This window comes from Onychostruthus taczanowskii, unplaced genomic scaffold (genome assembly GCF_017590055.1).
Source record: "Onychostruthus taczanowskii isolate IOZ18803 unplaced genomic scaffold, ASM1759005v1 scaffold64, whole genome shotgun sequence".
Lineage (NCBI taxonomy): Eukaryota > Metazoa > Chordata > Aves > Passeriformes > Passeridae > Onychostruthus > Onychostruthus taczanowskii.
The window spans coordinates 7,352-151,530 of NW_024504122.1; the positions used below are offsets into that span (position 1 = coordinate 7,352).

The 144,179-nt window shown below is 43.1% G+C and overlaps 1 protein-coding gene across 1 annotated transcript; it reads left to right on the forward strand.

Moving 5' to 3' along the window:
- Positions 1 to 16,517: 16,517 nt before the first annotated feature.
- MED13L (mediator complex subunit 13L) lies at positions 16,518 to 110,678 on the forward strand. Its single transcript, XM_041420490.1, has 31 exons — positions 16,518 to 16,680; positions 17,112 to 17,135; positions 23,728 to 23,812; positions 28,134 to 28,217; positions 64,481 to 64,626; positions 65,733 to 65,927; positions 66,318 to 66,509; positions 70,107 to 70,269; positions 71,089 to 71,193; positions 73,429 to 74,157; positions 74,830 to 75,052; positions 75,489 to 75,594; positions 76,229 to 76,353; positions 77,486 to 77,585; positions 80,958 to 81,178; positions 84,239 to 84,444; positions 86,705 to 87,651; positions 88,309 to 88,488; positions 90,094 to 90,317; positions 90,907 to 91,099; positions 92,671 to 93,118; positions 94,404 to 94,623; positions 96,950 to 97,138; positions 98,549 to 98,772; positions 99,219 to 99,361; positions 100,535 to 100,693; positions 101,897 to 102,073; positions 104,189 to 104,343; positions 106,231 to 106,392; positions 106,696 to 106,808; positions 107,825 to 110,678. Exons 1-31 carry the CDS (start codon positions 16,518 to 16,520, stop codon positions 107,955 to 107,957), a joined length of 6,534 nt encoding a protein of 2,177 aa, XP_041276424.1. The 3' UTR covers positions 107,958 to 110,678.
- Positions 110,679 to 144,179: the final 33,501 nt, after the last annotated feature.

The window sequence follows — 144,179 nt, forward strand, 5'->3', positions numbered from 1 at the left end:
TGTTTTTTTAGCATGTTATCTGCTTCCTCTTTCAGGAAAATATTTCCTCTGAACTATCATCATGTAAAGGTCCTTCATGGGATTTTCTACTCTGAAAGAGCTCCTGCTCATGGGGAAGTTGCTAATTAGGCAGAAATGGGATTTTAACCTGCCTTATCTTTAAAGGCCAATTCATCCTGTCAAGTCTACGTTCAGTTGTGAGAGCACAACCATAAATCTTTTTAATGCGCAGCCAAGTCCTGGCTTTTCTTGTGTTGGATATTTTCACCAATTTCTGTGGGGCAGAACTGGTTGTTCCTTGCTTGCAGACAGATCGTTGAGTGTCCAAAGACAAGTGGTTTGGTAGCTCCAGTGGGATTGCTTGGCACACATCTGTGGGAGAAAAAATTACTGAAATTAAGGAGCAATTAATTTTTCCTTAAAGAGAAATTAAGGTAAGGAGTGGGGCTGGGTTTATGTAGTGCAGTCCCCAAGTTTAAGGGAGGTCAGGGTTAAATAGAATGATATTTATGTGTAGATCCCAGTTCTGTCAGCACATAAGGATTTTGGAAAGGCTGAGCAAGAGATGCACCAGGCAAGGTGAAAGAAGGTTTTCCTGGAGGTAACACAGCAGGAATGCCCCTGGTGGTTTTAGGGAGGCAGAGAAAGTATCAGAGGGCCAGGCAAGCGGGAGCCATGATCCCAATTACCTTTGGAATGGAGACGTAAGAAAACCTCAGAACCCGTTAGGATCATTTGTTGAGTGGAAGGAAACTTGGAGCTGTGACCTGAAGTGCTGTTTGATTTCAGCTCAGGATCCAGTCGTGGTCTCCTGCTCTGGGAGTAAAACCATCTGCAGGTGGTGCCAGCGCTGATTCCGAGGGGCAGAACATCCCCAGCCAGCCAGACTCAGGTCTGGATCCCTCTTGCTATGATCAATAGATAAAACAGCTTAGGAGAGCTTTTGTTAAATCCTTTGTTACTTGGATATCCCTCTGTGCCTTCAGGGAAGCTGGAATGGTTTGTGGGGTAAAGCATGAGATTTATAACTAGAAATGTTGGATTTGGTTGTTATTCAGCTCCTGTGGGAACTCCCATGGAGGGAGGGCTGTGTTTCCAATGTTTTGTGTTATCCTAAAGCTGTTGGAGGGACTGTGTGTTTGAAAATATTATTATTATTGATAACATGTATATAAATTATTAAAAGAAAGGTTAGAAACTCCTTGTACTTTATACAGGCACAGTGCATTGGACTTCAAATTGCTATAGAATGAGGTACGGGTAAGAAATTCACTTTGGAGTGACCCACAGAGCAGGTCCAAACAGTTCTGAAACCTGCAGAATTATTAGATGCTAATTTAAAAAAAAAAAAGGTCCCTTTTCTTAATGCATGGATTGTCTTCCCAGAACAGTCTCACTGTGAGCAGTGTCTGCAGTGCAGTTCCCATTCCAGAAGCAGAGAACTCAGGGAGCGCCTGCAGTATTTACATTTACACCAGGGCTCAGACCACTCCTCCCTTCCCTCTGCTTCAGTTTTCTGTTCCAGCTTTGTCTCCTGGGCTCAGATTTTCATTGTAGCTCTGATGTCACATTGTGAAACTCCATTGGAATAAAGTGTGCCTGGTTTTTGGAACCTCAGGGCAGCCAATAACTTAAATTTGGGCAATGATGCCTTAGACTTACAGGAATACCAGATGTGCTGGCACAAGATAGTGATGATTTCCTGTTTGTTGATTTATCTCTTTTCCATAGGTAAGCTTCAGATGAGATCCACAGGGAATATTTCTCTTATTGCTCCAGACACTTGTTGCACTGATTAATGGCTGTAAAGAATTTAATGAGTTGAGATAGAGGAGAAAGCACAAAGTAAATATGATCTCAAACCCTCAAATTAACACACAGATAATCTATGTATTTTAACTAATTTCAATAGCATGTGCCTTTATAAAAGATAGGCTGGAGTTGTGGCCCCAGGGAAAGGGTAAGGATATAAAACTTGAGCCATTGTTTTCTTGCTGTGATTTAACACCACCTGGGAGTGGTTTGACTCTGCTCGTTGGGTGCACAGCTGGATGTAAGAGGACAGCAGATTTTGGTGTCATTGCAGATGAAATTGCTGCCTGACAACCACCCAAATCAGTGTAATACTCGAAAACAATTGAATAATTAAATTTATTGTGCGTAGGTGGAAGGATAAGACACATCTAAGTCATTATGGAGTTCAAGAGTTATCTGGAAGTCCTGATTTGCTTCTGAGCTGATAAGGATTCCAGTGCTTTAGTGGTGCAGTGTGGATTACAACTTCAGATCTTACTAATAATGCAATTTTCCTGTTGCAAGCTGCAAGGAAGCCACAATTAAATAAAAACATCTAGTTTTGCTCTCCAGGAAAGAGAACATACCCCAGCTAATGGTGTCAGCTCCTCCAAGCCTTTGAGTGTGGGCAGTGCTGCTGAATGATCTCTCTTACCAAAACCAGGTTGGCTCTTGGGATGGAAGAGTGGTACAGAAGGAGAATGAATAATTAGAAGTTAGGTTTTGTTTTTCAGCAAATGAGACATTCATAAGTAACCAGACAAACACTAACCTAATAAAACATTTAAGATCTTTTTTCTCATTACATGAAGAAAATGTGAACCGCTACAAAAACTAAGCAGCATCTATTGAGTGCAGGTAAAAAATTAAAACCAGAAATGTGCAGTTTTCTTAAATGGTTGTGTTTGCCTGCACAGAGGGGAGGTTCAGTGTTCTCCTTCCTTTTGATCTGTTCTCTTAAGGTTCAGAAAGCAAAAAGCCTCTGAGGGAGGTGAGACCCAGGTGTGGGAAGGACTTGCCTTGGTGAAACGTCCTTGCCAGTGCCTGGAATGCTGACAGTCCTCAGGTGCAATGATAACACATAGAGTTTAGTTTTTGTAAATTTACTTTTGACTAGCACACTGCTGAATTGCTGGCTGTCTTCTATGTATTTTTCTCCATATTTTTAATAGAGGGAGAAACATTATTTTATCAGTGTCTTTCTTTAAACTCCAAATTAGTGTAAATTAATCACAGTTAGTGGCTGCTGCTGCAGGAAGCACTGGCAGGATGGATGGCTTTTGTGTGTGTTTAATATGTTGATACTTCTTGTCAAATAGACTTTCTCCTACTGAGTGTGTTCTGAGTAATGGAAGATGAGAGGGGAAGGGAATTAAATCCCATTTATTCAGCAGTTTATTGTTTCTCTCTCTCATCCCTGAAACCCTCCGAAAGATTAATTAATGGATGACAAACATCTCAGCTTCAGCTATCCAGCTGAAATACATGATGGATCTTGGAGCTCATCATCAATTTATTATTAGCTTAGCTGTAACATGATAGGAAATAGTGCAAAATGGACAGAAACCCCCAAATCCTTACCCTAATCCTGATAAAATGACAAAGAATTGCTCCTAAATTCCTGTAGCAGTTGAGATCTTTCAGCTCTCCAGAAGTTCTGGCCACATTCCCAGGAGGAAGCGGAGCAAACAGGCAAGGGGTGAGGGGAATGTGGCTCCTGACTTTTGTCCTTGTTGTAACAGCAGAAATCCAAAGTTTGTTCTTACAAAGCACTAAAAATGACATAACATAGAATGTCCTTTTTAGGCCTGTCTGGATGCTCTGCAGAGCAGTTATTTATGCATTGCAGCTTTTTGCCACTGAAGCAGAATTGCAATATTTTAGATATTCCAGAAGCTGGTTTTAAGCCCTTTAGGCACCACAGAAACACAACATTTATTTGTAATTGCTGTGTGTGTTCTGTGTCCAGCTTGTTTCAATGTTCTGGACAGGGACGTGTTGCTTACAGCATGTGAGCCTTGAAGAACACTCATGTATACAGCAGAAATTCTGATTAAACACCAACTGATCAGGCAATTTATTATCTATTTCTAGATTATTTTCCCCTCAGCTCACATTCTGAGTGCTTTTGGAAGGCTTGGGTGCTTTTGCCTCTAGGAGAAGATGCTTCCAGCTGTGTTTGCAGGATCATCTGAATTTCAATCCGATCAGCTTCCAAAAAAAGGGGCAAATTCCTCCCAGCTGGGCTTTTCTGCCCCAGTCTTTGTCACTGCTTGTGGCTGCACCTCTCCAGAGGTCCCCGCTTGAGGGAAAAGTGGGGATGCAAGAATGGGAGAGAAATAGGGGAGAGAAAGGTGATACTGAGAGGGGTCAGGCTGTGAGAGCTGGGGAGCGAATATCACCCTGTGAGGGAACCACGTCCATCCTGAGCCCTGGCATGGATGGCACCCTGGGAAATTGCAGACCTTGGAATACCCTGAAGGCCTCAGTGCAGCAGCATTAAACTCAGAGTGAGGCTCAAGTGCATTAAACTTAGAGTGGAGGCTCAAGTGCTTCCCCAAAGTTCGGACAGAACTTCACTCTGCATCCCTGAATGCTGTGCCCAAATGTGCCTCAGCAACTCCCCTGTGCCCTGCCAGGCCAGGCTGCCCCACGAGGATCTCTGGCATAAACAGATTAAAAAAACATTAGAAAGGGAAAAAGACCTAAATCTTCTAATTTTCCTTTTCAAAGTTTACTTTAATCTTCATTGCATGCAAAGGTTGAAACAATTGCTGGTGTTTTGTCCTTCCTGCAGGTCCCTATAACTGCTGCACCCCTGGCACGTGTTTCAGCCAGATCTCAGTCTGGGTTTGACACCAAAATCCCTGTAGTTCCTAATTTTTTGAATGATGCCAATCACATTTTGAGTGTCTGCAGTCTCTTACATGTGCGTGTTAGTCATGGATGGGAAAGGATGAAGTTCTTTTGTGTCTTTTTAAGATGAATGAACTCACTCTGTTTGGTCTTTATGGATGGTGATGCCAAAGCACAAATATTGAGTTACTCAGCTGAAGTCATCACTTTGGGAAGAAGAGAAGGAATAGAACACAGGCTTTTTCATTTTTATTTATTTTTAGAGCCTTACCCATTGTTTCCTGTATTTTTTTTTCTAATCTTTTAAGGTAGTAAGTCTTGTACAAAAAGCTTTTTTCCCCCTGCATTTTGATGATTTCCTTCAACAAATACTCTAAGTCATAAATATTCCATTGCTTTATTAAAAAAACCAAACCCCACCCAAAGGAAAAAACCCAAACCCACACAAAACCCTCCCACAAATGCAAGGCAAACCCTAGCAAATCTGTTTTTATTTGAAGGATTAGTTTCTGTTTCCCTGTGGCTGTAGCCCAAAGACATAGATCAGGACAGACAATGTGGTTTTGTGGGGAACAGAAAGAATAAAATTTCCTGGTATTTTCTTTGAAACCATATTTTCTGTTTATAAATGTTATAACATTTAAAATATTTTTATTTGATTTCCTCTCCCTCTTTTCAGATGGGGATATTTTCCTGCATAGTAAATTCAGCTATGTGTAGAAAAACCCTGGGTTTGAATTCTTGCAAGTTAAAAAGGTCTTGTTTTTCAGAAATCAACCCATTCCAGATTGGTTTTAACCTAGATATTTCAAACGTGATTTGGGTTGAGAGAAACAGTTCTGTGAGTGCTCCCAGCAAATATCTCATCCCTCTGGGCAGATGCCATTAAATAAACATGTGTTCACTACTACATAAGAACATTATTTTTCTAATGTGGCATATGCATGACAAGCACAGAAGGCTCAACTGTCAAACTTGGAAAAATATCTGTATAGCTAATTCTGGGCTTGCTCTGCAACCAGCTTTTGCATATGCTGCAAGTGTTGTTTTTCTGCATAAAATGCTTTACTTTTGCTTTTCAGTATCCAGTATAATCCTGGGAGTAGAATAAGCCATGAAGTAACAGAATGTCACTGCAGGCTTGTGAGGACCTGGTGTGAAGTAGAGTATGTGCTGGTAGAAGTTAGATGGTATTGAACCACTGGCCATGTCAATGTATTCATTATTAATTCAATGTTATTGGGTAATTTTGGAGGGAAGAGTCTTTTCCCACTATCTAACCTAAGCCTCCCTGAGAGAGCTCTCCTCGAAGAGGGAAGATGAGTGCTTTCACTGTATCCTGAGAATTGATCAGGATTCATTTATGGAATTAGCCAGCCCTCAGACAGATCAGCCCACCCTCCTTCTGCTGACAGGTGCCCCTAAATGTGCCCTTTACTCTGGCCAAGGTGGGTGTGAGCAGCATGGAAGCCTCTCCTTTGGAAACTTTCCCTGGAAAGCTTTTCCAAGCCCGCAGGGGATGAGCACCATGGAATGATTGCCTTTACAGGACCATGGAAACTGAAATAGAATTGTCAACTGGAGTTGCATTATTAACAGCATCTCCCTTTCCTGGATGCTGCACAACCATGATGTAATTAATTAAATATATCTGGACAGTGGGAATAAAGGATCTGGCAGAGGGGCATGTCTGGAGAGCAGGAGCAGATGCTGCTGTGTCTGGGGCCTGCAGAGTCATGGGGGTGGCACTGGGATGGAGTCACTGGGCAGCTCTTTGTACGGGTCCAGGTGAAATTGTTTTAGCCACAAATTCATCCATGGTTTTAACATTGGCCGTGTTACAGACCCAAAAGTGATTCAGTGAAACTGAGCTGTCTGGAAGTTTTAGGCAGCACAGACAACAAAATAATGTGTGTCACCTGCCAGCCATGTGTGTTGGCTATAAAAGATCACTCATTTCTGACTTTGAAGTCATACATTTCCCCAAACTTACCCAAAATGATGGGCAAAAATAAATACAGCCCACTGCATCTCTGCTCAGTTACTTGTGTGATGTATTTATATAATCAGTTGCATCTTTTAATAAATTTTCAAAAATTTGGGCTCACTTATATTCCAGACATGGTCGATTACTTTTTTAGGTTTAGAAAAATGGAAGTTAAATAATCACAATGCTGAGAATTGTCTGAGAATGATTGTTGTAGATTTTTCCAAGTAGTAATCACAGGCCCTGCTTAACCAGCTCCATATGGCCCAAGGCATGTAGGCAGCTCTAAGTGGGACAAAGAGTGTTGGAGTGGTAATGAAATATGCAGTAATCATCAGGGCTGTGTGAGCTCTTTACATTATTTCACACTGCTGCTTTGAAACAAAGAACAGGATGTGGCACATTTAATGCTTTCCCCTTGAGAATCTGTTGGAGTAAAGTTCAATTTTTAATTCAAAAGGCAAGGGAAGCTGCTACAGAATTAAAGATGTGGATGCTGCCCAGATGAGCTATAAATAACTTATCCATGAACAGCAAACCCTCTCGAACAGTCATGAGGAGATAAATGTGCCCCTCCAAGTGCACTCACCCTGAGCCCTTCCTCTCATATTTGGGTTGGGCTTTTTCTGCTGAGTAATTTCACTGTAAAAATGGCCCCCCGTTAAACTGGGTTAAACTGGGAGATGCTGACGAGAGCTGTACCTTGCAGATAGAATCACAAGTGCCTTTTGTTTTGCTGTTCCATGAATCTTTTTTGTTTGTTTTGCTGTTCCCACTTTGTGCTGATGCCTAGTGCAATGTCCCCAGCCTGTGTTGCCTCAGGAGCAGAGGGACACCAGCCTTGGTTCCCTTGCCTTCCAGCATTATTTTTCCCATTTGACCATCCCTGTCCAATTCCCTGTTTGGCTCCTGCTGCCCAGTTGCTGTATCCCGTGGGTTTGGTAGATTTTAAGGCATGTCCAAGTGTGGAGATTTCAGTAGTTGTTCACCAGCAGGATCATGGAAGATAGCTCTTGGATACAAACACCACACCAAAGAGCAACAGTTACTGCAGGGAGCTCCCAAAATGAAAATGTTGTTGTATTGAGATAATATTTCAATTTTCGTAGATCTGAAATTGCTTCTGAGCTTCCTCCCTCCCATTCTCTTGCTTGGATTCAGATGTATCCTGGTATCTGCTGGGGAGCCAGCCAGGAATAAACAAACATCTTCCAGTGACAGGGTTCTGGTGTGCACTGGTTTGATGTGAATATCTGAGTTTGGATCATTCCTTGGGATCAGGAGTACTTAATACATTAAGTACTTTCTTAAAAATTGTGTTTAAAAGCATCTGTGGTGCTGTCCATAATGTTTTCTTGAATAATGAATTTATTTAATGTTTTTAAAGGATGGTGTAGAGTATAAGACTCTTCAGTATATACATGTGTGAGTGTACATATATATTTGTGTATGTATATATGTGTATATATACATATATATATATATACACACACACAAGAATCTTATCTTCCTTTGATACACCAAAATAAGAGCTTATTAAACAGCAGTGGGATGAAGCCAGTTACTTCCACTTCTTTCTTAATTTGGAGTTTGAAAATGAGCCAAACGAGAAGTTAATTTGTTTTTTCCTCTTAGCTAATCTTGTGTGTATTTGATTGCGTAACTTTCACCAAAATTAGCTTATTTACAAATAGGCATGGGGCTGGGATGCTGCAGGAGGGAGTCCCTGGCACCTGGGCTGCTCAGCTCTTGGAAATGAGCACCTCCAGGGTTTGGGGTGGGGGGACAAGGAGAAGATGCCTGGTACTGTCGGAATCTGAGCACGGGAAACAATGCAGGAACTTTGAAGTCTTCTGGACTAATTTATGCCTGATGTCACGTGAAAATGCATTTAAAATATAGAGAGACCAAAAGGAAGTTGAGTAGGGTGTATTTTATTTTAGCTGCAGAATAAGTGCAGCATTCCAATGGTGATGTCTTGGCAAGGAAAAGACATTCTGACCACTTCTGTGAAATGCAAAAGTGACAGCAGTGAGAACAGGGATCTATTGCCTTACAGATCTGCTGACAATTCGTGGGGAAATTGTTGGGAATGAGGAGAATTTTAGGTGTAAAACACTGCTCATCAAGCATGTTTTCCCACTGCAGTAGAATCTCTTGCCAAAACATACCCCAGTAGAAGTGAAGGACTGGTTAAATAATTTGTCTGTCTCTTACTGGTCTGTCTTGGAAAAGATTCTCATGCATGGTGAAATTATTTCTCTTCCCTGAACATGGGAACTTTAGGCATTTTTCACTAAGGCTCTTGTAGGTTTTCATAACCTGATTTTATTTTGCATAAATTAAAAATATCAATGATTTTTCAGAATTACCCCCACTGATCTGACTTTTATTTCTTTCTTACAGCCCAGGTGAAACTCACCACTGTTGTTGCTGAAAGTTAAGTTTTGGAGATAAAGGTTAAATACCAGCAGTAGAGACCTTTATTTTTGCATTTTTAACTAAAACAGAGGTGGTGCAGTTACTTTAGACATTAAATCCTCTCTAGCAATTTTAGTAGAAAGAAGCTCCATGTTGATAATTTCAGTGTGCTAATGCTGCAATTAAATAAAAAGAAAGCACCACAGAACATAGGTATTAAATGTGAAATCAAGATTTATTTTGTTTCTCATGTGATACTTTCTATAAAATCCTGAGAATTGATTTAGGGGGAGCCCATTTCTACCATGATTATGTGGAAAGCTCAGGGAGGTGCAGGACACCGGTGGTGGGGATGGGGCACAGCTGGGCTGGGAGGTGCAGCCAGACACAAACTGTGCTCCCAAGGTAAGGGGCACAAGGAGTGACCCAGGGCATGCGTTTTATGTAAGACAGCTTAAGATGGTAGCTCAGAGCAATTACATGCAGAGTTATTAAACTGGGATTATCTCCCTGTTGCTACCCTCTTTAAACAACCCAGACATGGTTTGTGGAAATTTAAATGCATTGTAGCTGGGGGTTTATGCCAGCGAAATAACGTCTGGAGTTATTGTGATGCTTTGTGCTTGAAGGCAAAGGCCTCTTACAGGCCATGGGGGTATCACATCAACAAGAAGGAAAGCATAAAAGAACATAAATTGTCAGTAGCATCAGTCATTGATCTGTTGGTTGTATTTGATAACTATTATCAGGATGAAGAATATGTAATGGAGTACATTTCCAAGAGGGTATCTTTCCAGCTGTTTTATATTCTGCTTGAGGGGGGACAAGTAAGCAAACACAGCGTTTTATTAATCTTCAACTGAAGCTTCATTTGCTGTTGGGTTATGTGTAAATGTTACAAGTGAGTGCAATTCTTTGGCCCAGAGAGATGGAGCTGGGTGGAGCTGTCAGGGTGCTGGGAGATTTCACAGGGAGACCTTTCCCTGTTAATTTGCAGTGAAACTTAAGTGCTGTGATTTGTATTTAGCCATGGTTTGCAGTAATTTGGAGTTGTTTTTTACATCCCTAGCGTGACAAAGTCAATTAAGTCTGGCTTTGCTGCTTCTGAGGTAAGTAGGTGAGAATTTGGGTTTGACTGTAGGTGTTCTGAAGTGCAAGATGTATCAGTGATGGAAAATCAGCTTATTTTTGTTCCACAAGAGACAACAGTGGTAATTGCAGGCACTCTGTGGGGATGGAGCCATGTGTGTGCTTGGTTTTTGACGCTAAAATTGTGGACAGAAAGGCAAAATGCCAATGTCCATTGCAGGCTCCAAATGGCAGGTTGCACAGCCTGGCAGCAGATCCCTCCCTCCTTGTCCCACCAGGAATGGTCCTGTGGACTCTCTGTCACACTGGCTCAGGGTCCTGCAAGTGCTTGGTCCTTGCTAGGGTGTCCAAGGGCTGTGCCAATGTTCTGGGCAGGCTGTGTCCAGTGGATGCTGTGCCCAGGGCAGGCTGTGCCCAGGGCAGGCTGTACCCAGTGGAAGCTGTACCCATGGCAGGCTGTGTCCAGTGGAGGCTGTGTCCAGTGGAGGCTGTGCCCAGGACAGGCTGTACCCAGGGCAGGCTGTGTCCAGTGGAGGCTGTAGCCAGGGCAGCACAGCAGGCTGGGCCCTGGTGGAGTTGGTGTGAGGCTGATGTGCAGTGATGGTGCTGCCAGGCTGTGCTGTGGCCCAGGGCACACCGAGAGCCCTGTGGGGCTCACAGATCACCCCACAGTCCAGCTCAGTCTCTGGAGAGTTCTCTGGGTGCCTCCTTCTGCATGACAGCCAAGGGCTTTCGTGGAGATGCAGAAATGGATGGTTGTTATTTGCTGAAATATTAGGGGAAATTAAGTAGGCTGAGCTGTAATCTTCTCATAGCTGCGTTTTTAAACAGGAGTAGGTTTTTAAATAAAAGCTCAATTTATAATTATTTTTATTTTAGAAGTAGCATTTTGTGTTCTCCTGTGCATTGAACCCCTGGGCTACATGCACAGAACCCGCTTCAGGGAGAAGCTGCAGAGTGCTGTTCTTGGGTGGCTTTGCCTGGATAGCTGTGGGATGCTGCTCAGGAGTGTGCTCTGGGTGAGGAATTTGATGAAAGCCCTTCATGTTGCATGCCAGAGGCGTTCTTCCAACACCTGTGCTGCTCCTGCTCCTGTCTGATGGCACTGTCTGTTGTTCCAGCGTGGTGCTATGGTGTGTTCAGGCTGCCCTGTAGGGCTCGTTGACCTTCTCTTGCCCTTTGACCCTGGACGTTCAGTCTGTAGGACTGCAGGAGGCAAATCCTTCAAGGGTAATAAATTCTCAGTATTACTGCTCACAGCTATTGCTCAACTGTTCAGAGCAGGGGGCCATGGCAGATTTTCTGTGTTGGGTGGCTCCCCCAGAATAGGGACCCACTGGGTCTGGGAATTGAATTAAATGGCTCCAATCAAGAAGTATTTCAGAAGTCAGCAATTAATGGGGATCTGCAGACTTGGTTTCTCTGAAAACCTTGTAACAGCCTTCCAGGGCCTAAAGGGGTTCCAGGAGAGCTGGAGGGGTCCTTAGGACAAGGGGTGGAGGGAGAGGCTTCCCACTGCCAGAGGGCAGGGATAGATGGGTGACTGGGGGATGTCATTTGAAGGCTGTTTTGCCCTTTAAGCTCCTGAATTAAAAATAGGGTTTGAAACTCAGAGTACAGGTGACCCCTGTGTTGCTTGAGTTGTTCAGATTGTCCCAAAATACCTGATGCACCAGTGCAGCTGCCATGGAGTCAGCGGGAGTGGTGCCATCACCAAGAAATGCAGCTGGTGAGAGGGACGGAGCTAACTGGGAGGGGGTCTATTCACTGGGTTTTACTGGCATCAGGAGCTCTCATAAGCAAGTGAATTAAATATGTTAAGAAAGTTGGACATCTCCCAAACTAGTAAAGCTGCAGTTACAGAACACCTTTTTAAAAAAGATGTCAAGAAACTTATTTTTGTTTTCTATTTGTTCAGCTATTCAGTAGCCTTTTAAGTCTTGGAGATATTGGAATGGTGAGCATGTCTTTTGATGAGTATTCCTCCTCCCCTAAATGGGTGGGGTCACATGAACAAAAGGTATTTAATGAATTATGATGGAGAGTTAAAGGTGAGAGACTTGGAGGAACAGGATAAGACTCCCGATTAGATGGAATGTGGAAGTGGAAGCCACAGACAGGACAAGGGAAGATACTCTTGGGTTGTTGAAGATGAGATCTGTTCTGTTGTCTGAACTGTGGGAGTGTGGGATGTTCTATTGCAATGGAAGGATGGTGTGCATCTATCCCATTCCATATGCAATTCGAGGGAGTTTGGAAATGGGAGGAACACCTCACCACTGTAAGTGGATAATTTCCTCACCTTTGAATGAGTAGACAAGACTCCAGAAATGAAGGCCAGGTGTGAGACTTTTTTCTCCTGTTGAAGCTGCCAAAGGAAATGCTCAGGAGCTGAGGAGTGCCTGGGTTTCCTGGCACTCCAGCCTGGAGAGGGTCAGACAGCACCAGGATTCTTCTTTGCCAGGTGCTGCTCTGCCTCTGGGTGCCCGTTTGTGACAGTGGAAGGGAGTGGGATGTGTTTATCCCTGTTCCCAGGCAGTTATTCCTTGGCAGGTCAGCAGAGGTGCCCATTCATTCCCCACTTGCTGTGTGTCTTTCAACTTAGTTAAATCCACTCTCAGCAAAGCTAAACTGTTTGGGAAAAAGATTAAACCAGACAGTTTGACTAATTGAAAATGAGGAAAATCCTCTGTGACTGTGAACACTGGGTGTGCTTTGTACTGTATTCTGCTTTTCTCTAAGCTAAATCATTCTTTTCTCTGTGTGTATATCTACAGATAAAGTAGATTAACTTGTTGTAATCTTAGCTACTGTTTTAATAAGGCAAAGGAACATTTTGTTACTGTTGATTCCTGGAGTCCTTGGAGAGGAAAAACTTCAGGAATACTTGTCAGTAATATTTTCTAAGGGCAACCCATAATCCTGATTTTTCAAAAATTAAGTACTGGCTATGGTCTATATGCCATGAATGGAATTGGTCAGTCAAAAACTATCTGGAATAAAAGCCAAAGCTGGGGCAAGGTGTATTGGCATTGCTGGGATGGTTGGCCACTGCCTGATAATTTAAAGTAGAGTTGAGAAACTCATGTTTCCAACAGAAAAATATATTTCCGACCGTGGTGAAAAGCTGAATTTCAGAAGTGCTGTTCCATCTGTTGCTGAGGAGGTCCCACTGTGCAGGTAACAGTCCAGTAAAAAATTCAGTAGGGAATTTGGAATCTTATAGGAAGCACTTACATAGAGAAACACTCAACAGCACTAAATTAAAAAACACATTTATGTGCCTCTTTTTTCTTTGTGATTTGTACAACAGTTGCTTATTCTTAAATATGCTTGGTTAGATGAGTTCTTATTCTTCTCCTGCTTCCAAGCCCTTTCATTTTGTTTCTGCAATGAAGATGTAACAATTTATGACATCACATTAATATCCATGGCAACAGCCTGTAAAGTGAACAACATATTGCATTTGCATTGCAGAACCAGCAGTGAGGGAGACGGCTCCTGCTGAAATATGGATATGGGAAAGAACTCCAGCAGTGAGCACAGGGGATGCCTGGGAAGGGGAATTCTTTTGTAGTGGTCAAACGTGGTCAGTTGGCTCAAATTTTATAAAAGTGATCTTTGGAAGGATTCCCAAGTGCAGAGGAGTCAGAAGTAGCAGTGCTTTTTTTGATTGAATAGACAGTTAAATCACAACTTTCTATTCCTGGGTGTTCCTCTGGGAGCTTGCTCATCCCCAAGGGAATCCTGCTCAATTGGGTTCGTGTTTGCAGCAATTCTCACAGGAGAGATCTTACAGAGCAGGTCTGGCTTTAAATTAATAATTGCTGTATATATGTTCAGCCTTAAAGATCATGAGAAAAGCTGAGTACTTGGTAGTCTCAGTCTGTAAAATCTTGTAGTTTAATTTATTACTGCGTGGATTCCAAGGACTCCTGTATTTTAGAACAGCATTCCAGGCCTCAGTAATTTGTTTCTTCCATTCCCCATGCCATGTTGTGTCTACCTCATTATTTTTCTCCTGTAATACCTTTTGTTTATAAACAGGAGTAAATAAACATGTTATTATAAATAAGAATGTGCTGCTGAAGAAATTGTTTTTCTGTCCCCATCTGAAAGAGCATCTGCAGTAGTCCCTGCTGAGAAAGGCAGGGATGGGGAGGCAGAGGGGTTGTTTTCCTACACTGAGCTTTTGGTACCTGTTTGGGGCAAGTATCTGTTCAGCCAGCACAAATAATGGACATCAGGATTTTCAGGGATCTTCCAGAGCATTTCCCAAGGGATCACACATTTGATCAGATTATTTTTCAAGGAAGTTTCTCTGCTTTCAAAGCAGTTTCATATGGAAGGTTTTGTTTTAAAAGGAGCTCTTTCACTGTCCCCACTCCACACCGGCTCTCTCCTAATATGTTTATTATTGCATGTGGTCAATTTTTTTCCCCTGAAGTTTTATTTTTAGCCTGTAGGATCTTGGATCCTTTTCTTAATTGAAAAAGCAGCCTCTGGGTGAAGAGCCCAGACCAGGTCCCAGCCAGCTCCCTCTGCTGGCTTCCTCAAAGGACAAAAATAGATTTAAAAACCTGCTTTAAAACCTGCTTGACATTCTGCTGCTTCCAGTTCAGGCCCTTCACTGGCGGAGCTCAACACAAAACTGTTATTTCGCTTTTGCTTCCGTTCAAGTAGCAGCAAACTCCAGTAAACATTTGCTTAAAGAAGAGCACAAAGTATTTTGGCATGTTTTATGGGGAGTAAAGAACAAACAAATGACAAAAATATGCTTGTTTTGTCTTTGAAGTCTGCTCTGCGTTTTTATTCTGTGCCTGTGGTTTTGGAAGGCTCCTGGCCTCTCCAAAAAGACGAGAATATGAGGGAAAAGGTTCTCACTGGCACATTTATAAAAAGATATTTCATTTACACTGTTCTTCATCCCTCAACTAAAGATGCATTTGCATTTTCTTTTTTTTTTTTTTTTAATTTCCAAAAATGGTTGCAAAACTGAGAGTATTTTCTTTTGAAAATATGTTTTCCAAGTATTTTATTTACAAGCATTAGGTTGACCATAACCGTTTTTGTGCTGATGTTGGCTATTGCTCAAGCCCTACCCTCTGTTTCTGAAGAATATAAACCTTGTAAGCTAAAATTTATTTTCTAATTGATAAAAATCACAAGCTGAAAGTCATGTTTGGAAAGACCTTTAATTGGATCATGCTATGGTTTGGATTGGAAGGGAACTTTGCTTAACTTTGCTACTCAAGCAACCTGCCAGGAATATTAAATTTGGGGTTGCCTGCTGCTAACTCTTACTTTTGTATTTTTGGGGATTGTTGGTTGGGGTTTGGTTTTTTTTGCGTCCTTCAGCTTTTGCTGCTGCAAGGTTTTAAGTACACAAATTGAAAAGTCAATTTTGTTGTTTATTCCTGTGTAAAATATAATGAATTCCAGCAGGGAGGTAGGAAAAGAAGTAGTAAAATAAGCTTTAAAACATTAGTTTGAAAGTATGTACAACCTAGAAAAATATATATTTATTCACATATTTTCCTATTTTCAAACAGTAACATGAAGGAGAACTTATCTGTTATGTTCCATGTATAGTGGAATTAGTGTTGTAGCTCACACATACAACCTTTGGCTATTTTGTGTGGGGAACATGATGTGTATTTAACACCGGAAACTGCTCTAAAAATACTTCCTGTATTCCTTTCTTAAATCCAGATCTTGTTTTCTCACAACATAGTATTACAAGTAAGTTAAGGAAAATCAGATTTTCTAATGAAAGTTGTTATTTCTATAACATTAGGTTGGTTCCCCCCCCCAATATTAGGTTGGGGGGGGGAAAAAAGGGAAGAAAATAGGAGCCTGGGGGCTGCAAATAGTGATACAGGACCAAAACCAAATGTGAGCTGAGGAAAAATAAGCACAACTCTGAATTTTTATGCAGAAGGGTAAACTTAAATTTGAACTGATGGAAACCCAAATGTTGACTTGGTTAAGTCAGCGTACAGCTGAGGTGGAAATACCAGCAGTTCTTGTTGCGCAAAGCAGAGCCCAGCTGGGTGGAAGCGGAGCTCCGGGGCCTGGGGAGACTGGGCACGTTATACCCGGGATTTCTCCATAAATGTCTCCTTGGATGTGTTGGAGATCTCGTCTTTCCTCCAGCTGTCATCCTGACATATCGATTAAAGGCTGTGGCACGCAGCAGTCGTGAAGCAGCGAGGAACGCTGCCCGGGCTGCCTTGCTGCGGGATGGGGACGGAGACTCATGCCGGGCCCGGCCGTGCCCCTCGGGCCGGGGCCGCGCTGCCCCCGGACGGCGGCGGGAAGCGGCCCCATGGCGGGCGCTGCGGGCACCGCCATGTCCCCTCGCCCCGGCATGCCGCCTGAGCTCCCTGGGGATGTGGGGGTGGATCACCGGGAGGCACGGCCGGAGGGCGGGGTGGGATTGGGAACGGCACGGGATTGCAGAGTCTGGGCGGAATGGCCGGTCCGGAGCCGGGCGGGCGTTTCTGAGGCAAAGCCGTGCCGGCAGAGCTCAGGCCGGTGCCGCGCTCCGGCCTGAGCTGTGCTCCAGCACTGACGTCCTGCATTCTTGGGGAGTGAGGGAAGACTCCGGGTTCCTTTCGCTTTCCAAGTAGGGATTAATAGGGACGGCATTTTTCCTCAGAACAAGCTCTGTGTTACTCGGGGATGGCTGAACTCGCTCTGATTTCTCCGGAGGGAGACTCGCTGCCCTGGTACATTCCGTTACCTCCAGCAGAGCTCTGGGAACAGGGAATGCAGTCAGTGTCCCATCAGCGCTAGTAAACACCAGTTGTGTTTAGAGAGGAAAAATACAAGTCCTCCTCATCGCATTGATGTGCTGAGGAAGATCTTCCTGCTGCACAGGCACTGCAGGAATTCCATATTCTTTGAACCTGGGGAGATCAAAAGGCAGAAGTGGGGGTTGCAGCTGATGTGTGGAATTGAGGGTCACACTGGCGGCAAGGCCCAGGTGGGCACTGGAAATAGAAATGAAGAAAACGGGAGAATTGGAGGGGAAAGAAGAGGTTTGGAGAGTACAGGTTCTTTCTGGGATTAGGAAAGCATAATATACTTTTGAAAATTGTATTTTCCTTCAAAGTTTTTTGGGTTGCTTTTATGTTGCTTTCTGACAAAATACCTTTAGTGTCTTTATTCTAAAGAGCTGATGATGTAATAGAAAATGAAAAGTTCAGAAATGTGAGAGGAAATTCTAGAAACTCCAAGGAGTAAAGTTAAAAAAATACTTGTTTTCTATTGGTATCCTTAGCCTGGTACATTTTAGGAAAAGATGGTGAAAATCTCCCCAAACCTTTAGTGCCTTTTCACTATGGTCAGGTTGTGCTTTTCATTTATAGGAAATACCTCTGCAAAGAAATATAAAGTGCCTTGGAAATAAGCCTGCTTAGCACAAACACATGGTGGGACAAATGAGGCAGCGTAAATCAGGGATTGGAGGGATTTTCTGGCATGCGAGAGCAGGTTTCCCATTGCATACAACTTCCTGCTTTGCTTTGGGAAACTGTGTAAACACACAAAATTGTGTCTTATTTCTGTTCCTTTTGCTCTTTCTGGTGATTGTAGAAAGCATTCAAAACAAAAACCACACGGCAAATCCATGGTTTGATTGGGAATCTGTCCTGTCTCGGGAGCGAGCAGCTCAGCTCTCTGTACAGCTCATCTGCATTCCTACAGAGAGAGCAGACTCGAGCTGTAATTGCACAGAAATGCTCGTTCTGATTTCATAGATAATAATTTTGGTTAACCAAGCTGCTGAGAAACCTTCCCTGTGAAGATCTGGCTGTGGTGTGCTCCGGTGAGAGGCAGGAGAGGCTGTGCGGGAGCTCAGGAATGTGAGTGTGTGGGCCAGGGAGAGGATGTAACATTTAATGTGTATTTTATAAAAAACAACTCTGTACCTACTGGGATTGAGGAAGCGATAAAAGTATTACTTCAAGTAGTGCTAACACAATCTAAGTGCAGATAGTTACCTACCATCTGTTTTTCAATAAATAGCTATTATGCTAATTTCTGTTTCAATGCGCAACAATTAAAGCCTCGGAGTATTCCTGTGATATTCAACAGCTGTTGCCTTTGAAGGTTTTATTTATCCTTCTGAAGTGCAACAATTTTAGTTTCATAGTCAACTCTGCTTGCAAGTGTTGGTTTTTATATCGAAAATTGCGGTGCATTGAGATGCAAACTTGGGCCGTGCCTGAGCAGCAATCTCCAGCCATGGTCTCCATTAATATTCTGATTTTCCTGGAAGCTCTTAAGAATACCTTGGGAGGATATGGATTGGAAATGCTTCTGTGCGTGTCCAGTAAATATTCCCTGTGTTTGGAAATGGGAGAACACAAATGAATCATTCTGGGGAGCATTTGCACTGTTTTGGTTCATTTTGTGATGAGCTGACTTGGGGAAGGGAGCCAAGATGGATTCTCAGGCCTGTACAAGTGAGCAGCACAATTTCCCTACGATCATAACCAGCACAAGGAAATTAGATCTCTAAGTGGGTTGAATCTGATTTAGTAATAAGTCAATTTAATCACTAATGACTTCAAACGCAGATTTTACAAGGTGATCAATGGCAGTATAGCAATGATCGATCAATGGCGTTGTCTTTAATTGGATTTTTATGGGTATAATGTAGTTTTTCAGAATTAATGTACCACTGCATTGTGTTGTTACTCTCTTAACTCAATTTTTTAGGAGAAATGATGCTTCAAAATGCTCGTTGGTTTTTGAAATATTGTTTTAAGAGTACGCTAATAAAAATACAGATGAAAAATTAAATGCTTGCTTTTAGTAATTTTATGTCTGATTGTGTTGGAGTTGTTTAGTCATGTGTTTTTAAAACATTGAAAAATCCTCACATCCTTCATACTTCATGGCAACGAGGAGGCAAAATATCAAAGGCTAGGACAGAGCATGTGCTGCTCTGAATGTGAATCTTGAGGAGCTGAGTAAGTCCCTGTCCTCAGCAGTTTGACATAGTAATCTTCCCTGGAAGTAATCTCCTTGTCCCGTGTGTCCTGCTTTAATCTATCAGTATTTCTGCAGTGTGCAGCAAGAAATTGATTTTCAGTAATTTTAATGGCTGAATAACTGGTGCTGTCCCAGAGTGTTTTTTCATATTTGCAGTGGCCAATGTGGTAACTGAGGGCAGTGTTCTGGATAATGGGTTTCATTAGCTCTGATGCCTGAGGTAAAAAAGCAGTAGGTGGGAATAAAGCCTTGTTTTTGATGTCTAGACGTTCATTTCAGCTGTTGCTGCAATATGATACATTAAAAGGAAATATGTAACATAGCTCTGAGGAAATATGTATTCTTTGAAACTAATTCTGCTTTTAAACTGCACACGGCAGTGTGACCTGAATTATTAAAATGTGGGTGGCTGGATTTCTTAAAGGTATAACTGTCTCTGCAGCGCCGACACAGCCTTGACTTGCCTCCTCTCCTTCCTTCCTATATTTCTTTTAAGTAAAATATGTCAGTTTGGCCACTGAAGCAGAACAGAGATCTTATTATCTTTACAGTATCTCTGCTGGGAGACCTAAAATTATTGAAGTATTTGCTTTGATATTTTGCTGTGACTTCTCTCCTTGAAATTTTTATAATGGATCTTTTTTTTTGAGAACATGGCTGGCTTCATAAAAATCGTTGGACACTTTGAAGACCTTAATATCTCTGACTTGAAAATAAAAAACATCCCAAGCCAACTAATCTGCTCATTAATGTGTGTTTAAATTATAAATTTCCCGTGTAAGTCTAAATTGTTGTAGTTGCCTTTCATTCTTATACCATCGGATCTGCAAGAACAAACATAAAAATCAGCACAAACATTTTATTCATTTTTTGAACCTATGAAAACAAAATCATAACAAATGCATAAAAACTTTATATATGAAGGCTGTTGATTAATTCCCATTCTGTTTGAACACCAGCAGTGAGATTAACACTTCCACTGTAATCCATTATAAGTGTCAGATACACATTTTTCTTGTTTTGGATTTTCTGCTATTCTTGATAGTTTTTTTCCTGAGAATCCAGATTTTTAGAGACAGAATATTAATAAACTTGGTGGTTTATTTTGGGAGATGATTTCATTAAAAAAAAAAAAAAAAAACAAAACAAAACAAAAAAATAATAAAAACCCCAAAACATAACTACAGGAAAGCAGTTGCTTCTTTTGGTGAGAAATGACGTGGTGAAGTTGTCCCTCTGTTGCAGGGCAGTGAGAAGAGGATGAGCTGTCTGTCTCCCTATGGCCCAAGCAGTGACCCACAGTTTGTCCCCTCTGCTTTGCTGCCTCTCCAAACTCTTGTCCTCTGCTCTGACTTAAGGGAGGAAAATGTAGTTTGTGCTCTGTTGGGCTTTGTCTCACTAAAACATTCCATCTGTCCTCGATTGTTCCCCTAGAAGTTCTCTGTTCTGGAAGGTGCCTTTCACACCTGTTGTTCAGTGTTGCATTTGTTGGGTCTAAAGAGAAATGCCTCCAGGACAGGCCAGAGGTGTTCCCAAGTTTTGGAACCCGCACAGCACCTGTGTTCTGCTGGCTGTGCCTGGAAATGCTATCAGGAGTATGGGAAAGCTGAGGGGGGCTGGAGCTGAACATTTGAGTGCTAAAAGCATTAGAAATCATCATGTAGAGAGAGACTATTTCCTAGGCTTCAATTTGCGATAAGGAATTTAAAATATTCTTCAAAATCGAAAATCTAGTTAAATTATAACTGTCAGGAACTTTGGAATTTATAGGGATAGTTTAACTTCTAGTGTTTAGCCAAGCTTTTTTATTGGTCACCATACGCATCCTGAAGTTGTAACTTGCTCCAGTCATTTCAACACGTTTCTTGTGGAGTCTGGATCAGGGAGCCAAAGAGCTGAGAGGAAGTGAAATGCTGCACTTCTAATTTTTTCTCCTCATTTTTATGGCATCAGACATATGTACATGCTCTTAATTGTAAGATGTACTTTTTTAGTAGGATAAAAAACCATTAAAGATAATTACAGTAAGTATAGTGCTTTAATATATATGGGAATTAAAGGCATTATTTATTATAGGAAAATGGTTATGGCAATGTCTTATGATAGAGTTAAATTTAATAGGGAAGTAATTTTATTTGCTTTTCATATATAATTTATGTGAATTCTGTGTGCTAAGAAAGGCAGTTTGGAAAATTGCAATATTGAGGGTTGATATCACTCCAGATTTTCCCCTTTTCCCTGTCCCACTCCACTGCTGCTCCTCAGCCAGTCTAACCACATGGCACACTTGACCCTCGGGACTTGGCTGCAAGGTTCACATTGCTTTTCCTAGGATTTTGGACACCCTCCTCCCAACCATTTCCTCTGCTGAGTGCAGGACAGCCATGGATGCAGGTGTGGTGGTGGGTAGGGAGGGGGTGTGCTGCCAGTTTCCATTCCCTCATCCAATCCCTCCTGCTGGGATGTGTAGTGCTTTCATGTCTGGGATTGTGGAGGAATAACAGGCTGGGGTAGCCCAGGGAAACTGAGCAGGGAAAAAGAATACAGGTGATGTCCAGACACAAAAGAATTCTGGATTAAAATTATCCCAACTCTACACAATATTACATTCAGTGTAGCAGTGAAGCAGAATGATCTGATCTGAATTCTTCTGAAATGGCAAAATTGTACTTGCAGAAAATAGTTCTGAGAGATTATGTAAACTGTGACAGGGTCCTGTTAGTCTGCTGTGTATACCTGGGAGTAGGTAGGGAGTTAGGATTGAGAACTTCAGAACTGGTGGTGGGAACTTTCCTGTAAAATCAGACTTGATTCTTGTCTCTCCTATTTTGAATGAAGTTCCTAAAGCAGGGGCAATACCGGCAGTACAGCCTAGGACAGGGTGAAACTGCACAAGAGCTCACTGCTGTGTAAGAGTGAATTTATTTTGACTTTTACAGGTTCTGTCAACTTCATTATGTTGCCCAAAAAATTGATTTTTTAAATTTAAATACTGAATTTTCATGCAGGTGTGATCTCTCATAGTGTAACTAATCTCTAGATTTTCACATATTTGAGGATTATGAAATTTTAAAGTGCAGGACTCAACCTGCCTTGCAGCTTCTGGGGCTCCAGTAGCTCTGAGCTGTTGAGAATTTACACATCAATAGTTCTGGCCATGCACGGGGGTTTTGAGTCCCTCAAGCACAGTGTTTTACCCATGAAAGCCGAGTTCTGTGCAGTAAATAGCCGTGGCCCATTACATCCTCGAGTCAGGGAGGGCTTGCAAGCACTACAGGGCCTGCAGTGGCTTCTGAGGAAAAGCTCCTTGGCCGCTGCTTGTGCCCAGGGGCACAGGTCTGTGTCTCCATTCTCCCGGCAAGTCCTGTGCTGTCCGATAAGGTGATTTTAGGTACCAACACCCGGCTTTTCCATTCTGCACAGAGAGGGGGGCTCTGTTACCGACATTAACATATCACAACATTGCACATGCAAAAAATACGCCTTTTATTGTCTGAGTGTGTGAATTACAGCTCCTGGAGAAGCAGCCGAACAGTGGCTCGAGGCTTTGAAGGCTGCTGACAATATTAGTATTTTCCATGGAGCACTAACTCCTTAGAAGCTTGCCTTTAAACGTGGTTGTAAACTATGCTGAGATAATCATCTCTGTGCGACAGACGCGCTGCTGGGAGGTCTCGTCCTGCAAATTGGCCAGGGAGGGGTGTGAAGTATTCAGCGCTAAGGTGCAGTAGAATTTTATGTTTGCACTTTTAAAGATCTGCCGACTACTCCTGTGAAATTGAAATGACAGAACTCAGACAATTAGCGAATTCTTACTCCTTGAAAAAGTTGTTTTATCATCTGTTTTCACTCTGCGTCTTCTGGCTGAGTAAGATTTAGAATCGGGCATACCAGAAATAGTGCTACTCCTGGTAGTTTTAGCACCCAAAAGCCATGAGTAAGGACAGCAGATATTTCTGAGGGTTGTCTGTCCTTCAGGTGACTAATTCAGGCTGCACTCTACTCTGAGAGATAATTAGACTTACTGTTTTAAACTGTGAAATCTCTGCAGTTCAGTACTGAGTGTACAGTTTTTATTTTGGTATAAAATCTGCTGTGTATTGCTTAAAACTGCAATAGTTGAAGTCAGTACAATGGAGGAATTGCACTTGAGTGCGACAGCGAGAGGTTCAGGGGAGTTGTTTCATGTTGTTTCAATATGTAAATTGATTTTACACCTTTAATGATTCACTTTGTTTCTTGATTGTCGGCATCTGTGGTTAAGTTTTAAAGGATCTCTCAGCAGTGGTGGCAAAGAATGATCGTGCATTCCTCACCCCTGTACTTGAATACGGAATGTTACAAACAAATGGGTTTGCTTTTATGCTTTTGTGTTTGCCTTTTTTTTTTTTTTTTTCTTTAATTCAAAGGCTGCGTCTTCGGCAAGTAAAGATTAAAGCTGCTTGGGTGATATGGGTAATAGTTGAAATAGTTTAATGAAACATGCTACTTTGAAAATTAAAGCTATTGAAGATATGTTTTAGATAAATGTTTGTGTATCCCTATTCTGAGCATATTGACATTTTGTGTTTTTGTAGTGGTGGAAGAAGGATTCTGGGAGAATGGACTTTCCTATGAGTGTAGGACCCTGCTCTTCAAAGCAATTCATAATCTTCTGGAAAGGTAAGAAAAGCTCTAGTGCTCTCAATTAGTTCATTTTAATACTTAAAATCATACAGAATACCTACAGAGCAATTATATTATTATGGATCTTGAACTACATTTTTTAGAGTTAGACCTTGAGTCCAAGAGAACAGAATAGAGATGGATCTCTTAAGTCATTGACTCTGGTCATTCATCATAAAATGCTGTGCAAACGAATTAAACTCATACAAACAATAATGTTGATATGTATTTCTGCTCGGATTTTTGCTAAGGAGTTGTTTTAAAAGCAAAGAAGGGAGAGTTTTCACCTTCTTAAAGTGCTTAGTGAGTGTAATTGTATCTGACCTTCAGTGCCTTGATGAGGTTAAATTATACATATCTTAAAAGCTCTTAACTCTCTTCTCTCAATTATCCTGGTTGTGTGAATGTTAAAATTTGACTACATTTGTGCACAATATTTAGGGTGAAGTTTAACAGTTCCTTGCTCTGATGAGCCATATATATTTTTAATATATATATATATTACTTGACTGCAGTTATTCTGTGATTAGTTAATACACTTATGCCCTTTTTTTTTCTTAATCCAGCTATCACTTTTTAAGATTACTGAAGATTATCTTGTTCTCTAGGCCCATTGAGTGGGACATGGTATCTTGTGCTATACAATTTTATTCTGTTTCTACAGTTCTTCAGGTCATCATTACCCTCCTGTATTACATTCTAGTTCTTACAAATTTGGATATCTTCTTACAATTAAACGTTATTAGACTATTCCCACTTTCTCTGAGGTTATAATAATAATAACAATAATAATAATAACAACAACAACAAATTAGAGTGCACCTTTGTGTTGCAGTAATTTTGTAGAATACAGCCTTGGATATTTTTTCTTACAGAAAATAAGCAAATGGAGAACACTTTCATCTTGTCTCATTTAGTGTCCTGTTTGCTTTGATGTAGATTTACTGGTAATGAGGTTTGCATTATGTTCCTGAGGCTGTATTTCCATGGGGTGACCGAGTTACCTGTGTGCATATCCGTGGGGACAAGGATTAGTTGTTGTATTCCCTGTTTTCTATCCTATCAGTCTCTTCAGGGGATTTTTATAAAAGTTGTGGGCTACTTAGAATGAACGAAAGCATAAAAATTAAATTCCAAGTCTAGGATGTTCATTAGTTCTTTTGCAGCTTTATAATATAAAATGGAAAATTAATTTGATAGGTGTTTATTAATCTGTGGTACCCAGCCAGTTGACTTTTAAGTGTAAAGTGGCTAATTTTATTCTTTGGACCCCTTTAAACTTGTGAAATAAATTTAATTTTCTTAATATATAATTTAATTGAAATTATTTGGCAGAGTCAGAAGAACTGTTCTATCCAGCTGTGACTGGAAAGTCTTTTTCTTCCAGCAGTAGTTGGTGAACACACCTCAGGTCACGTCCTGAGAAACTGAGACAATTCATGTTACGATAAGCTCATATGATTCATGTTGTGATAATATGATACTGTTAATGTTGTGATAAGATGATATATGTTGCGATAAGATGATGTGATTAATGTCATGATAAACTGATATGATTCATACAATGATAAGCTGATACAACTCCTGCTGCAGTCCCAGCCTTGGACATGAGCATCTTCTTGCTCCTCTGCTGACTACAATTTTTACATTTTCATAGTTGAATTTAATTCAAGTTATTCACTTTTTATGTCTTTTTTTTTAATTGGTGTGCTGTACCAAATCTGAACTTAACATAATTATTACTTCATTTAAAGTAATAGCAACATGTGTGCAGGCTTTATTAAATAGCACTTCAAACTTTAAAGCCCTATTTTACCCGGTGTTTAGGAAAAGCCCCATTAATACAGCAGAAGGCTCGAATCCGTTTCTGGCCCATCCGTGCCGGGTGGTGCCGGCGGTTGCGGTTTTGCAGGGTTTGGGGTTTATTTCGTGGTTTTTTTTTTGCTGGAGGCTGAGGGGGATCGGCCGTGGCGGGAAGGAAATGGCGGGAGGAGGAGCCGTGAGGGGGGAGCGGCCCCTCATGGAGGAGCCCGAGGGACCTGTGGGGACAACTTTTACCTGACCCTGGCAAAGGCAGGAAAAAGGGCCTTTACACAACTGATGGTGGGGTTTAATAATTTTTTTTCCTTCTAACCCCCCCCCCCCCCCCCCCCCATACCCATGCTAATGCTCAGTTTATGTTAATTGGCAGTATAGAAAACTTTACAAGATTTGAGGGATGAGTACTCAAAATATTACAGTGTTGTTTCGTAACGATTGGTGTGCCCTTGACAGGTCATTTTTTCATGGAAAAACCAGAAATATAGGAGGTCAGGTGCCAGTGAAGTGCTGGAACAGCTGCACTGCTGAGGGAGGGATCACCCAGCCCTGAGGAGAGAGAGAAGCCAGGACCTGCAGAGTGTTTCGTGTCCTTATATCATGAACTAACTGCTTTTTATGACCGTATATTAGGGGGTATTTTTATCGCAAGTCCATTGTTACAGCTCACTGTGAAAGACTAGTTACCTTTAGTGCTTGTACAGCAAAAATAACCATACTGTTGTTAACTGCCCACCCGGCCGCATCTGAGATTGTGCTGCTGCAGGCATGGCTCTGATTTTATATGGGATTATTCCTTAAATAACCCGTGATTTAGTTTAGCATGGAGGGTTGACTGATTTTTAAGGACAAATCTTCCCATGAAGACTTTTTTTCTAGGAAAGCAGCATTAGCTTGAGGCAGTTAAACCTGCTGTGGTGAGACACAGCGGTGTGGCATTGGAGTGTGTGTGATGGGAAGAGTTTATTACATTTTTTTGCTACTACAGATTATTTTCTTTAGGGATCTGATGTAAACTTCACAGACTTTCCTTTGTTTGTATAAAACATGCTGGCACTGACAGACTCTCTGATAGCAAGTATTTCCTAGGGAAATAGTTGCTGAAGCTTTTTTTTCCCCACTTCTACTAATGTCTTTAGATCTCTGCTGCCTTAGCTTTCATATTCAGTTTAAGACATTGGTTATTCAACTGAAATTGATTATTTTTGCTTTAATTGAGAAAGTGCTGGTAGAATTTTCTTCAGCTTTAACTTTAGAAATTCCTGCCAAGTTTATAGAGAAAAATTAGGAGCATATTAGTATTTACATTGTCAGTTGTCCATTTCCTGTGTCTTCTAGGTATGCTTTTGAAGTGTAGATCACACAGCTTTTTTGAACCTTGCAGAATGTACTTGCCCAGAAAGTTTCATGTGATTTTTAGATTTTTTTTTCCCTTTGTTTTGGCTAATCTCTAGCAGCTGCTCTAGAAATAAACTATTGGAAAACTTAGAAGAGAGGAAAAATCCAGTTTTTTCATCTAAATAAAAAATACTGAATAGATGTGAAATGTATGGGCAAGGCTTGCATATTACTTATAATGATATATAAACCACTAGCAACAAATAACCAGTTTTACAGAATTTTGGAAGCATATTGTTTACCTTACTGAAAAATATGCCTTAATTATGAATTTCTGTGTGTGGTCCCTTGGGCAGCGAGTACATGTTTAATGTATGAGGCATACTCAGGGTTGGCAAATTGCTCCTGTGATTCATCTGCACAGGTGGACCTAGAAAGGCACCAGGCACTCCCGAACTTGTCCATTTAAATTGGGTATTGATCACTTTGAGTCCTCACTGTTGGGTTTTTTTTTTTAAGAGGAATATGCAGTTTCTAAAAAGAAACTGGACTTTCAAAGGGACCACAGAAAATGGAACTTATTGCTCTAATTTTGGTGATGTGGGAGTATATTTGATAAAGTGAGGTTTCTGACAGAGGAAGCAGTAATTGTGGGAGTTTCAGCACCTGAAATCATGCTGGGGATCGTGTGAAGGGAAAATGGAATCCTTGTTAATATTTCCTTAGTGCAATTTTCTGTCATTCCTATACTGTGCCATTATGTGTCAAAAACAAGGCAATGCATGTTCTTTATTGTCTGAGATCTGAAAGACTTCGTAGAAAAGAATCAGTACTAATGAATGGCCTTTGTTCAAGAAGAGGAGTGTGAAAAGTAGAATAAGGGATCAGTCAGCAAAAAGAGTAGCACAGAGTGGAAAGATTGTGGCAAAGGTGAGGGGAAAATGCTTGTGTGAAGTTCAGCAACAGTGACAACATCATGACATGGGGCAGGGATTTTCTGTGACTGATGTGGGAAAACAAAAAGTGGAACACAAGACCTACAAACTTATTTCAGTCTGATTGAAATTCAGCTGCCTAATCCCTCAGAGTCACTGTCTTCAAAGACTCCCTTTAATTACGCTGTAAGTTGTAACTAGTAATTGTTGCTGTAATTGTTTTCTAGATGCCTGATGGATAAAAACTTCGTAAGAATTGGGAAATGGTTCATACGGCCCTATGACAAGGATGAGAAGCCAGTTAATAAAAGGTAAGGAGATCTCCACATCAAGTCCTGCTCCTGTCAGTGTTGTGGATTGTGGGATGGTAATTGGATGCTGAATTTTGGTGGTAGTTTTCCCGCTTCTTTTGCCATGTAACAAGTAAAAACACAGACAGCGTGTTCACATCAGTAATACATAGAAAGTAATTAAGTAAGTTTTCAGGCCTTGTTATGATAATTTAAGATAAGATTAGGCGAGGTTGGTATTTATCCATTAGCTCCACAGAAATGTCACATTTACTAATATCTTTTGAGCAGCATCTGCCTTTTTCTCTCATTATACAACAGCATTGCAGACAGTGACAACGAATTATTTTAATTTCTGGACACTAAACCTCAGCCTGACATTTTAAGCAGTAAAATAAGTCGTCTATGATTTTCCTGATTTATTTTCCTTAAAGATGCCACCCTCGGTACACGGCTTTCCCTGCTCAGGCAGGCTGACAGATCAGACCTATAGGAGTGATTAATGTGCTTCTCCCACAGCAACACAGCTATGGAACAGGGGTAGCTGGCTCCGCTGCTCGCTATTTCCTCTCGAGCTCTAAAGGTTACAATGTTCTCAGATCTTCTGGTACTTGCATTTATAGTCATCCGCTAAACAAGTTCTGTCAAAAATAATCTGAGTTAAGCTGAAACACAGATTTTCTAACGGGAATCATTTTGACAGAACTGGGTTAGGAAGTGACTAAACATGCAGTTATGCTGGGAGATTTGAAGGTAATGAGCAGTGGAGATGAAGTGGGGTGGCAACTTCTTCATCCATCCAGCACAGCTGCAGTCACACAGCGTCTGATGGCAGGGTGGGGACAGGTGGAAATCATCCTGCACATCAGACCTGTCTTTTCCCTCTCATCGTGATCTCACTGCAAGGTTTAGCTGCAGAAATGTGACAGTGCAATGCTGCAAATCATTGGCTTCCTTCAGTAGTAAACTTGGTGCAAAGCAGCTGCTTACAAACCGCATTTGGTATTGAGAGAATGCAGGAATTAACCATGGATTTGTCTGCTTTCTAAAACCCGAAAGTGTTAATGTAGCCTGGAGTTACCTGTTTTGTTACTGTTTACTTTGTGGCTGACGCTGTGCGTGTGTAACCTTTGATTTCACATTGATCTAATGGCAAAGAGCCATGGAAAGGTCCAGGTTTTTCCTACCTTCCCCTGTTCTGGCTGTGCATAGCCACCTTTCTCCCTTGTGTTTTCCCTGCTGCTTTTCTGGTCATACCAACATCAGCTTAATTTTCTGCAAGATTAATTCCCTTAAGTGACGTAAGTAGGGGTCAATTCCAGTTTCTGGAAAAGAGAGGTAGCTCCTTTCAGCAAAAGCTGTTTGTTTTATCCACATCATTGCAGCCTGAGTGCTCAGATTAAATGTGCTTGTGAGTCTCGTGCCTGTTCCTGGTGTGTATCAATTTAATAAATTAAGCATCTGATACAGTAGATGATGTCTGTCAAAAACAGCAGCAGCACTGGCGTGGGAGGTAATATCACCTTAGAATCCTGACAGATTAGTAAGTCCTGTGTCTGATTTACATGTGTGTAACACAGATCAACCTGCATAGTGAGACTTCTGTAAGGGATAATTGTGTTTGTAAACAGAAGTGCAGTCTGCACATAAAGAAAGCTGGCCTGGAAGATGTCACAAAACCTGAGTTCATGTTAAACTGAGTTTGTGTTTAAAGTATTCCATATATAAATCTGACACTGAGGATTTAGGGTTGGAGGGTGCACTCCTGCTTTGGAGAAGATAATGTTTGTTGTTGGTTGGGGTGGGTGTTGGTTTCTCTGTTTATTTTTATGAAGTTCTTGTCACTATAGATCCTTTGGATATGCACCATTTCAGAAGTGTTTATTTAGCAATAATAACTATGCCTAATGTGAAATAGGTTTTCTGTTGTTTCAGGTTAAATTTTTTTTTTTTTGCTATAAATATGACATTAAATTAACTAATCTTCCTGAAAGATTGCAGTAAAGACTGCAAAAATGGACAGTAAAGTCAATTGTGGACAGTAGCAACAAGTAGAAGGAGGCTTTGGGGACTAATCTGTCCAGACACCTTTTATTTAATCTTTTAAGCTTTCTCAGCATAGCACAAAAAGCTATCTTCACAAATTGATTCATGTTAATTCCAGATAAATTCTTTGTGAAGCTCTTGGTCTAAGCAGCAGCTTGTTCTAGATAAAGCAATAAGGAATACTTGCAGGAAAAAGAGGCCAACTGAGGATGTTTAGGTATTTTAACATAAAAGCTTAATAGCCAAAAAAAGGCATTTTATAAAATATTACTTAAAGCCATGTTATTATATAAAGTAATAGAAATAAGTTGCATGCGTGTACAGTGATCAGATTGGAGTCTGGGAACTGGCAGTCCCTGTTGAAAACACCTGCTCTGTTCTCCTTGAGTGTGGGAAGAGATCTGTATGGATATGTGCCCCCCTTGAAGGTGGAAACCAGCAGGTGTCTTTCTGCTAAAGAAATAGAACCATCTCTAAAGTCTGCTTTTCTCCTTTTTTGCTTGTGGCAGAGTTGCTCATCTCAAGTTTCCGATATCCAGAGTTACTGATGCCATTTCAGGAATACACTGAGAAGTCCTGGGCTGGGTGTAAATGAACAGGGAAGGAGTTAAAAGTCACGGGCTTTCAAGGAGTAAAGTCCTTCAGGGCCTGTGGTTTTTGTGAATGGCATTAAAGGAGAAGGATGGGAGGGCTGTGATTTCAGAATGAAGTGGAGCATGGCAGTGACCGTGACCTACTTATGCTGAGATGTGAGAGGGGGGCCTAAGAACAACAGAGGGCCTGGCCTGCCTTCCCAGGCAGTGCTGGGAGCTGAGTGCAGGACGAGCTTTCCTGCTCTTCCCGGAGGACTGAAGGAACAGCAGAGGGAGTTCAAGACAGATCCCTGTGTGCTTGTGTTTTGCTTTGCTTTCAGTGCAGACCAGATGCTTTTGACAGGAAATTTAGTGCAGAACTTCTGGGTTTCCTTTCCCAAGTATCTTCAGTATTATGTGTCGCTTCCTAAATAATTCTACACGTTTTATTGTCATCCTACAGCAGTGTCTAAAATAGGTTTCACGCTACTGATGGGAAATGGCAAACTTGATTATTTTTTCACAGAGCTTTCTAAAGGAGATCTGTATGTTTGAAGTTCACAGAACTTGTCTGATCTGAGGCATTGGTAGTGCCTTTCACTGTATGATGAAAATTCATTCTCACAGTCTATATGTTTTGGTTATTTTTTGTTTTGGAAAGCACCACAATGAAGTGTTAAACAACTTACTGAAAGAAAAAATGATGACCATCTTATGTAAGAATCTTTTCTGATTGTTTTAGAGATTGTTTTCTTAGTGTGTAGGAAATTCAGGGGGGAAATCAATTTGTTTTGAACTGTATGAGCAGCTTTAGTTGCTAAGCTGTTTTTAATTAAATTCAATGTAAAGAGTACATGAAAAAATAATTGTTGCTTTTTGTAGCTTAAATAATTTATGGGTCATCCTCTCTTCCAAAAGCATGCTGGGTATTTTTAGCCTTAAGAAGAAAAACTACTCCATTAGTAGAATATTTAGAATTAGAGCTTGTTCCTCTCCTTGTTACTTGGTGAGAAGGCTGTCAGGTAGGAACGGGGTTTAGGCAGCCCCTGTGCCCTCTATGAGCCACCATGGTTGGGGCAGTGGCATTGGAGTCAGGCTGCAGGGACATGCAGCTCTTGGAATGCCATTCCCAAACAGGTTTCTAGCTGCCACTGTCCCATATTTGACAACCTCATGTGATGTGCTGGAACACAGACATCTCTTGAGTTCTGAGTGCATGGGCACCTTAATAAATATCCAGAGCATTCCATGTCAGCTCTCCTCCTGTCGACCTAATCCAGGAACTTTTCCCTCTGTAACAGCTCAGCCAATGCATCCACAGCCAGTTTTGGTCAGTAGCTGTGTTCACTTCTGTGTGAGCATGAAAACTGGGCATTAATCAGTGCCATCAAAATCTGAAGATTGCATACGCTTAAAGCACTGCTGCCTCTCTCAGATCCTTGAAATCATCATTGCCTTCAATTTCCTGGGAGTAGCCATAGGACTCACTCAAGGAATACCTAAATCAGTGATACCAGAGTTGACACTGAGCATTGCTGCAAGCTGCATTTGCTTTGTGCCATGCCAGGAACTCCTGCCAGTCAGGTCAGTGTCTTCACGTGGAAACATCAGGGCTGGGGAGCCCTGGAGAGGAGCTGCTGTGCCAGGAGCAGTGGAAGCACCAGAGCACCTTGGCAGAATCCTACACAGAGCTTTGCTCCTGGCACAGATAATGTTTTCTGGCAGATGGCACTCAGGTGTTTCATTACGTGGTGACATCGTGCAGTAAAAAGCACCGTAAAATAAGCTGAAGTGCTCTATTTAAATTTTTATGAAGATTTGAATTCCTCAGCAGAGAAAAAGTAAGTGACTGTGCATGTGCAGTTTGCTGTGGTGTAGCGAGGAGGGTTTTATTTCCTTGACTCAGAGAAAAAGAAGTCTTATAAGTTATTTTAATTCTGCACATTCTTGTGTACTGGTATTTTACTCATCTTAAAAAATTCAGTAATGTGATCATATATATGCCTTGAAAATGGTGTCTAGTGATGCTATAGTAATATATATGCACAGTATTGCCAACATCATTATAAATGAGGAAAGACTAGGCAGCAAAATAATAAAAATCAATCTGACAATTTTAAATAATGTGTTCTTATTTCTGACTTGTCAAAATAAATGTGATAGAATTATGGAGTAATAAGAAATACTGTGTATTTTCCAATAATTCTTCATACCTCTGTAAAAATAAGCTTTTCTATTTCAGTTTAAGAGGCTTAGTTCCCAGAGAATATTTTCATATTTTCAAGGTTTAAGTTCTGGAATGTTGTGTTCATCTTTGCTGAGTTTCTCTGAGGATTACTTATGGTTTCAGTAAAACCGTACACCAGGTTGGTGTGTTATATCTGTGGCTGGTGTTATTTTAATTGGTAATCTTGTGTGTGCTAAAGCTGAATTAACTCTTACTTACTCTGAAAAATTGTGTAGTGTATCCAGTGTGATACAGTCTGCATTTGTATTTTAGCAGAAGGAGTAGTTCTAAAATAGAGATTTTAAAATAATTGTTTCTATATGCATTTTTCAGGTAAAAGCTGCAAAAATATCAAGGTGATATCCAAGGTGTTCTTGATATCAACATGTTTATGTTTATAGACTTTTCCAAACAATTTAATATCATTTTATTCAAGTGTATTAATCTAATACCACTAATAAATATAACATATTTTTATGTTTTATTGGCAAAACAGCAAAATATTATTAGCAGCTTAGGGTTACTTAAGGATACTATTAAGATGTTTTGGGAAAAGGCTATTCAAACATTACTATTTTAATCACTATTATCTATTCTTCTATATGCTGTGGTAGTCTTGGATTATTTTGTGTGTTTGTATTTCTGGAAACTTGTTTGTAAAATTCTTGATTGAAAATGTTAGCACACTGTGCAGGGAAAAAGCATTTTGGACTGAACATCTCAATGTTCATCTGCTTTATCACCAAAGTAACCTTCCAGATAAGCTATAAATTAAGGAGTATTTGGTATTCAGTTGTCTTTTAATTGGTTTTTTTATTTAATAATGAAAATAATAAACCAGTATTTTCTAAAAGCTGGTAAGAACCTTGCTGGAGCGTCTGTACAATTTCCACTGGCCGTTTGAAATGTGTGACCCAGTTTGCAGGGGCTGTGCCCAGCTGTGCATCGGGCCGTGGGGCCGGGCTTTGTGCCGTGTCCTTCAGGGGTGGAACCGAGCAGCTGGAGCCCAGCCTCGGGGCCCGGCCTTTTCATCTCCTTTCCTGCCTAAAACCATTAAAAACGCGGTAGCAAAGCAACCCCAGGCACCGATTCTTCAGATTCCTTGCCCCTTGCCAATCAGGATAACGTCCTGGGAACAATGGAAGGGCTCCCGCTTGGGGTCATTGGTGAGATGTCACTGGAGCTTCCAGTTTGCTTCATGTCCCTGCTTCAGCCCATTCAGGTGATGCTGTGCCGTGTCTTACCCTGCTGTTTGCTGAGATAAAGCAGCAGGGATATTGGTAGGTGTCCTGGGGCTGTCAGTCATGTCATGGCTTGTATTTTGGTGATAGAAGTGAGGTACAGAAATTGTTTATTCACCAGTGCCACCCTTGTCTTGGTAAGAGAGGTTCTGTGACTGGAGTGACCTCCTTGTCGGGATGATGTCAGTGCTGCTGCTGCAGCTGATGGGGCACTTGCCCGGTGTGTCTGCAGTGCCTGTGTGTGTCTGGCAGGCAGCAGGCAGACCGGGGTCCCTCCCTCCACGCTGCAATTCCCAGCGGGAGGCAGCGCTGAATAATCTGGTGTGGCAGAGTCTTGCAAAAGGATCTGTGCAAACTGCAGGTGTTTGGCTCCTCATGAGCTTCCAGCACAGGAGACAGATACTCCTGACCAACATGCCCCAGTCTGAAATGAATTGGTAGCAGAGTTCTCATCCCTTTCTGTCCTGAGAAAGAAGAATTCCATCGTGCCTGCTGTTTTCAAAGGCACCCTCATTCCTGGGCTGTGTTTGAGCCAGGACAGACAGGGTGCTGTCACAGTGTCACAGTCTGATCTTTGTGAGGTACCCGAGACTTTGGATTGCCTTTTCCCCTCTGAAATACTCGGAATCTGTCTACTTTGTGTGTGTTTGTAATTACCACCTCCTTGTAGGATTTTGAGGAAGCACATACCCAGGATATGTGTGTTAGGGTATGTTTCCATGTGTTTCCTCTTTTACCATCTCGGGGGGATGTGCTGGCACAGACTTTTGTGGATTCCAGTTTATAAGGCAGAAGAGTTGTCTCTGCAGTTTTGAAGTGAAGGATCTTCTTTACTGATTTAATTAATGTAAATGAACAAATATATGAAGTGGATCCAGTAATCTTTAACTTCTGGATGCTGTAAAACCTTTTCTTGTAGTTATTTTTTCTGGGCAATGTTATTTATGTATATAAGGTTACTGGAATGCCTGTGTATATTCTAAATATTTGCATTATTTAATGCAATTGATTATCTTCACACTTTCATAATTTAAAAATATATAGTTATTTAAATTATTGAAATATTTTGTACAAGGAGTGTACAAAATGCAGGTAGTTCAAGTAAATAAGTTGCCTGTTTCTCTGTTTCTTTCCTTTTTCATGCCTTGTTTTTATTTGTATAGTTTAGAAATGACTATCTTCATTAAATGTTTTTGGATGCATTTGTGTCAAATACTTGAACTTCAGTAATTATATATGAAGCCTGGCTTAATCAGGACTTGGTGACCAATTAGTGCAGTCCTACTAAAGTTTAAGCTCCTTTTCTCATTATATACTCAGTACTGGCACTGTGTGTAAAGGATAATCTAAGTGCCCCTGATGTGCTGTTAATGAGATTTGTCAGGGCTCCCAGTTGCACTGTCTGCCAAACACAAGTGTTGTCACTTACTGTATCAGTAATGAATTGACTTAAGGGCTTCTGTAGATATTTAGAGGCCTTAGTTTGGAATATTTAAATCTGTTGCAACTCTAATTGTAGGTGCAGTGCAGTTCTGCTCCCTGTGCTGCAGGAATCTCCAGGAACAGGAGAGAATGGCTTGCCTGGGTGTCTGAAAATTAAGCTGTATTCGGAGCTAGACTGATTGAAAATCCTTATATATAGTCTTGTGAGTTCTGCAAAAATAGTACCACTATGGGGTTTGTTTTCAGTCCAATTCAGTAAGTACACTTTCTCATATTCACAAACAAAATTGGTGTCCAAAGCCAAAAACAAAACAAAACAAAAACAACAACAACAAAAAAAAAAAACAACCCAAAAACAAACCCCACAAAACAAAAACCCACAAAAAAACCCCCTTCAATCTCTCTCCAAAAAAGGAAAGAAAACTCCAATTGAAAGCAATTCCATTGAATTATTTCTGTCATCAATAACACCTTTTTCATGTATTTTTCTCACACTTTTATATCACTTTTAAATAACTTAATCTTGAAGTAAAGCTTTGTTTTATAACAGTTATGTAGGTTCTTTATTCTCAAAGTATGTTTTCTGAGACTTATGTTCCCTTAAAAATTTTTTGCAAACCCTTGTTTTCTGAAGACTCAGACTAAAATGGTGGTGACAGGGGAATGGTTTTAAGCTGAAAGAGAGTAGGTTTAAATTAAATGTTAGGAAGAAGTTCTCCCCTGTGAGAGTGGGGAGGCGCTGGCAGAGGTTCCCAGAGAAGCTGTGGCTGCCCCTGGACCCCTGGCAGTGTCCAAGGCCAGGCTGGATGGGGCTGGGAGCAACCTGGGATAGTGGAAGGTGTCTCTGCCCATGGCAGGGGGTGGAACAATCCTTTAAATACTGCAAAATAATGTCATTTTTGTGCAATACCACGTGATCCATTAGGTGTTGTGCAACCAGGTCCCTTGTTTAAGAAATCCTCATAGGACAGGAATATAAATTGACTATTTTGGGACTGCTGTGAAGCAAAAAAGTTATGGAAATGCTTATTTTTAACGACTAATTGTCTGGAACCATTTATAAACTTGAGCAAAAACTCTATTAGTCTTCTGAATGCCTGTACTGTTGTAACTTACTAAATGGTCAGATTGAATATAATGGCACAGCTTTAAAGTAGCTTTGGTAGAAATTTACTGCTGGTTTTGAAGACAGCAATCTTGAATGAACTCTTGGTATATCCTGTATAATCTAAATAAGGCTGTATAAACCAGTTTCTCTGGGTGGGCCTCTAGCACAAACAAACCCATATCTGAGCAAGGCTGAAATGAACATTGCAGAGGACCAATCTGCTGATACAAACAATTACTCAGCAGATTCATCTTGAAATGCATCACCATTTGTGAACTCTGTTGGCAGCTAAGAAAGCAAAATTCTGAATTTTGGCTGCAGTATGTTGGGGAGAGGACAGAGGTAATGCTCACTGCTTCTCCCTTCTGTTTGCTTCCAATGGCTTGTTCTCTTCTCCTGCACAATCACTCTAACAAAACTCTGTCCTGAGCTCAGCAATATTTATTTTTAAACTTGTCTAGAATGGGAGGAGCTGCAGTTGGAGCAGTGATGTTTGGTGGGACAAACTGGGTAGAGTTGGATTAGTAAAGTGCATTAAGAAGCCACTGGTCATTATTCTTGGATGCTCTCCCTGAGTTGTAGCAAGAAGTACAGACTGGTGACAGGGCTTTTACTTCTCCTCTTTGAGAACTCTCATATGGTTAAAAAGAGCTTTTTCATTGAAAAGAGTGGGGCAGGAGGGGGAGGCAGGGAGAGGTTCTGACCATGGATGGGTGATCCATTGCTGCTATACCTCCCACAAACTGGGATTTTGGGGTGAATTGTTGAAGAATTTTGCCCTTTGAAGGGCAAATCCTCAGGAAAAAGCCTCTTCTCCTCCTGCTTGGGATTGCAGGGCAGACCTTGTTCCTTCAGTTTGAAGTCTGCACAATTTGCATGTGGCCTGAGCCAGAGGCAGGGTGAGGAGCACGTGTGAGCAGCTCCTTTCTCAATCCCAAATGCTGGGCAGCTCTCAAGTGCTCTCACTTGGGCAGAGAAGTGACTTTTTATGTTCTGAGTGTCTGTACTTTGGAAGTTGAGAATTCCTGGACAAGTGACTGGATAACATTTTGGAAATAAGAATTGGATTCTCTAGCAGTGTGTGTGTCTGGGCTGTCTGGATTCCTCAAGGTAGGATAGACCCACTTGTCTGGACCTGCATGTGGGCAGCCCTCTGCTTCACAGTCATGGCACACAGTGCATTTATGTCAAGATTTCTTCCTAAAAAATCAATAAGCATAAAATGTTGTTGTAATAAATCAGACTGCATTTAGTCTCTCAACTCTGCCCAGTTAAATAAGCTAAGAGTGGATAACTCCTAAGGAGCAGACCTTTTTTCCAGGTGCCCAGCAAAATACTCTTCCAGCATTGCCAAACTAATCTTTGTCAATACTGTGCTTGGTGCTGCCATCTACTGCCATCGGGTCTGGGAATGCAGCAGGGATCAAACCGTGGCTTTTCTCTGTGGCAACACGTGTGGTCCAGGCTTCTTTGCTGTGATGACATCTCTGCAGATTTGCTGTTATAAGGCTTGGATGTGGAAATACTGCTTCTGGGGTAGCTTATGTGAGTTACTACTGTTCTTCAGGATGGTTTTTGTCAGGGCTTTGCTTCTGGGGTAGCTTATGTGAGTTACAGACAGTTTGCACTACACGGGGAAAAGGCTCTAAGTCCTGACACTGTGTGTGCTGAGATGCCTCAGTGAGTACTTTGGTCCGGCTTCACCTGCCCAGGGAATTGCAGATGAAGTATCCTGTGATCCCAGGCCGTGCTTGTGGCAGTGCCTTTAAATCCTTGGTGGTCCCGAAGGAAAAACCCAACAGGAATTCCTCATGCATCCCTGGATTTAGCAATGCCTGTGTGAAACTCACCTGTGTGAGACTTGCAAGATACTTTCTTCCTGCAGGAGTAGACTTTTCCCTTTTCCCTCCACCCTTTCTTCTTGCCTTGTTGTTCAAGTTTTATTTGGATTTCTGAGAACCAGTCCAGTTTTAGACTGAAAAACAGTTTTCTTACTCAACATTGTGTAATGCTGGCCATCTTTAAGTGCAGCAATGCACTGCTAGACACTGGAATATTTGAGCAAATGGAAACTTGCATGGAGGGCTGTTGCCTTCCCCTGGTTTCTGTCAGTCTGAATGTCATGGTGACAATTTTTGGAGTTTCCTCCCTGGAGGAGTGGAAGGGGGAAGGTATTTTGAGAGAAGTGGGAGTTACGGGTGCCTGTGTGAAGGATCCAAGGATTTCCAGAATGTGGTCCCACAATTGATGATGTGATGTGGCCAAGTGAGAGACTAGTGCTGATGGCCGGGATGTCTGCAGGCATGGAAGGACTGGGGAGCAGAATCCTGAAGGACAAGGTGGTAATGCAGAGGTAGATTGAATTTTCCACCAGCCAAGGGGATTTTCTGTCTCCTGAGGAAAACAAGCTGCAAAAATTACTCGGAGGGATCTCATCTCTTTTTAATCTCTTCATGTTGCCAGCTGTTAAAGACACGGGGAACTGCAAGTGTTTTTTGGATGATGATGTCAGTACATCTAATTATATAATTTCCATCTGCTGACTGGAAAGCTGATAGAGAAGAGCTGAAGGAAGAACATAAAATATCTTCCTTTGTTTTCCTTGTTGAAGGATCCAACAGTCTAAAATATGGAACTGGATGTCTAATGTACAGAATTCTCTCTTTTCTACATAATCTGAAAACTAGGAACGTGTATGTTTGCACACAGTGTTGCTGAAACCATGTTTAGATCTGACATTCTGGAGAGCAGTTCATTAGGACAGACACATACAGAGAAATTATTTACTGTCCTGCCCAATTCCTAGAAAAAGATTTAATTTAGGAAGGAGTGGAAATGTTGCCTGAAGAGTATCAGATTCTGCCTATTTTGGCCCCAGCCAAGAGACAGATGTAGCATTTGGCCAAGTCAGATAAAAATCAGTGTAATAGTTACTCTGGGCATTTCAGGAAGCTGCCTACGATTATGTGCTTCTAATTTCTTAAAAAGGAATATACCCAGATCCTAAATAATCCCTTACCATAAAAATTGTCTCCAGCAGTGGTCAGAAGGGGGACAGCTCAAGGAAGAGTCTTCAGATCATGTCAAGAATTCAGTTGTTTTTCTGTACACTCAGTCAGGTTCCTGCTGGGTTTGACAATACAACTTGACATATTTGCATGTTTAACAACTGTTGATGAATTTTTCTTTTGTGTATTTAATTGAGTTTGAACCCACACAGAATTTCAGCCTGCATAAATACTTGTTGGTAATTAATACCATAGCTCATCTATGCAATGGGTGGAAAAAAGGTTGGGATTTTTGGTTTAATTTTTTCATTCATTAGTGTACTTTAGGGCTCCTACTTCTTGTCTGATGGAGAGAATGTAACTCTCTAGATCCTTTTTTGTCTCAAGCCTTTTGATTTTAGTACACATCTGCTCTCTCTGTTCAGTTCATCTCCTTCACAATGAAAACTCCTTATGTTCTTTGTATGGAATTATTATTTTTGCCTCCTATTCTTTTTCTTTATTTCTATTTAATTTAATTTTGTGATTTCTTGGTGGGTTTTTTTCCCCTGTTGGTTTTTTTTCTTTCCCCTCATCCAGTCTCTGACTTCTCTGAAGTTGTACTACAGTTCTTTCCCTTAAATTCTAGTTTTTCCAGTATCATAATCAGAGCAAAATTTGTTTCCGTGCTGTTTGCCTTCTTCTTTTAATTTTCATTATTTAGCTGTCATAATTGTGACGTCTCTTTTAAATGCAAAGTTAAGTCAAGGACTGTGTCTCAATGCTGGAAGAAATCAAAGAGGGCTAAGTGATCTCAGGAGAGGCACTTAAGTAGCTGTAGTGTTTGTATAAGTGAGAGAATTAAAAGAACTAATTAAAGTAAGCTGGAGCACTTTATGAACTGCCCACACAGACCTGTTTAATACAGTTCAGTCCAAACTTGAGGCACTTGTATTGATGGTAAAAATTACAGAGAAAAAAATATCTCACTGGTGGAAGTTAGCACAGAGAAAGCTGTTCTAAATGAAGGAATGAAATATTGTGAACCAGTTGATTGGGAAATTCTGCTGGCCAGTGAGTTTAACTGTCCATTCCCCCAGCCTGTGCATTATTTCCAGGGGCTGACACTGTCAGTGACACCAAATCTCTGTTCTCTTATAGTGGCTGTTCTTTGTAATAAAGGGTGCAGTGTAGCAGGATTTGCTGTTGTACTGCATTATTCTTAAGGCCACTCTTCTCACAAATCCATGATTGTTCCCATTTGTGTCACACACACACACACACACACACACTGGTGATTTCAACTGCATTTCCATTTCCCTTTATGTAGCATTTATGATCTTTGAAGATTCATTTTGGATGTAAATTACCAGTTCAAGAGTATAAAAAGAGAAATCTATTTAATGTTCCAATTTTGAATGACGGTTTTGCATGAGTGGAGATGATTTACTTTGAGTTAAAAAATAAACCAGTCAATCCTTTTGCAGTACACTGTCACAATAGAGATCTTGAAGTAAGAGTGTTAGTTTGGTGGGGTTTTGTTTTGCTCAGGTTGCAAACTACAAACCACTGTTATGAGGGTGGACTGACTTTGGTTTATTGCATGTTTTCCTGAAAATTCTTTTGATTACATATTTATATTTAAGGACATCTTCATGTACTGCAGCTTTGTCATTTGTGTAGTATTACAGAAAAATCGAAGTCTCCTGGGGAACAGATGGGCCAATAAAGTCTCCCCCAAACTTCCATTCTTATTTTAGAATCTATTTCTGGTACAGTGCAATGAACAGCAACAAAGAACTAAAAATAGCAGTGCTTTATTTTAGGCTGTCCTGATGCCTCTCTGCTTTTCTGGCAGCGTGCTTTATGGCACTGACGTGCTCGTGTGACCTGTCTGCTACTTGGAGGTGGATTTTTGCAATTTGCTCCCTGTTTTGGTCTGCACTGCTCTAATAAAGCTGAGCACACGATTTCCTTGCTGTAAAACTCCAGAGATTAAACAAGGAAGAAGTGCCTTCCACCACCTCTGGAGCCAGGGCATGTTCTGTCCTCACCATGCTGGGTTACAAGAGCTTCGGGGATGCAGTTGGTTCACACTTTAAGAGTTTCTGAGATCTTTTGAGAAGGTTCAGCAATATTCTCTAAATGAAGACACTGATTGTTTGAAGAAATAATGCAGACTAAAGTATTTTAAAAATATTTTCTGTAAATGTTAATAAACAATGAGAATCACACCTGATGGACTAAAGTATTTTAAAAATAACAATATTTTCTGTAAATGTTAATAAACAATGAGAATCACACCTGAAGTCAAGTACTTAGGCAGCTGGCAATGCTGCAGTAATTTTGTCTGTCTTTCCTCTTTATGGATGCATCCTGCACTGGAATTCCACTGCTTTGTCTGAAAAAGTACTGAGCTGACTTTATTGATGCGAGTTTACTGTTAAGCTTTTAAACATTATTACTTTTTCTAAAAGTCTCTATAAAAGCCAGTCAAGTGAATTTTTACATACTGCATTGGTAGCGTGTTAAACCAAATAAATAAAGCAGTTTATAGTAAAAAGCACACTGGAAATGTAAACATGTATTAAGCAAGACAAAGATGTGGTTAGTTACACACACAAACCAACCAGGAGATCACAGAGAAGCAGCCCTATTTATTAAACAGTCAGATGGCACTGCAAAATAATATCGGTGTCATTGTGCCAAAAGCAGCAGATTGCCACCTGGGCTGGGTGAAAGAATCATCTCTGTGCTACTGTTCCAAAATCTGTAAGAGATTTTTATGTTGTAGTTAAAAATCTTGGGTTTGGAGGCAGTTATGAGCATGTCTGTAATTTAATGTGCAGGTAGCTGCTTGTAGGGTTTGCTGGCACCTTTAGGCACCTACTTAATGTTTCTGTTAGTGGGAACTGGGCATTATTTGTTTCTTCAAGATCCTGCTTGGTGTCTTTTTCTCTCTAACAGCAACCAACTGCTTTTAAAATCTAGCTCTGAAGTTGGTTTGTGATGTAAGTCCTGTGTTCAGTGAGTAAAGGATATTAAACCCAACTGGAGTTCAATATGAAAGCTTTAATTTTGTCACTCCTGTTTACTTTCCTTTATGTCTTCTCAAGTAATTCTTGTTAAATGAGTGAGGCTAATCCACCTGTTTCTGAGAGTGGCAATAGAAATACATATTTGTTAAAATGTTTCATTTTGGATAGAATTATTTAGCTCTGCATTCGTGGTGCTGTTTGTGTGCGTGTGCACATAATCCCAAGCACAAATTTTATGCACACAGTTTCTGTCAGCATGTTAGAGAATATGGTTTGTGGGCAAAACCCCTGAGCTGACACACTGCTCTTCCTGGCTTTCTTGTTTTGAAACAATTCTGGAGCATCTGTCATTGTTTCACACAATTTCCTGTAAAGCTGCCTGTGGCAGTTGCAGTCATTCTTTATTACCCAAGGGCTTTGCAAGCTATAAAATAATGTATCTGACTACCTAATAGCCTAATATTCAGCTTTCCCAGGAGAAGGGGGAGTGGAAAGCTGGTTTTACTTTCTTTTTTGCTGACCATGCAAACCTGACCCTCGATGAGGTGCTTTTATCTGTGTTGTCAGTGAAGTCAAAGGATTTCCTGTAATAATGGCTTTTCTGGCTAGGAGATGGCTCCTTCCATGCTCCAAAGAATGGCTCTGATCAAATGAGATTCAAGTTCTGCCTTAATACAAATGGCATATCTGCATGTGATTATCTTTTTAACAGCCCCTTGTTTTTATGCTTTGTTTATTAGTTGAGAGGCCCTTTATACTGAAATAAACTGTAAAAGCAATCCAAAAATGTGATGCCTATGGATGCTGGACTGTGCCTGTAGATCCTTGCTGCATATGCACACACATTACATCATCCCTATAGATAGAAATGTGTTGCTGCTCTTGTTTTCAACTAGATTTTTTGTTAAGGAGAATAGTTTTCAGATATTTTTAGTTGAAAACCAAAATGCTTATACAGAGCCTCTTTTCTGTTTTGTAGTTGAATAAATGAATATTTTTTCTGTAGATTTTTTTTCCTATAAAAAGCTGAAATAACAGTAATTAGAATTAATTAAAATTTCCTAAGCCTAATGGAATCACTTTAAGATCAATATGTGGTGGACGCTTCACTCTTAGTTCATTTTGCATGACAACCGGTCCATTGGGGTTACTTATAAAACCTTATTAAGGTATGTTTGAAAAATGAAATTATGCTTGTGTAGATTGGGGCTGGAAAACCCCAACCACAGACCTACTGTACCAGTACACCCTAAAACTTGGTGTTTTCAACTACGAACAAAGCCCAAACACGACAGAAGACTTGTGCTAAAATATTAGTAATTGTAGAGCAAAGGAATACTTAACCACAGTTTAGGTTTCTGTCTTTCAAGTGAGTTTCTTGGAAATACAAGAATGTTGCTGTAGGTTTGAGGGAAGCCTTGTGAGTAATGACAAGTGGAGTGAAGTGGTGAGGGCAGTGCTCGGGAGCCAGGCTTTGGGGCTGAACTCCTCCCAGGGAGCCCCACCACCACCCGGCAGTGCAGGGAGTTCTGACCTGGGGGAGGGCAGGGGCTGGGGACTGCAGTCTGGGGGCTCAGCTGCACCATCAGGTACAGAGGCTTGTGTGTGGTGCCTGCTGGTTTGAGTGCTCTGCCTCCTTCCCTGCCGTTGGATTCCTTCAAGTTCTTATTTAAAAAACACTTGAGCTGCACATAATTTCAGACTATCACATTCCAGTGAAGCCATTGTAACCACATGATTGTTTAAAGCTATGTCCTGCCTTCCCTGTCTGGCTGAATTAGGGTACAGTCTTCATTTGTACATTCCAAACCCATGAGCAGCTTCAAAGAGATTATTTTCCCAGCCCAGTCTGCTGCCAGGGATCCTCCAGCCTTCTGATCTGAGTGTAGAACTGTGGCTCTGTTTAAAATTGGACAACTTTTGGCCTGCATCCTCAGGGAGGTGTTAGCTGTGTTTGGGATAGAAGACTCTGCGATGAGAGGGCTTAGCCAGCATCTAAGCTGCCTAATTCACTGCTGGACTTTCCACTTGCAGAGCCCTTCAGCAATCCTGAATGGGTATTAATAAAACCCCTCCTGCTGCAGTGACACATTTAGAAAGAGGAACTGTGTATTCCTGTCCTTCTGTCTTGTGCTAAATGCTTATATTCACATGTTTTTGGGATTAATGTATCTGCTACCAGCCATGCACCTCTGCAAACTTGACACTTCCCACTGTGACATGAGGTTCCAAAGTACACAGTGTGTATGGAAAACCTTGGCTGGGTTTCCTCACAGGATGAAGGGAGTTTGCTGCTTCCTCCCTGCTCCCCTGGTGACCTTTAGATTTTGCCCTGGTGATTATTTGAGATTGCTGAGAAATGGCTGTGTATGTAGCTCTGTATGTATATTTATAAATGCCATGGTCTCCTCACAGTTGTATTTCTTTTTCCTAATTGATTCCATGGGATTACTTTGCTGGCAGAGTGCACACAATAGAGCTTGCATTTCAAGGAGCACTTCAAATATTTAGTTGTATTTTTAGAAGTTTAATATTATGTGTCAATTTTGTGGCCAGGTAACATAGTTTTAGGTCAATATTTAGATTTTTCTTGTCTGCTACTTGCTCTGACCTAGTCTTCTTAACAGGTAGTAGCATCTGAAGAATCTTAACAGATTTTATTGAAATTTTGTCTTTCAACAGAAGCATTAGGAAAACATTCCCTAATGGTTGAAAAATGTGAGCTGAGCTGTTCCACCCAAGCTATTTTAATATTGGTAGAGTGTTTGTTGTTGAAAGTAAGAAAGGAACTACCTAGTCTGATTCTTTTCCAAAGAAATAAATTATCCCAGTGCAAAGTTCTTATTTAATATCTGCCTCTCCACAGTCAGGTGTACTGAAGTGTTGTGTGGAGCAGTGACACAGGACTGGCCTCCAGGCAGTCACAGAAACCTCCCCTGAGGAAAACACAGGCACGGTTCTGTTGCAGAGCAGGGAGCAGACACTTTCTCCTGCAGTGGGGTGGGCTTTGCACCCACCCTCCTGCCTGCAGTCAGGAATGGGGCATCTTGCAGGACACCTTGGGTTGCAGGAATTAGTGAAGTTTATATTATTTCATCAAGTGCTGTCAGTGAAGCAGCCAAGCCCTAGAAAGTGGTTGAATTCAACTTTTTTTTAATGTATATCTGGTTTTACTCAAACTTTTCCTTTATTCTGCTGAGAATCTTCTTTAAATATTGAGATTTAAGGTGGGCTCTAGTAAAGGAATTATTGGTTTATGAGTTTTACCTTTTTTACTGCAGGTTTCAAAAAGAAATTGAACAACCTTGCCCTGAAGTACAGGATGGGAATAGCATCAGGAACAATCCTAAATTTTTTTCTGGTTATGCTTTAATGTTGTTATATTTTAACCACTTAATTCCATGTGGGAAGGGATGACACTTGTTTGTGTGTTACAGATGGAGAATACAAAGGTCTAAGGCAGGGTTGTCTTACACAGGCCAGCAGAATGAAACATAAACCTCTTCATCCTGCCCTCTGGAAGGGAAGGGTCAAATCCTGTTGGTGTTTAATCCAGGGAAGTGCTGCTGCAGAGTGGGAGCTTTTCCTGAGAGTCTAGAACTCACACCCAGATTTCTATCTGCCTCCACGCTGCCAAATTTGGCTGCTTCACTTGCAGTCTGTGCTTCTGGAAAGAAAGAAATCAGAGAGAAGTCTGTTTCTTCAAGTGACCTAAATAATTCTCCTGCTTCCTCTGCTCGGCTCCGTGTTACTCCGTTGCCTGCAACATTAATAGGATCAGATAATATCGGAGACTTGTGGGTGTTTCTTCATAATTATCTGTTTAACCTTGTGATTGAGGGTAATGCATCTCCTCCATCTGTTACTAATTCAGCTGAAGTAAAACTAGTTTGTCTGTTTGGAGGCTGTTGGAGCAAACGCTGATGGATAATCGTGAGGAGCCATTAATAATGTCATTAACTGACTTGGTGCCATCTTTAAAGGTAGAAATGGTTATTGATGCAGGCCACCAGTCTGTATTCTAGGTCAAAACATCTCAAAGCTCTGCTGATTCTGATGGATGTTTTGCAATCATTGTGTGAAGAAATTTTGTAGGTGCTGCTTCGACTTCCATATTCTAAACCTCGTCACCACACTTCACACTAATGAGCAGGCTGGGGAAAGAAGCCAAGAAATTAATGGACCATAGAAACTAAATTACCCTTTCAACCCCGAAGGAAGTCTTCCCTTGTGCTCAGCTCATGAACTGATCCCAACACAAGAAAAACAGAACCTGCTAAAGCCATTTGCTGGCAGTGTCTTACCTTGGTATTAAATCTATGTAGTTTTATACAAAAACATACTGTGTCTTCTTTCTAAATAATTTTCCTAGATTTAGATTTCATTCAGACTTCCACGTGTGATAAAATTTGGCATCTTTCTGAAATGATTTCCCCCTCTTCCTGCTCCTCTGAATTCCCATGGCTGCTGGAAAATTGAAATCCTTTCCGCTTTATGGAGAGAGGTTTAGAAATGGAAATTTCAGGGCTAGCTTAAATTGCTATTGCACTACTTATCATCAGCCTTTATGTTATAGAAGGAAAAATTATGAGGAAAAACACAGTTAACTGCAAAGTTCTCATGAGACACTTGTTTTTAGGTACTTTGAGAATCTTGGTATTGTTTGGTTAAGAAAAAATGAAGCTGTATGGAATCCAGAAAATGTATTTTCTCACTTGGCTGAACTTATCCTTACAGTTCACTTGTACTCTGTAGGATCAGTGTATGCTTTTGGGTTTTTTTAAATTTTTTTATTTTTTTATTTTAAGCAGCTGACAAGGTGTTTAAAACCCTAAGACAGATGTTTTGTTTTCAGCAGCACTTCACCCTTCCCACCTCAGATGCTGGCTGTAGTGACCCAAAAAGTAGGAGTACTGAAAAATCTCTCTCTGCTTAGGTTTTATGAAGAAATGAAAACCACCAAACCTGTCTGATTTTGGTGTAGCTTAAATCTGCAAAAAATACTGTATGCTAACAGTTCAAAGCAGGTCTTGAAAAGCTGTATTAACAGAAGAAGGGAACTCTTGGGTTATAGAGCTTAATTTCCAGTGGAGCTTTTGCCAGCGTCATTGTCTGTGAGAAGACAGGTGGGAGCTCTGCTCCTTACATCAGCAAATGTTCTCAAGGGCTGGCTGTGCCTTGGTAGAATTTTTACACCTAAAAAGCCTCCTGAAGTGTTCCATGCTCATCTCAGCTTAAGCTGGGTCATTGTATTTGTTCTCTTGATGTTTTTGTGGGGCTTTTTTCCCAAGAAGAAATCAGTGAAATGAGTCAGAAGTGACAAGAAGTCTGGAATGAGAGGAGCTGCTTGTGAATCTCTGAAGTCACTCTGGATATTATTAGGAGTCCCAGAAAGAACAGCTTCCCTGGAAGCTTGGTGCAGGACTGGTTGTGTGATTGAAATGAGAATATCATGTTCCATGACTATGCACTCAGGCTTCCTTGTAGAAGGATCCATGGCACATTTAGCTGACAGTTTCCAGCCATTACAGAACTTATGCCTTGCTCCTGCTGGGGTAAAACAACAGGAGATTCCTGCTGGATTTTGGATGAGATCTCCCTTTGAAGCTGATGGTGTACAAAAGTAATTTCATAAACACGTCATTCCATTTCCATCATGGAAATGTGTCTTCCTCTAGCAGATACCTGTTGAAAGTTCCATTTCTGTAAGATATAAAAGTGTAGCTTTTAATGTGATCTTAGCAGTTTGTGTGTGATTCTGATGCAGACAGAAACAAATTGTCTCATTGCTGATACTTGCTGCAAATTGCTGGCCAGCTGAATAGAAAATGTTCACAGCTTCTGTCACTTAGGGATTATTGGCCAGTGTGACAAAACCTCTCACTTGATGGGTTTTAATGTTGATGAATGATATCTTTACACTTAATTTTTACATAAGGACTGTGTTCTTTAGTACTCTCAGTGAATTTTTTTTCCTCTGAAAGCATGTCTTAAAAATGTCTTAGTGTGTGAAAGAGGGAAGATGTAGTTCACAGAATGCATAAGAAATGTAGGTACTTGGATCTTCAGACCACTGGAGTCCAAGAGGGTGTGAAATCCCTCTTGCCTCTGGTTAATATAGATGAGGAGTTGTGTTGGACATGGGGGCCTTCCCTTCTTTTTGAAGTTTGAGTGATTCCTGTCAAATTCTGTTGCTGATGATTGAGGCACAATAACATTTCATAACTTCAAGCTGCTGCACTGCTGCTTCTGCTCCTTTGTGCTTGGGACATGGTGTGTGATCTTTTGCTTCCTCCAGATCATAAATGTTCTGCTCCTTGGTTTGTTTTTGCTTCATTTGAGTTCCCTGGGGACTTTATGAAGTTGCTTAATAAAGTTCATTTCACAGAGAAATGTAGATGGAGTTGTGTACCTAAGTCTAAATGGTTGTGTTTGACCAGAAGTTACATTGATGAGATGAGAATATAAATCAATTTCCTTTCCCAGCTCCAGTCTTTTAATCATCCAGCCTGCCCTTCAAGGCTCTCATTTATCTCATTAAAGTGCCAATCCTCTGTTTTTGCAGAAATTCTTTGAGTTCATTCATTCATGTACTCAGCCTTTTCTCTTCCAGGGGTAGGAATTTGATTCTCGTGGAGTCCTGCTCCAGTGAAAACTAATGAAGGAACAGATTTTTATGTATTTATTGGGTTGTGCTAATGTTGAAGCCTGCTCTAAGTGCCAAGAACACAGATACCTGAGAGGTGAGACCCTTGCCCTGTCAGCTGGTCATGTTGCCAGCCAGTGCTGCAGTGGGAAGCGAGCTGAAGCAAAAGCCTGTGTGAGGCTGTTCATTGCTTGTCCGTGTTCCTGTGCGCAGTGTTGGCCACGGCCTGAAGAGATTCCTGCACCAATGCCATGATCTGTGCCTTGGGCCAGTCAGACAGCATGAATGTAACTTTGTGCATGTATCTAAAGAGTCATTTCCTACATCTGCTTTTGGATTTTGTTCTTGAAACAGGATGAGAGGGAACAAAAACCATTTTCTTCCATTTGGGCATTTTGCTTCATTGCTTACTGTAGCATTTTAATGAGAAATTTGAGAGTCTTGTTTTTGTTTTACCTTTTTGACTCCGAATTTGCAGTCATTTTGTTGAATGTAGAATGATGGCAGAACCTTCATTTATTTTGTTTGCTGAAACGAGATGTGTTGTTTCTTAGAAAACATTTATTGAGCCAGTTGTTCAGGTGCTTTCTTTAAACTGATTTGCCTCTAGCTTCTCTCATCCAGGAGCAGTAGTATTTTTCCTCATGTTTCCATTATGTGGATTTATTGCTGTATATAGGAAGTTGCAAAATACTAATAGTTGGAAGTGGCATTTCTCTGCTTTGTGTAGGTATATGGAAAGTTTTTCATTGCTAAACATTGAATTAAGACATTCAAAACATTTTGTTTACACTATTGTTGGGCTTACTGGACTCCATTGTTATTTAAGAGCAGTTTTCATTTCTGTTATGGCAGTGCTGTTTAAAATACAAACAGGCAATTCCATCAGTGACACAAGAGGTGCTACAGTGGGATTGTTTATTTTGTCTTCTCTGCCAAAAAGGAAGGTGCAGTTCCCAGGGATGTGCTTTCTGCAGTCTGTTCTTTGAGGGAGTAACAAAATAAGATGTAACTGTAGGCACGGTGTGTGGAACAAGCAAAGTTCCCAGCAGGAGTGCAGCAGATCCTTTATAGCTCATGACACATTCCCTGCTCTTGGATGTAAAGCACTCCTGTGATTTTCTTTGCAGCAAACACTTGACTTACTCTGAACCTACATTCACAGTACCTGTACCTCAAAAAACCCCAAACAAACGGCAAACCCCCACAAACAAAACTACTGTACTCCACTTTCCAGAATAAGGATCTTGATGTTTCCCTCTCTGAAAATAAACATATTTTACAAGCTTAGTATTTTCCTTTGTTCTGTGTGTCCTTAACTCGGTAGCCTATTTTACAGGCCATGTTTTCTGCCTGCCCAGAAAGTGTCAGATCCATTCAGATTTTTTTTCTCAGTGGACTACTAAGAGAATCTTCTCTTACTGATTAATCCCTTTAAAAATAATTTAAAATAAAATCAGGACTAAGAAAATACTCTTTTAGGGTGATGTTCGTGGCACTTTTAAGCATTCCTGTTGTATTTTGGCCATTTTCTATTAAATCCGTGGATTTTTGGGGGAATAATTTCCTCTTACACATTAGATTTCAATTCTGGAATGAAATGCAAGTGTGGCCTTGCCCTTGCTGCCGTTCTCTTGATGAGGACATGTCCCTAGGCCAGTTCTGCCATTGCCAGGACAGTGAGGTCAGGGAAGTTTTTGAGACAGAATAAAGGACCTCGGTGGTACCTTTTTGTGTGATGTAGTCACTGCCATCAGTAAATAATGGTATCTCTGCTTCTCAAGACCTTCTGCAGCACCTGAAACATCTCATTTTACACTGGGAGTTTTGAATAAGTCACTGAGCATCAACAAAGAAGGCTTTTGTTTCACTGATGGGTAGATTGGGTGGGCAGCCTGGGTACTGAGGAAAAAGGGGAATAATTTGCATGTTTTTTACTTCATTAATCTTCAGTCTTAGCATTTCCAAGCAATTCCACACAAAAGACCATGCACTATAAATAACCTTCACTCTGACTTTCCTCTCTGCTCTCCTGCTCCTGCTCACCTGCATGTCCTTGTTTCTGGAATTGTCAATGTATCTCCTGCAGTAGCTGATTGTGCTGAAAGAAGGGAGCCTGAGCCAGGCCTGTGTACAGATGCCTGACATCTCTGTGGGAACAGTGCTGAGATTTTGCAGCCTATTGTGCTCACACCCTCAAAAACCTGCTCGTGTTTCCTGATAGAGATCAGGCTGGTGACCAGTCCCACCGTTTACCAGAACATTTTCAAAAGGAAGCCACCTCCTCTTTCACAGGTCAGGTAAACACAACATTGTGAAGACTCAGCCTGTCTTTAGGTGCCTGGAGTGAAAAAGAGCTATTCAGTGTTACCAAAAAATTTCTGTTTTCTGCTCTCAGCTGTCTTGCCTTTGGAGCAGAGGTGGGTGCAGCTCAGGGCTGGTAGATCTCCCTGGAGAGCAGGTTGAGGATGGGGTAAGGCTGCACGTGGCACAGAACAGTTGTCCACAGCACAGAGGGGAGGATGTGCCAACACAGAGACAACGTTTGAAGAGCCACCAGAGACTCTTGTTGATGTTAAAAAAGAGGAGAGGAAATGGATATAAAATTCCTTTTCTTGTGGTTCCATTTATTAATTGTAGTGTGAGACAGTTTCTCTGGGCTAGACAGGAAAAATTTGGATCCTGAAGGTGCAGACTACACTGAGGGGTATCACTGTGATTTCAGTCTAACTCATTTCTCTTCTCCCATGTTCACTGCTAAAGGTTCCTGGAACCTTCAGGAATAGGATGGTAACAGTCATAGCTGTAGCCCTTCTCCCATGTTCCCTGCTAAGTCCTGTGTTTTCTCTGTTCCTGGAACCTTCAGGAATAGGATGGTAACAGTCATAGCTGTAGCACACACTGGAGTTTGAATGTCCAGAAATTTTGGCAACCTGTCAAGTGACCAGGTTGCGGGAGGAAGAACCAGAATTGGGAAGAGGTTATTTGCTTTTCCTTCACCTTATAATTCAGTCAAAAATTAACAGTATTTAATTGAAAGCCTGAAGAGAATGTCTGACCTTGAGGAAAATCCTGCCAAATCTCAGTGACCTGTTAGAAATAATGATGTTTTAGGGGTTGTCAGAGGTAAGTTTTGTGAACTTGAACAGTTTGAACCCTGTGGAGTCCCATGTAAGCATGGCTGCTTTACCTTTTAACAGCTGGGTTTATGGAGCTCAGCTTTTCCTTGTGGATGCATTCCCTTCCAGTGCTGAGTCTGCTGAGAAGAGGTCTAGTTGGCAGATCAGGGCAAGCTGTGTGTTTTTTCCTCTGCATGCTGTCTGTATGTGGGTGTGCACTGTGCACTGATGCTCAGCATTACACATGGCAGAGCAGTGTCATTTCTGCCTGGTAATTAATAGGCTAATCCAGCTTTTAGAGCAATTTCTTCAGTTTTATTTCCATGTTTGGGTTGAAGTCATTCTGAACATCAGACAAACATGTGCCACCAGCACAGGCAGCACCACAAAACAAGCCTGAAGGTTTGAAGCATTGAGTTGTGTCCGTGGGTGAGAATTCAGCACCAAGCAGGGCTGCAGCACATTCCTGCCTCAGGAATTGTTTGGCCTGGCAGAGATCCTGAGTCAGCACTCTGGCAGCACAGGCCAGAGCACAGGCCCTGGGTTTGCAGGGGCTGAGCCCAGTGAGGGCTGCACAAAGCTCCCACAGCTCTCAGAAGGGAGAAATCAGGAACTGCTGGAGGTGGGGCATGGATGAAGATCCTGGTTTCCCTGTCTCGGGGGGTCACTCTGTGTCAGTGGCCCACGGTGGGCGGGTGCTGGCCACAGAGCTCTGTCTGCTTCACTCACTTGGGTGGAGTTTCAGTCCTGCCAAGACACAGAATTGGTATTTCAGGCATTTCTGTAAAATACTTTTCACTGCAGAAATGTTTTCTGCAGTGGTGGGGTTGGGGTTTTTTCTTTTCATTTTCTGACAGAAACTTTTTCTTAATTCAAGAGGAAAATGAGGCAGAAAATAATTTGTATTATAAGATTACTTGGTGGAACTGAAAACACATAATCTTACATTTGATATGAGAATAATTATTTTTCCTTCTCATGATTTTTCATGAATCGTGTTCTTGGAACATACTTTCTTTAGGTTTCAGATAATTTGTTTATTTGTCTATGTAAATGTTTAAAATGCAACAAACTTTGCACTTATGTACAAAAATAATACTTTCATTTCTACTTGAACTTAATGTGGTTTCAGGAGCTTGTTTTAGCTTATTTGAAATAATTTTTCTTTTCAAGCTTTTTTTCTTGGGTTTTTTTTCATTCTGATACCTTTTAAGGTGTTATTTTGTGAGACAATAAAATGTCCTGTTTGAGCACCTTATAGAAGGGGTAAAGTTCCTGATTCATTTTCAGATTTATTGTTTAAATAGAGAAATTCTACCTTCATTCTGATACCTTTTAAGGTGTTATTTTGTGAGACAATAAAATGTCCTGTCCCATGCCAGTATTAGCGAGATTGTGAATGATTTTAATAGGAAAAAAACCTCAATATGTTGGGATTTTCCCCTCCTCTTAGGATTGTGATGCTGGAGGTTACTGGTTTGGTGTCCAATACCTCTGTTCCCCACCTGAGGAATGATTCCCTTGGTGACAAATCCAACTCTCCCTATCTTTGACACTGAATTATTTCCATGTGCCTTGTAAAAAACAAAAGAAGAGAGGAGCAGTAGGTAGGTGAGGACTAGAAAGTAACAAAAAAAAAAATTATGTGTGAGCTGCAATTGTCATTTAAAGCTCCCCAAATATTCAGGATGTGACTGGGAGCTGGAGCACTGGAGATCAGGGAGTGAACACGGTTGACTGAATTGTGCATCTTTAATGCTTTGTATCCCTGCTAGTGCAGTTCTTTCTCCATTCCTAGATGTGATTTGTGTGCCACCTGTTTCAATTGCAGTCACTCTCCAGGGACAGCAAACGGGAGGCAGCATGTAGGAGCTAAATTATTTGGAGAGGATTCAGTGATTGACTTAAATGTAAAGGGATTAATTGGTCTCTAAACTAGTCAATTAAACCGTACTCCAAAAGTGGAAAGATCACAAATGCATGGCAATGAATAAATTAATGCATTTTCATGGTTTTAGAATTTTCTACATGTTGCTTAATTTGTTTTGAATCATAAAATTTATTCCATTAATTGTGATCATGCTGCATAATGGACACATGTGAAATAATTTTGTGCAGCCATCCTCCTAAAGGACAGCTGGCAGCAGGCTTACAGCACAAATTTCAGTGTGCATTAGGAGGTGTTTACAGCCTTTGCAGGCTCTTTTACACACCACACAGCAAAGAGGAACAAATTTTCTCCATGCTGTAAAATGAAGTTCATATCCCTTAAAACTTTGTCTCTGTTCTGTGTAGCTCATTAAACCTTGTGCTCTTCCATAGAAGTGTGAAGGGCATTTTCTGCTCAGTCCTTGGTGCTTGAGCAAGGTGTGCTGTGTGAGGAAATGTGTCGAGATTTAGGCTCTTGGCTTTGTTTGTCATTTGGGGGTGAGGGCGTTTGGTTTTTATTTAATTTTATCAGGGTATAGTTGAGCATTATTTCCTTCCATTTTGCAGTAGTGCTGTTGTCCTGTCACATTTAAGGGTTCAGCTGTGAGTCCTGGGAATATTAAAGTTCTCCATCAGGATTCACTTCTCTTTGTGTTCTGTAATTGAAAATACCCGAGTTACTATTATAGATTTATAATCATGTAAAGATATCAGAAGATTTGGTTTGTGGGAAGAAATTAATTTAGAGGGGGATCAAGTCTTGCAGCACTTACAAGTCCTTACAAGTTTTCAGTTGCCACTTCTAACTGGATGTGAGATGGTCAGAAGGTCCCCAGCTCCCACGCTCTGAGAGCAGGGCTGCTTCCTCACTGGAGAGCTCCCAGTTCTGGTCATCTCCTGCCAGAAAAACTAAACTTTGCTCACACTGGAGAGTGGGTACAGGGATTTAATGCCTGGAGAGTCTGAATTTCTTTTTAAAGGTTGTGTGAATCTGCGACATAAAACTCACAATTATAATGCTTTACTTCTCCTTTTCCCTTGGGGAGCCCACAGTAAGCAGCACAAATCAAAACTGCTTTAATAGTTTTGAGATTTTGAGAACAATATTCTTATTATTATTTCTGTGTTGGACAACCTGGGTAACCACAGTTCCCCCTGTTGGTGTACTTGCTTTGTGAATGAAACCGATAAATTTAATTTCATGTGGAGTGAACTTAATGAAAACAAGAAAGGGATGTGTGGCCCTTCTTCCCCTTCGGTTTGCTGTCTTTTTTCCCAGGAATCTCTTTTCTGAATGGCCTTAATCTAATATAATGCTACTTTAGATAATAGCTCAGCCTCCGTGGGTGAAGGGGAGAAGGGTGCATTAACCTACATTAAGGCAGGAAAAGCAAGGCAGCGCTGGCCGCGCAGAGCAGGAGCAGCCTCGGCGGGGCTGGGCTTCATTTGCACAGCTCAGGCTGGGCAGGACGCGCCCGGCTGTGCTCTGCCTGCTGGTGACAGAGCCTGTGTGCCTGTCTGGAGAGCATCCCTGTGACTGAGACTGCAGGAATTCAAATTGGGAGAGAGCAAATGAATTGTGGTGTCTGTTAACTTGTGAATTACTGGGCACTGTTACCATGCCAGTGCTGCTTAACTTACAAAGCAGGGAGCGAAGCCTGGCTGCTTGTGAGAAAATTAGGTCTTTGATTGTAAGAAACATGTATTTTTTCTTTTGTGGCATTTTAGTTTTCATTAATTTTGAGCTTCATTTTTAGGATTTGTGTAGAACTAATTATCTTGAAAGAATTTGGAGAAAATAATTTTTAAACTTCATACAACCCCTCCCTAATTTAAACATGTGATGCAAGTAGAACTAAGTGTCAGTGGCTGCTTCACTTTCCTCCCCATGCTGTGAGCGGTCTGAGAATGATGTGATGTTCATGTATTATTTCCCTTTGTACCTCACACCTGCTAGTCAGGGTTCTTGTAGAGCATTGACAGCTGGTTTTGTTCCCATATTTTCAATTTTTTTAGCTCTCCCTAGCCTGGTCTGCAGAGCACTGGGCAGTTGTTCCAGCTCGGTGTTCCCAGGTGAGGGAATGTTTGGTTTCTGATGAACTCAGAGCTGTTATTTGTAAGAACACCACCGTGTGTTACATAAACAAATAACGTGACCTTTCAGACTCTGCCTCCATAATAGCAGAGCAGCCCTGTAAAACACTCAGCAATGCTTATCCATGTCACAGTGTTCATTCAGGTTGCAGGGGTTTCAGAGTAGTCATTTCTGACAAATGGCTGTTGAGATCAAAGCCTTTTCAAGCCAAAACAGACTATCAGATGCATTGACTTTCTAGCTTTCAGAGCTAATTGTGATATAAATCAAGACAAAATTTAGGTAATTCTTGATAACTTGTTACAGATAAATTTCTGTGATATTGTATGTTGATGCTCTTTTTAAATGTGCAGTTTTGAATCCAGTAGAGCACAAAGCAAATATTGGTGACAGACTCAGCTGTGGCTTTGAGTGAATCTGTGCTACAAGGACATATTAAAGTAAGGAATTGTCTGAAGCAATTACTAAGGGATCACTAATGACTTGTGGCTTTACTCCTAGAGCAACATTAATTTATGAAAATGAATCTCCCAACATAAATGTGGTTTGATACTCCCCCATACCTGAGTGTTAAATACTCTTTTTGTTTCTCTGCTGAACATGATTTAATCACTGACTTCACACACAACTCCTGCAGTTCAGGTGTGAGACTGAAAACTGGGCTGACTTAATTTGGATAAAGTTAGCTGCCCACTGATGGCCAGTGTGCAACACAAACCTTAGTAGAAAGGATAACATTTTTACCCTTTTATGAGGGATAGAGTGAAGCCTTTTTTTAAAGCTTCAGCTCTGTTTGGGTCTGTGACCCACAGACAAATCATTTTGACTGTGCCAGTCAGCCATCCAGCTGGAGCTGTGAGCCAGAGTAACTGATAGCTGTGTTATCTGAGATAAAACTGCCACAGAAAGCTTCAATTTAAGGGAACCCAGCATTTAAACTTTGCAGGGCTGAGCTGTTAAGGAAAGGTCAGTTTATGCCTTAGGCTGAAAAAAAAAAGGCAGTAGTTGGTTGGCGAACCTCCATCAGCGCTCGTCAGGCTCGTGCTGGAGTTTGGGGTTATTAATATTCAAAAGGATTTTTTCAGTCCTGATCTCCAGAGCACAACTGCTCATGACAGTTCTGAGGCCTGGATGGTATTTAAGAAATGCTGAGACTAAGAGCACAAAAAGAGGACTTTTTGGGAGATTCCACATAGAACTAAGATGTAACTTATTCATGTGCCATGAATTACTTATGGGGCACATTGAATATATGAGCTTATCTGCCTGCATTCTTGTTTGAAAAGGTATCAGATCTTTCATGGAAATGAATTTTCCAAAGGACCCATTTCAGACCCTGTGTGGGAACACAGTGCTTCAGACACAGAGAGAGATGGCAGGAGGGTGATAACAGCAGGGATTTCAGAAGCTTTATATGCAATTTTTCCTGATGTGTTGGTATTTTGAGTATGCTAAAGCAAGAAATATGGCATGCATTCTGACAATCTTCTAGTTAATTATAATCCATTTTGTAGTTTTCACCAGCTGGTACTATTGTTTTTAGAATACCTGGCAATGCTGGTACAGATATAAGCAAGTTCCTGATTCCTAAGGACATATATATTAAACAGCTAAGAATTTCCAGTGAAAAATATGTGTTTGTTTTGGCATTAACCTGAAAATAACTTTAATAACCTCCATGTTTCTTTTTTGGTATGCATTTATATAGTATTTTAAAGTCTATTTCCTGTAGTACTGTAGAAATATGGTCACAGCAACTTCTGTGTTTTCTAAATAGGGCAGGATACAGAGTCTCATCACAATGAATTTTAATTCATAATTAATATAATAAACTTGCAGAATCACTTTTTGGTACTGACATCTTAAATAATTCAAAATAGATGCAGTTCTAAATCAGTACTGCTCTGAAGGGTGGCACAAATGTAACAAATAATGGACTCAGTAATCCTTAGTGCCTCGAGCTACATGGTGTGGTACAGTCCTGACTGCATCCCTCACCATCCCTCTGCCAAGGGAGGAATGCTCACTGGGATTTCATTGCAGGAATTTTATTTCAGAGATCCAGGAGACCGAATACTGAACACTGCTTCAATACAGAGTAAATTATGCTTATTTCTATGTGTAGTTTCCAGGGCAAGCATGGGATGGCTGTTGCTGCAGACCTTGTTCCTCCCTGCAGGAGCTGTGGGGTGAAGCTCTGCTTCCCTAAGGTGCTAACTCCTCAGCAGGAACACTGTCACTGTGGTATTTACTCACAGCCAAACCTGCTCTGCTGTTCTGCATCTCCAAAAATCCCAAATGTGGAGCTCTCCCAGCCTGAGACATCAGGATAAGCCAGGGTAGGAAACAGGAGCAGTTTGTCCCGTGTTCCCATCGAAGGTTACGGACACTGGACGTGACCTTGCCTCCAGCACAGACTTGCTGTGGGTTTTGTTCCAAGTGATCCTGCAATGGAATTACTGCTCAGAATGGGCTGATGGGATGTGCAGCATTTCCCCTGGACTCGTGCAGGTACTGCTTTCTTACCCTGTCACACAGCAGAGTGATGGATGCATTGCAGGAATAACCCCCCATGTCCCCCAGGCTGGCAGCTCACCCTGTGCATACATTTATACACAGGGGAGGGTGGGAGGTTGCTGGAGATGGGATCAGGAAGGGAATCCTGTTAGGGAGGTGTGTGTTGGCCTTGGAAAGGGCTTTGCTGGTGACAACTGAGGCAGTGTTGAGACAATAAGTCTGTAACACAGCAAGTGTTTAGATAATGTTATCTAAATGCTCGCTGCATTGTGAAACTGTTATCTTAGTGCTTTACTTCACTACTGGAAATACATTAAAGGCAATTCATGCATAGACAAAGTTTCTGTCTGTGAATCTCATACATTTTTTAAAAAATCCAACCAAATATGTAAGACAACAAATGGACTTATAGATACCATTATTAAAGGTCTGGTAGTTGTGGGAACTCATGTTCTGTTCCCTGCTCTTCTTTTTATTTCTTTGAGTTGGGGAAGAGAAAGAGATAACAAAATCAAGAGACAAGGAGTCATTGCCAAAGCAATATGATTTAATCTGCAGCTTGGCCTCCTGTATTCTTATTCTGTGCCACACAAAAACTAGTGACTGGGCAGAGATGTATAACCAGACATCAGTTTCCCTTTTTCACGAGCCAGCAGTGTGTTCACCTGAAGAAAAGTTGTTTCAGGTGCTGTGATACAGTGCAATAATTGCCCAGCTGGTTTCAGCTGGGTGTTCATTAGCCTTGGGACAAGCTCCAGCTGCTTGGGACAAGCTCAGCTCTGTTCTGGCTCCAGCACACAGGGAATTCTGGATTCAGTTGGGCAGGGAGTCCTTGCTTCCCAGGGATTGATGTGTGGAGTGACAGAGCCCCAAGCAGGCTCCAGGTTGGTGTTTCCATATTTCAGTGTGGATCTGTGTCCGGGGCTACAGCAGAGAGAACCTGGCTGTGGGGGCTCCATGCTGGTGCAGAAGTGGGGGCTGGGTGCTCTTGGGAGGCTGTGGTGTCCAGAAAACTCTGGAATTGTCTCATGCCTGGAACGCTTTCCTTCTGTCTTTAGTTGCGGTTTTGAATGTGTGATTTCCCCTAAGGGCCAGAAATGGCCTGGCCTTTTTTGTTTGCTGCTCCAGGTGCTCCTCTGCTCTCTCTGTGTGTGTGAGGAAGCTTTCCCTGTACCACAGTGGCCTGGCAGGGCCCTGCAGCTCCTGCTGGACCATGGTGTGTCCTGGAGGATCTGGGTGCTCTGGGATGCATCCCTGCCCTCTGCTAAGGGGAGTGCCTGCCTGGGCACTGGCACATTTAAAACCCCTCTGCACTGGGACTGAGGCTCTGCCTTCTCTCAAATCAAAGCAGGCAGCCTTTCTTCTCCTCCCTCAGTGGGAGCTCGTTCAAGTTCAGGCTTCTCTGGGGATATTTATTTCCAGGATATTTGAGAAGAGGTGATTTACGTGCTGGACTGTTAATTTACTGTGGTGTTGGAGTGTTATTGGTGTAGGGGTGTCCAGGTGCTGCCATCTCCTGCCCAAACCCCACTGTGACCTGCTCCTGTCCTGTTGCTTTAGCAACTTTAAAGGAAAGTATTTTATTTTGCTCTCGCTTACTCTTCTGTTTCAAATTTGCCTTTTGATGCGTTCTTTTTTTGTAGTCCTCATCAAACTAGTGATTTGACAGTTTTCCTGCCTGTGCCTTGCTGCTGCCTCTTTTCTGACATCAGACTTGATGAAGCTATTTTGTGTTAACTGTGATTTGAGGGCTTTCAGATCCCAGTCTTAACTTTGAGGAGAATTAAAGCAGCTATACAATTTATTGGTCAGAAAATGCAATTACTCATACACAGTCAGTGGCTTTGGGGACAATTGCTTACAAGAGTAAAAGAGAAACAAGAGGCTGTCTGCAGCCTGGAGGGCAGAGTATGGGAGCTCAAGCTCCTCTGTGGAGAAATAAGTATTTAAAAAAATGCTCAGCCCTGAAATTTTTCTAAAAATAGGACAGATATGTACAAATATAGGATTCTTAAATTTTCACTGTGTTTTTCTAAAGAACTTTTAGTGTCAGTCCTGGGATCTGACTTCCAACTGCACTTTCCAGGTGTGTCAGAAGGTTGCAGTGTTTGGGACAAAGCAGGCTTAGACACTGTGCACTGCAAGAGGTTTTCAGGGAATGGTTTCAAGTCCTTAAAATAAGAAGGATAAAATTCATACCATAAAACTATTGTTTTATTATCCCTCTAATAAGAAAAAGAATCAGTTTTGTTCAATTAATTTTTTCATCGCATCTCTTCCCCAAATCCCTAAGTAATTGTTCCTGGCAGTTTGGTTTCCACATTTGTGGTACATTTTGAAATCTGTGGGGTGCAGTTTAACTTTATACAAGATATATATACACTAGTACATGTATTCCAAACTCTGTTAGGAATTGCAGTATCTTGGCATTTTTTTCATGTACTGTTTGAATGCAGAACAGCACAGGTTCCATTGGGTGTTTATCCAAACTTCCAAAAAAAAAAAAAAAAAAAAAAAAAAAAGAAACTACACCTGAATCCATCAATTGTTCTAATGTGGAGTTTAAATGTAGTAGGTTTTCATAGTCCTCATCTGATTGTTTACTTGTAAGTAAATGTAATATAATGTTGTTTTTTTAAGTCATTTATAGTAACTGAGGAATTGGCATTCATGCAGTTTATGGGAAGTCCTAAATATTACAGTGCCAAGGTATTCAGCTACATTTTTAGGCATCTCAAAAGTTATTTGAGGTAATTAAGGTCCCAGAGGAAACACCTGAAAGACAGCTAATGTCAGCTGCAGGTGATTAGGTGCCAAAGTGAAGACTTGATTTTTCTGTGTTACGGAGAAAAAGTACCTGTAATACTTAAAAGGACACAGATCCTTTGTTACAGAAGGTTATGTGACAGTGCTGTTTCTTTGTATTTCTGTTAATAGATGCCTTTTATTTAAGCAATTGTTTTAATTTTAGCACACAAGTCTCAGTGAATGTAGTGCAGATATTGTTGAAGGTGTGTGCCAAAGTGTTCTGCTGGCTGCAGACCAGTGCTCAACATTTTTCCCACCTTTCATGCAGCCAGAATTGAAAATAATATATTTTCTGTATATGTTCTATACATTCCACAGGGGGAGATGACATCCTAACCAAGGCAGCTGTCAGGCACCAGGAAAGCACAGAAAGGTTTCTGAAAAAGTACCTGTAAAAAAGAGTTCCTGCATAGTGTGAGCAGAGTACTGGCACAGATTTGCACTCTGTTGTGGTTTGACACTGGCTGAAATGCCAGGTACCCAGGAAAACTGTTCACTCACTGTCCTCTGCTACAGCTGGGCAGAGGAGGGGAAAACGGGCTCATGAGTTAAGGACTGGGAGAAAACGCTTTTAAGGGCAAAACAGGCTCAAATATAAAGGTATAAAGTAAATTTATTCTTAACAGAGTCAGAGGAATCAAACTGTGCCTTTTGTTCCTGCTGTAATTTCTTACTGTGTGTGCAAAGTGAATGTATAGCACAGCTGTGCAAAATTAGCAATATTTTGTATTCTTGTACTTGTCCTGAGCTGGCAGCTCGAGGTGTTCCAACAGACTCTGAGGAGCAGGGAGATCACTTGGAAGCCATTTCACGTGCCTTCCTGGTGGTTGCTGATAGTTTTATCATCTGATTAGAAAAGAGTACAGAAATGAGACTGATTAAAAACCTGCAGAGATAGTGGAGTGGCTTCTCAAAAGTCTGTCAACTTCAGTTTTTGAACTGGGTTGAAATAAATGTAAATAAAATAAAAAATCAGTCTGAACATGGTGTTGAATGTTTTTAGGAACCCTGGTCTGATCTGCATTTTGTGTTCAGTTTTTTGTTGGTGCAAATTCAAGTGGATCTTCTAGGAAAACTGGATATTGGTAATGTTGGAAGACTCTGGTGAGGACCTGAACAATTTGTGTGCTTTGGAACTTTGTGATGTGAGCAGGTTGAATGTGCAGTGGGGCTCAGTGGTGGATCAGGTGAAGCCTTGTGCTGGGGCTGCGTGAAGGGCTGGCTGCTTGGAGCCGGGTGAGGCTTCTCCACTTGGATTTTATTCCAAGATCTGGCTCACATTTGTAGCCAGAGTGATTTCTTTGGGCTGGTATTTCAGGAATGGTGTGAGCTGTGCTGCGTGCAGGAATGTCACAGGGCTGGGAGCACATGCCAGAGTGGGACAGCAGTGTGTGCTCAGGTCAAACTCTTATTTGTTACTAGAGGAAACTTTCACCTGGGGACTGCAGGAAGTCCTCAGGCCTTGATCTTCATTGTCATTTCAGTAACCTTTTCTCTCCAGATTTTTCTTAGCTGAACTTTCTCTTCTGGTCTCTTTTTGTGGTAGGATTTGAGGCTCACAGAATAGTAACTTGGGCTACAGGATGAGAAGTTACTCTGCCTGATGTATGGAATCATTCAGAGATTTAGTGAGATTAGAGCAGCTCCCAGTTCTAGACCATCACTGCCTTTGTTTAAAACCAACTGGCAGCAGTAGCAGAGCAGTTGGTTGACTTAAAGCTGAAGTGAAATGGTTGTGATGCCTCTGGTTTTTCTTCTTGGTGCAGGTAGTGAGAGCTGTGTGTAAAACAGGGTCCCGTTAGGGCTGGCCCTGTGCCAAAGCCAACCCCCATAAAACTGTGCACAGCTCTTGAATTGGACAGAAAAATCTCTGCACACTTACTGCAGCTCTGTACATTTTTAGTTGATTAAAATGAGGATTAAAAACATGAAGTGTGCTTTGTTTTCTTTTTTTTGGTGCAACTTTGTAGCAAGGACTATTTAAGCAAATACTTTGCTGTGATGTGAGTCACTCTATGGGTAAAATGAAAACATTTTCAATACTGTTCATTTCAAGTTAAATTTGGTCAGCAGTGGCAAATGCATTGCTCACCTTAGGTTGTTGACAACTTTCTGTAATGTACACATGCTTTTGTATTTTTTAGTTAAGATTCTCATTAGATGTTATGCAAACATCTTTCCTATTCCTTTCTTGTTCCTTTTCAGCTGGACCTCTTTGTGGGGTGAACTTAGAAGAATTTCTAAAGGCCCATAATTTTATTGCTTGAATTCTGGTTAAAATCCCATTTATTTGTAATGAAACAAGTAGGAAAACACATCGATGAGACAGCTGCCAGCACTGTTAGTTATTTGTCTGGTGACAGATCCCTCTGTTTCCACGATTACCAGCCCAGCAATGAGCCTCACAACAGGACAGGAGGGCGCGTGCTTGGCCTCGGAGCTCTGAATTTCCCTCCCGGAGCCCCTTAACCCTGATAAATGTTTCCTTTTGTCTCCTCTCTCCTGCAGCGAGCACTTGTCGTGTGCCTTCACGTTCTTCCTGCACGGGGAGAGCAACGTGTGCACGAGCGTGGAGATCGCGCAGCACCAGCCCATCTACCTGATCACCGAGGAGCACATCCACATGGCCCAGTCCTCGCCCTCGCCCTTCCAAGGTACGGCGCGTCGGCCCCGGCGGGGCGGTTCTCCACAACTTGCTGTCTGTTCACATTGTTGGTAACTTCACGTGCCAAACAAATCAATCATTTCAGTGTAAGAAGACTTAGTGTTTAAGGAAGTCAGTGCACACGTGTGGTTTTCTGACGTGGTCTCTCCGTGGATCCTATGTGGATGCAAATACTGAGCTTATTTAGTTCAGGACTGCTTTTCATTCATACACTGGCAACTATTTACTGTTTTATTTTAAAAACAAGGGGTGGGTGGGTGTGAAAATGTAGCAGAAACAATGAAAAGCTTGAAGTATCTGTGACTATTTATTTGCCAGTGTAAGAAATCAAAATTTTACAGAATTAAGCTGATGGCTTAGTAAATTCATAATGCAGTTTTCATGTGATGCTCTAAAAAAAAAAAAAAAAGAGAAAAACATTAAGAATTTTGAGTCATTGCATTATGCTGTCTTTACTACACTCTGAAATTATAATTTCAAAGCAATTAAAGCAAGAAATCTTAGTAAAGTTCAACACAGAGTAAAAAACCACCCAGAGACACATGAAATGATAATTTATAGAGATGTTAATTTATAGAAGCTTTATTGAAAACATTTTGTGTCTACATGTAAAGCTTTGACAGAGGCTCAGGCACTTCAGTCATACATTTTATTTCAGTGAGCTGAATTCATGACTCAAATCAAATACAACTAAAAGCAAAATTGAGTCATAATGGAAATACCTGTTGTTAAGCAAGTAATTTTCCTTATTTGTTGTGACTCTTTTTATGTATTATCTATCCTTTTTAATGCTAAGAAGTCTCAAATGTCCCTGTCCTCTCTTCTTTCCATGAGTGCTCATCCCTGAATGCTGTTTCATTACACTGGGGTTGCTGGAATTTCATTTGCATGGAAATTCTGAACCCAGACTGCCACGGGGTCCTGTGTTAGCTCAGTGCTCTGTAGGTTTGGATTCACACCTGCACTGGGCTTTGCAGTGGCTTTCCCTGGACCCTTCAGTCCTCAGGCAGAGCTGGAGCAGCCCTGCTGTGGGACTGTTGCTTGTTCTCCTGCAGTGCTGCTGAGTCCTTCAGGGCTGCTTTTGTTGTGTTGCAGTGCTGGTGAGTCCTTATGGCTTGAACGGGACCCTGACGGGCCAGTCCTACAAGATGTCAGACCCTGCCACTCGCAAGCTGATGGAGGAGTGGCAGTACTTCTACCCCATGGTGCTGAAGAAGAAGGAAGGCATGAAAGAGGAGGAAGAGCTGGGATATGACAACGATTTCCCTGTGGCAGTTGAAGTCATTGTTGGTAGGTTTCAATATTCTGCCTGAAGGATTATTTTCCTCCACATGATTTGAAAAAAAAAAAAAAAGTCATCTAATTAATCAGAAAGAGCCATTATAATTTTTCTATATTCTCTTGTAGCTCTCTTGACACCAGAACATCTGAGTAGTTCTGTCGCCTCAAGCTTTTGTACTCCCTGTATCCCACATGCCATTATTCACTGGATTGAGCTACTTGTTTCAGCTCTGCACTGGTTACAGAGGGCTGGATGTATATTAGCATGGAAATTCCTTAGCTCTTTGTATTTCAGATAATAAGTTTTGTCAAATTGACATTGAAAACAAGTGGAAGTAGCTGTGATTGCTGGATATTATCAGGTGTGTCTAAGACTTGTGGTTTTCCATCTCTCTGCAGGGGGTGTGAGGATGGTGTATCCGTCAGCCTTTGTTCTCATCTCCCAGAGTGACATCCCAGTGTCACAGAGTGCTGCCAGTGCTGCAGGCCATATAAATGTGGGACAGCAGGGGCTTGGAAGCATGAAGGATCCTGTCAGTACCTGTGGGATGCCCCTGACTCCCCCCACCTCTCCAGAGCAGGCTGTTATGGGTAAGCAGTGGGCTGGGGAGATGGGGTCAGACTCTGGGTTTTGCTTAGGTCCTGGGGAGTGCATGTGTGAGCAGGGGCTGGGTAAAGACAGGCAGTGGAGGAGGGCTGGGGGAGGACTTTGCAGGTCTGTGGTGAAGGGAAGCCAGTGCTGTGAACACCCCTTTACACAAAACAGGGTGAATTCAGTTCAGCTCCCTTTCCTGTAGGTACATCTGTGTGCAGTGCTGCAAAGCAACAGAAACCTCTCACCACTGGGCAACCTTCTGCTTGAACTTGGAGGGTTTTGAACCTGTTGGGCAGCACTTACTAAATTTCACAGAGCAATAGAAGTGTCAAAGACACAAAGGCCCTGCAAGTTTCTGTGAGACTGTGCAGCCAGATGGGGCTAAAGAATCCTTGTTATACCTCTCTGAGGAGTTCCCAAGCTTAGCCTGTATGGGATAGTTCTGTCACATCAACAGGGTCATTCCTGGAATAACAGAGTCATTGAGGTTGGAACTGATCTCTAAGATCATCAAGTTCAACCTTTGAACCTTGATGCCAAGGCAAAGAAAACATGTCTGGATTCACTTGTCCATGATTAGAACCTATAGATGAAGACAATCAAAGTATGTAGTATTTACTGGTAATAAGTCAGAATATGAGATGTAAATTCACTTGGAATGGTGTTTTTCAAAGGAACTGAGAGTTAAAATAAGCAAGAAGCCAATTAATAACTAACTGAAGCAGACAATCACCACTTAAATAACAATCTCTATTTGAGTATTGATGCATATTTTAATGTGCTATTGTATTTTTAAAATTTTCAGAACCCTGTTACACTTGTACAGTACATGGGAGGATTACAAGGGGGATTATATTTTTAGAATATTCATAAACTGTATTTTATATAAAAGTGTTCATGTTGTTGAATGTGGCAGTCACAGCTTCTGTTTGATCTCTGCTATTGTTTGAGGGCAGTATGAATTTGTATCAGAGGGGTGCCTCTCCAGCAAACAATGAAAGAATTCTTATTTATCAAAAATCATTTCAAAAGACCTTGAAAAATGGGAGGAATGGATTGGAAAAGCATGTCATGCAGTCCAGAATCACTAATGGGACCCATAAACTGGATTAGTGTGAGGCACGGGTATAATACTTTAGTTCTGCGCAATGCTATTTAAAATGTGGGTTTAGTGCCATGTCCAGTTTGGAGCATCTAAAGATGTGGACAAACTGTCTGGAGTCCAAAAAAGTACAGTGAGAGTGATCCTGGATTTTGCAAACAGGATCTCCAGGAAAAGACGGACAGAATTGAGGTGGTTTAGTCTAGAGAAGTGGAATTTCAAGCAGAAAAAGAATAGGCTTTTCTCTGCAACCAGTATGTAATGCTTTTCAGCAGTGGAACCAGTCTGGACTGCAGGGGTTGTGCAGTGGCTTCTGGTGAGGGGCTGCTGTGTCCTCCACTCACTGTACCATTACCTGCCAGAGGTATCTGTGTGTTCCAGGACTGTGCCAGGGATGTTCATGGACAAAAATTAGTGTGTGAGAACAAAGTGGTTTTGCCTGCTGTGCAGTTCTGTCTCCTGTTATGCTGTATATTGCTCTACTGTATAGTATAAAAATATTACATAATTATAGAAAGCAATAATTAATGCATTCCAATGTAACTTAAAAGCCCTGGTAGTTCCTTGGTTATCCTCTCGTGCCTCCTGTCCTTCCCTTCCCATCAGACTTATCCTTGTTTTCTTCCTGCTGTTGACACGTGATGCCTCCGTGTCCTTGTGGTGTTTGTCTGTACACACATTCCTTCTCCAAAGGAGGGCACATTTGCCAAATCTGAAGTTCTGACCTGTTTGTTTTTTGATCATCTGTCAAGTTCCCACTTGTTGGAGAACGTTTGAAAGCCAGTGAAGTACATGGTTAGTGGCACAAGCCTCAGTATAGCCAGGGTTTCCATGTTTGGCTTTACAAAAAGATAATCAGGGAAGATCTAACTGGAGAAAGAAATACATAGTGTGAAAAATTAAAGAAGATGCAGAGTTAGGCAGCTTGTGCACCATTTCAGAAGATGTGTTTTACAAATCACCTGGTGGCAAGCAGCAGGATTCCCTGTTAGCTGCAGTGGTGTGCAGCACTGAGTCCCTTCAGCACTTCACACTTGAGGCTGCTTGGATTGCGTCAGCAGGAGGACGAAGTGTTCTGTACCCTGGTGTGACCTTGTGAAAATGCAGCAGATCCCTCCTTGCTGTTCCAGCCCGGAGCAGGGACTCCTGCCCGGGCCAGTGGACCCAAAGCTCCCTCTGCTGCTGCAGCTCAGCCTTGGCAAGAGGGATGTGCTGGAGTTCAGTTCAGCTAAACAGAAACACATTGCAGCGCGGAAAAAGAAGCATCTGCTTGTACAATAGCTGGTAAAAGCTGCTGCATCACAGGAAGGAATGGAATGGAGAGAGTTTTCAGGCTCTCAAACATGTTGAAGTAATATCTTCATTTGTTATCTCTTTGATAACCATACAGAAAATACATACTGACAATATCATATGCTGTGTTACTAGTGTATCTACTGGTGATAAGCTGTTGGAAATTTCTGTAGTAGTGTAGATCTCAACTGGAAAATCTCACCAAAGCCAGTTTTGATTTTAGTATTTCAGTTCAAGCATATTGTAAAGAAATGGCACAGAATCCAGAGTGGTTTGGGTTGGAAAGGACCTCAGCCTCAATCCACCCCCCTGCCATGGGCAGGGACATCTTCCACTATCCCAGGGTGCTCCAAGCCCTGTCCTACCTGGCCTTGGACACTTCCAGGGATGCAGGGGCAGCCACAGCTTCTCTGTGTCAGGGCCTCCCCACTCTCACAGGGAACAATTCCTTACCAATCTATCCCTGCCCTCTGGCAGTGGGAAGCCATTCCCTGTGTCCTGTCCCTTGTCCCCAGTCCCCCTGCAGCTCTCCTGGAGCCCCTTTAGGCACTGGAAGGGGCTCTGAGCTATCCCTGGAGCCTTGTCTTCCCCAGACTGAGCACCCCCAGCTCTCCCAGCCTGTGTCTGTAGGAAAGCATCAGTGCTCCATTCATTTCCTCAGTGAGGTTTAATTTTGAGTATAAAGAACTGATCCTGCTTTGAAATAGTCTACATAAATTATTAGTTTTCTTAATAGATGCTTTTAGGACCATCCATATTACAATAAATTTCGTTTTTAAAGCAACTCACCAAAGACTATATAAATTCAAGTTTAAGATATAGGATAATTAAAAAGCTCTATCTTCACTATTTCTTAATGATCCAGTCCAGGGCTGTAGGGGCTATCTAAAGTACCTCCATTTATTGGGGAGTGTATTTTTCATAGATACACTCTGTATATTATATATCTCTATGTATCACATCACATGAGTACAGTGCTTGCACAACTCTATTGCCCATGTCTGTGGTAAACCCAGTGCCATGTTTGTTACCTCAAAGGGAGTGTTGCTTTAAATGTGTTCTGTAGGGCTGCTCTGAGCATTCCCCAGTGAATGTGAACATTGGTGTAGTCAGCAGCCTGCTAAGAGACTTCCAGGAAAAAATAGCAGGTGACAATATGAAGGACAGTTCTGACATTAATGCTTTATTTCTCTTGCAGGAGAAAGTGGCTGCTCTCAGAGCAGCATCAGCCATCCAGCTGTGCAGGAGGGGACAGTCACTGTCCACAGTCCAAAGAAATCAAGCAAGATTACTCCCAAATTTCACAACCGCATTGTTCACCGTGTGTGGAAGGAATGCATCCTCAACAGGGCACAGTCCAAGTATGGCAGCAGTCCTCATGCTTTGCTTATTTATAATACATAATATGCAGCTAAAATTGTCATGGTTTGCATTAATATTATTCTTTACAGGGCTCCTTTGCCACCAATCAGAGCTAATGATGCCAAACACCATTATCAAAGAAAATGTTGTATTATCAAAGAAAATGTGTCCCTCTGTTCAGCTGAGAACTCCTAACACTTCCCATTGAATTTGCAGTTGTGTACCCTAATTGTGACAGTCCTTGAGGCCATAGGTTGTGCCTTCAGCCAAGTGCCATTTAGAGGTGGCAGCTTCCATCTCCTGTTGTAGTTACTACACTGAAAGCTGGGTGATTGCAGTACACATTGTATATGTTTGGTATTTAGGGCTCTAAGGGGAGTATTTGTGAAGCCTTACATGAGTTGGACTAAAATTTCAATTGACAAGAGTGTATAAATTGATGTTAGTATCATGACCTTTAATACTGGAGATTTAAAGTGTATAATGGCATGGTGAGCCCTGAAATATTTATTTTTTCCTCTATCCATGCAATTTCCTCATTTGGTGTGTCATACTAATTTCCAGAAACAGTTTAAATGGCTTTCCCCTTGTTTCTTGTGCTTGGACTCCAGACAGAGTTTTCTGACACAGAGCTGAGACCTTCCTCCTACATAAATCAAACTGTAAATTTAAGGACTAGTGCAGGGATCTGCTGTCAATTTCAAAGGTCAGGTAGAAAGAAGTAATTTATCTGAGGGGAACATATATGAATTATGTACATTTAAAAAATTTTGTTCTTCAAAAGGTGGTGATTACTAAAATAATTTTCTCTTCTTCAGGAGGAATCAAATTACAGCTGCAAATTTGGAGGAGGAAGTTCCTAACAATAGTGTTTCATGGGATTTTGTGGATCCAGTCCAAAGAGTCAGTTGTTCTTGTTCCAGGTGAGCTTTGAAGAGAATAACCATTTGTCATATTGTGAGAGCCCTGCTTAATTCAGGCAGAGGTACACTTACAGAAGGGAGTTATCTCAGCTTTAGGTGAGACAAGAGGAAATTGTAATATCAAACCTGTGATCACATTTGGGGGATGAATCTGCATCTCAGCCCACTGTCACTTGCAGGAGCCAATCCAAGTGGAAAAATCATGGTGCTGGGGCCAGGATTACTCCAACAGTTCCCATTCATAAGGAACTCATCCTGCAGCTTTTCAGAGCTGTGACCTTTGGTTGAGTGGGTAAGGCTTGTGGTGAAGAGGGCGGGATCTTCCTAAGTTTGTGATCATCCTTCTATTTGGAGGAAGAGGGGAAACATCCTACAAATCACTTCATGTGCCTCTGGTCAATCTGCCATGGCACCAAACCCACACAAGAGAATATTAAACCTTTGCAGCCTGGTCACCCTCTGTCACTGGATCAGAAAGAATTCACAGCTCACTCACACAAACACTTTAGGAGGTTATTAACGTTATCTGTCATCTTTGGGTGGTTAGAATTCCAGAACTACTCACTCAGGAAAGGCAAACCGTCATCACCAATATGCTTAACCATTCTTAAAACTATCTGAGAGATGTTTCAGGGCTAGAAAAAGCCCCCCCAGTTTGCAGTGAAGTAGTTCTGTGAAACACTTCTACTGAAATTCTAATTCCCAAGGTCACCATCTACTGGTAAGATAGGTGATAAAGTACCTTGACCAAAAGAAGTTACTCCTTAAGGATGCAGTTCTTCTTTGTGTAGTCAGAGGAAGGGATGAAGGGACTGTGCATCCTACAAGGGTGGAATATCAACCTGGAGACTCCCTGCTCTATCCCTAGTGAGAGGATGCTTTCTGCAGCTCTTCCCCCCTGATTATACACATTGGTTGTATTTATATACTCAAGAATTTGGAACAGATAAATGTTTTGTCAGAATGCCAAGTGTTTCCTGTGGAAATCTTTGCCTGGAAAGCATGGGGATCGACAGTGGGCAGTGGGAGCCTGGTTCTGTGGATAGGTTCAGGTGCACTTGGAATTTCACACTGTCTGTTCCTCCCTCCAGTGATAACTGCATCATGCTGGAGTTGGTGAACACAGCAGCTGGGAAATGGAAATATTATCCTTAAAATGAAGGCAGTATCTGATTTCAAGCAGCAATAAGAACTTTCCATGTAGCTGCAGAACCTGAGCAGCTACTGGCCTGTAGAAATTGTTTTAGTCATTTCTGTGCCTATTCCATGTACTGGCTAAATGTCAGGATATGATCTTAGATCTGGAGTCTCAAAGGGCTGTCTGGTACTCAGCATCAAATTCAGTCTCCTTCAGACCCAGCTTGGTGTGTGAGGAGCAGAATGTCTGAAATAATTCTTTGCAGTCAGTTAAAATATGGTGAATGATGGAGAATTAAGGCAATGAAATGTTACAAGAACATGCTTAAGGCAAATCTCCAGTTACCAGGGCATTAGCTGCACATTAGGGTGATTGCAGGCACAGACCATCTGCTGCTGCAGGGAATCTGCAGTGTGTCCTGGGAACAGCAAAGCCCTGCAGAAAGCTGGGATAACCCCACACAGCCTGGATGCTTCCAGGGAACAGGGACAGCAAGCACAAGTAGACAGGGTTGGGTGTCTCCACTGTAGCCCACTTCACTTGTGGTCATGTAGGTTATCTCTTTAAGTAAAAAGCACATTACATGTTTTGAAATGGGTTTTTGTTGTCCTATTGTTGTTCATAAAATAGGGATGGAGTGATTAATTTTGAAATGGTGTTTATTTTTAAACAGGTTTCAATGTTAAGCACGAATACATATTTCAGTTTCTGTTTAGCTTAATAAAATCAGATAAACAGCTAAACAGAAAGCCCCAAACAACAAAAAAGACCAGTAAAAGTATGGGTGGAATTATATCCTTAGGAATCATCATCAGTATGATGAAAATACTTTTTAGCAGGACCTGAAACACTGAAATTCAGTCCTGTGCTTCTCAGTCTCAAAGATAATGGATACAAAGTCAAAAGAGCCATATGAAGCCGGTAATAAGATTGTATGTTACTGCATTATATTCTAAAAAATATTTATTCAAGCTTCCTCCATCAGGCAGAAATTAAAAGCCTGTTAAAGATCAGGAGCAGACAGGAGGTTTTTCAGTGCCGCTCTCTGAGGCGGGTAGCTGCCCCGAGCGTGCAGTGAGTGGTTTCTCCTCCTCCAGGCACAAGGTGTTCAAGCAGCGCTGCGCCGGTGCCTCGGGCCGGCCGCCCACGCTGCCCCAGCCCGGCTTCGCCGTGGGGACCGCAGCGGCCTCGGCACTGCCCCCTCCTGCCTCCTCAAAGCACAAAACCACCGAGCGGCAGGACAAGGGAGAGAAACTGCAAAAAAGGCCCCTGATGCCGTTCCACCATCGGCCCTCGGTGACTGAAGAGCTATGCATGGAGCAGGATGCGGCCGGGCAGAAGCTGGGCCTGGCCGGGATGGAGTCCGCCTTGGAAGTCCCCAGTTCCAGGAAATACGAGAAGCCGCTCTCGCTACCTGCTAGAAATCCAAGCAAGCAGATTAATATGAATCCTATGGATTCACCCCATTCCCCCACTTCCCCTCTGCCTCCCACCCTGAGCCCCCAGCCCAGAGGTCAGGAGGCAGAGAACCTGGACCCCCCTTCCGTTCCTGTGAACCCAGCACTCTACAGCAGCGGGCTGGAGCTGCAGCCGCTGCCCAGCTTAGATGACAGGACAGTCCTGGTGGGACAGAGGTTACCTCTGATGGCAGAGGTCAGTGAGACAGCCTTGTACTGTGGCATAACTCAGAGCAACGAGGCCGTGGACGTGTGGAGGACCTATAGTGTCCCTTCGAGTGACGACCCCGAGTTCCGGCCGCCGGAGCTGCCATGTGACAGGTATGATGGCAGGATGGAGATCAACCCCGACAGCACTGCACTGAAGAGGTGAGAGAGCACTCTGAGCAGGGGAGCTGGGCAGTTCTAATCATCACTGAACTCTAATTTCTGCTTTTCAGCTGAGAAAGGCTAAGGCTTCACCATCACAGATGCTGCAGAGAGCGCTAAATAGTTAAATAGAAACAATCCAATGCAGGATGCTTGCCTTTTCTGTATCTGGCTTTCTGTTGGACCCTACAAGAACTGATCAGTCTCTTTGTAACCTATTTTTGTGTTTTATGCTAGCCTAAAAATTACTGTAGCATTCTGATAATGCATTTAAAAAAATGCACCAGAGAAAGTAGTTGATGAAAATGTTTAGGAAAAATTAATTGAGGAAGAGTTACTGAGTTAAAAGACTATTGGGTTTGGTAATTACAATGGAGTTTGCTGGGCTGAAAAGGGTTTCAGCCTGAAAAACACAGCCTGGAAAGGCTGGACTTCAATGTGTTTTCATTTATACAGTGACAAAATTGATTCTTCTTTCATTGTCCCAAAGTAGGTCTTAATCTAGTAAGGTATTTAATGTTTAAATGTATCCAATACATCCTTTATTTGAAGAAAAAAACATTTCTACTTGATCAAGGGGGATGGTATGTGCCATGGGCTGTGTTTGTGTGACAGCTGCAGATTGTGCTGGTTTTGTTTCATGTTGGCCTTGCTTGTTTATTTTCACTTCAGGCTGTTAGCACAACCTAATAAACGGTTTAAAATTTTGGAAGAGCAGAAACCAGTGCAGACCCTGAACTATCTTGACCCCTTGCCTCTACTACAACCCCCTGGAGAAGGCTGGGGAGACACCAGTGATCCTTACACCTTCGAAGATGGAGACATCAAGTACAGTTTCACTGTCAATAAAAAATGCAAACTTGGGGCTGAGAAAGATCCTTTGAAAAAGAACAAGGTAGGGTGTAAATCCAGTGTTTGGCATTAATGGTCTTGTAGGATTTATCCTGTAGCACAGTGTTTGCACTACAGCTCTCTAGAAGACTTGTGTCTGTTTCACAAAACAAAATCAGACATGTATATATTTATATTCAATTTTTAAAAAAAATATTATTTTATATTATCACCTGCATGATGCTTCTTATGTATCTTATCCTTTATGGAGTTGTTTTGGTGTTTGGCTGTGCAAGCAAACAATCTAAAAGATGTTTTTTCCTGGAGAATTTGAGATAGTTGATTACCTGAACTGGCTGTCAGAGTTCAATGATGTCCATGGAATCCTTTGTAAATCTTATATTTAACTCAGACCCCTGAGTCTGGTTGGACACAGAAAAACATTTGTTCTTACATAGCTTAAATTCATAGCCATGAAATCTCTCTTGTTTTTTGTATAGTCAGAAGATGGGATTGGATCCAAGGAAATCCCCCCACCGGGCCATTCCACACCAGTTCCTGATGGAAAAGATGCCATGTCCATTTTCAGTTCTGCTCCTAAGACTGGTGAGTTAAAGCTCTTTGATTCAGTCTGCAAAGCAAAAATACTTATATGCCATAACATCTGGAGGAAAAAATCACATCTGAACTTTTGTCTGTAACATCAGAGCTACAGACAGCTCCCAAGTTGGAAAAAACTTGATTTTCCTTGTCATTTTTATAAAAACAATGCTATATTTTTTAGAATATTAAATGAGCAGCAGCAGAGCAGCAGCTCCTTCCTTGTGGAGGAGCTGACCCTCGGTGGTCGCTGCTCAGCCTGCAAGGCTCCAGCAGAGCAGAGGGCTCAGTGCTGGGGGGCAGAGGTGCTGTTGTGCTGCTGCCCGTGCCGTGTTTCCCTTGCCGTGCCGTGTTTCCCTTGCCGTGCCGTGTTTCCCTGCCCATGCCCTGTTTCCCTGCCCATGCCCTGTTTCCGTGCCCGGTTTCCCTTGCCGTGCCCGGTTTCCCTTGCCGTGCCGTGTTTCCCAGCCCGTGCCCGGTTTCCCAGCCCGTGCCCGGTTTCCCTTGCCGTGCCCTGTCTCCTGACTGGTGTTTCCCTTGCCGCGCCCGGTTTCCCTTGCCGCGCCCGGTTTCCCAGCCCGTGCCCTGTTTCCCTGCCCTGTCTCCTGACTGTGCTCCGTTTGTTCCCCGGCGCTGGCAGACCCGCGGCAGGACGGCGCTGCCGGCAGGGCCGGCTCCGGCAGCCTCACCCAGGTCACCGACCTGGCCCCGTCCCTGCACGACCTCGACAACATCTTCGACAACTCCGACGAGGATGAGCTTGGGGTGAGTCCTCGTGGGGATGAGTGTTCTGTAGGCCAAGAAACAGATTCCTAGTGGGAATGATTATCCCTAATAGATGGGAGAGAGAGTTTCCAGGTAGGCAGGCTTGGCTTTTAGGAAGGACTGCTGGCAAGGAGATCCTTCAGGAGATCCGTCCTCCATGGACAGGCTGTAAGGAGCTTCCACAGGGAGAGCCATGCAGTTGCTTTATAAATCCATTATATCTAGTTCTGTGTCCTGGACTTCCATCAGAATTCTTTGTTTGAGAATTATGGTGGAAAAGATCCAAGTTTTATTAATTGGTGGTGGGTTCTTTTACCTTGTCTGAGAACCTGCCCAAAGAAAAATAAATTCAACCTTACAGGATTCCAGTAATTCTCTGAGTCATGTTCCCTCATATTCCTCCAAGCACTTTATTTCAGTGCAAAGAGAAATAGTTGCTGCATGATAGGAAATACAAAGGAAAATGCAGATTTATATCAGTTAGGAGGGGCAGTAAATTGCCTGGGAAAGCAAAGATTTGGATAGTCACTATCTTTAAGCATAATCTAATACAACCATAATAATACAGAAGGTGGTCTTAAAGTGACTTTTAGTAGATAACAGTGTTTAAAAGTCTTATGCCTTATTCTTGGCAGGACTTTATAAGTGCACCAATTTTCTTACTGTGGTTCCACATAAACTGCACTTCAGATGCCATGGCTAATATGCCAATCTACCAGAGGACTGTTCTGTCAAGATAAAAGATTACTTTATTCTCTCAAGTTGCCCTGGACAGCCCTAATGTTTTTCCTGTCTTAACATTTGCCTGTGTTGGGCTCACTCTTTGTCATATTGCCACTACTACCTGGGAGTAATCCAAACACAGAAATAAATAGAGCAGTCACATACATGTCAAGCTCAGTGCTTGTGATAACATTTTGAGTATAATTTGTGTGTGTATAGAACTACAAAAATGCATAGTTATATGTATGCATCAATTTATAGGGGGATATGTAGACAGGCAAATATTTCTTTTTGTTTTTAGTGTTGAAAGAGGGGAAAAAATCCAGACTCGTTGGGGTGAGCGGGTGGGGTTGCTGTGCAGGGGCCCTGAGGGGCGCAGTCTGTGCTGACCGAGTGTTTGGTGTTGCAGGCCGTGTCCCCAGCCCTGCGCTCCTCCAAGCTGCCGGCAGCGGGCTCCGAGGAGCGGCCGCTGGGCAAGGACGGCCGGACTGCGGTTCCCTACCCTCCCAGTGAGTACGGAGCTGCTCGGCTCACACCCCCACGCTGGGCTCGCTGCACAGCCCTGAGGGTGCTCCTGTGCTGCAGCTGCCAGGTTTTAATGAGGGCAGTGGTAATACAGGCATGGATTTTTAATGAGCCTGCTGATATGTGAGATACTCTTCTGTTGACATTGTTGTCTTAGTCTGGAACTATGGGAGGCATTTGTTACAAATCTTCCCTTGGAAGCTTTCCCCTCTCTTCTGTGCTCACTGTTGGGCACCTCCACCATTACCAAATCCCTCTTTAAGTATAAATCCTTCTACTTAACGAAATGGAAGAATTTAAAGCCATGGCCATGATGGTGCAACCATCTTGGAAGAAAATTGCATTGAACATTTGACAAATTAAAACTAAAATCACCTTCAGGGTTTAATCTGGATTTGGAAGTGCATGATTAAAATCCAAGTGCTGGGTTCTGACTGGAGGCATGGTATGGACCTTTTATAGGTGGTTGTGGTAGTGATGCTTGTGCAGGCTCTGCACATGGACAAGGGAGGTTATGGGAGTGCAGGAAACTTACGAAATTGTATGAAATTAGATTAAAACAACAGGTTTTTTTTTCCTAAGGACTGTGCCAACAGCTGTTGGAAATAGTAACTTGTACTCTGAGGTGTGAGGGCTTTGCTGCATTTCTTGCATTTCTTACACCTGATAGGATGGGACAGTCGGGGGGGTTGGGCTCTGCTCCCAGGGAACAGGGACAGGAGGAGAGGCAGGATGGGACAGTCAGGGGGGTTGGGCCCTGCTCCCAGGGAACAGGGACAGGAGGAGAGGGAACAGCCTCAGGTGTGCCAGGGGAGGCTCAGGTTGGATACTGGGAAAATTCCTGTACTGAAAGGCTTGTAAAGCCCTGGCACAGCTGCCCAGGGCAGTGCTGCAGTCCCCATCTCTGGAGGGATCTACCAGCCCTGGATGTGGCACTGGGGGACGTGGGTGAGTGGGGCTTTGGCAGTGCTGGGAATGGTTGGAGTCAATGATCTCAGAAGGCTTTTCTGACCTGAACAGATCCCTGATTCTATTGGTGTAGGTGGCATTTCTCTTCAGATGAAGGAGAAATGTGTCTGTGTTTGTGGGACAGGAGGAAGGTGAGAATTTTTGGTATAATAGTAACAAATCAAATTACAAATTACTTTGTGGTGAGAAGGAAGAGTGTTTGATTTCTGTGGCCACTATAAGCAGAAATCCAATCTCTCTGCAAATCATTCTTTAATGCCTTCTCATTAACTTCAGCTGGTAATGAGAACAAATTGAGGTGAAGAAAAAAACCAGTCTGAAGGAGATGAGTCAGAGTTTTATGGACCCATAAAAGCTGTGCTGATTTACTCAAATGTAGAAGTCTGAAGTATACAGAGATTGGATTTTGACAGGTTTAGTTGATCCATAGCTTTTTAAAATATGCAAAGCTTTTTCAAGCATGACACACATGAAAATGAATGATGATAGTTGCCTGTTGCTGTAGGGTTGGGGGATTTTTTGTAATTAAACTTTTTTATGAATCTGCACTGCAGAATTTTGCTAAGTGGAGTGAGCTGGAGGTGAGAAAATGATGTAGTGTGAAGTTAAACAGATACACTCCACTTGTAGCCGTGGCCTTGCCACCAGCTGTGGAGGCACAGCAGTGTCTGTGGGGAGTTGAAGTGCCTTGTACAGCATCATAAATTCCTGCTGGCCACCCTTCATTTTCACCTTTATCCCTGTCCCCTTCCAGTGCCTAAAACACCTCTCTCTGCTGAGAAACAGAGGGAGCCAATCCAGCTGCCAGCCTGAACATTGTATTCCATACTAATGTTGGTGGAAAAGAGTTTCTTTGGTTATGCTGAACTTTTTTTCAGCTTTAATTTATCCTGTATTAGGACAAGACTAAGGGCTTTTAAATTCAGATACTGAGAGAGTGGAGAAAAAAGAATATGGACAGAGTGGGAATAATTCATAGCCTGTTGTTTACTCTGCTGCTCCAGATTGTGAAGGACTGGGTTCAGCAGGGACAGCTATTACCAAAAGAGCTGCATTTTGAGAGGACTGCCCCTATTTGAGTGGTATCCCTTTGTCTAAAGAGTTCAGTAGCCTGGCTGTGTCATCTCTGAGCACAAAAGCATCCCATGCAGGGTTGGCTCTGTTAAGGTAGAGTGGAGACACATCCTGAGGCTGCAGCATCCTACACAAATGTACTGTTAGTGCAGGTATTCCTAGTCCATAGATAATTCTAATCCCACCACTAATTTCTGCCTTTTTCTGTTTGCTTTTGAGAACAGTACTTGTTACCTGATTGGATTTCCACAACACAATGTTTATCAGTCAGAAACCCATCTGTATTAATTTATGCATTTTCCATAATCTTTAGGCTGCAGATGTTACTGAGTATAAGAGTGTCCTTGTGTCCCATCAGCTTGGGTATGGAAAATGGGATTGGGCATTAAATCTGTCCAAAAAAGTATATCTAAGAGGAGACACTTGTGGGAATTCACCCTTCTCTAATTAGAGTGGTTAACCACTGATGGTTTTGTCCAGAGAGGATCTGTCCTAATTCAAGTCAGGAAAAGAGAACATTTATGCTGAATGTGACACAAAATAAATCTGGAAGCTGTAGCTGGAAGGAGAATATGCAAGACTTTGCTGTGATTTCTGTTTGATTGCATTACACTGTATAGAGCATCTCTGTTGGGGTTGGTTGTTCTGCTTAAAGAAGAAAAATACACAATGGATGATTCCATTATGATCATTTCCTGACAAGTCATTTAGGAATCTTCCTGGCTTAATGTCTTGTGATGGAAAAGGATAATTTTGTGGCTTCTCTGGCACTGGAACTTCGGGATGCCTGGCAGTCTGCTCCAGGGCAGAACTGCTCGTGTTTGTGGCAGGAGTTCTGTTGCCATGGACCAGACAAGGCTGCAGAGACTGAGTGGAGAAATCCAGCTTAGGGCCCATGAATTCCAAAGGCCTCCTGGTTTAGGGCTAGGTCAGCTCTGGCAAAGGGAGGAAACTCCTCTGTGGCTTCTTAGAAACAGTCACTGGGGTGAGCTTGGTGTTAATGTCAATTCAGCTCTCCAGTTATGAAGGATTTATTAGTTGCTGGTAAACTGAGCATTCGTTTGTTCATCTACCAGGTTGTTGTTTCTGCTGAACAATAACCTTGCAGAGTGTCCCTAGGAATTTGGGGAATTTATCCCTAGGAGTTAACTTTTGCCCTACACTTACACTGCTGTCAGAACCCCAGTAAGCCTGGAGAAGCTTTGCTAGTTTTTAACTGATGAAATAAGAGCTAGCATTGAATTGGTCTCTTCTGTTTTATTGAATTTCCTTGAGAATTTGAATTATTAACTGTATTATTTCATCCTCTTCAGCTGTGGCAGACCTCCAAAGGATGTTCCCAACACCACCCTCTTTAGAACAGCACCCTGCCTTCTCCCCAGTGATGAGTTACAAAGATGGAATAAGTTCAGAGACTGTGACTGCCTTGGGAATGATGGAGAGTCCTATGGTCAACATGGTTCCAACACAGCTGGCTGAGTTTAAAATGGAGGTGGAGGATGGATTAGGTAGCCCTAAACCTGAAGAAATCAAGGTAACATGCTAGAAATGTGGAATTTTTACAAACTCCTCTATGCACACTTAGATTTTTATAAACAAGTCTCATGTAGTGTGTGTAGCAACAACAAATATGAACTGGACCTGTGTAAAGAACTTGTCAGCCCTGGAGCTGGAAAAGTATTCTTCTCTAGTAGAAGAGCTTTTTAATTGTTTCTCTGATTTTAACTGTAGGCATTTTGTAATTTTATGTTTGTAATGGTTCTGGGTGTTCTTAGGAAACAAACAGTATTGTCTGTGAAATGAGCCCTGTGCCTAACAGAAAGAATGTCCATGACTGGAAAAACACCACACTTGTGGCTAAGTAGCTGTTAAATGATGTATTTCTTCAGATAATTTCTCTAGGGCACCTTTGCTGTGCCCCCCTCCCTGCTGCCAGGCTGGCACACAGTGGGATAAAGTGGTGCATGTAGAAAGGCTGCCTTTATCTCTCTGAAATGTTCCTTTTTTGGTTAGGGTTGAAACTCTCTGAGAAAGCCCAGGGGTTGAACTTGCTCTGTTTCTTCTTCAGCTGATGTTACTTCACAAGTTTTAAGGCCAGATGGGACCATTCTTATCTGACTTTCTATATAACACAGGTCAGGTAATGTCACCTAGTTCCTCCTCTCTCGAGTCCTGTAGTGTCTCAGTAAAGAGCTGTTTGTAGCTGGGGACTCTGGGTTCTTGTGACATCCCAGTGTGACCATTTCTCCATAGCATCCCATGGAGGGACCCAGCATCAGCACTGATATACATTGGCTGTGTCATTGTTCATCACAGGGTAAGAGCAGGGCACAAATCATTCTGCCTGTGTGTCCTGCATTACTGAACTTCTGGGCTGCCTTTTGTCACCTTTGTCAGAAGGTACTGTTGCCATATTTCCATGCATACAGCCTGAGGAGATAAAAAATGCACTTTTTGTGTGGAAATGCACAGCTTGTTGTTCTGCAGCAAGCTGCCCTGTACACAGGGAATAAAAAGGGAGATGCCCACTCTAACTCTGGCTTCCTGGTAGTCCCCAGCCTTTGATTGTACAGCCTAATTCTTCGCCTTCAGACCCACTCTGTCCCTCATGTGCCACAGCCTGTTCCTTCTGTTCCAGCAGCTGTCTCTCCCCCAGCACCACCTCCTTCCCTGTCCTTTGTGCCCATGTTGAATTGATTGAGGCCTGATTTTTAGGGCTCTGCATTGCTGAGCCAGGGACACACTTGCAGCTGCATGGACAAGAAGTGGCTGTGTGTTGGTGTGAGGATACTGATGGATGCCTTTGTTTAGTGTAAGTGATGTGGTCAGCTGTCAACCAGGACATTTTCCTGCCAGCAGGAATAGCATCCCTCAGGCAGACTGCAAGGGAGGCTGTGGCAAGTCCCACAGGATGACATCTTCCACAGGAGCTTTCAGTTTTGTCCCTGGGAGAGAAGGGAGTCCCTGTCCCTGGCAGGAAGCAGGACAGCGTGTGGGACAGCATTCCAGGGTTGTGCTCTCATGTTTTGGTGCCAGTCCAGTGTGTCCAGTCAGACCCCAGAGTTCCCAGCTCATTCCCCTGCCAAGGGCTGAGCTGGCAGGGAGCTTGTCCCAGCAGTTCTGGAAGAAAGGGGCTTTGCAGATGTGGAAGGGAATTCCCAGTGTCCCTCCTGATAGCAGAAGCCAGCTGGACATCAGGACAGGGGACGAGTCTGCTTTGCTACTGCCAGATCTCTCCTTCCTTCCTCCCTGAGCTCTCCCTTGGAGGCACACTGGGAAGAGGCTCCTTCTCAGTGTGTGCTCCAGGACAGTCTCCATTGCCCATCTTGAACAACTTGCCCATAACAAGTTGTTATGCCACCACAGGAGTTAGAAATAAGTTTTTTCTAAGGTTTGTAAGACTTTACCTTACCACAGACCTTGCTGGTTTTTCTCTTCTGCTTGTGCAGTAAGTTGTTTAAGTATAGGATAACTTGGGTCTGGAAAAAAAAATAAATTTCTGTTTTGGAATTTGTTGAGCTGAAGGTTTTGGAGTGGGAGCAGATTTCAGGGCGTCATTGATACCGAAGATATTTTAATCTCCCTCACAGCCATTACAGGAGTATTAAAATACTTACTTCAGTTCTACTGGAGAACATTTCCAACAGCACAATTTACTTGCTTCTGTGTGTGTCACACCTGCTCATACACCCCAGTGGGGGAAACAAGCACTAAACCCATTGCCCCATTGCTGATCATCCTGAGAACATGGAAGTAGATTCCTTGTGCTGAGCATTCTGCAGCTGGAGATAGAAGTCCACACATTCCTCATCCCTCAATGCTTGACAAGGTGCAAGGGAAAAAAAAATGCAAAGCTCTAACAAGATGTTAAATACTGAGACTGCTGTTACTGTTTTCACACTGATTTTTACTTTGCAGTAGTGCCTCAAGAGGACTAATTCTGTTCTCCTGAAAGAGCTGGAATAGCTCTAGAAACTCTGGGTGAAGTTCTTGTCATCACTCTGTGCAAGCAAATGTGACAGTCTCTGCAAGCCCAGCTGGGCTGAACTTCATTGATAGTTAATACTGTGTTTGCTGGATTGTTTAGATATTTGTATTTGATACTGCAAGTAATGATTGGCATGTGCAAAGTGTGCACTGTTATTGCTAAAGTGATGTGAACCCCCACAGTGGGGGTTATTTAGAGGCTGCCTCAAGGCACCTCAGGGTTCCTCACACTCTGACAGCCTCTCCCCACTGTCAGTGCAGAAGTCTTGCAAAGATCAATCTTTTAAGTGCCTAAATGAGGTGCTAAAAGTTAGGTAGTGTGAAAATTTCATAGTGCACTACTCATGTTTCAGGCACAGCTTGTCTGAAATGAGCCTGATCCAATCATGAAACCTCCTGCCATAAAGCTGTGTAGCATCTTGGGATAACAGGGAGCCTCAGCTGAGTTTCCCTGAAGGAACTACTCTTGAATGCATTGTAGAAGGAATAAATGTAGTTCATTTTGGGGGAAAAAGGGTTCAAACAGTACAATAGATTTTAATTTAAAAAAATATCTAAAGAGCAGCCTGACCACATTTTTGTAACCGAGGTCACTTGGATGTTACAGGATTTTTCGTATGTGCACAAAGTTCCATCATTTCAACCTTTTGTGGGCTCTTCCCTGTTTGCCCCACTGAAGATCCTGCCCAGCCAGTGCCTCCTACCTCTGAAGATTCCAGATGCCTGCATCTTCAGGCCTTCTTGGGCTGTTCCTCCGAAAATTGAGCAACTTCCATTGCCACCTGCAGCCACTTTCATCAGAGATGGGTACAAGTAAGTACAGCCTTGGAGGAAATGGGTCTGTCAAGGCCATGCCTAAAGCTGGGTAACTGAACTGGTTGTTTGTATTGACAGTGCATTAACCTGCAAATGTATTTTAAACCTTTTAGGTTTGTCATTGACTGAGATCAAAACAGTTCTGATAGCAGGAACATTTAACACTGGCTTTGGCAGTCAGGGGTGTTACAGTGTGTGTCCACTCTCAGCGCTTTTAAAAGAACAGGAACATGCAGTGCCTGAATTAATGGTAATTTCTGATACAGGAAAATATTGTAATTCAACAGAAACCACAAGTGTTGGGGAACAAAATGAATGCACTGAGCCCATCATATCTCTGCCCTCCCATTTCCATGTCCAGCCTCCAGCCAGGCTCCCTTGTGTCACTTTGAGCTCCAGCCTGGTGATCTCTGGTCCTGATGATTCCATCTGCCATTCTGAAGGCTCTGGAAATGTTGACTGGGCCTGTGAGAGCTCTCCAGCCCGTGCTCCCATGGGAGCTCCTCTGAGCTTCTGTGCTGTCCCTGAGTGGGGCTGTGGGGAGCTGCTGGTCAGACAGATGTTGGTCCATTCCTGTCCTGTCCCACCCTTCCTGATACCCAAAGAGGAGAGTGCTGTGACTTACAGGGAACCACTGACATTCATTTTCAAAGCTTGGATTCCTCACTTAGTTCTCAGAAATTAGCAATGTTTATGGAGGAAATTCATTGCTGGAGGTTTTGAAAGCTAGCAAGAATTGCACCATTAAATTAATAAAACCTTTTAAAAAGCATAGTAATAGTACAAAGGTCTCCTGCTGCACTACTTCACTTCTAGAGGAAGCAGTCTGTATCTTTAAATCAGTCTGTAAATCCTTTAAATCAGTCCTTTTGCAGCCCCAAAGGGTCCTTCAGTGTTCTCAAAAGAATTGCAAAGAAGAAATTGTAAACCCTTGATATAGTGCCTAGGGAGCAATTTAATTCTCAGGTTTTTTCATAATAGTAACTGATGCACCGGGCCTGAGCTGGTTATTAATTTCAGGTATTTGTTGGGGGAAAAAACCCTTTCATTTTCAATCTAATCCAATTAGAGTGAGGATTATTACTGCAGGCTTCCGACAGAGTGGTGATTGCCAATCAGGGTTTCTAGGTCACCTTTTCTTATTAGTCTGAGGCACGCACTCTGCTGCAGCTCCACAACTCCTTCAGACTCTGCTTCATTATTTTCCCCTCTCCTGCTTTGAGTTGGACACACATCAGTTCAAGGTAATAAAACGGTTGTAAGGAAAGAGGTCTTCAATGTTTTCCTTTTCAAGTCACTAATGATAGGTGGGCATTCAAATGCTAGTCCTTTCCAATGACACACAAAATACACTGTGAGGACAGAAAAACATGGAAAAATCCTGTTTCCCCTTCCTTATCCAGAGACTCATTGAGATCTTACACTTTTCCTCATTCGAATATGTAATTAACACATTACAAGAAAAGTAAGCAGGTTAGAAGTGATGTGGAAAGAGAAAAGTAAGATTTTTTTTTTTTTTAATTGGTCTCTTGTTACCTGTTTCTTGAAATGAGTCCTTGCAGATAGATGACAGATCTCATGGGAATGTACAGACTGTTCTGTGGTCACTTGAATTGGGCAGGAGGTGACAAAAACAGAGTAATAAAACTCAGTCATTAAAGGAGATGACCCAAAAATAAGATTTTTAGCTTTACTGGACTAAGAGTTTGTAATGCAACATATCCCATTGTGCCATAGACTGTGTAATCTGAAATGAGGATTTGAATTTATAGAATCAGACATACAGAGTGTGTCCATGAGGTGACACCGTGTATCAGAGCCACATGCATGACTTTTGACAGCTATTTCAAGTGATCATTTCTAAAATAAAGATTTCTATCTCTCTGAAATACTTTCATTCCTACTAATCTGTATCTCTTTACAGATAGTGGTGTTTAAAATAAAAGCTACTATTCTTTCTTTTTTCCCTCAAAATGTTGCAAACATTCTAAATCTTAACTTGCTATCTAGAGATTGTTCTCAAAAGCATTTGAGTTTTAAGCCATAAGAATAATCTTTAAGAGGGTGAAGTAATACTTTTTATCACAATGATAAGAAACGTCATCTTGTGGTGAGAATTCTGAGTTCTGTTGAGAGCCCTGAGTCAAGGTTATGACTTTACTGCAGTTTCAATGAATCCCTTCAGCTTCCACTATCTCCTTGTATTTAAAAATGAGCTTTGACAGAACGGGTCTCTGTTCCCATCCCTTCCCTGCAGCAACGTGCCCAGCGTGGGCAGCCTGGCGGACCAGGACTACCTGCAGATGAGCACGCCCCAGATGAGCACGCCGGTGACGCTCAACAGCGCGGCCCCTGCCAGCAACAGCGGCGCGGGGGTGCTGCCGTCCCCGGCCACGCCGCGCTTCTCGGTGCCCACGCCGCGCACGCCGCGCACGCCCAGGACTCCCCGAGGCGGGGGCACCGCCAGCGGCCAGGGCTCCGTCAAGTACGACAGCACGGACCAGGGCTCCCCCGCCTCCACGCCCTCCACCACGCGGCCGCTCAACTCGGTGGAGCCGGGCACGGTGCAGCCCATCCCGGAGGCGCACAGCCTGTACGTGACCCTGATCCTCTCCGACTCCGTGCTCAACATCTTCAAGGACAGGAACTTCGACAGCTGCTGCATCTGCGCCTGCAACATGAACATCAAGGGCGCCGACGTGGGGCTGTACATCCCCGACTCCTCCAACGAGGATCAGTACCGCTGCACCTGCGGCTTCAGCGCCATCATGAACCGCAAGCTCGGCTACAACTCCGGGCTCTTCATCGAGGACGAGCTGGATATTTTCGGCAAGACCTCGGACATCGGCCAGGCTGCAGAAAGGCGACTGATGATCTGCCAGAGCAACTTGCTCTCGCAGATGGGAGAGGGAGCCAGGAGGAGCCAGGAGCCTCCCATGAGCCTCCTGCTGTTGCTGCAGAACCAGCACACGCAGCCCTTCACCTCGCTGAGCTGCCTGGATTACATGGCCTCCAACAACCGCCAGACGCTGCCCTGTGTCAACTTGAGCTACGACCGGCTGCAGGCTGACAGCAACGACTCCTGGGTGGAATGTTTCAATGCCCTGGAGCAGGGCAGGCAGTATGTGGACAACCCCACGGGGGGCAAGGTGGACGAAGCCCTTGTCCGAAGTGCCACTGTCCATTCCTGGCCTCACAGCAACGGTACACGCACAGCTGAGCCTTTTGTCTCTGAATGTTTTGTGACCTCTGTAAATTTGTTTAGCTGTAACCCACATCATCTTTATGGGGGAAATGACAGGACTAAAAATATGCTAGAGATAAAGTAGATTTCTGAAAGCTGGTAAATTACATGTAAAGTACCAATAATCTAATTGTCCTCAGACTTTTTGGCCTAAATTGGGAATGTCTGTGGAAGTTCACAAATCTGAAGCAAATTCAGGTATTTGGGGGGAGGCAAAATTAGGGGCCCTTTTTGATTTTGGAGAAGGGTGTAAGCAGTCAGCAGAAAAGAATTGCTCTGTTTGAGTTAGGGGAGAAAAAGGGGAAAAAGTACCAAGTGGGGGGAAATATTATAATTAAATATTACTTGTTTGTATACTGAAGATATATAGCTCTGACATCTTGTGACCTGAGCTGGACACCAGTGATACTGAAATGTGTGTGAAAAGGCCTGTGGTGACAGCAATGTTTTTGAAAATGCCATGAAATGGCACATTGTATACCATCCAGCTAATTGGAGTTGTCCAAATTCCATGGGCAGCACGCAGAGCAATCAAAGAACAATCCACAAAAGCTGTTGCCATGTCTGAGGGATTGCTGTCCCTCCCTGAAGTGATTGCTGCTCCTTGTCCCTTGCAGTGCTGGACATCAGCATGCTCTCCTCCCAAGACGTGGTGCGCATGCTGCTCTCCCTGCAGCCCTTTCTCCAGGATGCCATCCAGAAGAAGCGGACAGGAAGGACCTGGGAGAACATCCAGCACGTGCAGGGGCCGCTCACCTGGCAGCAATTCCATAAGATGGCAGGACGGGGGACCTATGGTACCTACACTGGGCTCTGTGCCAAGTTAGAGTGTAGCTTCCTAGAAATGGGCACTTTGTCCTGGAAATTATAGGAAGGGGCTGTTCATACAGCTTGGGGTGGGGGGTGGAGGGCTCTGCACACAGGTTTAAAGTGCCTCAAAAGCCTTTGTGATGCCCTGGTGATGGTTTTACCCCTCCAGGTGATGCACATTTACAGGGAGCAGAAACTGTGGGTGAGGCTCAGCCCTCCCCACCTGAAGGGGGGCTGGCTCAGACCGAAGCAACCTGGCATAGACAAAATGGGAGCAGAGGGAGCTGCTGAAATCAACCACATCATAATGGGAACAAAGCCTGTGTGAGCTCTGCAAATCCCAAAAAACTGGGAATGCTTTCTCCATGTAGGTTCCTGTAGCCTTAATGAGAAGCTTTCAGTATCTCCTGACTGTAAGTGGCACTTCTGTAAAATGCAAAATAACAAACCAGACTTTGTGTGTGTAGGTTTGCAGAATAATGACTGACATTTCAATCTGTATTTCTTGCTTGCAGTTTATTTCAGGCTTAACCAGTGCAGTCTGGTTTAATGTTTTTCCTACCAGCTCCACCACACTTTGCTCTCTATTGGTATTTGATGTATTGCTGCTTTCCTTGGGGCTGGGACAAGTGGGGGTAACTCCAGTTCCTGTCTAAAGCTGTTGTGCCCCACCAGCAGCACTTCTAATAGTTTTCCCAGCATTTGTAATTTGAAGAGTTAGGATTTACCAATTGTTACCAGAGAATAGCACCAAAATTCCCATAGAGTGAAGAGCAGAACCTTTGATGGAAAGTCAGTGAATTTTACTGGATGCTGACTTTTTAATAAAGTTGAATTATATTCTGCAGGAACTACTGGGTATATTTTAGCTTGACATTTTCAGCAATGTTTCTTCTACTGAGGCAGTATCTGGGAGACACCCTGTTACACTGGGTAATAATCCTCTCTGTGGGGACAGCAGCACTTGGAGCGCATCCTGTGGAGAAGGGCAGGAGGCAATTTTTAGAATTATAACTTTGTGTAGTATTATATACCTGGGAATGAATTTCTCTAAGCATCAGTAATTTTGCATAACCGGGTGGAAGTAGATGAAGAGCTGTAAGGTCAGATTTTGTGTGTTCCTGTTATTACTTGTGATTGAACAGGAACTCCATGGCTATGGTTATGGATATGACAAAGGAAAACCAGGAGATGAAGCCTCGAGAAGGGCAGTACATGAGCTTGGAGTACACTGGGAGATGTTTTATTGCAGCTTTCTAGGAAAGTTTAAGTGGTGCTTGGATCAGCTCCCTCTACTTTGGCCAACAACTTTGATTATATGACATTCCTTAAGTACAATATAAATCTTCCCTCTCCTTTATTAAATATCTTTTCCAAGAAGAAGGGCTGGGAGCACATGGTTTATCAGGCATGGCATACCCTTGATAACCATTTCCACTCCATAATAAATGTGTAGGAGACTCAGAACAGCAAGGGATGAGTGATTTCCAATATTCCTGTAAAAGAACCCACTTCCTGTGCCATCAGAGACCCACTGCAGTTAAACAAGATACTTTAACATTTTTTCTTTATTTGTTTTTTCTCCTGTGAAGGCTCTGAGGAATCTCCTGAGCCTCTCCCGATCCCGACGCTGCTGGTGGGCTATGACAAGGACTTCCTGACAATCTCTCCATTCTCCCTGCCCTTCTGGGAGAGGCTCCTGCTGGACCCCTACGGGGGCCATCGGGATGTCGCCTACATCGTGGTGTGTCCGGAAAATGAGGCCTTGCTCGACGGAGCCAAAACTTTCTTCAGGGACTTGAGTGCTGTATACGAGGTTGGAGAGAGAGACCACACTGAATTATTGCTTCTTAAGTGTCATTGCTGTTCCAGTGCATGTCCCCTGGGAGAAATCTGTGGGGTTTAAAGTAACAACTATTAGAATAAGGGTGGTTTTTTTTTTTTTCGTTTTGAGGGCTTTCTGCACTTTCAGAGTCCAAGAATGCTGTCTGAGTGACACTGGGATTCTCTGGGCATTTTGGAGTGTTTGTTGCTGTCTGCTCTTCCCAGTGCACATTCATTTCACAGAGGAGGGAGCAGTGGCATTAATAGAGCTGCAGCTTCCCAGTGATGGCCCAGCCAAGCCTAAAAGAAGTTGTTGCTTTCTCACAGTTGCTAGACTGGGGATAAAAGCATTTATTTCTTTAGCATGTACTCCCCAATATGTCAGATTCCTTTGTAACCTTAGTTTTGCTGTGAGTGCAGTTCAAGCCAACAGATAAATGTAACCTTTTTTTTTAGATATTTATTAAGAATCCCCTAGCTGTGTGCTGAGAATGAGGTGCTTAAGCCACAAGCCAGTCTCTGTAACATCCTGGGGTGGTTGGCATCTCCTTACAGGCATTTGTGCTTCCCTCCCCTGGCAGATGTGCAGACTTGGGCAGCACAAGCCCATCTGCAAGGTGCTGCGGGACGGGATCATGCGCGTGGGCAAGAGCGTGGCGCAGAAGCTGACGGACGAGCTGGTGAGCGAGTGGTTCAGCCAGCCCTGGGGCTCCGAGGACTGTGACAATCATTCCAGGCTCAAGCTCTACGCGCAGGTCTGCCGCCACCACCTCGGTGAGTGATGCCCCACGGCTCTGGGCACTGGCAGGGGCATATCCAAACCCAGGGGGGGTTTGCTAAAGATGCAGATTATGGTCTCTTTAAAAGTTTAAAAGGTATCACAAGGCTTTATCTTAAATTCTTCCATGTTAAATTTGCCTGCTTCAGAAAGTTGTGTTGGTTGTCACTCTGGGGATTGTGTCAGAGATTCAAATTCTTATCTTTTTTAGAAAAGTCCATTTAGTATAAGGTGTTTGTGTATCACAAAGGTCACAGTGGTCTGGTCTGGTTGGGGCCATAAAACTCATCCTGTTCTACCCCTTGGGACCCTTCCACCAGACCAGGTTGTTCCAAGTCCTCTAAAACCTGGCCCCAAATACTTCCCAGGATGGAGCAGGTGTTCCACACAAGGCTGAAGGTGTCCATGGATCTGGTTTATTGCTCCTGATACATCTCATCACACCTGTGTGACAGAGCTGTGTCACGGTGGCCTCCAGTGTAAAGGTGTATTTATGGGAGAGGGGAGGTCACTGGGACTCCACAAAGGCAATGAGTTAACACAGGGGCAGAAGAGAAAGTGCTGGTGTCCTTGCTGCCTGGAGCCTCAGTCTGCTGTGTGTGGATCCTTGGAACCACATGACTCTGAAGGCACCTTCTCCTCTGGACTTCAAGCTGGCTTATTTCCCCCTGAAACAGTGACATTTTAACAGATCAGTCTGATTGGTTTTGTCTGTTCTGTATTACACCAATGTGAAGAGCACTTGTTTGGTGAGGGACTGTAGAACCTGAGTGTGGAAGGATGTAACATCTCCTGGGGTAGGATCAGCTGGCTTCTCCTGGCTGAGTCCCTGGAGTCATCTGGTTTCAGCTGGGGACAGACATGGCTGTTTCCTCCCAGAATGATCCAGAGTCAACATATATTGTTTATGACTCAAAATTGGGATCTTAGCACGAGACACAGGAATTACGACAAACTGAGAAATTTTTACAACACTACTGAAGTACCTCAGACTTCCCCACAGAAAGAAGCAGCATATGCACAGCCAGGTGAGGAACTGGGCTGCTCAGCTCACACCTGAGGCATCTGGCAGGGGCAGCATTGGAAACTTCCCTGCTGGTGATTTACACCACCTCGGGGAGCAAATAAATAATAAATATTCATTTATCACTGTGGTATCTCACAGCAGAAATCACTACGTTTTAAGTTTGCCATGATTGTAGCTCAGATATAAACGACTCTAAGGTTTCCTGCCTGACAGAGATAAACTGTCAGACTGCAGAGCTGAGCACTGCACAATGCTGTTGTTGCCACGCAGTTTGGCCACAGAGCAGAAGGTGTCAGTACCAGCTTAAAGTCACAAAGCCCTGCAAAGTCGGGCCTGGTTTTAAAGACAATTGATTCATATCTCTTTGAACTTACACCCTGAGAAATGGATTCCAAAGCAAACATTGGTCATGGAGATTCAATTATCTTAGAATTTGAGTACTCTTAGAATGTTGTAAAAGTTCAGGGAATGTCATCCAGTTTGCATGTTGATGCAGGTTCCTTTGATCTGTCATTAATCCCTCTTTCCGTGCCATTCCAGCACCTTACTTGGCCACCCTGCAGCTGGACAGCAGCCTTCTGCTGCCGCCCAAGTACCAAACGCCGGCTCCGAGCCAGCCGCAGGCCGCTCCCGGGAGCTCGGGACCCGCTCCCTCCAGCTCCTCCTCGTGTCTCTCGGCCGCCGCCGGGGCCCCTGCCACGGGCAGCTCCTTCAGCTCCACGCCCAGCGCGGGCACCACGAGCCTTCCGGCGGGGAGCGCGTCCTCCTCGGGCTCCTCGGTGCCGCAGCTGTCGGCGTCCTCTGCCACGCCCGGCGCCAGCCAGATGGGCACCTCCTCCACGCCGGGCTTCAGCGGCAATGCCGGCTCGGGGCAGAGCGGCGGCGCCGCGGGAGGCACGGCCGAGCGCCCGCAGGGCAGCGCGGGCCCCGGGGCAGACACCGAGCCGGGCCCCGCCCTGCCACAGCAGCAGCAAGAGGGGCAGGAAGGGTAAGTGCTCACATGGCTCGGAGTGCTGCCCACTAATGCCCTGTCCTGTGCTCAGACAGCCTCTAAGCCTTAGGGAAACCCTTCCAAGGAGAGGCCCCTCTGACAGGTGCAGCACGGCCGAGCAGGTGGGAGCGGAGCAGGGTCTGTTCCTGTGTGAAGCACTCGCTGACAAAGGGGAGCTGGAAAAAACACCCCTCCCCTTTTTCATCACAAGAATCCCTGTCTGATTCAGCTGCATGGATGTGGAGCTGCCTTAGGACCCTCCACCTGCCCTGTCCTTGCAGCACCAGGAGCACGTGGGGTGTGTCAGGTCCTGTACCACACCTGTGGCTTGGCACTTGCAGATACCCCATGGAGCTGAATGCCTCTTGCTCCATCACACATGCAACATTAACAGATGCAAAATGCAAGCCATGAATTTTTTTTCTCTTAATTTTTTTTTGCATTGCAGGTGTTGTTTTGCAAGCGGGCACACTGTGAGGTTGGGACACACAATTGTAGTCCTGTTACTTTAAAATAAATTTGGGCACCGCAACTTTTTTAAAGACTTCATTATGAATGGCCATCCATCACATAAAAATTAAGGCTTTTTAGCATTGTACGTTCCTGAGGCAGCATGTTTTTCATTACTCTTATAATAATGCACATTGCTGATGGTCCTGGTGTGTATTACAGAGAGGGAAATGCCCACATCCTGCTGTAGCTGGGCTTGTCCTTGAGACATCTGTGCAAAACACCCTTTGAGCAGCTGCAGGGGCTTCTGACAGAGGCTGAGCTGCTTTGATCACTTACAGATGTTGAGCCTTGCTCTCCTGGCTGAGGCATAGGAGGAGCATTTTACCAAGTAAGAAAATCTCAATTGCTCATTCTGTTGCCAGTGGAACCTTCCCTGGACCTGAGCAGGACTCCAGGCTCCATGAATTGCTTTGATCCTTCTAAACTCCTACTCTCTCCCTTCCACCTCTCCCAAAAGCAAACCCTAAACCGCACCAAAACCCAGTCACACACCTACATGAAAATACACACCGCTAAGGAGTCAACTTTTCCATATTCTTGAGGTATAATCTGGTCTGATTGCATTCAGTGAGATGCTGTTAGACCGTGGGGTACCTTTAATGCCTGACTAACCCCAGGTATTCCGGATTAGGAGCTGCTATGAGCACAACTCCTCTCAATGCCTGTCCTCGTGGGTTTTAGTTTTGCTTTTGGACGTCGGAATTGCTCATGCTTTCCTTCCCCCTGGCCCCAGACACAAGCAGTACTCACCCCGTGGCTCTGCCCGCAGCACGTCGGAGCGGGAGCGGATCGGGATCCCCACGGAGCCGGACGCTGCGGACAGCAATGCCTACCCCCCCGCCGTGGTCATCTACATGGTGGACCCCTTCACCTACACTGCCGACGAGGAGTCTGCCTCCACCAACTTCTGGCTCCTGAGCCTCATGAGATGCTACACGGAAATGTTGGACAACTTGCCTGAGAATATGAGGAATTCTTTCATTCTCCAGGTAATTCTGCCTTCCTCTGTATCTTCACACTGAGTCGCTGTGTCACAGCACACTTGTGATATGGACACTGTGCTAAAAGAGATAAATGAGAGCTAATGCGTGAAATGTAGGTGGCATTTACAAATTATTTGGTTGACAGTGCAGGTCTGTATATTAAAACAACCCCTTGTGTTTGTTTTGATGAGGAAATTAATTAGAGCAGCCACAGTATCCCTGCGTCAAATCTGTCCCGTGGTCTCAGCAATCCTATCTGCTCAATGCTTCCTGGAGAGGGATTTCAGTTATTTAAGTTGTAACTCGAGTTGCCATTGCCAAAACTGGCCAGTTTCTCCTTTGATGACTTTACATGTTGAGTTGTTTGCTGTTTATATTCCCTTGATTTATACTATTTAAACCAAAAGAAGTACGTGAAACCAGACATTTAATGTATAATATAACTATTGTATTGTTATTATCTGCTTCTTAAAAATAATTTACCATGTAACTTGGCATATAAAAACAGTTACTTACTATGGAATTGCTGAAGAATTTAATTTGTGCAGCCAGAGGCAGCTCTTGGCCTCTTGCCCAGGCTGGCTGCATTTTGCTAGGCCTCCTGTCACAGAGGCTGAGCCTCAATAAATGTGGGGGGAATGGGAGGCCAGAGGGCACAGGTAGGGACAGTGTAGGAAGGATTTCTGTGCACCTTATCCATGTCTGCTCACCTTGGTTTAAAGGTATTTCAAATTAGTTAAATAAAACTGGAAATTCTTGTGGTGTCTCAAGCTGGCCATGGAAAACGGTTGGTTTTGATAGTTTTGCCCTCATTGTCCCCTGAAAGGATGGGGGAAAATGTCACCAAAATATTTTAGGCTTGGGAATGAAATGAAAATCAGATCCACAACTTCATATTGTTAGGCTGCCAGCAACTAACTGGTTGATCCAGACCTGGAGACACTAAACCCAAAGCAGCCACTGATACCACAGTGTCTGAAACACAAGAACTGTGTAATCTCTGCACTGCCATTGGAGCTGAGGCTGTAGCACACTGACCCTTTTTCTCAGTGCTGTTTGTTTCCACGTTCACTGTGTGTTCCCCAAAATACATTTTGCCAGTTGAAGTCAAAACAGCAATTTTCTCTAAGTCAAGGGAAACATGATCCTGTTCCAGCACTGTATTCTCACAGCTGTACCACAGCACACACAACATGCAGTTACTTCAAAATAAATCAAACCCAAATGTTTGCAGCTTTATTACTGTTCCTGTACAGAGGGGGAAAGCCCAGCTCCTGAATTTTTTTTAAATCCAGACTTTTAAAAACACACAGGCACATTTAGTAAGCAAAATGTGCTGCCAAGGTTCTGAAGGTTCAAGCAAGAAGCATAAAGTAGTTAAAGTTTTGTGACAGCTAAGTTTTATTACTACTGAAAATATTTGTTGAAAGAATCTGTTTGGGTCTTGTAGTGTTGGCAACAATGTAAATGTTTTATATTGACAGCTTCTGCTCCAAAGATCTCACTGTAACAGGAAAGACACTTTAACAGCCACGAGTTGGACTTGTAAAATAAAACCAGTAGATAAAAACAGTGAGGTTACAGGGATTTAATTCTAATTTTAAAATGGTTTGATCTGAAAACCGGGTTTTTGTCATGCTTTGTTTCCTTCTGAAGGAGTGTTGTGCCATTTCTCCTTCCTGCTCTTGTTGTGTAGTTGGGTCTTAACCCCCAAACTCATCTCCCAGGCAAATCTCCCTGTAGCTCTGGTTCTTGCTGTTTGAAACCTTGTGGGCTGCTTCTCTTGACTTTCTGAAACAAATGAAACTGAGCAGCAGATGAGGCTGCTGAGCTTCCAATGGGAACTAAATTGAAAAGGGGAAATAACCACACAAATCATTGTAACAGAAACTCAATTGTGCCCTCTACACCCCTCTGTAAGGATGACACCGTAGTGCCAATTCCCACAAGGACAGCAAACAATTCCCAACCGTGAGCCATGGAGCCAAACCTGCCTGAACACAATGCTCAAGGACTGTGTGGTTCAGGCCACCTGCAAGTGAAGATGTTGCCAGAAAAACACTTATAAAAAATTCAGGGTGTTTGAATACAAGTGTTTGGGTTTTATGGATTAAAATTCACTCTCATTGTGATGGAAGCAGTTTTGTCCCAGAGAATGCAGTCCCTGTCTGCTGCAGCCACTCCTGCCAAGGGACCCGTAATGCAAATTGTGGAGCATCCCAAAGTGTGCTGGGTGTTTGGTGACTAATGACTGTGTGGAGCTGGTTGGATATTAATGAGCAGCTCCTGGAAGCCTCTCAGCCCTGTTGTATTGTGTGTCTGAATTCCACAGATTGTGCCTTGCCAGTACATGCTGCAGACAATGAAGGATGAACAGGTTTTCTACATTCAGCACTTGAAGTCTCTGGCGTTCTCTGTGTACTGCCAGTGCAGGAGGCCCCTGCCCACACAGATCCACATCAAGTCCCTCACAGGCTTTGGGCCAGCTGCCAGCATTGAGATGACCCTCAAAAATCCTGAGGTTGGTATTGGTGGCAAGTAAATCAAAGTCTGTTAATAAACTATAACCACTTTCCTCAAATATCAAAGAGTAGAGAAAATACTTGTTGGGGGATTTTTTTAAAGGTATAGAAGGCAATGATGATGCAAAGAGAAAAGGCAAGCATTAATATTCTATATTAATGGAATAGAAAATAGTAACAAAAACAGCAGGCTAACTTGCTTTCAAAACATTCTAAGCTTCTGGTTTTCACTCATAAAGTAAAAGGTTAAAGTGTGAAAGAAGAGAAAATGAACATCGTTAGTTGGGGTTCTGAGTCATTCTGTGGTTTCAGTCTACAGTGCTCCAACCAGAGTTTAAACCCAACCTTTATTTCTATTCACATATATATGCATATATATGAAATAAGTTCCTGTGCCTAATTGTGGATGTTATATTAATTCCCTGAGGTAATGGAGAAATCCCCCTCTTCAATGGGCTTATCTTTTATCTATTTTAAACTGTAAATATTAAACCCCTGATTCTGGAATTTCAGGGATTTCAAAGGAAGAATAATCCATCCTACTTTCTATGAATGTTTTGCATTCTTTGAAAGATAACTATGAATATTTTATTTAGATTTAATGGACCAACTAAACACTTAAACATTTACCTTGGCATAAAAAGCTGCTTGGGAAGGTTTAAAAACCTACATGCAAAGCCAAACCTATTGGCATTTACTTACTGTATTTAATTAATCTCTGTTTATTGAATTTTATACATTTTCTCTCAGTCTGCACTGCAGACTCCCAAACTTTGCTGAAGAATTAAGAAAATACCCTGACTGTTTTTTAATTATGGAACATGTCTGGTGAGGCCCCTCCTGTGTGTTCTCCAGAGAAGAGTTCCAAGGCAAAGATGGGTTTGGGGTGCCCATGTGGGAAGCAGCTCTGCAGAAGATGACCTGGAGGTCGTGTTGGACATCATGGATGCTCCCAAGGAGCAGCAGTTGGGCTGCCTTGGGAAGGTGCTGCAGCACAGCCAGGGAGGTGCTTATCCTCCTCCCTTCTGGGCTCCTCAGAACAAGAAACTCAGATACACTGGAGCAAATCCAGCCAAGGCCCTAAAGATGATTAAGGGACAGGAGGATCTGACAGCTGATTTAAACTCCTGCCTGTGTCAGTGACTGGTCCAAAGACTGCTTTCATACGCTGGGTCCCCTGTACATAAAACGAAATCTTTAGATAAGGTTTGAACGCATCAGCTTTAGCTGGCAGCAGTGAATTGTCTATAACCCCCTTTTCCCAATCTCCCTCCTGACTAGGAATGCTTTGAATTTCCTCATTGTTTCACGCTTGCCTGTCTCTGTACTCGCTGCCAGTGTGTGTGTGTGTTCCTTGTGTTCAGTAGTTTCTGATCTATCCCCTGATGGTTGTGCTGACTCTGTTGCAGAGGCCCAGCCCAATCCAGCTGTACTCACCTCCTTTCATCCTGGCCCCCATCAAAGACAAGCAGACAGAGCTGGGAGAGACGTTTGGAGAGGCCAGTCAGAAATACAACGTGCTCTTTGTCGGGTACTGCCTGTCCCACGACCAGCGCTGGCTCCTGGCGTCCTGCACCGACCTGCACGGGGAGCTGCTGGAGACCTGCATTGTCAACATTGACCTGCCCAGCAGGTACTTACTGCCCTTGGCTTCTCCCATGGATCCATGTCTGGAGTCATCCCTCACCAGCTCCTTGCACGTCCCTTCCATCCCCTTTCCTGCTCAGGAGATCATGCTGGTGTTACAGTGAGAACATTTCAGTTGGCACTTCCAGATTTTCAGATCTGCATGGGGAAAAGTGACTTAGTTACACTTGTTTTACAATTTGTTTTAAATCTTTTTTGCTTACGAATCTTACCTTGAGGAACACCTGGTGTGTTGCTCAGCAGTTTGATGGCACTGCAGTAACAGTGTTGAAAGCAGACATGTAGTTTTTCTTGCTAGTAGTAATAAAAGGTAAGTTAGGGACTGCCCAGAACTCTGTAGGTAGTAAACAGTGACATAATTAGAGAGAACAGAAATCTGAATATTGTCCTTGATTGTCCTCTCACTGTTTTGTTTAATTCTTTCCCCTGCAGGTCAAGGAGGAGCAAGTTGTCTGCCCGGAAGATCGGGCTGCAGAAGCTGTGGGAATGGTGCATTGGCATTGTCCAGATGACATCCCTGCCGTGGAGAGTCGTCATCGGGCGCCTGGGCCGCCTGGGCCACGGGGAGCTGAAAGGTGTGCAATTGTCCCAGCGTGGGCAGTGGGACAGGGAGCCAGGGTGCAAGGCAGGATGGCTCTGAACTGATCACAAACCTTTCAAAACTGAGAGTGATAATCACATAGCCACAGAATTGTTTAGGTTGGAAAAGCCCTCTGAGCTCATAAGTCCAACTGTCCCCCAGTACTGCTGAAGCCACCACTGATGCATGTCCCCAAGTGCCACATCCACACAGCTTTTGAACACTTCTAGGGATGGGGACTCAGCCATTCCTCTCAGTTTTGCATCACCTGCAGCCTTGCTGAGACTCTGCCATCACACAGTGGTGTTAGATAGGGTGAATTTGGCTTAACCTTCCCAAGTCCTCTCTCTGCTTCCTAGAACCATGACCTTACAAAAGGTAAACAAGGTTTGCCAAATTCTGTCACAGACAGGATAGACTGTTGTTTATGTTGCCAGAGTTTAGTGAGGGCAAACCTGGATGGAAAGCCAGATATCCAGGCTTCCCAGGCAGGACTCCTTAGGAGTTTATAATCAACACCAGGGTTGCTGAAGCCCTTTCTCTCCCTTTGTCCCCATTGTTGTCTTGATAGTGATGCCCACTTGACCAAGTAGATCTGAGTGTAAAGTACCTGGCAGAGAAATCACCAGGATCCTCCAAACTGGAATTTCATGGGCCATAACAGCATGGATTACAGGAGAGCTGGCTGCAGTCCTGCCCTGGCACTGTTCCTGTATTGGTTTCCATAAACCTTTCCTTGCTTGTGCCCTGAGTCTGATGCTACTCCCTCGTGTTGTGCAGGATTTGCACACTGTCCTTCCACGGGAAGTTGGGGGCCTTACCAGAGGTTAGAGAAATTTCTGAACGAAGTTATCCTGACACAGAAATAGAGACAGGATTCAGTTGTGATTCTTCCACTTAAACATCACTAAGCAAACAGAAGGGTCTTGGGAAAAAATGTATTGAACAAGGAAAGCCAACAGTCTGCCATGGAATAAAAACATTCCACAGGAACTCCTCAAGCACTCAGTTTGCAGGGCCAGACCTCTCGTGTGCACAGGAGTCAGTCCTGGATAGTTTGGGATTAGGAAAATGCCAAGTGTTGGGAATGTTTTGCTGTTTCCAGGTGGGTGCTGGCTCCGCCAGCTCTGCATCAGCTCTGTCCTCCCGTGATGCTTTTCCCTTGCAGACTGGAGTATCCTGCTCGGGGAGTGCTCCCTGCAGACAATCAGCAAACAGCTGAAGGAGGTTTGCCGCATGTGCGGCATCTCTGCAGCAGATTCCCCCTCCATCCTCAGTGCCTGCCTCGTTGCCATGGAGCCACAGGGATCATTCGTGGTGATGCCAGGTATGTTTTAGCCAGCTATGGCAATGCCAGAAAAACTGTTCTTTTATGGCATTTCACACTTAGGCACATTAATCGTGGGATTTCTGTGAAGAACTTGACTAGCATGGCTACGTGTGGCAGAAAATAGGTTGAGCCAGCAGAATTCCCCAAAATACCATGGAGAGATGCTATGTGAGAGCAGTTTCCTGAGGGAAGGTGACTCTAGGCCACTGCCAAATTGCTGATCTGTTCCCTGGGGAGCCCATGGGCTCAGGCAGCCCAGTTCCCATGGGCTGGAAGTGGCATCACAGACACCCTTGTGCCCGGAGGAGGCGCAGTGGGAATGAGCAGGAGCCTATGGAAATGGGAATAAGAATAAGCCCATTTGCCTTCTCACATGCTGAAGTTATTTAGAGAGTTCACTTACAAGCAGCAGTCCATGGGCTTAAGTTAAAGTGAAATTTAATGCTGAGGTTCCCTTTGTTGTTTTACCCAAGCACGTACTTTTTAATGTATGTGGTGACGCATCCTTAACATATCCTTACAAACCACTCTGGGGTTTTTTAAGTTTAGAAAGAAAAGACTAATACAGAGCAGAATTAATTGAGCTTGAAAATTACTTATCATGTTGAATATTTTCAAAGCAGAAATTTTGTAATGTGAGAAAACAGATGGCAAGTGAGGCTTTTTTCATATCACAGTAAAACACAAAGAAAGACCTAAATCCTTCAACAGAATTTTTTTTTCCTTTACATCCTGACACATAATTAGGTCAACAGCAAGCAAAAATTAGGTTAAAATTGAATGTGCTGGTTAAATACTGCTGAAGAATGTGTCTCTGCATTGAGTATTTGCACCTTCCAAGTTAATTGTTCTTGGGTAATTGAGAAGAATAGAGCAGGAGGAGAGAGAAACTTTATTGTTGTGTGGCTTTATTTTTGTGTTCACATCGACCAAAGTGGGGTGTATTTCATAATTCTACAGAGATGGGTGTGAAAAATCAATTTAACTTGCTCTGATTAAGAGCCAGCAGAATGACAGGAGAGGTGGGGCTGGTGATCTTAATGTCAGGCTCTTGCAGCAATGTAATCTTCTGAAGATAAGGCCCTTCAGCCGTGTGTGTGCATTTGCAGAGCAGGTGGGATGGGCAGAGGTGTCCCTGGACACAGAGCACGTTTGGGAGGTGGTGCAGTGACCACCTGTGCCGTTGTGTTGTCCCCCCAGACGCGGTGACGATGGGCTCGGTGTTTGGGCGCAGCACGGCGCTGAACCTGCAGTCGTCCCAGCTCAACACCCCCCAGGATGCCTCCTGCACACACATCCTGGTGTTCCCCACCTCTGCCACCATCCAGGTGGCACCTGCAAATTACCCCAACGAGGATGGCTTCAGCCCCACCAACGGTGAGTGAGGGGGAAATCCCCTGGGGCTTTTCCAGGGCGTCAGCAGAGCTGAGCTGGGCAGGAATGAACCCCCAAGGGGACCGGGGTTCTGCACAGACCCCACAGCACCCCGGCAAGGGAACCATGCTGGACTCCAGCTCCAGGGGGGAGACTCTGCGCCCTCCCCGAGTGTACTTCCAGAGTCACGCTGGTTTGTTCCCGAAGGGACAAGGACCAGCCAGTGCACCAAGTGGCACAGACCAGAACGTGCTTTGGCTTGTTGTGACTCGCTGAGGCCAGCCACTGTTTCCAGTCGTGCTTCACATCGTGCTCTGCTGAGTGCAGAGCTGACACGAAGGAGGCACTTGTGGTTGAGTAGGGAAAATATCCCAACCTGAGATTTCCTGATGCCCCCGGAGTGCTTTTACACTGAACCTGCAGTCTGAGTCAGCAAGACTCTGGTTAATGCTTTATATCCAAATAAGCATTTTCCTGCTTTGTCCCAAATCCTTTAAATGAGTGCAAAGCAATTTAAACCAAGAGTAGCTACAAACACGTACAGTGGCTGTATTAATGAGGAGGGCAGTTGGGCTGGAGAGGAGGGCAGGGTACTGCTTTGATCTGTCCCTCCTGAAATGTCCCAGGGCCTCTGAAGGGAAGTTGCCCCTCTCAATCCCTGTCCCAGGAGGCACTGGGATCCCTCCCGAGCATGACAAACATTAACCTGCATTAACCTGCCCGTTGGTGCTGCAGATGTTAATTAGAGTCAGGTACAAGAATGGCCTTTTCCAAAATGGTGTTAAATTTAATTTTCTTAACTCTGCTCTACTTAATGATTAAGCTGCTTCCTGCTGCCATTAGCCAGCTCATTTCTGCTCTAGGGGCCAAGCAGAGCATGATATTAGCTGTGGTTTGTTTACTGAGGCTGTAGGACACAAGTTAATAAACTTCAGTTATAACATTGCTCCAGCAATCTAGAAGTTCTCTTTGGGAGATGAAGGAAAACAACCACCTGCCTGTTTCAGTTCTGGGGTTTCAGGTGACATTAGTTCAGGGCACACAGACTTTTCCATTTTATATGGAGTAAATTCATCTCTTTCAAGAGAAATTGTTATTTATTGTTTATTATATGTAGGATGCATGACTTCTATTTAGGGCTTTGTGTTTTAGTATAAATTTGGTTACAATTCTAATTAATGCAGTTAATTCAGACAGTTCCCACTATAGCTGTCTACCCACTAAAATGCACTTTAAATGTCATTATACACTTGGATTTCTTTGCCTGCTGAGAAATCTGGATAAGAAAAACCCCTCTAAACCATATTGTGATGCTGTAATTTTTGGCTCTGTGTTGATGGTGCCATATCCTTCTCTCCCATAACTTTCTCAGAGTATTGTAACCTGTGTGCAGATGATGAGTAATGGAATGCATAAGGCAAACACATCTTCCTTGTATCGTTAGCCCTCCCCCTCTATTAACATAAACCAAATTAATCCAGCCAATTACGCTAACGAGGTATGTGGAACTCCTGAGGTGAAAGTGGGATATGAAGGCTGCTTTGTTGGGGATCCTGGTGCAGTGTCTGAAAGAATCACGAGCCCTTTGCTGTGAGGAAGGCCTTGCTGTCCTCACAGATTCCAGAGGCAGTTTCCCTGGAGCTGCCAGGGCTGTTCCCAGAGGTTGGAGCTGGAGTGCAGCTCTGGGAGCCTGAGGAGCAGCACCTGTGGCAGCAGCACTGGAGCTGTGTGTGATGATTCCAGGTTTTAGGGGTTTAGTGTTTAGGGTTCCCTGTGACCAGCTACACAGAGGTCCCAGTTCTTCGTTACAAAATTCAGTCTGGATTTTATGGAGTTGCTGCAATGGGAATTCTGTTCACTCTGTGGCCACTGCTAAAATTCATTATTCCAATAGCTGCCTGCCAACTCTCCCTTTCATGTCTGTGTGGTTACAGTCAAAGGTTCTAAGGGGGATTAAACATGAAAATCATTATCTCTGCTTTCATCTATCTTGGGAGTACGTAAAAGAAAAAAGGGAAAGTCAATAAATAAAGGGAAAGGTAATGCATTATAAAAACTTTCTAGAGAAAAGAGTATAGCACATAATTGGAAATGATTTTCCTTTCTTTTCCTTTTCAGATGACATGTTTGACCTTCCATTCCCAGATGACATGGACAATGACATTAGAATTTTGATAACAGGGAATCTTCACTCTTCACCAAATTCTTCCCCAGTTCCTTCCCCTGGATCACCATCTGGCACTGGAGTGGGATCTCACTACCATCACAGTAGGGTAAGGCTGGAGCACCATAGGGAACAGCACTTAAAATAAAATACAAAGAAAGATCCAAATCCTCCAACAAAATCTTTTTCCTTTAGATCCTGACACATAATTAGCTTAACAGCGAGCAAAAATTAGGTTAAAATTGAAGGTTAAATACTGCTGGAGGTGTCTCTGCAATGGCTGTTTGCACCCTCCAAGTTAATTGTTGGTGGATAATTGAGGGGGAGAGAGCAGGAGGAGAACAGCTTTATTTTTGTGTGGCACAGCCACAGCTGATGACCCTGCATAGATTTAATTTGTACTCATCCATTCTTTCCTGGAAATGCCTATGGAATGTCTCTGGCATGAAGTGACAAGTCTTTGAGAGAAGGGAAGCTGTGACAGCCCTGTTCCCATGGATTTCAGGGGAGGCAAGTGGGAGAGAATTCTCCCAGTGATGAACCTCTGCCATGGAAACTCCGCAGGTGCTGGATGGTTATGCAGATGTTGTTTTCTTAGGAATATTTAGCCCAGAGCACACAGCACTTGGGAGTTATTTTTGTTTGAAGTGGTTTTTATAAAGTCAGTTCCAACATCAGTGATTACTTAAAATGCAAATTATTTTTGGTAGTTCATGTTATTTTTTTTGAATTGGCTTAGCTTGGATCAGGTTTGATGAAACTCTTTCACTCCTCCATTTAATCATGTAAGACTGAGCTGTTCTCTTCAAATGGTTTCCATCACAATTAGGTCGAAGTTTTGTGCTTCGCAAGTGTCTGTGAAGTTTTGTTCCAGAAGTATTAACTTTGAAGTAGTAGCATATTACTTCTTTACTAAATAATATTTTAAGATAAACAGGGTAACTTTTATACCATTTATGACATGTCAATGAGATGTCTCCAGATCAGAATTCTAACTCCTGAACATGACTGACTAAATGGTGGTAGTTTCACCCCTGGACGTAGAAAGTCCTACCTGTATTTCCCTTGCAAGCCCTGCCAAAATACCTCAGTGGAGCTTTAATACAGTCAGTGAGGGAGAAATGCCTTCTGCCTCAGCCACAGAAATACTAATCCTGTATTTTGTAAGCTCAGCCCACAACCACCTTGTGTGGATTGTGCAAGTCTCCCATCAAAGGCTCGATAACAGCACATTGCTGTCCCAGTTATTCCAAACTGGTGTGTTTGAAAACTTCTAAATTCTGCTGCCAAAGCCTGCAGACATAAACCACAACTCCTCACTTTCTCTCTCCCCAGTTCCCTCAGCAATCCATTCTGTCCCACTTCTATGCAGAGCTTGCTTTCAGTGGAGCTGCATCCATTGGGAGCAGCCCTGGAAGGTTCGTGGCCTGAGCCCAGAGCCCTGGACAAGCCCCTTCCAGCTGAACCCGAGTAATTCCCATTAACCATTAAGCCAGGCCTGGTAATTGCAGTGTAATGTTTGGCTTTAGCAGAGCAGCAGTGTGTGATCATCCCCCCGTGGGCCTGGGGTCAGGGCAATAATTGATGGCTGGGCACCAGCCCCGTGTGCCGGGCTCCCAGTGCCCCCTGCTCCAGGCTTTTTTCCTGCCTGGGATTCCTGTCCAGACCCACTGGAAGGGATTGGGAGGGAGGGATTTGTAATTGAGCTGCTTTCTGTGCAGTGGAATCTTTGCCTTTTTTTCTCAGCCTACTGACATTTATGGATGAAGTGAACTGCTCTCCCATCTGTTTGGGAATCTACAGTGCTTCTGAAACATAAGCCTGGAGAACCCAGCTACAGGGAATAAGGCAGGGCCTGGGTAACTTTGACTAAGATTCCTGACTGACTGAAGGAGGGCTCATTTGTCACAGGACAGTAATTAGCAAATGAAGTCACCATTGCAGGAGTGGGCTGTATTGACAACACCCCCAGAGCTGCCTTTTCGCTGTCTTGCAGAGCCAAGGTGAACGTCTCCTCTCCAGAGAAGCCCCCGAAGAGCTGAAGCAGCAGCCTCTGGCTCTGGGGTACTTTGTGTCGACTGCCAAAGCGGAGAACCTCCCGCAGTGGTTCTGGTCCTCCTGTCCCCAGGCACAGAACCAGTGTCCCCTCTTCCTGAAGGTCTGTCGTGCTCCACATGGAGCACTCATTATCCATTGCTATTTCCATGCCTGTAAAAGCTGCAGTTGGAGTCTGTGGTGTCAGAGTGAACCTCAGACCTCCTGCTCCAGAACTGCAGAACTCCAGTCCGTTTATTCAGAATTGTTACCATCAATTTGGAAATACATGTGGTCATGGGGGGTTCAACACAGAACTGCCAACTTCCCACACTGTCCTGAGGTGATTCACAATGGGTGTTTCTTGGGAATCTTTAGCAGTACCTGCTGTATGAGGAGTTAATTTTTGCTCTTTCCCTCTGCACAGGCCTCTCTCCATCACCACATCTCTGTAGCGCAGACAGACGAGCTTCTACCTGCCAGAAATTCTCAGCGAGTTCCTCACCCCCTTGACTCTAAAACTACATCAGATGTCTTGAGGTAACACCCTTTAGGTTTTCATTTCTGCCCTAAACATTTGGGGACTGAGCTCAGAGGTTTCAGAGTAACCTTTCCAACCTATCAGTTACTTATCAGCACTTCCTAGCCCTGCCATGCCCTATGTGTCTTGGGGCATTTTGTCCTCCGAGATACCAGAGCAGGGCTTTGAGGGGGAATTCCATGGGTCTCCCTCTGTTGTGCACAATGATGCCGAGCAAACTCAGAACAGCTCAGCCTTGCCAGGGGGACATCATGGTTTGCCCCCCACCCAGACTTTTCTGTTCTCCTGGCATCTAATCTGAGCTGTGCCACTCAGTATCTTACCTCACCAAACCCAGTGGATTTGTAGGAGGAGGTAAAAGCACTGATGCTACTGTGCTAGCATTGGGGTATAAAGGAGACACTTTTCCTGAATGCATGTAGGGTGTGTGTTTTATTGTTCAGGATGGTGTGGGGCCTGTTTACCTCCATCCCACCTTTGGGGACTGGACACAGATCTGTGTGATGAGGGCACACAGTGTGGGACACCCCAGTGAACAAACATCAGCAAGGAACAGGAATGTCTAATCTAAGGAATTTGGGGGTGTACTATTCTAGAAGATCTGAATTTGCATCCTCTTGGAGGACTGAGCTCTCACAGGTGTCCCAGGTATTAAGTAAAATGAGAATGCAGTGGACAGGGAAAGGATGAGATGCAACAAACACAAGTTACAAGATGAGAAATTGCAATTAGATATAGAGGATCACAGGAACAGTGTGAGCAAATACTGGCACAGGGGCCTCAGAGAGGCAGAGGTGTTCAATCCCCAAGGCATTTGAACCACTGTGAGTCTAGAATCTGTGTGTGTTTGGGAGAGCCTTCATGCAAATAGTTCAGACATAGCAAAGCTAAACCCTCCTGCTTTTCAGTGAGGTTCCTCCTTTGCCAACGCGCTGGCAGCTCTGTCAGGGTGTAGGTCCAGGAGAGCCCACTCACACCCCCGGGCAGGCTGTGATGTCTCTGCCTCGCTGTGCAGGTTCGTGCTGGAGCAGTACAACGCCCTGTCCTGGCTCACGTGTAACCCGGCCACGCAGGACCGCAGCTCCTGCCTGCCCGTGCACTTCGTGGTGCTCACCCAGCTCTACAACGCCATCATGAACATCCTGTAGGACACACACGAGCACTTGTTCTTCTGGCTGCTTCTCCCCTCCGCCCGGGAACGTGCCACGAGCTGCAAAGAGCTCCGTTTGCTTCTCTTCAGACCAGTCCTGTGCTGTGCTTCTGTTCCTCCAAAAGCACATGTGAATTCTGCAGTGTTCAAAACTAAACTACCCATTAACATCTCTGGCAGCTTCAGTCCAAAATCTGGGAACATCCAAGAACAGTGAACACAGAGTAACCTCAAGCCAGTGTTAGTTTGGTGGCTCAGTAACTACTGGTCAGCGTGATTATTTTTTTTAATATTTTATTTTTTTAAGGAAGACTACAGGATCTTTTTGCATTAGGAACTGATAAAGACCCACGAGCAGTGTCAGCCCTCCAAGTAAAAACCACCTTGTAGTGACCAGTTCAGGTGTTTCGTTGTTTGATCGTCGTAAACTGGGACTTTGCAGGAAGAAAAAACCACAAACACAAAACCACACAGTTGTAGTCTCGTATAAATATTGGAGTTTTCTGTCTACCTGGAGTTCCTGTCAGAGTGGATTGGGATGAATGCATGCATTTGTTACCTGTCCATGTAGATATGAATGGTCTGGAGATACTTTATTTATTTTTAGGTTTGGGGAGGGGAGGGATTAAATTATAAAGGACCAGGAACAGTAGAAATACCTTAAAAATCCAGCTCCGTTCCACTGTAGGGTTATTTATCTACAGACCTCTCACTCTTCTGACCTGGAAATCAAAAGAAGCTCATAACAATCAAAGTCTGGGAAGGAAAGCATGTTCTGGTAAGGAGATATTGTATTTTAAGGAATTCTCCCCTGTGTTTAGCCTGGTTAAAGCAAGGAATGGCCAGTGTTAATGAAGGATAACACTACCTAAGGGAGAAGAGTGAGAGGGAGGTAGGGAGGAAAAAATACTTTAAAGCCCAGTTCAGGGCAAGTGGAAAGTGGCAAATTATTCTATTGTAGAGCTATGATTGAAATATATTTCCAGTAAATTTAGTGATGCTAGAAAAGTATTTACTGAAAGCCAAGTTGCCCTTGAATTCTGGGCAGACTCGTCCATGTACATATCCAAAAATACGGTTTTTGTTTACACTAAATCAGTCACAAATCTGGTGTATTTTTTCTGACTATAGGAATATTATTTCAAAGAAATAATTTTTAAAAATTATATCATTAAATTAGTACTTGAAGTTACACCACTGTGGTGGCAAAGTTACTTTGTTTAGTGAAATGATTGCCATTGGGAAGGTTAATGGCTAATTGAAGTATTTTTATGACTCCTTCATTCCAGGCTCCCAGGGGTTCCTATTCCAGCCCCATTCCCTCATTTCTGGGGGTGCACTGGGCAGCAGGAGGGGGCCAGGGTCAGGCACTTGCATCAGGCTGGGTGACCCCTCCCCTGGCTGTGAAGAAAAACTACCAAGTTTAGAGTTCTTCCAAAAGACTTTCATGTTCTGGTTAAAAAAAATGAAATTCTATGATTTTAAAAAGTATTTTTCTTGAGATAATGTAACATTTAAAACAAATTATATAAAATAATAAAAGAAAAAAAAAAAAGAATTGCTTGTGTAATGAGAAGGTGAAGGCAGGAGAGGAAACCTGTAAATGGATTATTTCCTTCCCTGCTCCACCCCTCTGTGTGGGTGTCCTCTTTGCAATGTATAGGTTAAAAAAATCTGATATCAAACCATTTGTATCTAAGGTGTACAGTGTAAAATTGACTTTAAAAATATTGCAGTACTATTTTTTCTTAATCAGAAAAAAAAATTCTCAAAGCCTTTTGAAGAGCATAAAAAGATGAAGATTGTAAACTTGTATAAAAAATTTAACTTGGGGAGGAAAACAATGTAAAGTAGACATTTGTAATCTTTTACCATTTGGGGGTTATTTGTTCCCAGGATTCATCTGAACTTTGGATTATTATTTTGCTTATTGTTTTTAAATGGGCCGTTTTTATCCAGGGGTGTTTCTTCCCCACAAACCTGGTTCTAAGCAAAAATTAGAAATGAAAAAAAGGGCAGCAAGGAGTAGTTTTCATCTGGTGTCTTTTATTTAATTTTTTTAAGTTAAGAGAAGCTGGTGACATATTTATACGTTTTTGTGCAAAATAAATGAATGGCAATAGATTTTAAAGAAAAATCTTATGTACTTCAGTGTGAGAAGTTCTGTATAATATTTCTCTTAAATATGCATTATTTTACTTGTGAGTTTTTTACTGAATTAATCTGAAATGTACAAGCCCTGGCTTTCCTACAGAGTGAAGAAAGTTATTATTTTTTTTTTTTATTTCTAACTTTGGAAAATCATGCCTAAATCAGAATTATTATTACAGTTGTTTGAGCTAAAGGGAGCGGGAGGGTGGGGAATGTCCAGCATGCTTGTATGTATATTTCAGAACCTTTTTTAAATGTAAAAGCTGTACATTTCTGGGGAGTTCTGAATTTCTTTTTGTTTTCTTTTTTTTTTTTTTTTCCTCTGAGCATTCTGCAGTGAGCTTCTTTTATATATAGCCGACAATTTGAAAGAAAACAAAAAAAAATGTGAAGTTCATTTTAAATCTACAGTATATCGCTGGTACAATACACTAAAAAAGACTTTGATAAAAAGAAACAATAATAATAAAAGACCTCCATTTTAAATGTCATTCATATATACCTTGTGGATGAGAGCTATATACTTTTACACACTTTTTTAGATGAATAAATTATTGAATTACTGAAACTGTTGGTGCGGTTTTATTCTTGTATCGAGCTCTGAGTTTTGGCATTCCCAGGGAAGGAATTGCAAGGTGCAGATGCAGAGCTGTGAATGGAACTGGAATGGAATGTTTCAAACATGGCTGTTGTGAGGGGACAGTGGGTGTCACTGATGCCAAGGATGGAAAATCCTGCCGGGGTGGGTGGGAGCAGCCTGGGATAATCCAGTGCCACGGGAGCAGTGGCTGCTTTCCATGGGCTGCTCCAAACCCAGGGGTCCATCAGTGATGGATGAACTTCTCCATGTGCAGCAGGTGAGTCTCCAACAGGAGCTGTCAGGGGCAGGTCAGGCCTGGCCCCTCTCCCTGCACAGGGATGGGGACAGGGCCATGGTGGCTGCAGGACAGCCCTGGATGAGGGACCAGAGCCATGGCCTCAGGCTTCCCAGAGGAGCTGCAGAATCCCCAGCCCACAGGAGCTGGATTCCATGATCCTTGGGGGTCCCTCCCAGCTCAGGATACCCTGAGACTCTGTGCTAATTGTGAATTCTGTGCTAAATGTAACTGCTGGGTGCAGGGCTGGGTTGGACTGTTGGACCCCAGGAGGTCCCTTCAGAGCAAGACACTCTGGGATTTGCAGAGTCATTCCCAAACACAGAAGTACCAAAAATGACATTTAATGAACAGAACAGCTGTGACATGCCAGGATGTGTGGGGTGGCTGGAGCCAGCTGTGCCACCCCAGGCTGCAGGGACAGCCCCTGTTACAGCTGGCTGGCAAAAGGGGATGGGGGAGTTTCTGCACACTCTAAGCATCTCACAGCTGATCTTTGTGGCTCACTCCCTCAAAAAGTATCCTAAAAGAACTCCTATTTTCCATGAGCTGGAGCCCACATGAGCATCCCATGACATCTCCAGTGACTGGATGGAGGAACTGCCACTCCTTTCCATGTCTTCTTAATGGCCATTTGGGATTTCCTCAGTAGATGTTAATTCTTGCCCACTTGAATTTTGGTGCATTTTAGTTCTGAATTCAGATAGTTACAAAAATAGGCCCTAAGATTTTACCTTTTTTCTTAAAACTTTCAAGCTTGTATCTTTTACTTCACTGTACTACTGTAAATTATGGTACTAAATGACACAGTTCAATTACCGTACCCAAGTTTGTACAGAACAGTTACATTTTGGTCTTTTCCTGGGAGAGCTGCAAGTACTTGCAATTACTGCAGAGCAGTATTTGTTACATGGAGATTACTTTGTGTCTAATTCACTGGCTTCATAGACAAAAAACCTACCAATCAAATATTCTGTTCCATGAGGCCTGTAAGGAAAACCTGAATGAAAAAACTGAAATCTCAGTTATTTGTAACAATAACAGCATATCTACAACAAATGTGTGCAACACTGTGGTGATGGACTCAGCTCTTTAACTCCAGTAAAGAAAATGCTTTTTAAGATTAGGCTGACATTAAACTACTTTTCCTTTCCCAACTGCCAGCTCTATTTTTGACAAAATGTCATGGCCACCTGAAAGCTGTTTCAGCACATGTAGAAAGCATCAGAAATAGTGAAGTAAACATAAGGTTTATGGGCAGTCTCTCACCATTTACAGTGGAAATGGAACAGCCCTGCATCCCCAAACAGGAAGGCTTTGGTCTTTGACAACAAAGCAGGATTTATAAAATGATGCAGCTTCCGCTTCCCTATTTTGACCCTGAACCTTAACCCTTGGACAAAGTTGAAGTGGCACTGCTGGTTTGTGCTGCACTGGCTGTTCTCCTTCCAGGTATCAAAGGAGCGATCCCACAGCACGTCCCACGGGACGTGGAAACCTCAGGGCTGTTTGCAACCTGAAATGCTCTGCAGAGACCTGGAAGAAGATAGCCCCAGTGTCTGTGTGAGGCCAGCTGGGAATTCAGGCTGCCCTGAGCTGTCAGTGCTGGGATCTCAGAGGAGCAATGCTCCAGGCAGGGCAGGCTCCAGTCTGAGCCATTCTGCATGAGCAGTCCTGTTCTACCACACCAGGCCCTGTCAGCCACTGCAATCATGGACACACATCTCCAGTACAGCTCATGGAAGCCAAACCCATACAGCTCCTTTATCTGATAAACACCAGCTTTCCCTGTAAGAGCTACTTATTGAAACCTCTCAGAATCAAGGTTAAAAACTAGCTTAGCACAAGGGCCCCTTTGCAGCAAGCCAGCAGGACATGGCACTGCTGGGGACTCTTTCTACAGGAACATGTTTTGTGGTCCTACAACACCTGCTGGAATTCGCTGGCTGCTCCACAGGGTCTGGTCCCATTCCACAGCCACTCTCATGTGGCTCTGAGGATACTACAGCAGCCTCTGCTGTTGACACCTCCTCTGCTCCCCAAAGCTTTCAGCTCTTAGCCAACCCCTGGTACCCAGCCACCTCCTCTACCTTCACATCCCAGGAATGTGGGTTCCTTCCCGCAGCACATGCACTTTTTCCTGTTGGTCAGATGTTTCATTTCAGCAATACCTGTCCCTGCAGAACCTCTGTCATCTACCCAGCAACATCAGCTGCTCCCCGGGCAGTGATGCTCACTCCAGCTGGGCCCTTTTAAAAGACACAGCCAGGCCAGCAGGAACTGCTGCAGCCCACGTGGCAACCAGGGCAGGGCTAGGGCACTCACAAGTGGAATTTATTTTTCTTACACACTAAATTAGACATATGTTTAAAAAACTCCTACCAGCCTGACACTCTCTTTGTTTTTATTTAAATATTTTGCCATTGGGAAAATGTCAGGCTGGTATAAATCTAGGAACAAACTACATCCTCAAATGCACTGCGGCTACTACGAGTGTTTGAGAACTTTCTGCCAGAAGATTTGATATCCAGAACCCCCATTAAAAAAAGATTACACACACACAGAGCCCTGCAGGAAAAGCTCACTGGTTCCTGCAATTCTGTAAAGCACAATCCCATGCATGAAACAAAACCCCAAAAATAAAACCAAAACCACAACCAACCAACCAAAAAACAATACCCAGAAAAACTTTTTTACCTTTGCAGTTGGGTGAATAAGAAGTCTTTTTAAGCCAACATTTTTTTAGTTGTCTGTGATTTCCCGCAGCCAGTGACAGCTGTATCATATCACATTAATCACATCTGTGCCATTCTCTGTGTGGGGTTGTCCACATGAATAACTGAATGTCACATCCTTGGTCCTCCAGCAGGGGTCATGTTTTGATGGCAAATGAAACTCCAGCTTCTCCCTAAACCAGGCTTTAAAAAATCAAATTAAACTGCAGAGCCACAGAGCTGGATCATTAAAGGTCAACCACGCGAGCAGGTGTGGGTTCATTGGTCAAAGTGCTCCACCCCACTTGTAATCAGTCTCGGTGGTAATTTCATTAGTGCCTGGGGAAAAGACAGGCCAGGAGAGGCAGGTGATGGGGCAGGGTGCGCATGGCAGGGCAGGGGGCTCTTAATCCCAGCAGGGTAATGGCCCATGGAAGTGCTAAAAGAACGGTGCTGTGAGCAGCTGCCTGGGCTCCTGCCTTCAGCAACATTTCAGTTCCAAGTAATTGCCCTTGGATTTCTTTCCCCCTGTTAAGCTGCGGTTGTGGGGAAGGGTTCTGCTGCCATGGCACACACTGCAGTGCCCCGTGCTGCCATGGCACACGCTGCAGTGCCCCATGCTGCAATGGCACACACTGCCATGGCACACACTGCAGTGCCCCATGCTGCAATGGCACACACTGCAGTGCCCCATGCTGCAATGGCACACACTGCCATGGCACACACTGCAGTGACCCATGCTGCCATGGCACACACTGCCATGGCACACACTGCAGTGACCCATGGTGCCATGGCACACACTGCAATGGCACACACTGCTGCACCACCTCAGTGCCCAGGGACAGGCAGGGGACAGAAAAGGATCTGCATGGACCCAAGCCTGGTCTCAGGGTGACTTGAGCTGAAAACAACAGGGAGAGCCCAAGTGGAAAACAACTCATGCCACCAAGGGCCCTGTTGCTTTTATGGCAACAGAGGGACAGAGGACACCCCTCTTTTGCATGGAGATTCCTTTCATCATCACTGGTTTGCCCTTCTCTTTGCACTTTATGTTGCTAACTTGTTTTTTGATGTTGGGCCCTTTCACTAGTGAAATGTTACTTTCATTTAAAAGAAATATCCCACAAAAATGAGCATGTCTTTCCACAAAACATAACCTTCCCTCCCTAAACAAATTCAGTCAGAAGTTGAGAGGATGTTTTTCTCATTTTCTCAGAATCTCTCTGCTTTTGTTATTTAGGTGTCTTGGATGAGTCCCCTGTCCATTCAAGAAGCAAAAGTCCTTTGTTATAGTCTACAGATTCCTAATCAGGGAGGGGTATTCGGGGTGACCTCTGTTCCATGTGCAGCACTCTGGTGTGGGCTCCTCCACCCCAGTTCTCTGGAGACTTGGAGATGGCAGCCCGGGGTGCCTGTGCAGGTGAGGGGCACTGGCACTCAGTGTTAATGCATAACCTCAGAGTGCCTGAGGCCAGCACTCATGGAATGGAACTGCTGTTCCAGGTTTCTGTGCAACTACTGCCCACCCCTTCAGCCTCCTGAGCAATGGCTTTGCAGTTATTAAGGGTGCAGTTAATCAGAAGAACAGCTCCAGATTTAATTTGAGCAAGTAAGGAAGGCACGCTAAAAGGATTGAGAGGAGAGGAAAGATCAAAACTCTAAAGCTCCCCAACCCATGTGGGATTTTGGGCAAACTGTTGGCTTTGCTATTCCTTGACTGTGTAACAATCAATGCCACTGGCTCACTGGAGTTCTGGTTCATTTTAATGCTCTTAGGCAGCAGAATGCAGAGCATTAGTTTGCAAACTTTAGTTAAGATAATATAAAATTATTTAGGACAACAAAAACTACAGCCTTCTGCAAAGACTTACAGAAAGATCCCAGAATGTTGTGGAACTGGCCAATAAAATATCAGAAGTAATTGATAGTAAGACACACACACACAAAACCTAAAACATTAAGCCAAACACATAGATGTGGAATGGCCTCTAAACTAGGATACAGATCAGGATCATTCACTTCAGGAAAAAAGAAGTGGGATGTCTGAGCCAAAAATGACCCCAGCATTTGTAATGCCACTCAGGCAGCCCAAGCCCAGCCCAACGGCTCAGCTCCGTTCTGTCTGTGGCATGTCCCTACCCCAGGAATCAGGCAGGACTTGAGGGCAGGGGAGAGCAGACCCTGAGCCCCTTCCCAGGACTGCTCCGAGCTCTGTGTGTGTCCCAGAGCACTGCAGGCCCTGTGGGGAGCTGGAGGCAGGAGTGCAGCCACAGCTCTGTGGGGATGTGCCTGATCCTTCCCTCAGCTCCCTTCGCCCTGGGCCACCTCACAGCTCCCAGTGGCAAATCCCCTCCAGACCCCACAGGATCAAGCCACTGCTTGCACACCACCTGGCACCTTCCAAAAAATGGCTTCATCCCAGGCCCAGTTCCAGCCAGAGGCTTGGGAATGCTGAGATCCACTGGTGCTTCAGTAAGTTGGTAAGAGGCAGGGGCTGCACCTTCACTTCCCTCTTCCAGGTGCTCTGATGGCTCATCTGTCTGTGCTACAGGTAAAAGTGCCCGGTCTACATCAGGTTTTTATTAACGAACTCTCCTCGTTCCCAACCCAGCATGTCTGAGGAGCTTGGCTGAAATTTTAGCATCGTTAACACCCCATCAATGCTGTGTGAAACATGCCTGTAGGCCAACTCTGGGGAAGTATCCATCTGGAATCCATCCCTGGCATGGATCAAAGTCACATGAGAGTCTGCCCCTGGACATTCTGGTGACTTTGCTGTGGGGAGAGGAGGCTGCAGGAGTCCTAAGCACTTGAGACAACTGATCAGGTCTGGCTGTCAGTAGCCCAAGCTCTGTCCATGAATTATGCTCATCTGACCAGAAGGAGCCAGGTGAACCCTCACTGCTTTGTAAGATGAAGCTTCCAGCAAGGAACAAGTCCCAGATGAAAAGTCTGAGTTCTTGTAGTTAATCTGAGAAGGAAGAAGAGCAGACATTCAGCAGCTGGCTGAACTAAGGAGCAAATCAGTGTAGAGATGGGACAGGGAAAGAAGATATTCCTACACAAAAGGTCCGCTTTGTCCTCTTGTACTTTGTGTCAAGGCAGCAGAGAATGTACTGTAAAATCTAGAACTCTTTTCAGAGCCTGATAAAAACCGCAGGCTATAAATATATTACATCCCTAAAACACTTCTGCAGTTCATCCAGGGCCTACACAAAAGTTACCAGGCACACTGATCCAGCTGGGGACAGTTTTCTTTGTTGGCCTGGACCAAATTCTGAACTTCTGCAGAGATGTGTGATATCCATGGACCAGAACAGCGCAGAGGAACGGAGTTTCATTTAGGACACTGCCTGATAGGTTCCCACACAGGGAGCTGGCTGAAGGCTAAATTATCTGCTTCAGAGAAGTGAAGGATTGATATGCTTGAACTCTGTAAGCTTGGAATTACTCAAACACCTCCTCTGACTTCAAGACTTTGGAAATAAATCAGAAGGGGCCTGATTAATGCCAAGCTCGCACCCTGCTCCCCCTAAAGGCTCAAGAATTCAGGCATGGCATCTTTGATCCAAGAGAAGACCTTGCAATTATATCTGTTGTGCCTGTCTCTCAACAAATGGACTCCTTTTCCCAGAAATTTTAACTCTGGCAGCACTTGGCCCGCAACACATATCAGCTGATGTATAGTGCTTGTCTGGACACATTTGGACCAGTCCTGACTCTGTGTCCCTTTCTTCTCTCCCCTGCTTTCCAAATAGCCATCCGTGACTGTTTACTTTGGCAACGCCTGCAAAAAAAATAGTCTCAATGAAAAGGCAAAATCCATTAGGAAAAGCCAGCTGAGTGCTAAAAGGCCCCTAATCAGTAGAAAGTTTAAAGAGCACCGCTCAGAGAGAGGCTGCGGTGCCTTTCCAACACCTCCCCAGCAATGTGTGAGGCTATGACATGTCAGAGTGAAGCCCCAAACACAGGCACGCTGCCAGGGGAGCTGTTTCCTCAGGGCTGAGCAGAGCCTGTGTCTGGCTGGGTGCTGGGGAGGGAACTGCTGATGGAGGAGCAGCAGCATCACAGCAAATAACTGCAACCAAACTGGTAAAAGTTCACCCAGCTGCTCCAGCCTCAGCTCTTAGCCAAGGAAAGAGAGAGGGCTGATCTCGGCTCAGCATTACAACTGGACCAAAGCAGGAACTTGGGGTCTAAGGGCCAGTGCAGGTCCAAGTACGGGGATCTCAGCAAAGACAGCTCAGATCTCAGAAAAGCAGCTGCTGCTGTGGAGAAAGAAATGTCCTCAACATGTCTTGTCTGAAGCACTAAACTCAGCCAAGAGCTGAATATAGTTCAAGCTAAACTGCAGTTGCCCCAAAACACCTCTCAGCTGTGGATTCCAGGTGAGAAATGACTGCTCACTTCGGCTGTATGATGTAGCAAATGCTCCAGCCTGGGTAGATTTACTTGCTTTGAGTTGAAATTATTGAAACCATCATCCAACATTTCACAAGTGCACTGAATTACACATTTCAAAGCACCACAAAGAAGTCAACAAACCACTCCTTTCAGTTCCCCTACGAAGTTGCATGTTTTTCTTTCAGGGAGCAATCAAAATATTTGCAATGAATTTGCAATGAATCTCTATGAACTGTGTTTTTAAAGCTTGATAGAAACAATCAGGCTCAGGTTTAATTCATGCTCCTTCATCTTTCAGAGATTAATATGGAGTGTAAAGGAACTCAGCAGAATTTACCACTAGCAGCTTTATGCCACTAAAGGATGTGCACATCACAGTCCACAGGTGAGCTATTTTCTGTCACCTAAGATATGTAGACCCCTCCACTCTGTACGAAATTCTAAGACATGCTTAAAGTAGTGTCAATAATTGAAACTATGATGCTTTATAGATGCACCAAAAACCATATGAAGGAATGTATAAAAAGAGACAAAATTACATTTTATGCAGAATTGATGAGGGTGAAGTTTAGGAGGTAAAAGTAGCCCAAAAAGTGTGTGCTTTCATATTCTGTTCATTTTTTTTATCCCCATTTTTTTCACCTTGAGGTTAAATTAATGACTTCTTATGTCTAAGCAGGACTAAGGTGTTGCTTTTCCTCACCTGCTGGGTGTAGATAGTGCCAGTGTCCCAACTCCTGTTCCTGCAAGGAGCAGCTCTCCCACCCAGGTTCAGCTGAGGATGTGTCACTTGGGCAGCAAGTCTGGGAGCCTGAACCATTTGTAGCTCCAAAGTGTCTCTGGAACACCGAGGGTCATAAAAGCCCTTCTGAATGAGCACTTCACTGACAGTGCTCACCTTTAATGGCCTTTTTGTGAAGTTACAGCATGGCTTTTAGGCCCTTTTTGCAATTCATCACTTAATCCATACATGCTGCTTTGGCCAAGAGCTGGACAATGGGGGCCCCGGTGTGTCTGGTTTTGTTATGGAGCAGCCGCAATGGCTTTTAACTAAAACAACGTATCTGAAGGAGAAAAATGTATTCACCTTGAATTCCCAAGGGCTTCAACTTACTTAAGGTAGCTCTGCAGACACTGGTGTGTGCAATCAATGAAATCAGAACTGCAGCCATGTAAGGATAGCAGAAAGGAGTAAGAATGTATATGCCTTTGCATGTATAAAATATGAGGGAAGGAAATGTACAGGGAGGAAGGAAACAGCTATCCTTGCAGCTAGGTCTGGAAAAGAGCATTTTTCTGATATGAAATTTTTCATGAGAATATATAAAGGTATATTAGATTAGCAAGAAAGGACAGTTACACAGCCCTGAAACCAACTGGGGGACATTCTAAAGGACCTTTTAAAAATAATATGTCTTCTGGTACAGATCAATCCTATAATCCATTTGTCAGTTCCTTTTTGAATGGGAGGTGAAAAGATGGTAAAACTTATTCCCCCCAGCAGTCTTCCAATGCTGCTGCACAAAGAACACATGGTTTGCCTTGGAACATGTAAGTCCAGGGTGATGTAGTGGCAAACAGGGGCCAGCTCAAACCTGCTGAGACTTGGATTACATGAAACTAACTTGCTTAACTCTCCCACTGCAACACTTTCAGGTCCAGAGGGAAGAGGTGGATACCCTTACTTGGGGGGAAAGGGGAAGGACTCCTTCTCTAGGCACCAGGAGGTGTGGAATTGCCTTCTGGCAGTGCTGTCAATCCTTGACAGAAATCAGTAACCCTTTATCACAGAATGGCCTGGGTTGGAAGGGACCTTAAAGATTCTCCAGTTCCATCCCCTGCCATGGACAGGGAACCTTCCACTAGACTAGGTTGTTCAGAGCTCTACTCATTCCTTGACAGAATCCCATGGCTGCATGGAGCACCCTTCTGAAATCCTCTTGTGATTCTCCACATGCTTCCTCTTTCCAGGGTGCTGACTGTGTGAATCCAGTGGGAGCAGGGACACCTGGAACAGGGAAGGATTGGGCTTCAATGTCATAGAGGAAGAGCAGTATCCATATTATCACCTTTTGGCTCAGGTAGCCCAGGGACTTGTCACTTCAAGGTGGGGCCCTCAAAGGGGACCACTTGGCAAAGGCTAATCTTTATTTTCTTTTATTAATCTAAAACTTCAGCTGTCAAATTCAGGTTATTTTTTTAAATGAGATGAGATTTTTGGCTTAGGTTCCAGTTAAGCTAATGTGGAAAGCTATACATCTCTGGAGGCTTCTAGAAGCACTTCAAAAGACTATAAAGTCTTGGGAAAGCCAGCAGGAAACACTATGGACATGGATAAATTCCACTACCCTTCTGTGGAATTTATCCCACTTTAATTTGGCTCTAGGCACCTAAAGTGAAGCCACAAATTTGGCAATCAAGTAAGTGGGTGGCCAGTCCAACACTTACAGAGTAGCAACCACTGACCTCAGTTAATTTTCTTTCTACAGCTGATCCCTTTCTACACTCAGCCATTCCACCCACGTCCTGATTTTTATCAGGCCTTCAGTCTTCAAAAGAATCTCCCTCAGAGAGCGAAGCAGGATGCATTCCCCCCCTGGACTTAAATGTGTAAGTGAAACCAAAGCAGGCAAGAGGAACTGGGCACCAGTGGCATTTGCCTGCGGAGCTGGAGCCGAGGGCCTGTGTGCAGCAGGGCTGCTGAAGCATTAGCTCCATTTGCTTTTTGTCTCTTAGGCCCCCACACCTGCCTGCCATTTAGCTGCCTCTGAAGGCTGGCCAAGGGACATCAGATCAAATAATAAAAGCCACATTGAAGCAGTGTTTCAGCTGAAACAGTATGAGTGGAGGCGAGATGGGGCTTGGAAAAGGCTCCCTCTCAAAGAGCCCACACATACATGCGAGAAGGTCATTAACTTGTGCCTTGTGCTATCTTTGCCGTCTCCGCTCCCTCTCTCTCAATTATTACATCAGAAGGAAATGAGAGAGCACTTTGCCAAATACTAATGGACTTGATGTTTTCATAATCTCAAGTGCACAACAATCAGAGCTGTTTATTTTCCAAAGAAGATGGGAACCAGGGGAGGAGGCTGAAGACGGTGCCATTCTGTTAAGGAGGGGAAAAAAACCCCTTATGGCCAAGAGCTGAGACTGAAAAACAAGCATCTAGGAACACTCTTGCTGTTACAAATCTAGCACTCATTTCTGGGGAAAAGGTAGTGAGAGTGCTTAGATACAGTCCTGTCCCACTGCCCACTGCACAGCAATTGACAGCAAGCATCCAAGTTGGCAGAACACTTTAAAAGTCCCACTTTAGCTTGAACTCAGATGATTTAGTCTGCTTTTTTATGTCTGAATATAATGATACCACTATGTATTTGTTTCTGAAGTGTAGCAAGAACCATTCTTTTCTGAATGAAACATGCTCAGGAGACAGGATGTGACTGAGCTGACAGGAAGGGTCTCTGCAGTGACATGAAGAAGTCAGTCCTGTTTCTTGTTCTCAGTAGCCAGCTTCCCCATAACTTGAGCCTGTGTGAAATCCCATGTTTTCCTTACAAAGGGTGCTTAGCAGGATACTTGTGCCTCCTTAGATCTATGTTGGTGTACAAACACTGGAATTCACCCAAAGAGCTAGCTAGGACTGTGAGGCTTCTGTCCTGGAGTGACCAGGCTGTTCCCCTGGTAAAGGACTGGCATCCCATTGGGATGTGCAGAACAACAGAGGGCATTTGGTTTTACTAAGTGAGCCCAAGTCATCAGCAGGAAGATAAGGACATTTTGTGTTCTTCCCCGCTGCTCAGATTTTGGAAGCTTCTGCCTTTGACAGGAGTTTTAAATTCTCAGTACTCTCTGGAGTGTGACAGACACCACTGACAGGAACCTCCACAGGGGCTGATGTGGGAATGATTTACCCAGTCACACCACAACCGACTTACAAAAGGATTCCCAAAGAGAGTCCTCCATTCACACAGACCACCTTTCAAACGTCATAAACAGAACAAAGGCTTTGTATAATTTGGGAGTCTTTGGGCTGAATTGGGGCACAACAACTTTCCTAGTTCGTGCAGGTGCTTACTGATCCCTATGATCCAATTCCAGTGCCAGCGTTTGTTCATACAGGCAAATGTTCTGGGCCTTTGACTGGGTTAAGAAGCAAAAAGGGCTCTTAACTACCACTTTTCAAGCATTTTTCACCCACTTAGCAGTTAAATTCCAGGTACCTTCTACAGAAAAGAGCTTAGAATCTTGTCTCCTACAAGCTTAATACTGGTTTTGGGTGCAAGATCAGAAGTTTTCTTGGTAGCAAAACAAAGGGCTGCTTCTCTGAGGAATGAACATAACAAATGTCAGATAGGGAAAGTTTCTGGACCCCGTGTTAAAAAGCAAAAGGCTATCTCTAGATGGTGGATCGGACAAGAGCCAGGGCAGTGGAGGAGTGGGTGCTGCTCCTGTGCCGTCAGCTCCCGGGAGGTGTCGCCGCAGCCCAAGGCTCGAGGCGCCGGGACACACGGGCTGCGTCCTCACGTGCTGTGTCCCCATCGCCCCGGGGACACTGGCTGAGGGGACACCTCAGCCTCAGGCGGCAGAACCAGACTCCAGCGACACCTCCTGTGTGATGCTGTGGCAGCAGCAAGTGAGGCTCCCCTTGCCGATCTCATTCCCATCTCACTCCCACGTCCCCCGTTGTCAGCGCTCCCTGTGCGCACCTGGGACTTCACCTGCAGCAGGGCTGAGGGCGAGGGGCTCTCCCTGCTGCCGGCTGGGTTGTGTTCTGTGGGTGACCTCTGTGCTAAAGCCTAATAAATATTCAAAACCAGAGGGATTTTGGCTTTGTTCAGACAAAAAAAAAAAAAAAAAAGAATTGAGATTATGTATATGGAGAGATCTGATAAAGAGCTGCTTTACTTGTATTAAAGAAGACATATTTAAAGAGGCTTTCACTGGTTGGTGTAGAATACTGGGACTGTGCCCTGAGAGTGGAAGGCAGTTTTGAGCATCTTGTGCACCATATAATTAACTTGATTTTTGGGCATCTTGAGTGCTATTAGACTCGAATGAGACATGAATGCAAGCACTTGTGTTTGTGGTCATCAAAGGTACCCTGTAGCTGTACTTGAAAATACAGCAGCCAGCGGAACAGAGGCTCAGCACTGGCTGGTCTGGCGCTGTTTGCAAAGTACAGACAGGGCACCAATGGACAATGTAGTGTGGGGACATGTAGCCACACACATCAGACTGAGATCTATGATGCAAGAATATCTTAGCAGCAAGCTTTAAACTTGTATTATATCCCAAATTTACACTGATTGTAAGTTGGTATACAGGAAGAGACTAATGTAGCTGAGATAGGAAGTGATGATTATCCCTCACATAAAATCTAACTGTATATAGGAATACTGAATGGGGATGAACTGCCTTCCTCTCAGAAAAAGGAAACATTTCAGACTGCAAAGGCCATACTTAGTGGGAGGGAGGTTAAATAAACCCCAAAGAATCCAAGAATGCTAACACAACCCCAAGCCTCTGGGGGATCACTCTAATCCTTTCGAGTTGAGGGCTGGAAACATACCTGAATTACGTCATGAGTAGAAAGTCCATCCTCCAAAAGGAATCAGATGTTCTGTGGCCCATGTGGATCCTCCCTGTATATTCACTTCTGTGCTAGTCCTTAGAATCTCATGGAAATCTCTAATTCAGTGAAATCAGCCTTCTCACACTCCCTGGTGGAGTGTTCCTTCAGTCACAACTAAATGTTTCTTTACAATTCCCACCAGAAAAGGTGTGTTAATGACAAGGAGAGGCAGATGCAATCATCAAGGGCTGGGAACATGGGCAGCAGGCTTACAGGCAAGTGTGTTCCAAAATATCTGAAAGCTGGACCATCTCATACCTGCTCTGGATCTATCCTCGGCTCTGGTCTCAGGCAACTCCGCAAGGTTAGAGGATTTTCCCCATCAGTCTCTAACACTGTGTTTGTCCTTCACACACACTGGTGACCCCTTCAAAGCACCTTATTTGCTATTTTCAGATTCCTCCTAAGTATTTCTGGATGCACCATTCAGTTGTTCTCCTTCTAGGAGCTACACTTCCATTATTAGTGCTCTGAGATTTCTATTAACTCTGTCCCCCTTTTTTTTCTCTCTTAAGCATTTAAGTGTATAGCTCAGGCAGATACTTGTCTCACTTTAAGCAGTGGCCAAGGGCTATTTAATGATTTAGGCTTATACAGTGCACACTGCCTGCCTAAGTACCTGTGATACATGGTAAAAGCACAAATTCTTCTGTTAGAAACAGGTTTGTGTTTAAAACAAAAGAACATGCACTCAAAGTTTTCCTCAATGACAGCCAGATGAAACCTGTCCAGCTCAAATAAACCAGCTTCCAGCTCTCAAAACTTTCCTTCTCCTTTGTAGAGAGTGTGGAGTGTTAGTTTCTGGTTAACTTTTATCAGAATCAACAGAAAGGGACAGGAGTAGTGGTGTGGATTTTAGCCCTTTTGTCTTCATCTACTTAAGATCATAGTGGATTTTTATACATGTTGAAATTTTCCTCCTAAAACTTCTCAAGGCTGGAGAACTTGAATTACTGAAATATCACTGAGTGATTACTGCCCCTCACTCAGAACAATTATGTCCCTGAAAATCTTGCTTGCACTGCTTGTTTTGTTTGTTTTTTTGTTTGTTTTTACATTGGATCCTCTCCACTGTAAATCTGTGTCTGTGTAAAGATGCCCTAGAAAGGGATCAGCTTCATAGGTCTCAATGCTGGTGACAAAAGAGGTTAAACATGTAAGCTACCAATGTAATTTCTCTTAGCACTAAATGATTGTCTCACCACTGAGATGGTCAAGTACCTGTACTGATAATCCCCTTTCTTACCGTATTGTTGGGCAGTGCAGGATTCTCCTGTTTGGCACATCTGTGCCTCAGGGTTAGAATTGTCTCATCTCTTGCTGGGGCTCCCCAGGCTACACCTCCACTTGTGGTCCTCCTGGACTGAAGTCTGGGGACAGAAGGGAAGGGTTGATCCAGCTGTAGGACATTGAAGTTGTTCCCATAAGCTACTCCTGCTGGAAAACAGAAGTTAGAATACCTTAGAACATGAATGCCCTATTAGAAAATATTAGTCTCAAGAGAGAATAATATTATTTTAAATAGTCATCCCTCACCTGAAAACTTCAGACTTTGATGAGTTTTAATTAAAATACTTTGAATGAAGTTACACTTCTGAGTGAAGAAGGCTCATAGAAAAACTGGCTTTCTTTAAAAAGCCTCAGTACAAGAGTGGAAATGTGGAAGAGGCATTGATAGCTAAAGATGTAAAAGAAAAATGTGTAATGGAAGAAATGTAGGCAAATACTATGCAGCCTTTTGACAGCTTTGGAACAGTGTTGTCCAGCTGCAGCATCACCCATCAGGAAAAATATCTGAAGGTCACATTTTCAGCCTCCCAGAGCACTTGAATCTAGGGCAAGTGTTATGGGGACAGATCCAGGTCTGCTACTCCGTGTGGCATTCCTCCTTTTGTGCATCACCATGGTAAACAGAGAGGGTTGCCAGGAGCCTGGATGCATTGTTTGTGTCAGTCCCTCATCCCCTCTCCCCCTCCTTCCCCAAATGCTTTCTCGGTGATTAGTTACTGAGTAGAAGGGGCTCCAGTTACCACGCAGCCTGCCATCCCTCCTCATTTTATTGGACTAATATCCCACCTGCGATGATAAGGTTTAAACTTGTTTAATCTCCCAGCTTAGCTGTGGTGTTTTAATATTTTTAAAATGGTTGTTTCAGAAAAAGGGGGATTTAAACAGGTTTTGAATAAATAATAAAAGCCCTTCTCACAGGTTGCAATGCAGGCCGGGAGGCATGAACCATTTTCATCAGGTCAGATTTCACGTTGGGTTATCCCAAGGTGGCCTGACTTTGTGGCTACGGATTTACAATGGAACAGTCAGATGCAAAGCAGTTTATGGAGGAGAAACTGCTTTAATAATGCATTTCCTGCTCAGCAAACAGCAGATACAATGACATTCATAGGGAATGGGAGAGTGAGCAAAGTCTCACAGGAAAGGAACCAGTTTCTCCCCGGAGTTTAATAACGTCTTTTGCTCCAACAATATATTTCAGGAGATAAAGGTTGACCTGAGAGACATCAGAATGTACAGCTTTGAAGGGATAAAAAAGACAGGTTTGTACATCTCAGGCCTGATGACCTGGAGCTACATCTGCGTTGTTTCAAATCTAAGGGAAGGGAAAGAGGTTCTCATTTCATGGTGAAACTTCACAGGCATAAACATAAGGCTCTTTGTCTGGAATAATTTGGACAAAGTGCCTTTTGTTGATGTGTAGAACACCTTGGTTTGTCTCTCACTCTTTGCTCCCTGGACTGGGAATGCTGTTTCCAGCCTCAAGAGGAGCACTGACAAGCTCCTGACTTCTCTGAGCCAAGCCAAAGTTGTAACACCAGGCCTCCAGGAGAGTCTTGCTCTCTCAGTCCAAGCCACTGGGATGTACAGGCTTCCAGGAGCACACGTGTAGGACTGGGACTGTAGAGCCAGAAAAAACAGGCGAGACTTCTCTAGCTTTGTTCAAGAGTTCTGCACACTTAGGCACAATTTGTGTGGAAATTGGAGTAAAGCAAAGCATAGTAACTAAGCAGGAGTGGCAAAATGCTGCCAGAAAGGAGCCACCGATCCATGGCTCAGTTCCAGAAGAGCCCAAGCAGCACCAGGTCGATGACTGTAGTGCTGTCCAATTCTTTTCCTAAGGCTGCAGAAAAGACAAAGTGGGCACAGAGCTGCTTTGTACAAATACTGTTTATATAATTTATGTCAAACACAGTAATTCAAAGTGATACCAGAAGGGAACTTGGCTGTGGTCAGCTTTGAGTGAAGGGAGAGCCATTGTGTCTTAAAAGATGGGTCATGCCAGGCTCTGAGCTTGTGTTTCCACACATGAATTTGCAAGTGCAGCTCATAAGCAAATTAGCTCTGAGTAGCTCAGTTAGCCCAGATGGGCTCCTTCCTAACATGGTGGAGAAGGAGAGGGGGAACCCAAATCACTTTCTGGTTGTTAAGAGGATAATGCTTTCATTGGTGCATAAACCCCTCTCTGACATAGCTAAAATTACCTTTGAGCTCCTAGCTCCCCCAAGAAGCTTTTATGGACAAAACAGCAAATAAGAGCAATTTACTTCACAGCCTATAATCATATTTCCCATATTCTTCCCTATTTGACATAACCACAGGGCAAAAACATGTAAAATCTAGATGAGATTGGGTAAATACATAATAATAACAAACCGCTGCCTCCATTACACCTTCCATTTGAGGGAAAAGAGGCTGTTTCAGCATGATTTCAAGCACTACTCTAGTTTTGTATCACCTTGAAATAGTGAAGTATTATCCCTATCTTTTTTAGCAATGCCATAGCAGTCAAGTAATAACTTGCTACACACACTGCTCACTCTGTGAGAAGCCCTGTGGGCACAACCTAAATACCCTCAACTGCAGTTTTCTGCCTCGACATAAAAGCATCCTTCCTCAGCAAACCAAACAAACCCCACACCTAAATTCTTTATGGAAAGATGTGGTATTGCAAGCTGAAGGCGATGTATGAAACAGGAAAGATATTTTAAAAGCAAGAGTGAAACAGTGAAATTGGGACTCGTCTACTAAAATGAAGGTTGGGAAAGAGCTGAATCTGTCAATGAAAAGATACGCAGATTACTCTGAGGACCCTTAAAGGGGTGGGGGCTTAAAACAGCAATATTGAAGTGAATCCTGAATGGCAGGACAAGCAAACATCCTTCCATAGGTTTGGAATATTACAGAAGAGACTCATCCATCTCTCTGGTCACCTAATGTATATGGAAAAACCACTTTCTTCAAGGGTCTTGTGCTACCTAAAGAATTTGATTTTCAGTTCCTTGAATGTCAGTTTTCATTTGGAGGGTATGGAAGGGCAAACATACAGAGTTCAAACTTGTTTAGGAATGAGCTGGAGTTTAATTTTAGTAAAAGAAAGGTCTGGGCAAGTGTTATTTGGTTTTTAGCTGTAACATCACCTAATCAGACCACACTGCAGGAGAGCTCTGTAGTTAGTCTGCCACTAGATACCAGTCTGAATAAAAATCACCCCTGCTAATTGCCAATAAAGCAAAGATCAGTACCATGTTTATTACATGTGACTTTTCTGAGGCAAAATTTCACACAACAGCACAGACTACTGTGGTGCTTCAGCTTTCTAGCTGGCATCTGTTCTTCCACAAGGTTTTATGCTCAGTTTTTCAGAGTGTACTAATTGTACTTGTCTGGTCATACAAATAAAGACAGATAATGGGGTTTTTGTTTTGTAGGTTATGTTTTTGGTTTGTTCCCTGCTATATGGCTACTGCTGAGCTATGCAGCAAGAACATCACAGTGGGACAATCCCAGGTGAATCCCACTTCAGATGCTCACATGTATGATGGATACAGTTCTAGCTACAGAAAGTAGGGGTCAATTCAGCTTGTGGAAATTGGAATCTGCACAAGTGGGTCTAGAATGCTTCCAGTCTGATCTGCAAACTATTTAGCAGGAGCCAGTATGGCTCAAAACAAAAAAGAAGCAAACCCAATGGAAACAGGCATTTGTGGAGTAGTAATTATTCCTTGTTTAAGTAGAAGGTCACTGGAGGAAAGCAGTGTCTAGAATTGGAAAAGTGACAAGTGCTGTTCACTGAAGTATTGTGGCAGAATTTTTGGCAGCTGCTTGTACTTGGGGTACCTAGCCTTGGCCATGGCTTTGTTGTGCTGGTTAACTGTTTGTGGGGCAGCAGTACAGGCTGAACCACTCATATAGCTGCCTGGAAAGGTCAATTTGAACCAAAAATAAAATTACCTGTTTCAGCTGATGATCCAGCCATGTGAATTGCTGTACTGCTGCACAGCTGATTGCTGATGGTGGAAGGATGCTGTGGATATACCCTTTTAATTTTCAAAGATTTGATTTGCAAATCTCATACTTCAGGAGTAAATCCTATTCACAAAGATCTTGTTGGCTTCAAACAATCCCCCAAGAACTCAATTTGTAACAAAGAGCCAAGAATTAAGCTTCTGCATTGGAAGAGCACTTTCGTTACAGGTTTCATACTTAAAAATATATTAGAAACAAAGTATGTTTTTTGCACGTAAAACTAGCCCAGTGCCCTTTGTGTCAGACGCTCTGCATTGTTTTGAAGGAAGCAGCTGTTCCCTGCCAGCCCCCAGTGTCCTCAGGTGCAGGACACACATATAATTTGCTCTTATACCTCAATCAGTGAACAAGCAGAAAAATAGGACTAAATTAATTTCTCTCGTTCCTTTCCACTCTGTCCTATTTTTTACAAGAGCCTTTTAAAAATGTTGCTTACTATATGATTATGCACAGCAGGGGTTTGTAACAACCTCATCTTAACTCAACTACCTCTGCCCTTGCTGTGGAATGATTGGTTGCCTTGGTAATTTTCTCCATGTGGTGCTCAGGAGCTACAATTATAGTGCTTTTCTCAGTAGTGATCCTCTTAGTTCCCTTTCTTAGGAGTTCATGATAAGGAGATACAAAATGATATATATAATGGATTTTATTGCTCCAGGCTCCTATCTCCTTCAGCCCTGGAGGAAGCAAATCTGCACTATCTAAGCCTGTTTGTTCTGTAGCAAGGAGAAAAACCCACTGTTTGTGAAGGATGAAGGACTGTGTTAGCTGGAGGTCACAACCAGGTGGGTCAAGCCTGGTGAGGTGATAACTCTGAGTCCCACATAAACCCTGAGGATTTGAGCAACAGCCTTTTGGGCCATTCCCCAGTGAGAAGGGAACATTGTTCTGTATTGCACTCCATAGACCTCAGCTCAAATGTGCTGTCTCTGCAAGTGAAGTGATGGCAACTTGAACTGCTGGCTCTGCAAACTCAGGCTAAATGCAGATGAGCAGGACTTCACACCGAAATGGGAGGGGGAGATGCCTCAGCCTCCCTCAGCTCAGCTTTATAGGCCAAGCCTGGTGCTAAACTACACCATCACATATTGTCTGTGTACACAGTTATGGACAAAAGTAAAACCTCTGTCAGCTCTGTGACATCAGCAAAAGATTCAGTGGTAAAACTGCACTATTTCCTTGACTGTACTTGTTTTTCAGGGGTAACACGTGGGTTTAAAATAAATAAAAAAAATCTGTCCCTGAATTTGAATATGACTGGTAACAGAGAAGGAGCAAGGCCACCAAGTAAGCAGTCACATTACTCGTCCACTAGTTTAGGAAGGAATCTAAGGACAGCACTGAGGTTAGTTCTGCCTCTGCTCTCTGTAAGCAGTAGATGGATGCACAGAATAATCACATATTGCTCAATTTACATGTGAGCCTCTGTATTGTGTGCCTCTGAGCACCTGAGGAAGGATGCATGGTTTTCTTGCTGCTGAGGTTGGTAGGCTCCAGTTCGTGCTCAGGGAGGGCAGTTGTTCTCACCATGCACAAACTGTGGGGCTTCACAACAGAAATGCTTAATTGTAGCTGGCATTTTGGACACTCTCAGTGCCTGTGCCAGTGGGCACTTGGCTGATGTGAGACATCCCTCCTGACACAAGCAACGTGAAAACTGCAGAGGAGAGTGAAATGCTGAACTGCTTGTTCAACAGTTAAGAACCAAAAAAAAAAAAAAAAAAAATTACGCAGTCCTAAACAGTTCAGTTCTAACTGCTAAAACACAATCAAGCAGAAGATAGGTTTCCAATTCTGTGCACATTGGTCTCCTCGTTTTCTCTTCCCCTGCCCCCTCTGCTGTCAGTATGACCGAGATGTACTCTGCTCTAAGAGGGCAGCCACCAGCAGCTGCCTGACATGCCATCATTAATTAAAGTCTTGGTTCTAAAGTGCTGCTCAGATTCAGGAAAGGGTGAGATATACCACCTCTGAGAGCCACAAAACCAGAACTATGTCTCAACCAAAATCACTGATGCTGAGCACTTCCAGGTAGATCACACAAATGCTTGGCATACACACGCCAAATTCAAATCTGACTTGAAGGAACAAAACTCCACCACCACCAAAAGCTCTTAATTCAACTTAAAAGCTACATGAAGAGTACAAGAAGGAGCTCTTCTTGCACTAGATACTATTTTAGTACCCCTTTTAAGATGACACTAAATGGCAAGGTATTAATCTGATCTGTTTTGTTAAGTTTGACACTGTATCAGTAATTTGCCCATTCTGGACCATAGGAAGCCTCTGTGCCTATGGTTAAACAGCAAAGAGTATACACAGCTACCCCGACTTTCTTGTCTGAACACAGGTGTGAAGTCCACGTTTGCTTTTTCTTTCAAGAATCAAGAAATCCAGTAGAATAGTTGGAGCAGGTTTCTGCTTCAGCAAGAACTCAAGTTTGTTTTGGGTCAAACAAGGAATAGCATTAATCCTCCACTTAATTCCAGCCCCCTTCAGGGCAGAAATTGGCAGCAGTTTAATGTGATGGAGGAATGTTACATGTGAGCTCAGGACAAAGCAAGGAATGATGTCTCCATTGAAAATGCAACGAGACATTAATGAAGAGAAAACAATTACAGCTGGAATTTGGAAGGGTTGTCAGGTTTAGCACCTCTGTACTTACAAAGACTGCTGCAAGATGTTTAGAAACCCTGCTGATCTACGTCACTACCTGCAGTGCTGCATTGACTTGGGAGTTCTTATCGTTTATTGCTCTGGAATTCTTTTTAAAATGTATGGAATCTGACAAGATATCTTGAGGTGGCACGCAAGCTTCAACTGCACTTCACTAAATCTCAAACAATCTATGGATCTTTACCTTTTTGCCCTTTTATTTTTCTCATGTTTGTTGCACAAAGGAAACAGCTTTTTATGTGAATGATGATTAATAAGCAACCCTGCTGAAGGGTGACAGAGCTGGTGCTAAGAACAGGGTCCTTTGATAGACACTTTAAAATGTGTTCTAACATGTGAAAATGATAGGCTGTCAAGTCACCATTCAGGTGTACACCGAGATAATAACATGCATTTGAGAAAAACGATAAGGTAAAATACACATTTCTACAGTATGAAGATAAATAGTGAAATACACCCTTGCGTGCCTCTATGTAAAGTAAGGAGAAAAAAAGAAAAAAATCAATTCACAGTGGAATTGTGAGTAGTATGGACATCTCTATTGCCTTGTGCTTGAAATATCATCTCAACTGAGTGTGTCTTGTTGTATTTGTTCTTGAATTAAAGATAAAAAGCATTTGCAGTGTCCATGCCATCAAATCTTCCTGCGTGGTTGAAGGCATCTCAGGACAGTACTTAGTTTAAAGGTTACGGGCATACTTTCAGTATGTGAATTTCTAGGCAGAAATAGAAATGGGATCTTTCTGGAAAATACCATAATTAAGAGGAAGCTTCTAATGAATATGAAACAGTAGAATATCTGGTTTGCTTGATATCAACAAGAAAAGATCACCTTTCTTATATGGGAAGAAAGTTGACAAGTAGCAACTGAAGTTGTGGACTACTGAAAGGATAGTTGTCTTTTCCTATTTTTTTGGAACTGTACTGCAGCCCAGAATCCCCTTCCCTGATTGCTACTTTGACCTCTTAAGAACAAAGTGCTCAAGCATTTGAAGTTTAACCTTAGAAACCTGCAGTGAATAACAGGCATTTTCCATTCCTGTTCATGTTACCATTTTCAAACATCTGATAAATGTCAAGCCCTCTCCCTTTATAAAAAGTTTTTCTTTTGTATCAGGGAAAAACAAAACAAAACAGCAATGTGCAGAATGCCAGTGTGAACCATGAAGGCAACTTTCCTCACCTGAGCAGATTGCCCTGGGGAGACAGGGTAGATACCCTTCATGGAGCTGTTCCAAACTCTTCAAACCCAGCATCAAAGCAACAACCCTCTGGCTTAGAGGTGAGAAAATGATGCCCTGAGGCACAGCTTCTGTGTCAGGCAGATAGCAAGCAATGGGCTCGTAAAACAATATTTGAAGAAAGGTAAAAAAACATGAGGGAAAGGGAAGAGTTTCTTATTAGCTGCAAAGTAAGGCTTTTCGATCACAATCTCTGACAAAGAACAGCACTATTTGGACAGTAAATCATTGTGGCCCACTGAGGAACCTGTGCTGATAAGAGCCTGACAGGCCAGGGAAGAGGTTCAGGGCTTGCAGGGAAAATCTTTCATTCCAAACACACACAGCAAACCAGCAGAGGCAGGAGGAGCAGGTACAGGCAGGCAGTTCTGAACAGGAGGGTGAAATGGGATTTCTGCTCTTTCTACAGAGAGGAGAGGAAAGCCCCTCTCTGATGCTTTCACTTGGGAATAAAGAGGGCTGCCTTAAGATTAAGGTTCTTTTACCTGTGTCTTCTTCCCATCAGTTCTTGGGTCTAGTGACACAACTCAAAATGAAACTGAGTGTGTCCAGAGATTCCCCTTTGTGCTCTGGGCAGGCAGGTGTCAGGGGATGGGTGACTTGGCATGCTGTGCATTTCCTGTAAATCTTAAGACTGTTTTGGACCTGTTTACTTTATAGTGCATGAATATGATGTTCTTTCCCTTCCTTTTCCCTTCCCACTCTTGCCCTTGTGCACTTAGTTTTGTCCCCACAGCAAGAGAGAGTTTAATATGGTGTAATTTACATTGGCAAGAAGGAGGGAGATTAGAGGAAAAACAGATAATTGAAGAGTTTAAGCACTTTCTTCTTGATTCCTCAAACACTCTAAGTATGATGTTTCACAGTTCTGCAGTATTTCTGGGACATATCTGAAATCTGAAAGATCTAAATTCAACAGGTGACTGGAAAAGAAAATAAAAAACCAAAGGTTTAATTAATGTTCAGCAGATTTTCTTGTTCCTTTGCCAATGCAAGGACAGATGCAGAAGACTACACTATGCCCTGGACACTGACCTGCACATTATTCCATTTTAACTATACCATCTTTCCAGGGACTGCTCCACAGCATTAGTGTAGAACCATCCAAACACTCATATTACACCTATTTTCCAGTGTTCCTCTTGTGTAACCATTGCTCTTAAGTTTCAGAGAGCTCCATACAAGACTGGATGATGATAAAGAACCCCCCAATCTGCCCCTGAGCCTTTACTGCCAGTCCTGCAAGGGTATTATGTGCCAACAGAGCAGCAGAGAGGTTCAAAACACATTGAAGAGTCTATTTCTAAAATTTTAAGGGGTTAAGAGTTCATTAAGGCTATTCTGTGATATCTAAAGACACAAAAATGCTGAGGTTTCCTCCCCTCTCTATTTACCTTCTACTGGTCATAGATTCTCTCTGCAGTCAACAGCTTGCTGCATCCTGGGTTTTTTTGTGTTTTACTACTGGTCCAGGTAACCTGGCATTCACACTCTAATTGCAATTCACTTGTGAACTTTCTTGGTACAGTTGAGGGAATGGGGGGAGGAGAAAACATACATAGGTGTAGAAGCACTACCCTATGCTATGAATGAGCAAAATTGCATCTAGAAAGTATTAAACAGTATTTTAGAAAGGCAAGAAAACCCAACAAACAGCCAGAGCCTCCTGTCTTCCTTGTCTCCTGTGGAAAAAGGGGAATTCCGGCTCCTGCCATTAGAAATAAATTGCCAGCAGCAAGGAGGTACTAACTAGTCTGACACGGTACTTTCCCCAGGAGAAGAGAATCCTGTTATAGCACCGAGAAACATTCTCACCTCAGGCAACTGATCTTAACAGTTCAGTGTCTTAAATTTAGGGAGCAAGAAGGGAATGATGATAGGACTTGCTCTTCACTAAGGCACTTGCCTCGAGAGGCCTCTCAGTCCCAGTGCTGGTCCTTCTGTCAAGCACTTAGAGGCACCACAGCTCCCTAACTCCACTGATGGAGACTACTCAAATTGGGTAAACCTTGTAAATCTTCTCACTGGAGAGACAGTGTCTTGGAGCCACTATCAAATCACACAAGAGGAGTCAGATTGGATTAGATCACAGCTAAATCTATCCCAGCATCCTGTCTGTTACAATGGTCATTAGTAGATGCAAATGGAAAGCTTGTAAGAAACAAGGCAAGTATAAAGTGATCTCGTACCAACCCAGCCCCCCCAGGAATTAAGGATTAGATGACTAATGTTCTCATAACATGCTTTCACTGCAGTGAGACCCACCTTTCCTACCTTCTTGTGTCTGCTTTGAAACTGCCACCCTGCAGTCAAGATGTTTGTAGAAAAATGCATCTGTAATGTGTTAAAATACGAAAATTTCTCAGCAAAATTCCCCACGTGTTGACAGAAATTAATGTTGAGATGACAGAAGACTTCATCTGTAGGGAGGGGTTAAAACAAAGTTGAGGGCTTGACAAAGTCTTCATCTTTGGAACTAATAAGCTGGCTTAAAAGCCCTCATTTGCTTTTTGACTGAACCCTGGATCATGTATCTACCTTAATGCACTGACACAAGGCTGTTGGATATTTGAGGACATAGAGATATTCTTGATGCTCAGGTTTAGTTCTACTCCATTTTTAAAAATAAAATATGTAGCTTAGGCACAAGAAAGATTTAAGTGCACTGTTCAGACCAGTCAGAGAATTAGGTGTGGGTTCAGCTTACTTCAAACAGAAAGAGGGCATGAAACTAGGGTTTCTAAATTCTTTTTCTGTTCCAATTTTCTGGGCCGATCCAGGAAGTTACAACCATGTAGGGTTTTCCTAACCCAGATCACATGTAAGTGAGTAGATAGCAAAATGTCCAGACAAGATCCTTCTCGTTTCAAAGACCAGATCCAGTGAAGCTGGAAGAGGACATATTGAGAAATTCCTTAAATACTCACATAGTCCTCTTCTGTATATGGTGTCATACAGAAAAACAAGTTGCTACTCTTGGTGCTTTATAAATGTACCAAAATTCAGGTGGATTAAATAGTGCTGTATAACAACTGGGGAAATATAATGCTTCATAGTCAGACATTCAAATGAAAAGACCTAATTTTACACATCATTACCTCACTATCAGTTTCTATAACCTACCTGCCAATTAATCCCCCAGTGTGGGAGGCCCTCATTTGAGGAATGGAGTGTAATCCTATACAGTTCCCCAAGCCATGTGTGTGCTCGGGGATGTCTCTGGTTTGTCTCTGTGTCCTTGTACAGGAACACATGCCACAACTGTCCTGCAGACCCTGAGAGGCAGGAGCAGGTACAGCCCAGTCCTCCCTGAGCCTTGCCAAGGTCAGGATGCAGAGCCCCTGCGGCAGCCCTGACCTGTCTCACCACGGCACAGATACTCTGCTGTTCTGACAGCCTGGCAGTTCATCACCCAGATGAAAGCTCTGATCTCCCTGTTTGTCAGCAGAGCTGTCACAGGTGAAATTTTGCAGATTTCCCAAGGTAGGTGAAATATGACTGGGGGGCAGAGGCAGAGAGGAGGGCAGGGAATGTGCAGTTATTTAAATCTTCAAGATGTCTCGGGCACAGAGCGTGGCGCTTCTGCCTGGCTCCTGCCCATGACTCTACTGGAAGAGGCCTAAAGGGACTGCTCCTGGAATTCTCCTGATTGTCAGGGACCAGCTGCTCAGCCAATGGGCTACATATGGATTCCTCAGCTCTAGGAGGAAAAGATGTAAGCCCTGTACTGAGCCATCTTCTAGACTTTCAGACTTCTAATGTTCATGTTAAGGAGGCCCTTCCGAGCCTTAAACTTTTATTTTCTTATACACTACATGTTAATTAGTTGTCCATAAAGTCTTACATTTTGAAGTAGCTAGGTTTCTTATAAACATGGAAATTAGAATCCTGTATATCCTGCAGAGAGTCCTGGATATAGGGCTCTGAATTTGGTGGCAATTCCAATGTGTGGTTCAAAGCTCTCCTTCTGTCAGAGTACAGAACGAGACTTAATTTTTGATGCTGAGTTGTGAATAACAACAATGAACATCAGCTAGTCATGTTGTGGTTTTACAGCAGACACTTGAAAACAGCCACAGACCAAAAATCATTTGAAGAACTCCTCAAAAAACAAGCAGCAGATGTCTTTGGAAAAGCCTAACCGTGACTGGTAGTGGAGGAAAGGGAAAGCTTACAGGTTTATCAAACAGGAAAACTAGTCACAGTAAAAGGAAGTGTAGCAGGCAGAACTCATCAATTTTATCTCTCTTAGGTATTCCCTAGCTAATCTCACTGGTATTCCAATAAGAATTTGACAGTGTTCTACTTTCTCTGTAACTGGTCAAGCATTTAGCAAATAAACAGCAAACACTGGTGAGTTTCGTTAAGCAATACATTTTCTTCCCTTTCCCATTGGTATTCAAGTAGATCAGTGGCATGCTGGAAAGGGAGAGAGCTTCCACCCTGTCAGTCAATTTTGTATTTAATAAATCCTACCTTTTTCTAAGTTCAGTTCCTTCCAAACAGCTAATTTTGCAATAGCCTGAGGATGCAGGGGGGTCAATACTTTTGGCAGGGAAAGTCAGGGGTCAAAATCTGATACACACACACTGAGTACTTCCATGCTCCCTGACATAATGTACACTGAATCTACTTGTATGATTCTAGCACCCTTAGTTCCCTCTTTTTGGTCTCTCCAATATCCATGACACAACACACTTTCCTTGTGAGGAAAAAAGTGGTGAAAGTGATCAAAATAGATAATTTGGAAGCCTGTGCCATGTGTCAGTGCAGGAACTGTCTCAAGTAACTGAGTCACAATTTTAACGCTATGAAATAATTTGGTTCTAACACATCTACTGCCCCAAGCTTTCCTAGGTGGACCTGTTTTGTTGTGTATGTATTCATTTTATAGCTTTGGCCAGTCAAGCATTGGATGTACAGTGCTCCTTTCCATGCAGTTCTGGGCTCTGACACTTATCCCAGTCACCAACTCCCTGAGAGCAGAGCAGGGTTTTCCCAAAGGTAACTCCAGTACACTATTCACAGCATTTATGTGGATATGGTCTTTACCTAACTAATGCCATCAAAGTGTCTCAAAGGAAAATAAAGCAGAACAGAAACAGCTCAGGTTCATATCATGTGCTGCTCTGAATAACGAGGAAAAGATTATGTAAAATGTGCAACCACTTTTTTTTTTTTTTTTTTTTTTTTTTTTCCAAATTTCATATCATATGCTGCTCTGAATAACAAGGAAAAGATTATGTAAAATTACAACCACTTTTTTTTTTTTTTTTTTTTTTTTTCCAAATTTATTTATCTATTTTGTATTTGGAATGAACTGCCCAACTGAGCTATCTCTAAATGGCAGCAGAATTAGGAACACTCCAGAGATGAGATTTCCCCAGTGTCCCCTACACGGGCATATGATGAATCTCCATTATGAAAATAAGCACTCCTTTCTACCAAACATTGTTTAAATATAAAAGAATTGGCATAGACAAATAACTTCTAGTTTATGTAAGCCAATATTCTCTTACAGGCCCAACTGCTACAGATGAAGGTGAAACAAAATAAAAATTGATAGGACAACTTGCCCCAAGGAGAATTCTTCTTAATTGTGAAAAGTTAGAGAGTGGCTGAAAGTTGAGCTCAGAAGTACAAAAGGAAATATATATCAAGAAAGGGACAAATGCAGGGAGAGTCTTGCCAGTTATACAACCTTGCATAAGCTAAGCCAGTTTTTTCCATACAAAGTTTCTTGTATGTTGGCTTTTTATAGTCATGGGAGCAAACAACCTCTGCGGTTGTGCCAGGACACCTCGGAGGGCAGCTTTCTCCCCAGCATCCATGTAACCCTGGAGCTGGCTGTGCAGGGTGAACACTTCCTGGAGCATTCCCGGTTTCCCAGCACAGCCCATCAGGAGGGTCACAGCGGAGCTATGGTGCATCTGGAAGGGGTGTCTGGTTTCTGAGGCGAGCGGCAGAAGCGGGACCCCAAGGGAAGGCTCTGTCCCTGACCCCCTTTGCCCTCCCTTGTTCTGATCTTTATTGGGCCGTCTGCCTCGTAGCATCAAAGGCAAAAGCAGGCCCGTGATTTGTCCTACAACAGCTCTATAAAAAACATAATTGCCCAATAACCCTCTGTCTGCAAACCAAGCCATCTTCCTGTTTCTTCTCTCATAAAGACTATTTGACAAGCCTGTTCCATCAGCTTATAAAAACCTAGAAAGAGTAGCCTTCCCTAGAAAGAAACTTTACAGAAAAACAGAAAAGAAACAAATCTACTTATATATATAGTATGTGTATACACACAAATACACTAATACTTCCACAACAAGTAAAACACATAAATCATGCAAAACAGCCAAGTATTAGCATGACAAGCAAAGGAATTATTCCTTCCTAAAGTAAGGATGTTACCCTACATAGTGAATTTATAGTGTCAGAAATGTTCTGAAAAAAAACTGAACAAAAGTGAGGTGGGGGTGTATTGCTAAACTAAATGGGGAATGATTTAAAAATGATGCATCAAGAATTATCCTGGATATCCTCACATTGCTGTGAAGCTGGATATGATCAGAGACCATTTAGAATTTTTTTTTCCTCTTTTTCTCCTAGAGCTTGTTTTCCCACATAATAACATTGTTGCAAGACTCACCAACAAAAATGATTCTTCAGCCTTCCTTTCAATAAATACACAGATGTGAATTGTCCAGTCACCTTCTGGTTAGTGTAGGGAGTAGCTCATTCAGGTGACATTCTGTTCTCAAGCATCCTTGAGAAAATACAGAGAAACTTCAAATTAAATTGCTATAATTAAACTTTAAATTGAGACTGTTTTGTGCTTCAGCCACTAAAAAATGGTTTGAAGTAATCCTTTGAATAATCTTGCTCTGATGTTTTTGAAAGATCAGTTATCGAACAACTTGTCTGACTGTCACAGGTTTCATTTGAAATATTGGACACAGATATACAATTAATTTGATTTGTGGTGCTCAGATTTACACTCCTGGCAAATGCAGGAATATTGCATTTTAATTTACTTTCAATACAAAATAGTTGCTTTGATATGCCTGAAAACAAACGCCTTGGGATCTGTTCCTCCCAAATGATGTCAAATAAGAATTCCTCTATTAACATCAGTGGATGAAGGATCAGGCCTTCAAAACCAAAGAATTTATGACTCCTGCTATGGGCCAAATCTCAACGTGTTTACTTTATTACACATGCAATACTGTTGAAATCAATGAGGACAAAATGAGAAAGGTGATGCCAAAGCTAAGGGAAGGTCCTGACTTCAGATTCCGCTGCTTTAAGTCCAGGAATGTTTCAGAATTCTCCAATTTCACACCGGTGTTTTGAGTAAGCAAAAAAACCTCAAATCTGGAACAAGGGTAAAACCACAAACTCTAAATGGCCCTTGCAGATAAGGCCACTCTGAGTAGATGTATACATAGTTAGGGTGTTGAATAATGCCTGAAATTTAGAAGTTTCAAATAATATAATCATTTCATTCATGGTACATAGGATGCCTCTTCACATATTTTTCCTAGCTTTTTTTTCAGTCTTATACAGGAATGAAATATTTATTTTCCATTCAGTTATCTGTGCTCTGGTTCGTATTCACATAACTAATTATCTCTGTGGGACTGAATCTTGATTACAATTATCTGTCTCCAGAATTTTATACAGCTGTCAGTCGTTGCTGGCTAACAGTCTGCTTCCAACACCCACTCTCTTGGTTTCTTATCATGCACTGGTTCATCTCTCTTCAGGGCCCTCCTGAGATTAGACAACTGAGTTGTCAAAAAAGAACCATTTTCCAAGCCTTCTCTACTTTTCCTGCATTCTTTCTGTTCAAGGCCATCTACACAGGGGACTAAGCCCTGCATTCCCCTAGCAGATTCTACTGCATCTTTTCAGTAGTTACACTCCTGAACTATCTTCTGCTCCCTCTGCAGGCTCCTTCCTTCCCCTTGTACCTAGTGGAGAAGCAACCTCTCTGCAACTTTTCACAAACTGGAAGGAATTAATGTTCCAAGGAGCTACATTCAGAGTGAACTGCTTGGTGTGGACCTGTGGCTCAAGGCAATCCAGTAGGCCTGTCTTACAATGTGAGATGATGCAGGAGTCCTGTGTGTTATCTCAAATTCTGTAAGGCCAGGCTTAAAAGAACTAAAGTCAGTGTCTGCCTCTTTCTAGTGATATTTCAACTCTTCTCTCAAATCCTCTTAGTGCTCCCCCTATCTCCTTTCTGCATAGCTCTCTCCCTCTTAGTTCATCTAGGTGGTGAACACAAATATTCCTGGAACACTTTCAGCAGTAATGCACAAACACAGAGAATGCTGAGCCCACCCTATGATGGCAAGATGGCATTTTTGCTCAATGAAGATGTCAGGCAGAAACTCACATACAACTCACCAGAACAGTGGACAGAGAGTGACCAGTCATACCTTGGGCATTTCAGTCTTATTCTACCTACTTCCCAAGCTGGGAATTCCTCCTTCCTCATGTCTCTGGTAGACTTCTGTTCAGCAGCCTCCTTCTCCCACCCAGTTTGTCTCAGGGACCCCCTAGTGATTTATTCTCCCCTCTGCCGAGGAAAGCTCTCAGCAGAGGCTGTGTCCATCTCAGAACCATGCCAGCACAGATACCTCCACCTGGGGGAAGCAGAGAACCACACTGAGATCCTTACTTTTGGAAGGTTTTCGAGTACTCTCCTGCTTCAGGTAGCTCCTAAATATGCCAAACTCTCAGCTTAAAATTTGTGCCAGGCCCAACACCAGCACTAAACAACCAGAACTTGGACCAAAACCACACATGGAAAGGAAAGAGACACTGGGTTGGTTGACGTCCTCATACCCCCAATCTATCAGTCTTGAGGGTTTCTCCCAAGGAAAAATTGGGACCCAAATGTGGGGTTTCACCTGTAGCTTTGGGATTGATGCAATACAGGGAGGTTACAAAAAGCAAATGACATGATATTGTACAAAATCATTGCTCCTGAAGTTGGCAGGTTAAGCTTGCCTGGTCCACCAGGTTGTAATGCTGTATGTGTATGAAGGTTGTGTTACACACATTGCATGATTTCTACAGTACTAATTCCTATTTCTATAGTATTGTTAAAGAAACTGTATGCCATTTGTGAGGATATATATCCTTAGGATGTGGTAATTACGTAGTATATTCTACTGATTTCTGTGAGAAAAGCAGAAAGGTGCTGGACATAGCACTAAGCATGACAGACTTAATTTTTGAGCAAAAACTAGAAATTAAAGTCTGCTTTTAAAAAATGAATTGACATGTCAGTGGTGAAAAAAAGTCCATTCTGACTTTTTTTCCACCAGGAGCGTATTGTATTTAGTCTCCTCCACAGATGCTGGTGTAGTAAAAATACAACTTGTCTTGAAACATGAAAGAAACTGAGTTGACCACTGTGATACTGAGATCTGTGGCCCAGAGCCTTCCAGCCCAAAGTTTAACTTCAAGCCTCCCTGCTCAGCAACTGTTCACAAAGTTGTTTAAAATGAAGGTCTCAATCCTGCTTAGCAAATCTGCATGGTATAAAGTTGAGCTAAACCAGAGCCTTGTTAAACAAAATAGGGCTCAGTGGTGGCTTGGCAATTTGCTCCTGCTGTACAGGACTGAGACTCAAAGTAGAAGCAGATTAAAAAAAATTGTGGAAGAACAAAACTTTCCTCTTGTTCCATCACTCGGGCTCTTAGACATGTTGAAAAATAAACAGCCAGCAACTTTTACAGCAGCAGGACTTGGAGTGTGCTATTGGGAAACCCACTAAATCTTTAAAGGAGCTACACCTTTGGAAATATTTTATAGACACTCATCTCCCCAGCAGGAAACCTAGTGCTGGAAAGAGACATCTTTAACAAATAAATAATAGTTTATTAAGTCACTTGTCTCCACAGCAGGAAACAAAGTGGGGGGTGGGAAGGAGGGTGGTGGGGTGACAAAGGAAGGGAAACAAAAAACGTTACCCTTGCAACCCCTCTGCTCCAACAGAGCTGTATTTATTTAAAACACTCTTCTCCTAAGACAGATGGAAAAAATAATTAACCCAGCCACCCACCCCTTTTATTAAACCCCTTTGTGACCACCAGGGATACGATTAACATGGCCACCATAAAAACCCAGTCCCCTATTCTCAAAATAAAGAGAAAAACACAAGCAAGAGTGAGACACCGTGCAGGGCAGGAAGTAAATTAAGAACCTGCCTTCAGGGCAGTGAAATATTTTTCTGAGTACCTGCTGGAAAATTTCACAGAATCACAGTGAAGGGGTAAGCATTCAGTTTATCTCAGTATGGCCTTGAGGACTCACTTCTGTGAGAGACTTCCTCTTGGGCAACCAGCTTCTGTGGAAACTGTGTGGAAGTGCCATCACTCAACAGTGGAGTAGGGACGAGGACGCGGTGCCGCTTGGGAGGACAAAAGGGCAATTTACAAGTTGTCCCATGCTTTCCCAGTTTTGAAGCTTGCCCAGATCCTCTGGTGTCCCATGTGCAATCACAGAAATTCTTGGGGTGCTAGGTATCTATCTAAATTTTTATTTACTGGACTTTTCTATCATCTTCCTATTACTGCTTCAAGGCATTCCATGCCTATGGAAGGCCAGGCCAGATTTCCCGAGGGAAAGCTATCTTCATTTATACAGTGGAAGTCTGGATTTCTCTAGTTGTTTACACAGCACCATGGCAAATCCGGGTACATTGATCCCAAACAGTAGGTTTTTTTCTCTCTCTATTTCTGCCTTTTACAGTCACCTATACCTCTGTTTCCAGTTCAAACTAGCCTCTTGTCCAGAAGATCAAAGATGCTCAGGTCAAACAACCTTCACCCCTTTGTGATGATTCTTCTGGCATCTCCTGAACTCCACAACCCTCCACATCATCAGAATCATATCAAAATCAAAAATCAAAATCAAAACATAGGAATCGTATCTGTGGCTATACACACGTGTTCTCATGGGCCAAGTGGCTACAAAACCAGATGAAAACAAATTAATAGAAGGTTATAGCAGGTTCTGTGTGCCCGAGTCTGCAGTTACAGGCGTCCCTACAGGGGGCATCACCACACTCAGATACTGACTTTGCTGTTCTACTTCCATGTTATCTTTAGCAATAAACTTGCCCTTTCTGAACATGTGTATACTGACATTCACTCCTGACTGCAGCACTTCATTTGTTAGGATTACCCCAGGCAAGAG

What these genes read in the sequence shown, in the direction of transcription:
- MED13L (XM_041420490.1), top strand. Translation starts at nt 16,518, where the DNA reads ATGCCGCCTGAGCTCCCTGGGGATGTGGGGGTGGATCACCGGGAGGCA. An exon ending in CAGCAAGAGGGGCAGGAAGG is followed by an intron (nt 93,119 to 94,403) that starts GTAAGTGCTCAC and finishes CTCTGCCCGCAG; the next exon opens with CACGTCGGAGCGGGAGCGGA. An exon ending in TGGCTTCAGCCCCACCAACG is followed by an intron (nt 102,074 to 104,188) that starts GTGAGTGAGGGG and finishes TTTCCTTTTCAG; the next exon opens with ATGACATGTTTGACCTTCCA.